The sequence below is a fragment of the Aotus nancymaae genome, unplaced genomic scaffold (assembly GCF_030222135.1).
Source record: "Aotus nancymaae isolate 86718 unplaced genomic scaffold, 86718_ANA_hifiasm-v0.15.2.pri h1tg000029l, whole genome shotgun sequence".
NCBI classification, from domain to species: domain Eukaryota; kingdom Metazoa; phylum Chordata; class Mammalia; order Primates; family Aotidae; genus Aotus; species Aotus nancymaae.
Genome location: NW_026988442.1, coordinates 46635441 through 46757336, shown reverse-complemented (window position 1 = coordinate 46757336; position 121896 = coordinate 46635441). Strand labels below are relative to the sequence as shown.

Here is a 121896-nt window from a genome sequence, read left to right as displayed (position 1 = left end):
CCATGTTCATGGATCAGAAGACTTAATATTGTTAAAATGGCAATCTCTATCAGAATCCCAGACATCATTGTGGAAATTGACAAGCTGATACTAACGTTCATATAAAATTGCAAAGGATACATAAGAGCTAAAACAATCTTGAAAACACAGAAAGCAAAGTAGAAAAAAATCACACTTTTCTATTTCAAAACTTACTTCAAAACAATGACAATCAAAATACTGTGGTGCTAGCACAAGGACAGAATATAGATAAATTGAACTGAATTGAGAGACCACGTTTCTACGGTCAACTGATTTTGAGAAGAGTGCCACAACAATTTAATGGGAGAAAGAATAGTCTTTTCAACAAATGGTGCTGAGACTAATGGATACCGACATGCAAAATAATGAAGTTGAAGCCTTACCTCACACTACAAAACAAAACAAAACAAACTTAAAATGCATCAAAGACCTAAATTTAAAACTGAAAACTATAAAAACTCCTTGAAGAAAACACAGAAATACATCTTCATGACCTCATATTCAACAAACAATTCTTACATATGGCATTAAAAGTATGAACAACAAAAGAAAAAAATTGATATTTTGAACTTGGTAAAAATTAAGACCTTGTCCTTCAAAGGAAACCACCAAGAAAGCGAAATGACAATTTTACAGAATGGGAGAAAATATTTGCAGATCATATCTCTTTTATGGGACTTTCCACAATATATAAATAACCCTTACAACTTAATAAGAAAAAAAAAGACAAATAATCCAAGTTAAAAATGGGCAAATAATCACAATAAACATTTTTTCAAGGAAAATATACAAATGGCCAATAAGCGCATAAAGATGTTCAACATAATTATTCATCAGAGAAATGCAAATAAAAACCCAAATGAGATACCAATTCAAACCCACAAGGATGGCTAGAATAAAAAAGTTAGATAACAAAAAATGTTGGTAAGAATGAGGAGAAATCAGAACCCTCATACATTGCTGATGGAGTTGTAAAATAGTGCAGCTGTTTTGGAAAACAGTAGATAATTTCTCAAGTGATAACATAGAGAGACCATATAAACCAGCAATTCCACTCCTAGTTAGGTACTCAAGAGAATTAAAAACAGGTTTTCAGTCAGGTGTGGCGGCTTATGCCTGTAATCCCAGCACTTTGGGAGGTTGAGGCAGGTGGATTGCTTGAGCTCAGGCATTAGAGATTAGCGTGAGCAACAAAGTCAGACATCATCTCTACAAAAAAACAAAAATTAGCTGGGTGTGGTGGCACATGCCTGTAAGTCCCAGCTATTCAGGAGACTAAGGAGGGAGGATGGCAAGTCTTTAGTGAGCAGAGACCATGCCACTGCATTCTAGCCTGGGTGACAGAGCCAGACCCTGTCCCAAATAAAATAAATAAATAAATAAAAACAGGCTCATAAACAAAAACTTATCCACAAATGTTTCTGTGTTGACAGCAGAATTATTTATAATAGTCAAAAAGTGTCAAATGTTCATTAAGAGATAAATGAATAAACAAAGGTGGCTTATCCTTAAAATGAAATATTATTTGGTCATTAAAAAAGTGCTGATACTGCAGTAGACATAAATCCTGAAAATATTGTGCCTAAATTAATAAGTCGGTCACAGAAAACAACATATTACATGACTCCATTAATACAAAATGTCCAGAATAGGAATATCTCTACAGACAGAAAAGTAGATTACTCTTTTTTTAATCCTATTTTATAAGAGGAATACTTCATTATGACCAAGTGTACGTTATCCCACATATGCAAGATTGGTTTAACACAAGAAAGGCACATAGGTAATTCACAATATAAGTAGAATAAAAGATAAAATCCTATCATGGACTCAACAGAACAAAAAACATATTTGACAAAATTTAACACTTATGCATGGTACAAACTCTCAAACTAGGATTAGAAGGAAATTTCCTGAATTTGGTAAGTGCAAAAACTACAGCAAAGACCACATTTAAGGGTAAAACAGTGAATATTTACCGCTCAAGAACAGAAAAAATTGCAAGGATGTCCATTATTACTTCTATTCAACATTATATTACAAGTCCCAATAAATGTAATAAAGTAAGAAAAAGAACAATAAGGCATAAAACACTGTGGAAAGAAAATTAACAAGTAGATTCCAAAATTTACAGGAGAAATGCAAATAATCTAAAATAGTCAAAATAAAAAAAAACAGAAGAAAGTAGGACAATACACAATCTATAAAACTACAGTATTTAAGACAGTGTGTATCGCCATAAGCAAAGACATGTAGACCAATAAAACAGAAGAATGAGTTCAGAAATTGATACACGCAAGCATAGCATCCACTCATTTTTAACAAGACTACTGACACAATTCCTGTATTAATTTGTTTTTGCTATAAAGGACTGCCTGAGACTGGGTAATTTATAAAGGAAAGAGGTTTAATTGACTCACAGTTCTTTACAGCTGAGGAGGCTTCAGAAAACTTGTAATCACGGCAGAAGCAGCAGCAAACACATCCTTCTTCACGTGAAGACAGGCAGAAGTGCAGAGCAAAAGGGGGAAAAGCTCCTTATAAACCATCAGATCTCATGAGAACTCACTCAATATCGCGAGCACTGGATGGGGGAACCTCCGCCGTGATTCAACTATCTCCACCTGGTCCCTCCCAGGACATGTGGGGATTATGGGAACTATAATTCAAGATGAGATTTGGGTACGAACACAACCAAACCCTATCAATTCCTTCAAGAAAGGAAGTTCCCAAATGGTGTTTGAACAATGGAAAATTCAATTAATAAATCTCAACCTCCTACTCTGTGCACAAAAATTATTTCAAAATTAATTTTTGACCTAAAATAAAAGTTAGAAAAATAAAGCATCTAGAAGACACATAGAAATAGGTCTTCATACATTTGGGATGGGCAAAGATTTCTTTACAGCATAAAGAGCATAAACATAAAAGAAAACTTGATAAATTACACAACATCAAAAATAAGAACTTCTGCACATTAAAAACGTTATAAGAAAGTCAAGCTTCAGACTTGGAAAAAATATTTATGATACAAATATCTAACAAAGGACTTGTATTTAGAATATATAAAGATCTGCAAATCAATAATGAAGAAATCTCAATAAATATGTATATAATATGTAAAGATTTTACAAAAAAATGACTGTTCAATATGAACATAAAAAGGGGCTTGTCAGGGAAATATCAATTAAAACCACCACAAGATACATACTAGAATATTTAAAATAGAAAAGACTGAAAATACCAAATTTTTGGCAAGGATATGAAACCACTGGGAACTCTCACATGTTGCTGGTGGAAATGTGAAATATCACAACCATTTTTAAAAAAACCTATACCTTTTAAAGTTAAACATACATGGTATCCATCAATGTTTTTAAAAAAGTAAAAACATTTTGCACTGGAAAATATTAAAGATGTTTCACTGTAGAACTGTTTCTCCAGTGAGAAATAGTAAAGGTAAAAACATTGTATGTGAATGATCATAGCCTCCTTATTCAAAATATCCAAAATTATGAAATACTCAAATGGCTGTTAATGAAAGAATGGACAAATTGTGGTATATCTATACATGGAATATTACTTAGCATTTGAAAAGGAAGTCTACAAGTAGACAAAACCTCATGGATTAATATCAAAAACCATTAAAAAGAACAACCAAAAGCAGGTACAAAAATATGTAATGTATGATTCCATTTAGATGAAACAAAAGAATAATTGATGCGAATGCATGCTGATAGAAATCAGGATGGTTGCTTTCAAGGTTGAAAGTTTGAGTGGAGGGAGGTGCAGAGCACTTTCTGGTGTGGAGAAAATATTCTAGATTTTGTTTTGGGTGGCAGTTACAGGGATATCTACAAGTCAAAACTCATTAAACTGAACCCTTAAATTTTGTGCATTTTATTATATGTAAATTATTTTGCAATAAGAATTAATTTTAAAAAACAATTAAAATTCCTGCTCAGAGAAAACAAATTATGAATATACTGTCTAACTCTACAGAGTACAGAAATTAAAAAATATAGTATTAATTTTGACCTATTTGAAAGTCAACAAAAGAAAAGCAAGAAAGTGCCTACAATATGATTAAATGAATAGTATGTGTGTGTGTATATATATAATGAATATATGAATGGCATTTATAAATATATAAAAAATATATAAATATATATATCAATATATATATAATCATTTAAATGTTTACAGTTTAAAAAGTAGTGAAGAAAAGAATGCTATGGTTTACAAATCCTAAGGTTCGTGCTAAAGTTGTCTTTTTTTTTTTTTTTTAGCCACCTGGTATCTAAACTCCCTTTCTGTGTCTGTGAAATTTCCACCTTCAACTGCAGAAGCTGCAAAGTCAGATACTTGCTTTCATAGTCTCCATTGCCTTAAGGGCAGGGCACATGAATAGCCTCAGTTACTCTGAATTCAGCTTGGATATTGATTTGGGAACTAGTGAGAAAAGACGCACTCAGTGGAGAATCCATTCTGGTAGCAATAGTAGCAGTTACTTCAGGGATCCAGTCACAGCTGTAGCAGGGGTGTCATACAGTAAGTAGCCAATGTCAGCAGCAGGCAGTGCCAATGCCAGGGGAATGAGAGGTACAAACCATTCATCTAGCACTTGCTGGAAGCAGAAAGAATATCCTCACCAGTCAAGTTCTGCAGCATAATTTTAGCTTCAAAGCTATGAGCTTTGCTTTATCCTGCCTGCCCATTTTTTAAGCCTTTTCTCTAGTGTTCCAAATGACTCTGAGAACTACTCAATATCCTTTCAACAAACTTCTTTTCCACTTAAATCATCCAGAGTTAATTTCTACTGCTGGCAATATGGAAAATAAAATAACAAGGTACTCTAACACAGAATAACAGAAATAATGCTACATCTAGTTAACAAGGATTTTTTATAAACGAGTAAAAGTTATTTGGTCTTCTTTTTAAAAATACGTTCTTAAAAATAACATTTTTTGACACCACGAACTCCACCTGCACTTTCAAAGAAAAGTATTTTTCACAATCAATGTTATTTTTAAAGAAGAAACATTTTCAAAAGATCCACTGGAAAAAATTAGACTTCTCCCATAATAATTTACACAATATATGACTGAGATTTTAAAGGAATGCCATAAAATTATGATAATATTAAATAAAAGCTAATAGTCTCGTCATTAACGCTCAAGGGAACATGCTGTATGACAGATGTAGTATCCGAGGGATGTTTCCATGTTACTCTGAAAACATGGGGACATGCTCTTCGCCTATTTTTTCTTATTGATTGTGTATTTATCAGTCATCAATTTTGTTGAGTCTACTTTATTCAAAATTTTCACCTACATAAACTCTTTAAGTAATGAGCTTCATAGATACACTGTGCTATGTGAACTAGTACCTCTATTTCTTGGTTCCATTATTCTTTTACTATAGAATATTGTAAATAAACCTATGTTTTTGTAACATATCTTTTGAAGAAATAATGTATCTACTCAAAAAACTTTTCTTATCAAGAGTTTTTGTTGTTGCTCTTCATCAATCTAAGAAAAATCTGTCTTTTTTGTCCTTTTGATTTTTGCTCATATTTTTCTCTTCATTCTTCATTCCTATACTCATAACCCATCCTCACTGGCACTGATTCTGTATTTAATGTAAACGTCCTTGAAAAATAGAGTTGTTTTATGTTGATGATATACTGAATTTACCTAAATTTTAACATGATATGGATTTCATTGTTTCTTTTTTTTTTTCAATTCTAGTCAAACTTTATTTTTTTCTTTTTCTTTTTTTAAAAACTTATATGTATATTTTAAGTTCTGGGGTACCTATGCAGATTATGCAGGTTTGTTACGTAGGTGTACATGTGCCATGGTGGTGGTTTGCTGCATCCATCACCCCATCATCTGCGTTAGATATTTCTCCTATCCCTCCCCAATCCCCCCACACCTTGCTATTCCTTCCCTCACCCCCCACCCCCAGGCCCCAGTCTGTGGTATTCCCCTCCCTGTGTCCATGTGTTCTCATTGTTCAACACCCTCTTATGAGTAAGAACATGTGGTGTTTGGTTTTCTGTTCTTGTGTCAGTTTGCTGAGAATGATGGTTTCCAGTTTTATCCATGTCCCTGCAAAGGACATGAACTCGTCCTTTTTTATGGCTACAAAGTATTCCATGGTGTATATGTGCCACCTTTCTTTCGTGAAGATGACATTTTATGGAAACAAAAGATAAGTTCACACATAAAATTTCAGGTAGTAGTAAATGTAACAAAGGAAATAAACATGTGATTCAGGGCCGGGCGCGGTGGCTCAAGCCTGTAATCCCAGCACTTTGGGAGGCCGAGGCGGGTGGATCACGAGGTCAAGAGATCGAGACCATCCTGGTCAACATGGTGAAACCCCGTCTCTACTAATACAAAAAAAAATTAGCTGGGCACGGTGGCGCGTGCCTGTAATCCCAGCTACTCAGGAGGCTGAGGCAGGAGAATTGCCTGAACCCAGGAGGCGGAGATTGCGGTGAGCCGAGATCGCGCCATTGCGCTCCAGCCTGGGTATAAAGAGCGAAACTCCGTCTCAAAAAAAAAAAAAAAAAAAAAAAAAAAAAAACATGTGATTCAGTAGTGATTGGGTTACTTCATAAAAGATGGTCTCTTCCCAGAATTTGTTATTTGAGCTGAGAACAGAAACATGTAAAAGATACTGTTACAAGGGGCATCTGGACAAAGAAAATAGAGGCTCTAAAGCAAGAATCAGTTTGATACAGGAGCCAAATAGAAGGCAACTACTCTGTCTGAAACACACTCAGCACAGAAAAGGTGGTCCTAGATAAGGCAGGAGAAATTGGCAAGGAGTGGGTCATATAGGAACTCATAGGCTGTAACCAGAAGCAAGAATTTTACTCAAAGAACAGTTTGAGAGCCATTGGAAGATTATAAAGCAGAGGAGCCATGTTATTGTTTTATTTACAAAGTTAAGTTGCTGTGAAAAAAATCAAATAGAGAAATGACCAAAAAATAGAGCAATTAGTTAAGAGATCATTTTAGTCCATGTGAGATATAATGATGGCTTGAAGCAGAGGTGTGGGACTGGAGATAGAAGCTTGTGGTGCCATAGAAGCCCAGAAAGAGAGTGTCACCAATTTCAAAAGTGATAGTGCAATCAATTGTTTCAACTGCTGCAGAGCTTGAGTAAACAGCAGCAGGAAAAGGGGTATTGAATTTAGCAACCTGGAAGTTGTTTGCGGCAGAAGATATATTGGAAGAAGATATATATGCCCGGGAAGCATAATGATCATAATGGATGATAGAGAGGCATTGAATTCCGGTGGTACTCGAAGTAAATATGGATGTGAAGCATGGTCGAAGTCACCATGGTAGTCTCAAAGAACCCTGGACACTGGTTCACTGGGTAGCCCTTTTTATTCAAAGTGTGATACCAGGTCCAGCTGCTTTGGTATCACCTGAAAGTTTCTCAGAAATACAAAATTACAAGCTCTTCCCAGGCTTAATCAATCAGAATCTGCATTTTAATAAGATCCCCAGGTGTGCACAATAAGGTTTAAGAAGCATTACTTTAATTATTTACCTCTAAAACATGGGGTGCCTGTTTTCTCCTTTAGCTCCTGTCAGTGGACTCACCAGAAGTTGCATATGTTGACTCCATCATGGGTCTATTTCTCTTCAAAACATCATTATGAGACCATACTGATGACCACATCACTAAACCATAACTTTCCCTGCCTTCAGATGGGGACTGTTTTGTATGTTATTAGTGCCTGGTGCCGAACACAATCCCTAAAACAGACACAAAATTTTCCTAGATATTGTGGAAGACTAGAGAGCAAGAAGGACTATGTGTGCCGGAGGAATCTCCTTTGCAATATAGTTGGGCTGACGATGTGGAAAAGGAAGGACTGTAGGATCGGAAAAGGAAAGATTGGGTGGGTTGATAATTAGGAAAAGGTAATTAAAATATAAATTCATAAAAAACATGTCAAATATTTTAATTTAAAACATACACACTACACACACACATATGCCGCTACATTTGTATATATGTATTAAGTCCTTCACAGATATTCTACTATAGGGCCAAGGTCTTTTACAGAGTATGAACTGGTTTCTGGAAGTTCTGCAAACATCTTTCCTGCACAAACCATACTAAAAAATGCATTGTCTAAAGATATTATTTCTGCTGTCTTTAAATTGTGAAGCAATTTGATTACAGAATCTTCCTGGATTTTTGTTTTCCCTATCTTTTACAATTCTCCTCTACATATAACAGCATTTTAAAAATGATTTTTTTTCTAGTCTTTCCTATAAAGTCAGCCTTGTCTTCTTCAGCAATAGTAACTCTCTACCTTTTTGCACTTAATACTTTGATGGCTTATAAAGTACTTATTTAAATTGTCCAGGACCAGTCTCTGCTAATACAGGGGCTTAAAAGTCCATCATAATTGGTTACAGTAATGGGCAATTTTAGTGTGTTGCTTATTTCTCCTACGGTTCACTGTGTGATGCCCATCAGGTTAACCCTAGTGGATTTGGCAGTGCAGCTTACCAACCTAGAGTTCTTAGGACTCGGTCCTCTGGAATGAAGGCAGCATGCCAGGTCTTCTGTAGCAACCAGACCATTTGCCATAGCAGCTTCAAATTGAGCAAGAATTTCACAATTTCACACTTGAGTGCAGTTAAGTCTCAGGTGGATGGCAGCCAGGCTCCATAAATAACTCCCTATTATCATTGTTCCAAAACTCAGACTTTTAAAAGGCACTACCCACCCTAATGGTCCAGTCCTTAATGACATGATTTGTATGACACTTGAGCAATAGCCTGAGGCTCCAAAATCAGGTAAGAAGGACTTTCCCATAATTGTATCAACCTGCTCTAAGGAGATTCCATTTGGATCATGATATGACAATATATGACTGATACATACAGGGCACTCACTTTGGTTTTTTAAAAATTATGCTTTACCTAAGTTCATTTATACAATATATTTGAAAAATAATTTTGTTTTAAGAGATATAATAAGACCTAAGAGCAATATATGCTCATGGATATTCATGTCTACTGGTACTTACAATCTACTTTAAAATTATTTTTCTTTCTGACCCATGAGACATAGCTCAAAGGCAATAACAAGTCTTACTCTGCCTACCAAAACTTCTGATACGGTTTGACTATGTCCCCACACAAGTCTCACGTTAAACTGTAGTTCTCATAATTCCCACGTGAGAGGGACCCAGTAGTAAATAATTGAACAATGGAAGTGGTTTCCCCATACTGTTCTTGTGGTAGTGAGTAAGTCCCATGAGATCTGATTGTTTTATAAGGGAAAACCCCTTTCCCTTGGTTCTCATTCTGTATTGTCTGCCACCATGCAAGACATGCTTTTCACCTTCTGCCATGGTGGTGAGACCTCCCCAGCTGTGCGTACCTGTGAGTCCAACAAACCTCTTTTTATTAACAAACTACCCAGTCTCGGGTATGTCTTTATCAGCAGCATGAAAACAGACTAATACAACTTCTGATAGAAAATTAGGTACATAATACACATTAGCTGAATCAATCACTTAGAGAATGTAGGCTTTTTTTTTTTTTTGAGTCTTGCTCAGTCACACAGACTGAAGTGCAGTGGTGTAATTATAGCTCACTGTAGCCTTGATCTCCCAAGCTCAAGCATTGCTTCCGCCTCACCCTCCTGTATAGCTGGAACTACAGATGTGTGTCACCACACCTAGCTAATTTTATTTTTAATTTCATTTTTTTAATTTTTATTTTTTTAGTAGAGATAAGATTTTGCTATGTCGCCCAGGCTGCTCTGGAACTCCTGAGCTCAAATGATCCTCCTGCCTTTGCCTACCAAAGTGCTGGGATTAGAGGCTGGTCCAGCATGTCCAGCTGAGAATTCAGGCTTCTTAATGAAATTCAAATTTACAAACAAACAATGAGAAGATGGGGCCAATAACTAAGATACGCTCTTTTTTGTACCGTTGAGGCTCTGCTAGGTTTAAAATATTAAACCAATCATATTTTACTTCTGGAATAAGAATAAAGGAGATCTAAATATAAAATGACCAAAAACAAAACAAAAAGTGTTAAATCTCCTAGGCAAGCAGCAAATTTTTTAAAAAGTCACTCTATCAGTTGCTCAAGGAAAGTCATCAGAAATATAAAATTTTCTAAATATTGAACACAGAAAATTTGCTATTCCTCATTTTTTGTACCTTAAGAAATATCGGATGGCTTTACAAACAATAGGTTCTTAGGAATTCAGCATACAAAAATCTATATTCCCCTACCTATTATCGATTATAGGTTCTACCCATAAAAGGAAAAAACTTTTGAATATAGTAGTGTTGAGGATTTTTTATTGTGTTTTCCACATAAAAATAAGGCTTTATTTGATGAAAAGAATCCATTACAAGGTCAAAAATCCATTACAATTAAAATTGATTCAATAACAAAATTTAGCTTTAAATGAGTCAAGTATTCTGCATTTGTCACAAACATTCAAGATTAGTGAATTTTGGTAAGAAAAGAAATACTAGCAGAAAGGAAAATGACACCTTTTCAACAGATAGTAATTTATAAAAAATTTTTTTAAAAGTGCTTTGGGAAAACACACAGTACAGTTACTTAAGAAAAGTCATTTAAGGAAGACTTAAGTGCTTCACGTGGAGTGAGCTGCAGACTAAAAAATATTTTAAAATTTGCCAAGAAATTTAAGTGTTAAAAATATTCCTCTCCTTATTCAGTTTCATGTTTAAGGAAACATTTGACAGACAAGTAAACCAAAGGCAAAGTTCACCTGCATTTTAAAATAATAAATTCTAGATTTGTAAAAACTTCTTGGTTTGTACGTAGAGGCCAATGTTGACCTTCATTTATCCACTTCTATGTAGTTAAAAAAAAAAACAGTAACAAATCTTTCTTTCCAGCCCCCTAAAAAACCAGGGGAAATATTTTAAATTGTGAGTGTGTGAATGTAGTTATACATATCCCTAAGTGTACAAAACACACAAACACCACTTTACTTGGAAAATTATTTTCATCATACTGTAAACATCTCTTCCCCTACATCTGGACATTTTGAAATAGTCTTTGGTATTACTAGTTACTGTGCTTTGAAACAGAAACTTGCAGAATTTCTGTAGTAGTGCTACATAGATATTTTAAGATATAAATAAGAAAAATGCACTTGGAATAAGTTACAAGTAGCTGCTTTTGCATAATTTTCAAAAACTACAGTGTATGCCTAGTCACAGTTTTTATGAGAAAGAATATCTCCTTTTTCAACTCCTTAATTTTAAGGAACACTTAATTATTTTGGCTAAATATCCATTTTTGGAGTGAATCTGATGGGTTGCATGACACTAAACTTGGATGCTCTCCATTTGCTGAAAGGCACATTTTTAAGAATGGATTATATAGAAGTTGATCCTAGAATAAAAGGAAACAACAGACATTAAATTTTAAGACTCATAGTTAACTGATAAATATGAAAAATACTTTATGGTTTCATTGAAGCAAACCTAATAGACACCATTCTTACATAAAACTTTCTAAGATCAACTATGTCTGATAAACTCTTGTTGGCTTCTACTGTAAGTGCCACCTTTCACACTACTACTGTTTAATTAACAAGGTATTACATAATGAAGAGAGGCAGACAGAACAAGGTCTGAATCACGTTTTCAAACAAGTATTCTCTTGATATATCCATAGGTGGCAAACTCTTAAAAACATCATAAATCATAAAAACCAATGTTAAGCTTTTCTTGTTTTGTACAAAACAACGTTCAGGTAAGAATTGCCGTGATACAGCTAAGCCTTAAAACATATTTACAAACAGAAGAGACCAGTTATGTCTTTTCTCAATTCTAGGTTCATGAAAAAGTGCTAAAGAGGGTAGGAAAAAAATTAATCAATTCAAGTGAGAAGATATAATGATTTTTTTCTTCTCTCTGCCAGAAAAAATATATGGCTGTTGCAAAAAGCATTATAAGAAACCCTAAATAGAAAAAAATGAGCAACTAATATTAATAATTCACAGAAATACTGATCTGCATATACCATGCTTCAACCAAGCAACTTAATTATTTGCTTCTTAATTCATAGATATATTCTCTTATCACATGGGTAGAAACACATAATAACAAAGTTAATAAAGGGAGAAAAATTCCGATAGGTAATATTAATGTACCATGTTCCACTCATTTTCCCAGACAAGCAATTAGAGCTAAGAAAAATAGTTAAAGAGGTAGTAATTGCACTGAGGTACCTTCTGGATCTCCCATATCTGCTCTCCAGTGACAACTGTCTTGTGACCTTTGTAGGTACATGCCTTCAGCTGAACAAGACCTTGAGCAGCATGAAGACATAATTCCTTCTGGATGTTGTGCCGAATTTCATGTTGAGCAGAGTATTCAAAGTACTATGGAAGGAAGAACACTGTTATTGACAAAAGCACCCCATGTGCTCAGTTACAAAATAAGTAAATACATCAGCAACTTGTTAAATAATGAAGTCATTTTTATTTCAACAAAATAATACAACAGTTATCAGAAACATAAGCTGAGTTTTTATGATAGACAATAAAATAGGCTTTCTTCATCAACAGTTGGTTACTTCATTAAGAAGGTATTGTCTTCCACCCCATACCAGAATTTGGAAGTTATCAAGTCTGGGGAGGCTACCCCAGACATTCCTCAGAAAATGGAATGAAGAGTTCTAATGAGTACATTAATTGCCTCTCTCCCACAAGTGTTCCATCTCTCTTCTTCATCTCAATTAAAGGCGTTTTCACTAAGCTAGGGACTTCGGGTTGTTCACCATGCCTGTTTTCTCACTTGAAGATGGGTCATTTAATAGCTCCTAACCCATAGGGTTAAGAAGATAAGTGGGTTAATATGTGTAATACACTTAGAACAATGACTGGCACATGAAGGGTTCTCATACATTTTAGCTATTGTTAATATTGATGCTTCTCTTTCTCCACATATTCAAGTAATTCATCCCTTAGCTGTACTATTCCTCTCAGATGTTAACATCCTATCCATTTTTACTTCCATGTACTCACTTCTGTTACTCTGACTCTCAGAATTTTTACTGAAACACTTACAGCTACCTCCAATTTCTGTTCCTATCATCCAGCGATCCAATCTGCTGCCAGACAGTATTTTATAGCATTGGTTTGATCTCCGACTGCCCTGGCTTAAGTGAATCACTACTGTTGCTGAGATAAAGTCCACACTCCTTAATTGGTACATGAAATCTTTCATTTTTGATCTTGCATCAACCATTGCCCCAGTTATATATGATGCTTCTTTCACACAATTCTACCAATCAGAACATATGTATCTATAACTCTAAGACTTTGCTTTACAGTCTGTCCTCTGCCTGGAAGATCCTTTTGACCCTTTTCTGCCTAACTCCCTTTTAATCCTTCAAGAGCCAGTTCAAATATTACCTTCCTCCTTTGGCTTTTTCTGAATTTTCCCAGCTGCAAAATAATTCCACCTTTTCAAGGTTCCCATAGTACATCAGAGATAACTTTTCTAGTACTCTATTAGAATTGTGTGTTAGAGCTGGCTTCCCCATAGACTGAAGTCAGGCAATTTATCAAGTCATAACACCCATTACAAATCCAATATTTCATAATGTTGACATTCTAAAGATAAAATAAGTTAACATAATTGATTTTCAATAATGAAATAATTAGTAGGAGCACTAATATTTGTTAAGTCCTTATTACATGCTAGGCGGGCACTGTGTTAAACCCTTTATGTATATTAGTATATTAGAGCAGGCACTCTACAAGCATTCACTGAATTCACAGAGCCACATATCTTGAGTTTCCCTACTCTTGGTGTCATGCTTAATTTATCTCCTCCTACCAGCAAAACATCAGTCATTTTTATAACTAGTAGTTCTTTAGATGGAAACACTGGAAGAAAAAGGGTTTAGATGATGAAAATAGCATTCTATCTATACTTGGCTAAGAAAGATAAACCTTAAGATCCCAAAGATGGTAACAAAGGCTGTCGAATATTTTACCAATTATTAAAAAGTCATGAAAATGAAAATTATAAAAATTGGAAGATATTAAAAGTACAGTGGTAACAAAAAAGATGACATAATTGGATAGCTGAGAATGTTGGAGATATCCATTACTTAGAACCAGCAGAGAAAGTGGATGAGGCAAAGCAGTACGTATAATCAAGTTATAATGACTCAAACTGCATTGCTCTAGTAATATTGGCCAATTTCGTCACATAACCAAAATATTTATTTTTATTTGGCATACACAAATACTGTCACAATGAAATTTTATGCTGTAAAATATTATCTGATGAAAAGTAGAAGGCAACATCAAAAAATGAACAAGTTACATGATATATCGAAATTTCAGCACTCAGGGAACTAAAATCTGCAAAACAGTTTCAGTGCAATGCTTGATTAAAAATCAAATGTCAAGGAAATAAACCAAAATGAAATAAATAGCTGTGTTAGGGTAACAAAAGCCAAAGTTATCTGTTTAATATATATACCAGACAATATTTATTCTCCTCCTCAAAACTCTTCAATTCTTTCTGTCAAATTCAGAATTAAGTCCAAGTTTCTTAATGCGACCTATTAAGCCCTACATGATAAGGTCCTTTATCAATGTCCCTGACCTCATTTCCTACCCTTCTTTGCTAGACCACTCTGCTCTAGGCACACTGTTTTTTTGCTTTCTCCATGTATCTGCCTCTGGGCCTCCACCTTTGGAAATCCTTCCTCCAAGATGAGCATCTTCTCCTGGAACACTATCTCAACATATTCAGGCCTCCACTCTAAGTTTACTTTTCCAAAAAGGTCTTCCCTCACCTCTTAAAATAACCACTCTACCCCAAACACACTACCTGCTATATTTTTCTAAATTTTTTTTTCTTTGTTCCTGTGGAACATAAGCTCCATAAGATCAGAAGCTTTATCTTTTCACTATGGTGACAGTCAGCTGAAAGAATATGTGAAATTTTTCCCATCCCCCAATTTCTAAAAGATGGCTACATTCTATCTAAAATATAAACATACTTTTGATACAGAGCTATAATAAAGCTGTTATTATCTTTATGACAATGATAACAGAAAAATGGAAAAAAAACGTGTATACTATATCTTCAGCTTTTAAGATAAAATAAATGTAATGCTAGAAGCCTAAGATAAATTTATAAGGATTTATATTTAGTAGTAAGATTTTTACAATTGCAGAAATATTTACCTTTGCTCAAAATCTTTTTACAAGCCTAAATCAGTGTTATTTCCAAAGAATGCAATTATTTATATAACTATTTTTCTTCTAATATATTGAGGGAAAGAAAATTCTTAAAAAAGATGCATATTGATTTATGCACATAGACATATATGTACAGATACATATGTATATAGATATAGGCATAGATGTATGTATATCTATATGTATCCATATATATCCTCATCCTATTTCAGAATTACACCTTAATTATCCAGCAACAGATCCAGTTCACCAGCTCTGGCTTCTGGACCTCTGTATCATCTGCCCTTAGTAGATTGATTGATTTAGTTAAATAAGGATTAGAACTAGATTAAGCTGAGTCTAATGGGTAGGAAGAAATACAGAAGAGGATAGACCAGGAGACAAACTGGACCACCTTTTTTCCTAAAACTGACATCTCAAAGTTTTGTCCCATTAAAATAGGACATCATGTGTATTAATTATTGCAAAAATCCTCCACACACATCTTGGACTCTACACCAAAATACTTGCAAGGCCCAGAAGAGATACTCCAGGCTCTTCTCCTCAGTTCGCTTTCCTTCACACTCTTCTTATTCTGTTCCCATCCCCAACAGCCACCTCATTAGCTCCTACCTACTTTTTTAAAAAATGTGTTCAAATGTCATCTTTCTCAGGAAAATGGGTGAGCACCCAGTCTCATTCAGACACCTTTTCTATAAGCCCAGAACACTCTGAATGCATTACCCTCAGGAAATGCTCAATTACAGATTTCCTAAAGGAGTTAGAATCTAAATAGTTTGAATCGATTATAGTATCCAGCATATAGGGATGACTCAGTGAATCTGTTGAATGAACAAATGAGAGAAATACAGTCTAATCTTTCCAGGGATTAATTTGCAAAAGGCAAGAAAAGGAAGCTTAAGAAAACAGAAAGTTTGTATTCAACATGTTCTCAACCCATAGCTGAGTAAATAGTAATATTTGATATTTGAATCTGATCAGTAAAATAGTCAAAAGGTAGTAACAAGCAGAAATGTTACTAATCAAGGAGAATTCTCTTCTGAGAGAGAAGGAGGAACATATTGAAATAATATTGTGGCCCACAAAGTTAATTTACAATGCCTATTTTGTTATTAACACTTGATGTATTTGTGATTAAATCCAGTTATACATGGCCTTTATGCGCAAACTTGCAAACTCACCACGCTAATAGTCATGCAAAAGTCAAAGCATCAAAGATCTATATAGAAGTTTCTTTTTAAAAAAAATTTCAAATCGCATTATTCTATTTTATTATTTTCCCATTTTCCTTTATTTATTATTATTTTTTATTTGTTTGTTTTTGAGACAGTCTCACTCTGTTGCCCAGGCTGGAGTGCAGTGGCATGATCTCAGCTCACTGCAACCTCAGCAACCCAGGTTCAAGCGATTCTCCAGCCTCAGACTCCCAAGTAGCTGGGAACACAGGTATGGACCGCCATGCTCGGCTAATTTTTGTATTTTTAGTAGAGATGAGGTTTCACCATGTTGTCCAGGCTGGTCTCCAACACCTGGCCTCAAGTGATCCATCTACGTTGGCCTCCCAAAGTGCCGGGATAACAGGTATGAGCCACTGCACCCGGCCTCCTTTTTTTTTTTTTAAAATGGGTAAGCCACTTCAAATTGTTTTCAGAGTCAGAGTAAAAACCAAAATAAAATACTTATCAATATCAATTGCCAAACTCAGTCTAAAAACATTGCACACGCCAGCTTACCCAAGTATAAAGCTGCTTTGGGACTTCTGAAAAATAGGCAACATCTTACTTGTGCTTGTAAATGCTTTACAAGTGAAGGATTTTTAATGCAGTGCTCACCTGGTTTCCCCCAAGTCCGTGACATGTATACATAATTAACGGTTTGCCTCCTTGATTGTTTTCTCCAACATCCAGACACAGAGGCTGACCGACGCTTTTAATCTAAAGGAAAATTTTTAAGTTATGAAAAGTTTTTAAATCTGTGGGGTTTATATATTTGTAAAATAATTTAGAAAGTAATGTTACTGATTATAATGTAAAAATCTCAAAAGCAATAAACCAGAAAGTATTTCAGCAATTTTCCTGGAACCACATAAAGCTTGGTGGCAAGGAGTATATTAAGTGAAAAAGGAATAGGAAAATACTCACATATCCAGATATAACAGGATTAAGGTCTGGCACATACACCTCGGGATAAATATTGTTCAGATACCATGTAAAATTTTTACACTGAAGGCGGTGTTTTATTTCAAATCTTTTTGAAAGATCACCAAATGCTTTCTGTAGAAAGATGAGAAATGAAGGGAATGCTTAATTAAAACAACACTGATAAAGTAATTAAAACCCTACTATATGTATTTCTATTTTGGTATATTTAAAAATCTGTGCCAAAAATTCAAGAGGCAATTCAATGGCATCATCATTCATTCAGGTAAAAAGTATGCCTGCCTGTTCATTTCTAGCTTTAAAGAGAGTCAAGACCACATCAGTGCTGACTAAAATACTAAAATCATGCTATTTTATTCTTCATTTGTACCACAAACGTCCCCTACAAGACAAAGATTTCTAGTGAAATTCTGTGGGCAAAAGAATGGTAGTAGGAGCATCCAAAATTGGTCCCAACTTTATACCTAAAAGTGATCTGCAAAGTGAGGTGTGAGAAAGCAGGTATAGACAAACAGTGCCAATATGCAACAAACTTCTCTCTTCTCTGTCAAGATCACAGAAAACCACCAGCAAGAAACAACCCATTGGGAGTAATTTTTCTAGTCCAAGGGTATTGCTTGTTCTTAACAATATCCCCAACTGAACCTTTAGTAGAAAAAGGCAATTTTCAAATTAAATGAATTTTATTTTCCTTTATTTTAAGGAACTAAGAAAATAATTATTTAAAAAAGTATTAAACTTTAAGGTATTTGACCTACAGGCAAAATACTAGAGAAAAAGTACAGGTAATACCTAAAGGTACACAAAAGTAAATACTCAATCTTGTCAGTTCAAGTAAAGAAAAGATTTTCTTATGCCAACATCAATGTCTTAAGCCTAGGTGTTTAGCAAAAAGCATGAGTCTTTAGGAGTTCTGTTTAGCTTATTATTATTTATCCTGTGGTAACAAACAGGTACTGGCTGACTCACGTGCACCTTTGTGGGGGACAAGCAGAGCATAAGCTTCATGTAGTGCCCCCTTGCCTGCTTAGCCAAACACTATTGTGCAGTACACAATCTGCCCAATTTGTCTTCATGGCCTTGGGTAAAAAGATAGCAATCTAACACAGTAGTGCTCTAAATTTGCATCCTATCAGGGAGATACTGGAGACTAAAGAAAAGGGGAAAGAGGTAACCAGATCTTTCTTTATCACAACAGCCAAAATATTGATACCACTGACTCCCAATAAATACTCCACCTTCCGCCCACCCTGCAAATCAGCACTATCTATTTCCTACAAAGAGATGCGTACTACTCATTGAAGCATGGTTTTAAACTGTCTAGTTAATTTACCTCATCTAATATTATTAAGACTATTGGAACTCACTTCAATGTGTTATGTTTCATGGTCCTACAGAGCATAATCTATTTATGACAGGTTAATAACAAGAGTACCATGTATTTGTTACACTATCACTTTCTTATTTCACAGCTACTGTGGGAGAGAGTCAGAATGTGTATTTCATCTCTTAAGAACAGGGAAGGAGAGAAAAGAAACATGTTAACATCCACTCCATGTCCAGCCACCCTGCAGCCACTCTATGAAGTGTCTTCCCTATTTTACATACTCAAAGGCTTTGCCAAAGTAACATTTCCAGTAAGTAGTGGAACTAGAACTTGGAAAAAAAAAAAAAATCCTTGACATTCCTGGTTCATTCTCATGCTACTTAAGACACTGTGTCTATCTCTATCTACTTAGAACCTTTATGTAGGTGTTATATCTCCTAAAACCAGTAAACAAAACAAAACAAAACAAAACAAAACCAGTTCTACTTAATTTTCTTTGAGTAAAATATTGAACCAGGGCAGCAACAAAAATAAAGTATCTTTCATATTAAAAACATCAAGTAGAATTCCTGATTTGTCAAAAGCAGTTGACTTAGTTTTTTTCTTAAAAAAAGGAACTGGCATTCATAAGTTACATACATTAAGAGTTAAAATTACAAATCTACTTTCAATTTATTTTGATGTTTTGTGCTTGAGATGAATCAAAGCAAAATGACCTGTGAACTTGTTACAGATTTTTATTGCATTTTAACTACTTAGCTTCAACTTACTTGTTTAACAATTTTTGCTGCATCTGTATTTCTCCTATAAAATATTTCCTTGTATTCATCCATCCAGACTTCTGCAAGGCGAACTTGGTTTCTAGCAATCACCTGAGTGCCTTTTGGAAAGCTATGAGGGCTTTTGCTGCGAAAAACATGTCCAACAACAGAGCAAGGCATAATCTCCAACTGCCCACCACATTGCCATACCTGATAATTAATGATATTTGTTTAAATTTACAGTATTTTAGAAAAATCAGTGTTGCTTTTAAGTTCACCTTTAAGATACTAAAAACAAAAATAGAGAAGAGATTACATTATTACAAATAGTCTCTGTCCCCTGCCATTTCAACTTAAGTTCTTAAATATAAGGAATGTGGATTTTTATTAAATGGCATAGACACCAAAGATAAAAGAAGTGCATTTTCAGCAAGTTAACAAAATGATAAATTCAGATTTTTCATAAAAATTAATTCCAGGTTTTCTTTTGCAAGTAATTATGTAAGTTCTCTAATATACACAGAAAACTAAAGGCTCTTATGCATTCGACTTCTGTCTGAACTACTTACATAGTCACTTCACTAAAACTAGAGTTTCTCTTCTAAGCTTAGGTTTAAGTGGACTCAGACCCTATTACCTCTTATATATTCAATTTTGTAACCAAGAAAAACAATTTTGGATAGCCATTATTACCAATGAAATGGCAAATCATGAAATCAATGGCTTTTCACTTAAACATCTTAATAATTGACTCTGTCATAGTCACCAAGCAAAGAATCTGAAAATAAGTCATATTTAATAGTATGTGCTAGTAGAGCAAGTGATCACGTTCTCTTTATCTACTTTCTTTTTGAACAAATGAGAAGACGCAGTTCAACTCAACAAACTGTGCTTGTAACCCAACATGTGTTAGGGGTTGGAAATACTGAAATGAATAAACAAGACCCCTGCCATAAGCAGTTCAAACTTGGCTAAGATCATCACTGCCGGTATGTGATGGAGCAAGCCAGAGCCAGAACTTAAATCTTCTAAGTCCTACCTAGTTCAGTTCTTTTTCCACTACATTCCAGCCTAAGAGATGAAAAATGAATGATAAAGTTACTTCAGAAAATGAAACATGAAATCAAATAAATAAGGTACATATGGAGCTTGTCCAAAGCCTTTTTTTTAATATTAATTTATATATAGAAAAAAAGTCCAGCTCATTCAATCCAAACAGTTAAGTCCAATGTCCTTTAAAATTATACATAAATGTTTTTCCATTCTGACTCCCTTGATAATCAACTCATTTCCTGAAGCACTAGATTTAATTATATTTATCTTGGCTGGAATTCAGTAGTTACAAGTGCATTAATTGGTGTTATTGCCTGGACACAGGAGTTTAAGTGATTCCTCTTGTTACACTGGCAACAATGAATACATATATTAAGTTACATATTAAAAGAAAATATTCTTATTCCAAAATTTCTAGCAATTAAGTTTTAGAAAGCACAAAGAGTGCACACATCTGTAATCAGCTGTGCCAGCCAATTAGAACACAATATATTTTATTGTTTAATATATCTGCTATATTTAATTTCCATAAACTTACTCTGAAAGACATTTCTATATTTTCACCTCCCCAGATTTCCATTTCTTCATCATAACTTCCAATATACTCAAAATATTCTTTTGATATGGAAAAAAGTCCTCCTGCAAAAGTAGGTGTTCTGAAAAATAATCCATTGTCAAATTTTGTTATAAAAACTAAACAAAATAAAACAGCATATTTTAAGAATTGAATCAAATTCAAAAATTAAAGCCACAGCACATTTTCAAAGTTTTTATACAGATTAATAAAAAACTAGAAATGCTAGCTTCAAAGTCAAGATTTTTGGAGTGCTGAAGAGTACTTCATGTCCTCTCCCACTGGGGCAAAATTAAATGTCTTCTCCTAACCATGCTTCAAGATTCTTAAGTAATGATTAATGAGGAAGACCTAAGAGTTCACTTACTGCTACCTCTTACTAAGCAACATCATGTGTAAGTAAGTCCATAAATGAATGATTTCTAGATTCTCTTTATATAGAATGTGTCTGTTCTTTATCAATTACCTCAGGGGCAATTGCTATAAAGCAGAGTGTGTACATATTCAATGTAAGCAATCATCTTACTTAATTGGGTAGGTTTCATCTTTCCTTCTTTGCTTCTCATGATCAGGAAGTGATTCCCAGCCAAATGAAAGACTCCAGTCAAAATTTCCACGGTTATGGTGACTTCCATAAGGAGAAGGTTTGCTGAATTCAAACGTATTCAGATCTATGGATGCAATATCTGGACTCACAACAGCAGTGTAGTTCTCAGCTATTCTGGCCAACAAAGGTTCTAACCAACCATAGAAACACTCACCTGGAGGGAAAAGAATTTTAATTAATTCAATACAAACACTGAACGTGTTTTCTTTAGTTGTTTAGGTGAAGGTTTGCAGAGAAATGAAAATAACAGTCATTTGTGTTTTGAACATGTATATAATGGAGATTTCTTTCTTCCTCAGATTTATTGAGATATAAAAGACATAAAAATTCTATATATTTACAGTGTATAGCATAGTGTTTATATATGTATACATTGTAAAATGATTATTACAATCAAGCTAATTAACATATCCATCACCCTATCAGCTTATGAAGTGGGTGGTAAGAACATCTAAGATCTACTCTTAGCAATTTTCGAGTAGACAATACATTATTATTAATTATAATCACCAAGTTGTACAACAGATCTCCAGAAGGACAGATTTCTTAAAGGTTTCTTGAGATGAGAGTAGGATGAAAAAGTTGAAACAAGATTCAATACAGTTAGAAAAACTCCCCTACAGATGCAAAATAACACTAGTGTATTTAAAGTTTAGATGATGTGTTGAGATGGCCTATGAATCAAAGGTAGCTTTTTGCTGTTCCATGTCACCTGGCCCTAAACGTGTTCTGATTTATTTAAACATGCATCTCCCTGAGTAAGGTACAGTAATTGAAATCTTCATTTATCTGACTGGGTCTTAGGAGAAAATAAGTAGTCAGTATAAATTCTGATTTTAACAAATGGAGAAGAAGGACCATTCAAAGCTGCCCCAGACCTACTATAAAGGGAGGGCCAAGGAGTCCCATACCGTGAAAGGTCTGGGTCCTGGTCACAGGCCAGGCTATTTTACATAATACAGAGCAAGTTCAGACAATTCATGTGCAGTCCCATTCTGGGCTCCCCAGGAAGCAGAATTTAGAAGTCATGGTACAGAAGGACCATCAGACACATTCACCCAGTGTGGAAGAATGTCCAGTATGATCTTATTGTAATTTTGGACAAGGAGAAGAAATACCAGAGGATGGTATTTTTCTTTTTAAAACGCCTCTCTAGGATTACCTTTAGTCTTCTCTTCATTTTAGAAATGTCTAGTGTTGAGAGAGAACTGAATGTGATGGCTCTAAGCAACTCAAGCACATCCAAAAGCCCTTCTGTAATAATCGGTGTGTGCTCAAAACCAGTTATTGGGTGAAACACAACCTAAGCACCGGCCAATTCAAAGCTAGACACTCATACAGAGATACAGAGTATCGCCCATTAAACTCAAAACTCAAGGGACTAAATGACATTTTAGTAATATCTAGCATGCATATGATACATTGACTCTGAAAATGCTTTCTAAATGCTTTAAAAACTTCGACTCTGAAAAAAATTAAAGTACAAAGAAAAACCAACAGCAACAAAGTCAAACAAAAATTGACAATATTTATGGAAGAGATACCAAAGAAGTTGGGATGGGACACCCCAACTTGGTATAAAAACTATATATATTAACATATTTTGGTTTTGTGGGTTTTTTTGAAAATTCGCAGACTCCTTTTTATGTCAAGGAGTCTGCAATTTTTTTTTTGAAAAAACACAAAAACTAAAATATAAAAATTAAAAGCAGCAGGACTAGGACAAAGTTTAATGATAGGGTGGTTTATATTCATTCATTCATTCATTTTGAAATGGAGTGTCACTCTGTTGCCCAGGCTAGAGTGTAGTGGCACAATCTGGGCTCACTGGAACCTCTGCCTCCTGGGTTCAAGTGATTCCCATGACTCAGTCTCTTTAGTAGCTAGAATTATAGGCACATGTCAACATGTCCAGCTAATTTTTGTATTTTTAGTAGAGATGGGCTTTCACCATGTTGGCCAGCTGGTCTTGAACTCCTGACCTCAAGTGATTCACCCACCCTGACCTCCCAAAGAGCTAGGATTACAGGCATGAGCCACCATGCCCAGCCATATTTAAATATTAAATAAGCTTTCACTCACTTTAAAGTGTAGGAATCAAGAAAAAAAAATGAGGCAAGGATAACTGGCTGGAACAGCTAGTAACCGGAGAATATTAAAGTTGAGAAAACTTAAGCACAAAGGAGGTAAGAATTCTATGTAAGTGAAAGGAATTTTCTCTGCAGAGCTGCTATCTGCTTGAGCTGTCATTGCTATAATCACCGGTTGAAAATGCTGTGAAAGAAAATGCAATTAGGCATTTAGAAAAGAAAAGCCTTCCTTACCTTTTAAATTAGAGGGAGAAGAGGAAAAATGTTACAACCATACATATATACTTACAGTGAGCATCTAAAAATGTGAGCGTTTCAGCTGTTGCGACTGATGCTCCTAGCAACCGAGCAGTGATCAGACCTTTTCTTTCTCTTTGTCTGACTATTTTTACTATAGAAAATTGTTTTACATATTCATCTAGTTTATCATGTAAGTACTCTGTAAAGAAAAAAAAATCAGGATTAACTCTGTCTAAATTTATTCATATATAGCACATGAAAGCAAATGAAACCACAGAGCAATGATCCTTCCAAATTCATTATCTTTACAGTTGCATGTGTCCTTCCAGTAAGATGAAAATTTTATCTTTATTCCTTACTGGGGAAAAGGCTATCTATGCAAATTATCACTACTGTAACACATACTGATTCTGTACACTTCTTATCAACAAATATAATGTGTTTGGAGGGAAGCGAGAAACTTCAAATGGAGTGAATGCTAGTCATTGAGAAGACTCGTTTAGAGGTCTGAGAAGACTGGCCACAAGAGTGAAAGAAATGGAATTTGGCCAAAAAGATATTCAGTGCTTTGAAATTGATATTTAAATCTGGAAATCTTAAATAAAAATGTCAACTATCAAAAGATCTCTGATACTTAAGCAAGGATCAAAATAATTTAAGACCAAAATGTTGAGACAAGTCAGAAAGTCCAGGGCTATAGCAGTTTGGGACTATTCCTACACAGAGTCAGCCGAAAAATCTGTGAAAGCTTTGGAGTCTCCTGACAGATTTTTTTTCCAGTAAAAATATGAAACAGGTAAATTTTAGTACTGGGTATATACTTTAATTCAATATCCCAAAATGGATGAGGTTTGCAATAAGCAAAAGTTGAGATCACAGGTTTTTTTAAAAAGTAATTAACAAATATCAATGAAGTGTTGTTTTTTGTTTGGTTGGTTTTAAGACAGTCTTGCTCTGTCACCTAGGCTGGAGTACAGTGGCACAGCTCACTGCAAACTCCACCTCTGGGCCGCAAGCGATTCTCCTCAGCTTTCCAGGTAGCTGGGACAACAGGCGTGTGCCAACACATCCAGCTAGTTTTTTGTTTTTCTTTGTTAAGAGACAGGGTTTCATCATGTTGCCCAGGCTGGTCTGCAACTTCTGAACTCAAGCTATTTGCAGGCCTCAGCCTCCCAAAATGCTGGGATTACAGGGTGAGCCACTGCACCCAGCTGTTCATATTCTTAAACAATTTCTTAAGCCTGCTTTTCACAATTAAATTTTTGATTTCTTATTGAGTATAAAATTCATCAAGTTCAGTTCCTCAAGCAGCCTTCTTGGGCCCAAAATATAACCTCAAAAAGATTTGGGACTATTAAGAAAATCAATAAATGTCCTGAGGTAAAAGTTTGTTTCTGCCAGATTTTAGAAGTGAATGTATATGACTTTATCTGTGATAATATACGCTTTTTTTTCCAATTCTCCAGTGGTTCAGATAAGAGAGCTGCTCATTTAAAGCTCAAACATTCATAAGGGAGGTTAAGTCCAGGAACAAACTTGGCGGAAAAATAAATCTATCTAAACACTGTTGTCTCAGAGTGATAGATTAACTTTTTAACACCTTCTAACTAGTTCAAAATAATTACCAGATTAACTGTTTAACACCTTCTAACTATCTCAATAATTCTCAAAAAGACAAACAGGATTGTAATTCATCTTAAAAAATACAATCATAAATATTTTCTGTTTTAAGAGACTTGTAAAAATTTCCCCATGCTTGATTAGAATTATTTTAAATGGAGTCACTACAGATTCCTTCAATATACCTTCTCACTGTTGGAATTTGTAAAAAAAAAAAAAAAAAAAAAAAAAAAAAATGTACTTACAACATATGAACTTCCTGTAAATTCATATCTGCACCCTAAATTTAGCTCCTGTGTACACCCTTTATTTGGGAGGTTAAGAACAAAAAGCTACACAAAAAGCTACATGAAATCAGATGCCCTGATTTCACTTCATGGCACAATTACTTTTAGCTGTGTGACCTTTGGCAAGGTATTTTACCTTTTCTGCACCTCAGTTTCTTTAAGATGAGGATAATAGGACTTACCATCACAGGCGATAGCTGGAAGGATAAAATTAAAATGAGACATCTGACTCCAAACTTGGATTTATTAAGGAATAAATTGTGTAATTATTGAAATAATCTGTATCTGTTTGATATAACGTTTAAAATACTTATGATGTTTGAAAATTAGCAAGTTACAGTATTTGTTAAATTAGCCTTGTGATTCCAATTTAAAATGTGTAATTTAGTATTTGACTTCCAACTTTTAGTGGAAATGCACTAAAGAATTTGGGTAACATTATAAATAATATCTTGGAATATTTAAGAACACCCAATAAAATAGAACTTGGTGACTCTTTAGTGATTTTTAACTATTCATTTATATTATTTATTGATATATTTATATTAACCCATTTGGTCTTTAAAATAACTCTAGAAGTTATGTACTAGTGCTGTATTTCCCCAATTTTAAGCTACACCATTAGATACTTCTTACGATCAATGGCATGTTAACTTTAATTAGCTGTGGGTTTTATCCTAGTGATTTATAAATTAATGACACATAATATATTTGATTTAATATGGTATTATTCCCAGTTTTACTGATAAAAAATATCATGGCAGAGAGGTTGAGTAACTTGCCCAAGTTATATAGTTGGTTATGAAAAGAGCTGAGATTCAAATCAAGGCAGCCTGACTCCAAGGTTCAAGTCTGCTCTTAACTACTGTGCCTTAAAACAACAGTTTCACATTGAGAACTACAGAGTTACGAATAACTGTGTTTCCTACATTTCTGCATTTGAAAATATTTGAATATGTCCATCCTTGGATTCTAATTTCATTCAGCATACTTACTATTCAAACTTTTATTATTCAAGCTCTGAGATGGCATACAGAGAGCACCATATAACAAGTAGACTTCAGATACCACCATATGGATTTATTTGGGAAACAATCTAATTTGCATGTGCTTTCTTACCATCTACACTAGCATCATCCACCAAAATGATTTCCTTCAGCAGTACTGCAGGTGAAGAATAGAGCACACTGTGGACAGTTCTAAGCAATGTGGACCATGCTTCATTATGAAAAACTATTATGACACTGGTGGTGGGCAGGGGAGGGCAGCGCTTAAATTTTTGTTCAATACATCTAGAAGTCAAAGAAGTAGAAAACAATTACAAATTTTATTATTTTATTTCACAGTTATGCCATTGCTAACATTATCATTATTTAATCTTTATCACTGAAAAATGATATTTTTTTCTATGTGAGATAATCTTAGTGCCATATAAAATGTAAATAGATCAAAACAAATTTTTTATAAGCAACAGACTCACTCAGAGATGACATCCACCAACAGGGATTACAACATAGCAAGAATTATAACATGTTATTGTAAGCTTTCTCAACAATATAATTTTAAATACAAATAACATTTTAAATAACGAAAATAACCTACAATAGACAGCATGTAAAAATGACAAATCCAGGCTGGGCATGGTGGCTCAGGCCTATAGTCCCAGCACTTTGGGAGGACAAGGTAGGAGGATTGCCTGAGGTCAGGAGTTTGAGACCAGCCCGACCAACACGGAGAAACCCCGTCTCTACTAAAAATAATAAAAGCCAGGCATAGTGGTACATGCCTGGAATCCCAGGTATTCGGGAGTCTGAGGCAAGGGAACTGCTTGAACCAGGGAGGTGGAAGTTGCAGTGAGCAGAGATCGCATCACCGCACTCCAGGCTGGGCGACAGAGTGAGACTCCATCTCAAAACAACAACAACAAAGACATATCCTTATAATTGCTCAAATAAAAACCAAGTTTTTCTTCTTTCATGCAGAAATCTTCCATTTTTCATATTTGCAACTTTAAAACTTGTACCACTTTACTGAAACATTTTTATAGAAATTATCTTTAATTAGATACTTTCCTAAGTATGTAATATAGGTTTCTTAAATATTTTCCTAGGTTTATTTAATCAATTTACTTGATACAATTAATCTGTATACATAACCAAAAGGAAAAGAAATAGCTTTACTGTAAAACCTATGTTCTTCTTCTTATGATCATTATTTAAAATACAGACAGCCTTGTGATTTTGCCCAGGCTGGACTTGAACTCCTGGCCTCAAGCAATCTTCCTGCCTCAGCCATCCATAATATTGGGATTATAGGTGTTAGCCATTATGTCCAGCCTAAACCTAAGTTTTTATGATATTCATCATTCAGCGAATACTTAAGTACTGCCATTTGCCATGTGTTAAAGATTTTGCTCCAATCATTTGATCTACTGTTTAATATTAAAGACCAGCATTTAAAAAATCCTTTTAAAAAACACACATAGAAATAAAGATCTAAATAAAGACCTAAATCCATGTTAAAATTCCTGTGCTGCTATCACCATTTGAAACATTGATCGGGCACAGGGAGAGACATTCTAAGTACCCTTGACTAATTAGTCTATTAGCTAAAAACATTAGCTTTAAATTGATCTCATATTCACTTTTTATAGTAATGTCTTTCCTCAATGAAAAAACATCTTCATATTAAGCCACTGGGGTGCAGGTAAGTCTGTATAGTCTCCAGGCTTTGAGGCTAGAAATGTAGGGATAACCACAGTTCCAAGTCTGCTGAACTGAGGTGAAGATTAAATGAAAGAACACGTAGGAGAGGGCTTCAAATCACTGGGACATAGAATAAAACTGTGTGTAGTTTATGGGAAAAATAAGCAAATAAAGCAACTATATCTTTAAGGCCACTTAAAAATCATAAATGGCTGTACAGTTTTGGACCACAGACTATGAAATCCACCCATACAGTCAAAAGGCACAGTAAATACAGTGTGTGAACAATTAAACAGTGCTGCTCAAACACAAAGATAAGGAAGTAAATCATTTACTCATGGAGATAAGAGTCCAACACACTTCAGTTGCTCTGCCAGGGCCAATATCTAGTGTGATATTAGAAGCCTGAGAAAACCACCCTTAAAAAGATCCACAAATTATCACATTAATTATTTTCATGGTCATACCTCAATCAGAATGTCTCTGAGACCCTTTTCTAAGAGCAAGTCTTTAAAATGGAATATTCATAGTGATAAAAAAGGAGCTGGACTGGAGTAAAATATCAAGAGAAGACGTCAACGACAGAGTAGAAAAAGGAGAGGATGCGTTCTGAGTGAAAGTGGCATTACTCTTCAGTTTCCTCATGATTTCAAAGCATGATACAGGTGCATGAGCAGAAAAGAAATAAGCACCTTCTTCGTCATTCACAAACAAAAGCAAATTATTTATTCTATTTTTGGATAAACTACCAATTTTAAAAAAGCTCAATCACAAACTATTCATATACATACTTGAACTACAACTACACAGAAACAAATGACTAAATATAAGCTTATATTTTGAACCCATAAAGGTTTATAACTAACATCAATTAGAAATAAAAATTATGAAAAATTCCATACTGTTTTTCATTTTTAAAGAAAAAAAGAGGAAACTCATGATTTGTTATCTTATAAGCATTTTGGGGAGAAAGTGAAATTCCGAGTTTAAGATTTTTTTTCCTACCTTTACTTGCTATAGAGTTAATATAGTATTTATTAATCAAGAATTATAAAACGGTTTTGAAGATTTAAAGTATAAAATTTCACAAAAATTTACACTAATAAAATGTTACCACTTTAATCTTGTAAGATTTTTTCATCAGTTTAAACTAAGATTTATTTGCTTAACTGCTAATTACCAATATCAAGTAAAAGTGTCATGTTATATCATTAATACAAGTAATAAAATTTCACAATATGATTTCAAAAACGTCATTCATTTTGAAACAATTAACATGTTAAATGCATACTTTGAAAATTGTTTTACATATTTAAAATAGTGCAATTAAAATAACTTGCCAAAGTGACTGTATAATTTCAGTCAAACCATATGAAAAACCTGGCATATAGAAACATGCTTAAATTATCAGTCACATGACCATCTGGCTTTGGAAGAAACTAGATCTATATTTCTAATGAGCATGGAAAACATTAGCAATTCTTCAGAAAACGTGTTCTTTGCTGATATTGGTTACAGTCAAAGTAAAAAACAAATCTTTACCACCTGTGCAAAATCCTGTCCAAAGTAAGAAATAATTAATCTTCAACACTAACCAAAAAATGTTGTTAATGTGCTTAGTTGTTTTACACTTACTTAGTGATTAACATTACTGAAAATTATTACAGCTTCTTAATGCTATTTTGCGGGGGGGAAGCTCATTTTGAGCTAGCATTGATTGTCATGTCAAAAGAATAAAAATCATGATTATCGATTTTTAATGTAGATTACTTTTCAGTCAAAACCTTTCCCCAAATCAGTAAAGTGCAATACTGCATTATAATCTATTAATATATAAAAGGAACTATAATGTGCCTTGTTATAACATCTAGAATATTTCATAGTTTCTTTACACATTCATTTAAAATTATGAGCAACTTAAACTTGAATCAATCAGATTAGAATAGCGCAACAGTTCAAGTTCACTGCCAGATGTAATTCTCTAATAACCAGAAAGCAAAATACGTAGGCACTGCTTATTTACAGTTTGCCTTTTTCTGGTTTTTGTTTTGTTTTGTTTTGTTTTGTTTTTGAGATAAAGTATCCTTCTTGTACTGTCTTGTACTCTTAAAAATCTACTGAGGGGCCAGGTGCGGTGGCTCAAACCTGTAATCCCAGCACTTTGGGATATCAAGGTGGGCAGATCACCTGAGGTCAGGAGTTCAAGACCAGCATGGCCAACATGGTGAAATCTCATCTCTATTAAAAATACAAAAATTAACAAGAGACAGTGCCGTATGCCTGTAGTCTCAGCTACTCAGGAGCCTAAGGCTAGAGAATCGCTTGAACCTGGGAGGTGGAAGTTGCAGTGAGCAGAGATCGTGCTATTGCCCTTCAGCCTAGGCAACAGAGAGAGACTCCATCTCAAAAAATAATAATAATAATTAATCAAAAATCTACCGAGGAAGGTCCAGGCGCAGTGGCTCACACTTGTAATCCCACCACTTTGGGAGGTCGAGGCAGGTGGATGACCTGAGGTCAGGAGTTCAAGACCAGCCTGGGCAACATGGTGAAAACCCGTCTCTACTAAGAATACAACAAAATTAGCTGGGTGTGGCGGTGGATGCCTGTAATCCCAGCTACTCAGGAGGCTGAGGCAGGAGAATCGCTTGAACCTGGGAGGTGGAGGTTGCAGTGAGCTGAGATCGTGCCACTGCACTCCAACCTGGGCAACAAACTACTCCATGTCAAAAAAAAAAAAAAAAAATCTACTGAGGACTTGATGGTGCTGGAATTCATTTTAGCCATGTCAGCTCAAATACAGCATTTGGCCTTTACCTCAAAGACTAGAAAAAAATTAAAAGGTTAACTAAGGACAAAGAGACAGCATAACAAAACCTGGGGGAAATATTAGTCAAAATATTGTATACTTGAAACAGGTAAACAAAGTAACTGGATAAAAAAAAAAGTTAGTCTCTCAGTAGCTAAAGGAAGACAACTTTATAGATATGAGAACTTAACAAAACTCTAGAGACAGAATCATAGTTGTAATAGTAATTGTAACAATATTCTCCTTTAAGAGAATGTTTACAAAAAATAGGGCATTCTGAAATATAGTTATATACTCAAAGACTTTGAGTCAAAGTAATCACAAAGTCTGAGAACTGGTTTACAAATCTATAAAATATTATCCAAAAGCTCCAAAATCATGGCATATTTTTAAGCATTTCTACTATATAGAAATATACAGAGAAATGGAAATAATTCCTCTACCCTCTGTATTTCCCATCAAAATTATCCAATAATTCCTCCTAAATAGGTGACAAAACCGCAGTATTTGGGACTAAAGGATTTCCTTGTGGATAGCAGTCATATCTAGAATTCAGTTTTCCAATTTCCAAGCTAATAACTTTTCATGTCTGCACTGCCTCACCAAGCATAAATAGGGTTATGTAGCCTCAATCATTATAAGCAAAAAATAAATACAACAGGTTAAATAAACAGTATTTGTTGATTTTCTGCCTTAGAGAAGCTAAAGAACAGGCAATTTCCTTAGATAACTCCTTTCTCCCCTGGAAAGCCTGGTGATAAAGAATAAACAATAAATATTCTTCAACATACTCAGGAGGTCGAGTGTCTGGTCCAAGATCTCGGTGCAAAGAAATCCTGTCACTTGCAAAAGCATTAAAGCAGTGTTTAGCTTCCCCACGTTCCTTTTCCTTTTGTTCTTCAGTACTTAAATTGGTTGTCTTGAATGCTTTACCAGAAGCACCAGGTGCATTTGAATCCTGAGGTGGACGGTCAAGAACAGGCTTCAATTCTGCTGCTGTGTAATATCCTTGCAAACAGGGTCTCTCACCAACATCAATGTTTTGCCTGACAGGTGCTCCTATTTGCATTTTTGGCATTGCATCCTTAATATTGTTTACAGCTTCTAGCATTAAATCCAACATCTTGTTTTTGCTTTTCATGTTTCTTTCCATCCTTGATTCCTCTTCGGAATATTGAACACTTACTTCTCTTTGCATTAAAACCAAAACTATTATAAAGAAAAAAATTACTGCACCGAGCTTCCAGAACTTTTTATGGTAATGTCTCTTAATGTGTAATTTTACTAGTCGCTTTAGGTGAGCCATTCTGACATTAAATTCTTGTCACTTGACAAATAACAGTTATGATTTCTTCCGTTACTTATATTTTTTATCATAGATTTGCTAAGAAGTTATCTTTAAATGGCAATACCTATAAAAAGAAATGATAGATGGTATTAGTAGTTATTCAGCCCCACAGGCATGGCTCAATTCATTCACTTATCCAACAACTGAACATAAGCTACCAACATACTCTTATGGTTAACAAGAATGCAAAGATATCTTGTCTTCAAGAAAATTACACTTTCAGAAGAAAATAATTGTTACAATTTACTACAATTTATTGGGGCTGCAAAAATTGATATTCCTCTCCATTAAAAAATACATTCTTTTTAAACTCTAATATCCACTATACACTGTGTATAAAATTACTTTTATAAATATATTTTGAGTTGAAAAAGAGTATCTTCACTTGATAACCAAGGAATCAAAGGACTTTATTAAATGAATTACAAAAAAACAGAGCTCCATAAGGAAGCAAGGGTATCTTGATAGGCACTATTGGGTATCCATCTAAAATAGTGGCCTTCATTTTATGTAGTTTACCCTCAAACTATGATCTACTCCAGCTTAATCAATTATGATGATACAGCCATTTCATCAATAAGTAAACTATCATTATCCCAGATTTTCTGACCCAATAGTACTTGTGAATCCTGAAGGAATCCCTAAAAACAAGAAAAACAAGAGTATTTAATTTGTTATTATAGAACAGCTATTTTTAATAGCTCACACCAATACAAAATCTCATAGCAAAAAGAAAATTCATTAGCTTTACTTGAGGTATCTCTAGAGAGCCTATAGAGGTCATTAGGTTAAAAAAGCAGAATTTAGTTTGATAAAATGTTGCTTGCAATTCATTGACCCAAAGAACAGGACAGCAAGTTTACTAAACCCTAATATGTGCCAACAGGAGCAAAGGAAAAGAAAAATAGGACTTTTCAGAAAATGATTACTTACTATGAGCCATCATAGCCAGTCAAGAAATTTGCAGGGGCAAAGGGGAGGGAAAATGTCTGTTCTTCCTAAGGCCTAAACATATTTTAAGTAAGATATCATTTATGGCAAAGAAAATTAACTTTGATACCTTATTCAGCTTATCTTCCAAAGTTCTCACAAAATTTGAAATAAGAAAACCAGGTTCTCAGATGTATTCTCTGGCTTTTGGCAGGAAATTTTAAGCAGAATAAACAAAATTGGCAGAATGTAGTTTCATATAGCATATCTAATTGGAGTGCCCTATATTCTTTTCAGTATGAAGTAGAGACTTCTGCTCCAAAAGATAACCCCAATTCTGACATATATTGCTCATAAAAGTGAGATTCCAATATTTCTGAGTGTGGGTTGCTTTAAGAACTTCATGTAAAAAATGAAATGACTGCTTAAGCTTTTCACTTTGAAAAGAATGTAAGAAGTTACAGAACCACACGATGACAGTTGTGCAATTTATTATGTGTCAAATGTTGTGTAAGGCTGTAGCTACAAAATAAAAGAAAGCGCTTACCTTCAAGAAGCAGAATTGAAATATAGGAGGTCAAAGGGCAGCTACAAAGGAGAGCGATATGTGCCATGACAGGAGACTAAGAAAGCTACACAACCTGGGAACAATGGCTCACAGCTATAATCCCAGAACTTTAAGAAGCTGAGACCAGAGGATCTCTCGAGACCAGGAGTTTGAGACCAGCCTGGGCAACATAGCAAGACCCCATCCTACAAAAAAGTAAAAAATAGAAAAACTAGTCAAATGTGGTGGTGCACACCTGTAGTCCCAGCTACACAGGTGGCGGAGGTGGGAGGATGGTTTGAGCTCAAGAGATTAAGGCTGCATTGGGCTGTGATTGTGCCAGTGCACTCCAGCATGGGTAGCAGAGCAAGACTCTGTCTCTTAAAAAAAAAAAAAAAAGGCGACATAGAGGGTCAGGAGAAATGTTAGGGAAAATTTCCCAAAGACGACACTGTTGAGCAGAATCTTGAAATACAAGTAAATTTGGGGCAGGTAGACAGGAGGGAAAATAGAGAGGGAATGTCAGATGCAAAAGCATAAAAGCAAGAAAAGGCATGGTCAGTCCTTGAGCACAGCAGAAGTGGAAGGCACAAGGAGAGAATGACAACTGCTGTGGCCCAAAGGTCAGTTAAGGATTCGCCCATAAAAAGCCTTGTACATCTTTCAGTGAATTTGGAATTTATCAATTTTGTCCCAAATGGATGGAATGGAGAGAACTGTTTTTAAGAAAACATCATAATCAAATTTCTGTCTTAGAAAAATCACAAGTTTTCAACCCCAGTAAAGGTGATAGATATTAAAGAGGTTAGGGGGGCCAGAAGATGGAATATAATGATTTCCAGAGAGTCCAGGAAATGTAATCAAACAATAAGACTTGGTGAGAGAAAGGGAAGAATGGAAGATGAAGGGTGCTATGGTTTGGCTATGTCCCTACCCAACTCTCACCTTGAATTATAATAATCCCCATATGTCAAAGGCAGGGCCAGATGAGGATAATTGAATCATGTGTATGGTTTCCCACCCCACCCCACTGTTTCTCATGGTCATGGATAAGTCTCACAAGACCTGATGGTTTTATAAATGGGAGTTCCCCTGTACATGTTTCTCTTGCCTGCCACCATGTAAGACGTGCCTTTGCTCATCTTTCACCTTCTGCCATGATTGTGAGGTCTCCCCAGCCATGTTAAACTGCGAGTCCATTAAACCTCTTTTTCTTTATAAATTACCCAGTCTCTGGTAAGTCTTTATTAGCAGCATGAGAACAGACTAATACAAATGAGTAAAGTGATAACATTAACAAAGGCAAGAAATGCAGGAAGAAGGATAGATTCAGGGTAGGTATTAGGGAGATAATTTGTTCAGTTTTGGACATAGCAAATGTGATATGCTAATGGAACTTCCAAAGTGAGTTTGCATGAGCAAAAAGATATATGAGACTGGAACTTAGGAAAAAGCTCTGCAGTTGAGATGAAAATTTCAGTCAGTCTTGGGGTATAGAAGAGTTCATCTTCAGAGAATGTAAAACAAAGAAGACAGAGAAATACCTACATTTAAGGTTAGAAAAAAAGAGACAGATTGGAAAGAAAGTTCAATTTTTCCAATCCTATGAAGAGGTGGTATATATAAAAAAAAAAAAGACAAATGAAAACACAGATAAATTATCCATGTCAAGTGGAGATAATTTAAAAATCTTATCTCATACTTGAGAGATGTTAAATGTGTAACAGTTGGTTGATCTTTAAAGCTGAACTTCATTAGATCTGGCCTAAGGGGCTCTAGTGAAAAATGAAAAGAGAACCTTGGCAGAGAGAGTAGTGATAGTCATGTCTTAAAGATCCTAAGGCTTAGGACTCAGGGCGCTTGCAGAATAATAGGGCAGCAACCTCATCTAAGGGGTTCCATCCAGGAAGATAAGAACAGGCAAAATGTTGGGGTCTCCCAGGAAAGTAGTTTCCAGTTGATGAACTACAACCTCATCCCCTCTAACTGTAGCTTGACAAAAGGTAGATATTCATCAACCTCTGTTTACCTCCTTTCTGTTCCTGAGACAACTACCAGAAATCCACTTCCTCAGGGCTATCTAGTAATACTCATTTTTTCTGTAGCTAGAGGTAGGCTAAATTAGGAATCTGAGAAGGACTGAGCTGGTCTCCCTGAGATATTTTGATAGAACATGAAAAAAGAGTTCAGAGAATGCACAGAACAGGAGCATATGACAGAACTAGATTCTTCCACAATAGTGATAGTTTTCCCAAAACATGTTATGTCAGAAATCAGATTTGTGGCTAGGGTGGGAATTGAAAAGGATACAATTAATAATTCTTTTTTAGGAATAAATAATAAACTAGAGGAATTCTTCATCAGCAGGACAGTAATCCTATCATTGTGAATGCATGTGTATCTATGTAAGGACCCACTCAATCAGTAGGTTTTAGTTTGGAATGCTTCTAATAGAGGAGTCAAGGAAAGCTCATGAAAGACATGGATAGCATCTCTCTTATTCATGGCTGTTTTCCTGGCACATACCACAATGTTGGTAACATAGTAGGCATCCTGAAAATTTGTTGACTGGAAAAAGGAAGAAGGAGAACCAAGATTTCATCAGAATCAACAACAAAAACGATACTTAACTTGTGTTAAATGTTGACTAGGTCCCTGGTATTAAATAACATTTAATATATAGTTCTGACTCTCCCAGCAATATTATGAACCATTATTCTTTTTCTTTCTTTCTTTCTTTTTTGTACAGATGAGGTCTCACTATGCTGCCCAGGTTGATCTTGAACTCCCAAACTCAAGGGATCCTCCTGCCTCAGCCTCCCAAAGTGCTAGGATTACAGGTATGAGCTACTACACCTCACCCTTGTTATTCCAATTTTACTGACAGATATGGAGAGTCAAAGAGATTAAGTGGCTTGGCCAAGCCAGTTCAGTTTAAGACCAGCATTTTTTCTAACTGTGTTCAAACTCCAATGTAAAATCCTGAGCTTTTAACTAAAATTCTCGAAAATAAAGTGTTTAAGAGTCAAGAACTGAAATCCTAAATATAAGGTAATAAGGAAGAAAACTGGTGAAAAATGATAAAAACTACAAGTAGCTTCCTATTGTTAGGTAATGTTTTACAGATAAATGATTTTTAAAAACTGTTCAAAGCATCTTTTTTAGAAATAAAGATTGACAATAAGATTGTAGATCTTAAAATGGAAGATTAGGAGGTTGAGAAACTTACAGAGGCAGAGTCTAGAAATGGGAAGATGATGTTTGATCTTTTCAGACTATTTCTGAAGAGATTAATCTTCTCTTATCAACCCTGATCACTTAAAGATTCCAACACTGATGGGATTTTTCATTATAACTTTTCTGTACTTTGCTGTTAATGTGAAATATTAGGCTTCCATTAATGCTGAATGACACTCAACATTAAGCATTTCCATCAGTTATTTTCAATTATGGGTATACATTAGTGGAAAGCTCTTAAAAAATAAAGTGCCTTAAGCTTTACCTCTGATTTAATTGGTGTAGGGGCAGGGCATGTAGTCTGCTTTTGTTGTTACTTTAAGCTCCCCAGATAATTCTAATAAGCAGCAAGGGTTAAGAATTACTGATCTAGATCACAAGATTTTGGGCAAATCAAAACTAGCATCTGATAAGGGTGGTATCTGTCCAAAGGCAACCACATTACTAATTTCTTTCTTTTTTTTTTTTTTTTTTTTTTTTTTTTGAGACGGAGTTTCGATCTCGTTACCCAGGCTGGAGTGCAATGGCGCGATCTCGGCTCACCGCAACCTCCGCCTCCTGGGTTCAGGCAATTCTCCTGCCTCAGCCTCTCGAGTAGCTGGGATTACAGGCACGCGCCACCATGCCCAGCTAATTTTTTTGTATTAGTAGAGACGGGGTTTCACAATGTTGACCAGGATGGTCTCGATCTGTTGACATTACTAATTTCTAATACTCCAAAGACAGGTGTTTCAAAATAGATTCCTGATGTAAATGAATAGAAGTTATTTAGACATGGAGAGATAAGATAAAATCCAAAGCAAGAAAGACCCGCAGTTTTCCAAAAAGACTCAAGGACTTAACGCTGTATAAATGACGCACTGAGGCTTTTATTGCAAATTATGATTCTGTAAATCATGCTATCAATATTATATTCCAATCATAAAAATGGATAATTGAGACCTGAACAATAAAAGACATAAGCCAAAAGATACACAATAAATGAATGAGTAAAATGAAACCAGGATTCTTAATTCCTTTTTCTGGGAATAATGCCATGTTCCTTGTCAGTATTACCTGCCAAACTTGAAGACCTATGTAAAGACCTCATGAAACAAAACAAATCTCTCCTACAGTCAACTTCCAGTGGGACTCAGAAGTTTGAGAATTGATAAGAAAAAAATCAGCACAACAGCAAACTTCAGGAAATAACATGTCATATTTGCACATTGGAAATGATTAGCAGATGAAGGATTTGTTCTTCTTGTACTCTTTCTAAAACCTTTAAATACACCTATCCAAGATGGCTATTTGCTAATTACCAAATATCAGATTCACAGAGGAAGAGAAGTCAAAAATCATAAAATGGTTTTTAAAAACTAAAAAAAAAAAAGTTCTAAATTCTTACGAATTTCTCAGGGTAAAATTCAGAGACCTGGTTTTAAAAATTAATTAATCTGTATCCTGATATATATGTAGACATTGTAAAAAGTCATTAATAAAAATGTTCATAAAGTAAAAAGCTAAAGCAATATACACAATTTTAACTGGCTGTGATACTCACTGTGTTAAAATTGATGGATTATTTTCAGGTGTAAAAATATGCTTCTATCTGAAATCTTACAAATTTAAAATAATCTAACTAAAATGTGGTGGCTTTCAGCTATCTAGACTACAGCTTCTCAAACTTTAAAGTGACTATGAATCACCTGGGGATGTTTTTTAAATGCAAACTGCGAAGGGAAAATATCAGGGTAAGATCCATCATGATTGTCCCAGGTGGAGAAGCACAGGTTGCAGAAATATTAGTTGTTCATTTAACCTAAAAATTCCAACTGAAACAATTTTCTAAAGTAGTGAAAAGCAGAACAGTATAATTTTACATGAAAGTAACATTTAATAAAATAAGAAGATAGTAGTTCCTTTCACTTCCGTTTCTGTGTTTGTGACAATAAACAACTCCAGAAGTTTAAAGTCTGCTTCCTGATTAATTTAATTGTCATGATGTCTAATCTGGCAACATAAAACTTGCTTACTACTGAATTAAAGCATGTTGTAAAGAGTTAGGGGTAACCACACTAAGGAGAAAAAATACAAAATTACATCCCAATACCCTAATATAAATTCTAGATAATAAACCTTTAAGTGCTTGGATAGAAGTTTTTTTATATGCCCCTCATCTACTGGTTAAAACGTTAGGGAACAGAGAAGTGGCGGAATATCATTTCTGCTTGCATTTACTGGTCGAATCAAATCTCATGGTGTTTTACTGCTGTAGTTTGTTAGTTTTGATTATGTTTAAGTTCTTGTTCACATCCTTGGCAGCATTTCTTCTGAGCAGTAAGTGACCCGTGGATGTATGAAAAGAAACAAACACTGATGCAAAGCAAGCTGCATGGACAGCCACATTCTGTCTGAGAGGGGCAGTAGTGGACATACCTCAAAGATCTCAGCTAAAGGCAAAGTAGAGTTACTCTAAGTGACAGGGCAATGCCACCATTGGATAACTAAACTACTTTCAATTGTTATAAACAAAGAACAGCTTTCTAAAAGATATCTGCAGGTTATGAGACAAAAAGCTGAGTGACAGAGTGAACCATCAGCAACTGTAAGGCACAGGTTTCAATACTGAGGAGGACAGGATCAGACATCCAGCTTCTCAGCTATGCCTGGTCACATAAACATCTCCCTTATTGTCACCTCTGAATGTGAAAGGTTGCTGATAGAATCTTGATGTGTGAGCTAGCCAACTCTACCTTGACAGTGTGATACAAACAAGTAATCATGATACTACATTACCTGTCAAGGGAGTCACAAACTCAGGGGCTCACATGCTCTTTCCTGCCACATCTGCACCTGCGAATGACTTTTATATTACATATGAAAGATACATATTGATTATTTATGGGCATGCTACAGAGTAGAGGAATTTTGAGGAGTAACTTAGGTGGATCCAGAGATTGTTCATGTAACTGTTATCCCCCACCCCACCGCCCCCAGGCAGAGGCACTGCATTTTAAAATATCTGTCCATTGATTTACCTTGTAAACATAGTTGGTGGCTTTTGGATTAGTAAGGAGATAGAAACCACACAGCAATTTGAAAAGAGAGAGTTTAATACAATCTAGTATTAAGAGAAGATTGAAGTAAGAGGGAATTGCCTAGTGGGAGTTAAGGAGAATTCTAAAGAATGCAGGAGTTATAGATAGAGTACAAGGGGCAACCACTCCCCCTAGGGCTGAAATAAGCATTCAAAGAAAAGCTCTCCTCTCACAGGGCTGAATCCAGAAATGTCTATGGAGATGCCCTAGCTTTGACTGCCTGGAAGAAAAGTCATAGAAGTACTCCATTCATGGGACTTACCAGAAATCTGGTCCTGAAGTTCCAGAAAAGGCCATTCACATCTGGTGGTAAAACCCTAGAACTGGCTAGGTGCTGAGGAAAACTGCTGGCTGCTAATGGAATCTGGAATCACAGAGGGTGTCCCCTGCAGGAGTTTAGTGCACTTTCCTGTGCCACACAGGCAACAATGGCTCTGGTCTGGCTGCCTGGGACAAAGGTTGGGCAGCCAGCTCCCTAGACACCCAGTCCTGTGGGGCCCCCAGTTGGCATGTATAGATCTGAGGAGAGAGTTTGGGGAGCAGTGACTTGGATGATAGAGCAGGTCCATGGTGTCTGTGGCGCAAGGGTACACCACTGTTGCCCGAGTCAAGCTCTAAAGAAATTGCAGTGTTTGGGGGACATCAACTCTAGAGAAAGCGATGTTCTGCAGGTACCTAATACTGGAGAAAATCATACTGGGGAGTGAGGAGTGGAGGAAAACTGTGCTCAGAGGGAGCTTAGCTAGGGAGCATCACAGAAACCAGAAAGAGAAGCCTCAGCCACTTCAGTGTCCCTCTAGTGCCCTCTACTAGCAAGGCTTAACATTACATGAGCCAGCAGAAAAATATTTACAAGGCCCAGCTCCATTATTACAGAACAGGCTAATACAGTAAATTTGGAACTAAGAGACAATAAATTGATAAGCAGCAAAGGCTATACTTTTGACTACTCAGCTTCTACATGCACCACTCTCCCACACACTTAAACTCCTGTACAATAACAACACAATTCTATATTTCAGCTAACAAAGTCTAAGTGTTCTTCTTTACAAGTGAAGAGTTTTATCTAACACCCACTGTAGCCATTGCTATGACTCTGAGTTACTCCTTAAATTCTGTCACGGTCCCACTAAATATTCTGTTACCTACAGACTAAATTGTAAAGTTAATCTCCAACAGCTTATATTTAACATTTTTTAATGAAAATGAGAGAAGAAAATTGTTAATATATACAAATAAACACTTGGATATAAGAGGCAAAGAAAGAAATGTGCATTGAACTCAGGAAAGCTGATTGAAAAAAATTTTAAAAGAAAAAATGTGCAAACCTACAATAATCCTCACCTATCTAATTGGCTATGAGGCCATAATATGTATGACTTCTTTCTTACACTACCTACTACTCTGTATTCTCCCTGCCATTAAGCATTCTAGGAGTCCACAGATGTTGGTGATGTCAAGGAAGGGCAAATCCATAACCAGAATATTTGTCTATTCTAGTGAATAGACAATGAAGGAAGAAATCCAGTGTAATGAACCTGCACCCAGAGGCTGGCTGATCCCAGCAGGGGTTCAATGCTGGTCTCTGCAGATTAAGAACTCAGCAGCAGTGCTATCCCAGTCAACTTTAGAAAGGGGAAGCCATGTTGCTGAGCCCAGGGATACACAACTCCAGTCTTGCCACCAAGATCCCTGCTCATGGGCCCATTGGGCAAACAATGAGACAGCTGGAGAGAGAGGCTGGCTGACATCCATAATGTGTCATTTTGTCCAGTTGATTATTAAGAGCCTCCTCTGCAATGGATGTGCTTTTGTAAAATACACTCAGATGAAATACAAATTTTTTCAAAGTCTTTTCATATTGAAAGTTTCACTCACATACCTCTTCCTCAAGCTAACTGCCTTGCCACCGATCTTCCAATCCTGTTTCTTCCAAAGCTCTGACCATAGAAACCATTAACAACTACCCACCAATGACCAATATAGATCTGTACTTCTAGGCATGTCTCACTTCTAACATAGTGGACAATCACATTTACTGTTCAAATCTCTGCCTACAAGAAGAATTTTCCTCATCCAGTATCCTTCACAGTTACTCATGGGTAGGGCCATAGTGCTATACAGGTCTACTCTTGGGTAGTACTTGTGTATTGTTCAGATTCATCTGTAAATCAGGTTTGAGGTTTTTTTTTTTCCTTCTAACAACTGGACTAACGGAATCACCAAGAAGTTACAGGCATAAGTTGAAGGAGATGAGGCAATGCCATTGGAGTTGCTACCAAAGAAGTCTGAGTCCCTGGTTCATGCAACTTATCTATACTATCCAGATCTGCTCTGGTTCTGTCTCATGTACTATTTCCACTCAATGATATACTGCTGTTGTACGTTGCCAACCTTATGGCAAGATGGGTTAGATTTTTCCCAGATAATGATGGGAAACTTGGTTCACATGGTAACCTGACACTCCATAATTATGCATTCAGTATCTACCTAGTAGCAAGTTAGAAGCTATTTATCAAAAAGTAAAGTTATCTGAAGAATATATTTATTTCAAAATCCTAGATGTCCGCATTGTGATTCTGCTATCAGCACTTTCTAGAAACTCCATAGAGCATTCCTCTTTGCCACAGATACTAAGAGAGTCATTGAGTTTGCTAGATCATAAAGCTGAAGTGGTAGCATAGCCTGTACTGCTGGGCTTGCTGCAGAGGCTTCTTCTACTCTGATCGTCATTAAAAACAGGCAGTCTTATGAGTTACTCTGTAAACAGGTTGAGGTAGCATATTCAAATGTTGTAGATATTTCCCCAAATTCAAAAATGACTATCTAGGCTGGGTACAGTGGCTCATGCCTGTAATTACAGCACTTACAAGGAGGCTGAGGTAGGTAAATCGCTTGAGCCCAGGGGTGTAAGACCAGCCTGGGTAATATGGCAAAACCCCATCTCTACAAATAATACAAAAATTATCCAGGTGTGGTGGAGCTCACCTATGGTCCCAGCTACTCAAGAGGCTGAGGTGAGAGGATTGCTTGAGCCCAGGAGGCAGAGGTTGCAGTGAGCCCAGCTCCCACCACTGCATTCCAACCTGGGCAACAGAATGAGACTCTCCCTCAAAAGAGAGAAAAAAAAAAAAAGCCTATCGAGCATAGTGGCTACTGAACGCCCAGAAATTTTACTGAATTTTTGTGGGGCTAATTTATCACCCTCTAATTCTCATATGTTCTACTAAGACATCTAAAGTATTTGCTACTTTCTTCTCATGAGAGACAATCAGCACAATATCATCAATGTAGTGGAGAGTATGATAGCTTGTGAAATGTTACAATGACTAAGATTAAGAATTGACCCAGCCCTGAGGCAAGACTGAAGACATATTGTTGGCACTGATAGATAAAAACAAACAGTTTTTGGTGATCCTTGTAAATTGGAAGAAAAAAAAAATTAACTAAGTCAATAGCTACATACCAAATGCCAGGAGCTATGTGGTTTGATAAAGATATTACATCTGGGTCAGCAAATACTTTTGGGGTCACCCAATAAATAAGTTTAGGGTAGTCTACAGCCATTCTCTAAAATCCATTTAACTTCTGCCAAGGCAAAATAAGTGAGCTAAATGGGGATGTGATAGATATCACAAGTCTTATTTCAAATCTTTGATAGTGACATCAATCTTGATGTTTCCTCAGGGATACGTTATTACTTCTGATTTACTGTATCTGAAGAAAGGGGAAATTCTAAAGTCTTCTACTTAGCTCTCCTATCACATGGTCTTCCCTCCATGGGTTAGCAGGGGTGTCCAATCTTTTGGTTTTCCTGGGCCACATTAGAAGAAGAAGGATTGTGTCTTGGGCCACACATAAAATACACCAACACTAACAATAGCTGATGAGCTGGGGGAAAAAAAAAGAATTACAAAAAGAATCTCACAATGTTTTAAGAAAATTTATGAATTTGTGTTGGGCCACATTCAAAGCTGTCCTAGGTCGCATGTGGCCCATGGGCCACAGGTTGGACAAGCGTGGTTTAAAGAGTCAATATAGAGATTCTGGCAGTTACCCAGTGTGTCTACTCCAATTATACATTAAAGAACTGGGGAAATAAGCACAGGCTAGATCTGCTGACCCCCTGGGCCCACCGTGAGTACAACTGAAGCTAAGACTCCATTTGTTACCCGACCACTGTAAGTCTCCATTTTGAACAATTGACCACAATATTTTGGGGTCCCTAGGAATTAGTATGAAAAGTCTGATTATTTCCTATTCCCCAAAGCATAGTCTCTGATAAATGGCAACAGGTCCCTTTGGGGAAAAGCTCTGTAACTGTGAATTGACTTAAGTCTGAAAACTGAGTGAGATGCTGTGACTCTCAACCGTAGCAACTAAAGTAAACTTTTTTGTTACCAGAGCTAGAGTTTTTCCTATTACATAGATGAAGGAATGCTATAGCATTGCTTATGTATTTCATTCATTAGCTACCACTAAGCATATCCCAAAGATATTATCTCAGTTATCAAAAGCATCTGCAAGCCAGTGTTTTCTGATACCTCTACATCCCAGCTTTCCATTGTGGAAGATGTATCTACTTTGTATTTGGTGGATAAGGGCTTACTGCCACTTGATTTTTGCTACTATGGGATTTCATCATCTCCAGTGAAATTGGAGAGCCAATTTCAATGGTCTATGAAGGAGAGCAGGCACAGATTTTTCATGGATGCAGGGAACCCCTTCACTAATGTACTTCTTAATATTTTAGTGAAAAGAGTGTCTACTGAGCCTATTTATAGAATGTATTTGGGGGATGGACAGGTTGCACTCAATTAATTCAACCAAACATTCCTTTTTGAAGGAGTCTAAACACATACAAGACGTAGGCTATTTCTCTCTATTCATTCTTCCTTTAAGGCCCCAAGAATATTAAGGAATAGGGAGCAAAGGAATAAGAAAGATTGCTTGCTCAATTGATATTTTGCATTCACCTTTCTACAGTTTTACCAATGCTTATGTGATGGATACCCATCTTCCACCTCTCCACCTCTCAGCTTCCATTATTCTCTAGAAGACGTGTCAGCAAACTTTTTGTAAAGGACTATTGTAAATAATTTGTTTTTCACTTTGCTGGCCATATGGTCTCTACCACAACTAGTCAATTCTGTTGTACAAAAAAGACGATTTGTAAATGAATGAGCATAGCTGCATTCCAATTAAACTTTGTTTTCAAAAACAGGTAGTGGATCAAATTTGGTCTAAGGACTATAGTTTGCTAACCCCTGCTCTAGAAATTCTAAAAGACTTCAATCTCAGTATTTGTAAGTCTCCCCATATTTCCCCTTCCCCATTAGCTGGCACCTCCCCAGATGTAAAACAGAATTCAAGTCTTCCATAACATCATTTTTTATTATATATAAAATCTGTGTTTACCTTTAAGATTAGGCTATATATGTGCCTAATTTGAAGCAAACAATATCCCTCCACTTCTCCAACTACCATCTGAAATTTCTGCATTATCCACTCTTCATGGTTAAGGTACACGAAAAGCTCCTTTAATTTAAAAGTGTGGGTTGGAAATAAACCAGTCTTAGCCTAAACTTTAATTCTTCTATCAACAGCTGGCTTCAAGTAGGGTAATTTTACCCAGAATCATGCAAAGTCAATTACCATATACAGTGAGGCCTACTAAACACATACTGAATGCCAACCTCCAAATAGGGGAGGATAAGGTGCTTAATTCCTCAGGATTTATACTTAATTCTTTAGGCAAAGGGAGAGGCCCTGATTAGTTTTAAGCAAGGTGATGACCTAATGAGAACTAAAATTTAATTTAGAATAATTAACCTTGAAGTTGTGCTGAATATGGAATTTTGGGGAGCCTAGAAAAACCAGATAGGAGGCTAGAGGCAATTAGGAGACCCTTAAAAGTAATCCAGGCGAGAGATAAGTAGAAGGGGTGTGGAAGCTTGGAAAGAGATTTAGGAGGTAGAGTTAGCTGAACTTAGCAAATGAGTCAATGTGGAGGCTACAGAGGTTAAGTTGTGATGGGTGTTAAGGATGTGTTCTGGACTTGTTGAAAGGTGCCAGCTAGCTAGGTGCTTGTAATCCCAGCTACTTGGGAGGCTGAGGCAAGAGGAGTGCTTGAGCAATTGCTTGAATTCAAGACCGGCCTGGGAAACAAGGCAAGATCCCATGTCAAAAAAGAAAGGTGCTGGCTAATGGAGTGCTCTCTGTTCTGCATTATCTTCAGTGGTAGATCTAAAACTCAAACATATGAGACAAGAGGCCAGTGAAGCTAACGGAGGCAATGACAGAGGGTAAGGAGTACAAAAAGGAGACTGAAGTCACAACAAAAACAAGTTTTATCCAGTTCAAAATGATGGGTCATATCTGAAAAAACAAAGGCCATGTTCAAAAAGCTCAAAGAAAACAACATTTATATTAGAACCTTGTCTGCATTATTAATTGTCCTCTAGAAATGAGCCTACTCTGCCATGAAGTATTTACTATCTGGTGTTTTTTCCCCTTTCCCCTTATCTCATTTGACTTAGAATTATCACACTTGCAGGGCTGCTTACTACTCTATATCAAAATATCAATCACATGTGGGGATGACTTCTAGAAATCCCATAGATACGCTAATACACCAGTGAAATGGCACACGTGTAATTTGCACATTAAAACACTGTTCTAATATCAAAGGGTTGAAACAACCTAGAACTCTACCAGTAGGGAAAGAGATAAATTATGATAAATTAATATGATTAAATATTAGCAAAGCAAAAAGTAAAGCTAATTTATATGCTGATATGAAATGATCCCCATGACATAGTTAAATGGGAACAAGAAAAGCAAAAAATATTTGCATTTTAAAAAGAAGGAAAATACATACATTTTTAAAAAATATTTTTTAAAAATAGCATCAGTTACCTCTAGAGAAGAAAACTGATGTCAGAGGGCAACTGTGAAAGGAAGATTTATCATATACCCTTCCTAACTTTTGAAGATTGTGAACTTCAAACAATTGGAGTTCACAAATAACTGCAACTACGAACACATTTTTAAGAATAAAACAGAAAGGAAAATGTGTGAAGGTAGAATAAGAGTTTTAGACATGTAATATCTCAAATTTCTTAATTCCATGCACCATTTTTCAGGAAGCTAGTGGTGGACATATGTTTCACCCAAATGAGGGTGTGAGTAAAAAACAAAAGTCATAGTATCTAAGGAATAGAGGCTCTATTAGAGATGTCAGCAAAAAGAAACCAAACCACCACCATGGAACACACCTAGAGAGCAACAGTCCAAATGGGGACAAGAGGACAGGACGATTGCTCCAGTAAGGGACTAACATATCTGTTACGTTAGACTACGTGGAAAACCAGCTGAAAAGATGTTAGAGTACGTAGAAATTGTACTCCAATTGATATATAGAGATACTAAGCCAAGTGTTTTTTTAAATGAGTTCTTTATTACTTTCAGGATTTAATTTTTTAAAAATTCTACAAGTAAGGAATCCTACTCATAATATGCTTGCTTGACTCATTAGTAAACAGTACCTGCATAATCATTATAAATAAACATTAAAATGCAAACAAAACAATGTGAGAATTATATTGGGAGGTCAAGGAGGAATAGTAGAGGTGGCTGTGTATGAAAGAGCTGAATATTTATCTACCATAATGGGAAGTCAGTAGATATTGCCAAATATTGATACATTAAGAAACAGCAGTATAAGCATATTGTTTGAAAAGGTAAGTGCTGGAAGAAACATTTAAATAAATGAAAGTAGTAGCTTTTAGGCAATAGGACTAGGGATATGATACAGGAGGGGCAGAGTTGACTGGATTTTTATTGTTGTTGGAAATCTCTTAACAACCCTATTTAATTTTATTTACATGTAAGTAGGATAAATGTATAGTCATGTCCTGGTATCTGCAGGGGATTGGTTCCAAAACCCCTATAGATATTAGAATCTGCAGATGCTCAAGTTGCTTCCATAAAATGATTGCATTTAACCTATGCACATCATCTAATTACATTAAATCCTCTCTAGATTGCTTGTAACACCTAATACTTTTTTTTAATCTATTTTCAATCTAAGGTAGTTCGAATCTATAGACACAGAACTCATGGAAACAGAAGGCAGACTGTGCAGGAATTGGAATTGTACTGCTTGGATTTGAGTCTTGGCTCTGATCTTTCACTAACCTTATAAATAGAGGTAAGGTACTTAATCTCTCAATTTTCCTATCCTTAAAATAGGGAGGAAAATAGCATGCACCTCATAGGGTTGCTTTGAAGATTAAATAAGTTACCACATGTAAATTGTTTAAAATATGCCTGCCATGTAACTGTTCAATAGTAAAACAGTAAATAAAGACCAATACTTATTATGAGAATGTAAACCATTATTACTTGATAAAAATATAAAGGCATTAATAACTAAAATCTATTTTTAAAAATTTGAGCCATGTATTGTCTACCCCCTTTGTGGGGAATCTTTTATTTTTATAAGTTAACGCTCCCAGGTACTAAATAGGACGTTATTTCTTTAGGCTACAGTCTTCACTCTAACCCATAGTTAGAGGGAAGGATGTGGTGAGATTGTTGAAAAATTCCATGTTATAGTTAGTGCTGAAAAAGTGGGAGCTCAAACGGGAATCTGGAGACTGAATGATAGGCAGTTAGGCCAAGAAGGAGGAAAGGGAAGTAGTCTCCCCTTCCAGGCAGAGAAGGCCACTTGCAAAGACCTAGAGGCAGGAGGAACATGACAATATAAAAAGATTGGTGGAGCTGGAGCAATGATGAGTGTGCTGTGTGCTTGATGGGAGCCAAATCATGCCAGGCCTTTGGCCATGGTAAGGAGTTTGCCTTATCTTACGGGCCATGAAGGGCTTTATCCAGGGTGTAACATAACCACATATTCTGAAAAGATCACTTTGGGTGCAGGGTGAGGAACCAACAAGCAAGAAGTGAGAGTGAGCTCAAATAGACAAACAGGGAGGTCATAGCAAAAGTCCAGGCAAGAGATGATGACCGAGATAGGAATGAATAAAAGTAGATGGATTTGAGAAACATTTAGAAAGTAAAACTGACAGAACTTGGCATAGGACTAGCCAGAAAGAGATGAAAAGGAGGACTGCTGATTCCAAGAAATCTTTTGCCTTATTTTATTTGTTTGGAAGAGTTTTGGTCTAGCCTAACTCAATTATATTTTGTAAATAAAGGCCGCTCCCTTTAAGCTCCTCAACAATAATAATACACTCAATTGTGGAATATGTGTAAGCAAAAGCTGCAAGACATTTCAATCACAAAGTTAACTTTTCACTTTTAAATGATAAAACCCCCAGATCTTGGAACAGAACCAAAAGGCCCCAAAATAAAATAGAATTCAAAATAATGAGATGGAAGTAACAGCAATCCAAATTAAATATACTAATTAAGTCAGGGAAACAAGTTCCCTACTCCCAGTTTCTTTGGTTACTTCCTACTGAAAAGGCAGATTGACTTACACTGCCTGTCGATGCCTCTCCCCTTTCTGTGACACTTCTACTCCAAAATTTCTATTCCACAAAAGGCTTAATGGAAAGAGAAATTTTGAATGTTTTGCAAATAATCCAAAAGGGAAGTGTGTGTGTGTATATACAGACGAGAGCAAAAGCAGATATTGTCTCAAGCAAATAAGAGAAGTATACACAGGACACTTCACCATGCTCAGGTATATGTGGAGGTGTGGTTGAGGGGACACAGTTTCCCAAATGAGGCAAGACCTTCTTTGAGCCATTAGGAGCCATTAAGAGCTATAGTTAGAGGAAGAGGGAGAAAGAAAGGCACTCTCTGCAGTGGGAAATGCAAAAGAAAAGCACAAAGGAAAACCAAAAACAAAAGAACAAGAAATCTATTGCTGGGAGGTAAAATTTCGGCTTACGGAGTATCAATCCAGAGTTCAGCAAGGGTCAGATCCCATGGGGCCATTTTAAGGGCTATGGGTTCTATCCTGTAAGCAATGGAGAATTACTGAAGGATTTTAAGTGAGAGAGAATTTACATTTCTAAAAAGATCATCCTCATCCTCCAGCAGATGATGGACTTGAAGATGACAAGACGATCTGCTGAGATAACAGGTCGGAGGCAGCTATGGTACCCTAGTTAAGAGATGATAAGACCCTAAACTAGAACAGTAAAAGTGAAAGAAGAATTTATGGCTGTTAAGTAGATTCAGCATTCTCGTTCTCGTGATTGTTGTCTTAGTCCATGCTATAACAAAATACCTCAGACTGGGTAATTTAAACAACATGAATATACCACTCACAGCCTGAAGGCTGGGAAGTCCAAGATCAAGGTGCTGGCAGATTCAAGGTCTGGTGAGTGCCCATCCCTCATAGATGGCCTCCTGTGTGTCCTCACATGGAGGAAGGGCAAAAGACTAACAAGCTTTCTCAGTCCTCTTTTATAAGGACATTGTCTTTTATAAAAACACATGAGGCCAGGGCCCTCATAACCTAATCACCCCACAAAGACTTTATTCCTAATACCAATACATTGGATTTGATTTCAACATGAATTTTGGAAAAACACAAACATTCAGACCATAGAAGTTGTAGAGGCTAAGAAAAAGTGTAAAATTACCTCTGGATTTCTGGTATGGCACCTACATATTGGTACAAATCTATGATTCACTTCCCCAAATCCCTGGAACCAAACATGTTTCAAAATTCAGAATTTGACAGTCTGTAGTCTCAGCTATTTGGAAGGCTGAGACTTGAGCCCAGAAGTTCAAGGTCAGCCTGGGCAACATAATGAGACCTTATCATATAAAAAAAAAAAATTCAGAATGTTTTAGATGTTAGAAAGGTGATATGGTTTACATACCCAATTTAAGAGTGCACCCCAGCAGGGCCTGGGCAGTATTATGTAATCAAACAGCCCTATTTCTGCAGTGGGACATAATCCACTAAGTTGGATGCACAATAGCCTCCTGACAGTTCACTCAGGCTTTGCTCCAATTAGGTTCAAGTTTTTCTAACAAATGAGTTAAACTCTGTTTTGTTTTCAGAGGCTGATTTTGGCATTATAGGTAAGAAATGGTAAAATGTACTACTATCTATATATAGAATACAGAAAGTGAGCAGGTTATTTGCTCATTTGTTTGGTTTTTGATGAAATGAAAGTTCTGGTTTGAACATAAATAATCTCCAGTGATGAAGAAAAGTTAAAGATGTCCAGCAGGCAATCATATTGAGAAGAAATTCATTTGGACAGTTTGAAACTAAAACAATTATGTGAAAAGGTGTACTTGGGGGAATATTCTCTATTTAGCGCCAAAAATAAGAGCCCAACTCTGAGAATGACCCAAGAAAGTGTCATCTAATGGTCAGTAGTCTTAAATGACCTAGAATTCAGAATCCTACTTGTCTTTGCTTTGCAATAAGTGAATGTACTTTGGTCTCTTGCCACTGCTAGAATTGATTTGAATTCAGTGTTGCCCCTGAGTGTACATTAGTTGTGTTAAATTTTACCCAAATTACGTAGTATGAATTTCCCTTGATATTAACTAGATGCATAAGTAGGTAATTGAAAATACCTCCTTCCTTTTCAATAGGATTTTATACCTATAAAAGATCTACCATTCCAAATGTATTTTTACACTCCATGGACTAGAGAACTGAATACATGTGAAGATAATTCAGGTACTGATCATTTCCACAATACTAAATATGATAATATTTTCCTTAGGAGAAAAATTTCTCCCACCAAGAATGTAAAGGCAGATTAAAATTGAAAGTGTCTATGGAAGGCTTAATCATCCCATCAGAGCTTCTAAGACTACATTCCTACAAATCTATTTTAATCTCTCAATGTAATCTTTTGAAGGGTGGGGGGGTATAATTCCTATAATTTGTATCTTATACTTGTTTCATAATAAAAGAGAAAAGCATTAAATATTAACAGAATATAAACCAAATAACAAACTGGCTATGTTTTCTCTAATAAATTTTTCAGACTCCACCCAAAACTAACTCAGTCATAAAACTTTAAGAGTTTAGAATAGAGCTGGATACAATGTTTTCTCCCTCAAAATTTCACTTAATTCTTACCAGGAAAATCCCCTCAGAAAAATATTTCTAGTTTTTCCTGCTCCCAAATACACTACAGTAAGATGAAAACCCATTTAACACAAAATAATGTATAATGAACAAGGTTTCATACACTTCCTAAGATTTGAAAGATTTAATCTAGCACCAAGGTCCTGGAGCCTCAAGTCCTACAATAAATGTTTAATCAGGATTATAGTACAGTTTTTAAGAAACAGTATATTTTCTTTTGTGTGAGTGTGTGCCTGTGTGTGTGCCTGCACATGCATTTATGAGACAGAGAGAAAGCAAGCTGGTAAAAAAAAATAAGCCCTTAAAAAAACATAAATTCAACAGGATAGTGCTATTTTTACATTGTAGGCTCCAGCACATTTGTGGCCATAAAGCAGGCTAATGTGTTTAGACCAATATTTTAAAAAATGAAATAATGAACATCCATGTTGTAAGATTAAGCATTGTTTTATATTAATAAAATTTGTTTCATTTATATACATTCACACAAGAGTTTACTGAATTGAGGCATAAATTAGTTATTGAGGATTGCAGTAAAAGGGAAAAAAAAAGTTTAAAGAAACTTAATGTTAAGGAAGTGTGCTTGAAACCAAAAATCTGGAGTGTTGCAAATGGATGAAAGGCACTGGGTCTCTGCCTTATAAAATATATTTTAAGCCAATATAATAAAAGGATCAGAAGACTAAATAATGTTATCCACATTGACTTAAAAAATTAACTGTGGCTTGGAAATGCGAAGAAGGAACTAAAAATCTCAATTGACATGGCATCGTCAATATGCAAGCTATTCCACAATAAGAGGAGCATGATGCCTTCACTGGGTATTCTCAGTGAAGTCAGGCATCATTTGAACAAGTAGAAATGAGAGTAAATCAGAGCTGAAGAAAGAACAATGGGCTATTCTATAATTACAAAGCCTAACAAATTATATGAAAGAAAAAAGATAAACGTCTAATGATACTCGAGAATGTGGGTGGAGAAAAGAAAGATATAGGAGTCATGAGTCAAGCCACTGGAATGACCATGCCATCTCCGGGTGAAATGAAATTAGAATACCTCTCTTAGCTTCAATTTTTCACAAATGGATGGGTTGACTATTGAATCTCCAAAGTGAGAAAGGGATCCCGAAAACGCTAGGACTGGAAGACATTCCTGATTGTTTTTAAGGCTTTGTTATCTCAATCTAGGAAAGTATTATTTTTCCTATTTAACAGATAGATTAAGTCACACTGTTACTGTAGCTAATGAAAACATGTTACATTTCTCACTAGAGGTTAAGAGGAAAGAAACTCTGATAACATCTGCCCAATAAGCAATGAAGATTAACACTCAAAATTCAAGGAACAACTCCTATATTTAATATGAAAACAGTATTTAGCACATTTATTACTTGGTATGGAGACAAAATTAAGAGGTCAGGTGAGAGTCTTTTAATAAATGTAGAAAAGTCCTGGTTGAATTAATAATTACATCCTGTTATGCTGTGGTTGGCTTTTAGCTTTCCATCCAATCTTAAAAGCAAAAAACAAAGAAAGAAAGAAAGAAACCACTACATGTTGCCCAAGGTATTTTAAGTTAAATGTGCAATTTAAAATATATTTTTAAAATGTTCAGAGATAGAACAAAACAAATCTAGCGGAATTGTTATTTATTATTAGAAACTTCTATGTACAAATGTTGGCTAAAGCAATATAAAAAGAGATTCTTGGTACAAATTGCTTGGGAAGTTTAATATGTGCGCTAGACTTCAGATATTAAAAGTTACAAGAACTAATTGCAGGTGTGACTTTAACCTCATGTATTTTTGCCACAAACTCAAAGAATAATATACAATAAAAGAAGCAACAGATTTTCCCACGAGTAGAGATTTTCTAATTAAAATGCTGTCACTTTCATATTTTTTAACTATACAATCTGAGTGTAAATGTCTTCATTATGTAGCATAACTTCTATAGCAAGTTATGTTAACTTACTAACGTTTTTCAAAAATCGGAAATATTGGTAAGTCCATGGGGTTCTTAAATAGAAATAGTTTCTTTGATGAGTTTGAAAGAAAAGGAAATAAAAGTCTAAGATAAGCGCCAGTTTCATCCTCAATTCTTAGGCTTCAGAAAAGCCTAATTAGGCAGGGAAAGGAATTTGGGCCTGGCACACCCAAGCTTAGACGTGGCAGGATCCTGAAACTGTTTTTTTGAACCTTTGAGTCATATGCCACAGCCAAACCATAGCCGCGATGTACAGGTCCTTAAGTCAACAGGTCCTCTGACGAGATGGCGTGTGGTTGGTGAGTGGCAGTTGGATTTCCTCCTGCCACGGAAGAAAAGAACTCCTCTCCATTGAACAGGAAAGTGGGCCCAGCTCTGGCTTGGAGAGCGCACCCGGAAAAGTGCAGAGTCGAAACACAGAGAGAGGGGTGTCCGCGTCCCGGCCACAGAGCGCTTTCCAAACCACTCGGAAACCATTTAAATGGCTAGGCGGCCGCGGTTTGCAGCCTAGAACTGTTTGGGGTCCCCGGTTGGGGAAGTTGCCTGGAAAAGCCATGCCCTTCGCCGTCGCGGGATGCCCTCTCGGGCAGAGGGGCAGGAGACAGGCAACCTGCTAGGCGGAGGGGAAGCGCGCCCGCCTGGCGCCCGGTCCTCGCTCTCAAGGTCCCTAAGCTGCGACCCTCCCGAGGGCAAGTCTGGGGCCACCGGGACTTTGGTCTCGGTCCAGCTCCTCTAGGGCCGCCCCATAGGGAGTGGCGGGGGGCGCCGTGGGCGAGAGGGGGTGACCGGGCTTCCCCCGGGGTGCCACCTGCCCCTTGACCCGGAGCGCCTCTTTCGGGCTCTCTCCAGGGACAACCGAAACTCTGCTCTCGAGACCGTCTCCAAACGGCCACCCGGACCGCAGCCCTGTCCCCAACACGTGAACCCCCGCGGCTGTCCTCCCGCCTGCTCTAACGCAGCCCAGGGGTACCGCGTCCCCCGCCGCCGGCCGCCGGCTTACCTGGCGAGTGGGCAGGGCAAGGCGGCGGGAAGCGGCGGCCGGGCGGGCGCTGGACGTGGGCCGGGCGCCAGGTGCAGGTGGCGGCGGCGGCGACTCCGGTTGCTGTCGCTACAGTTGCGGCTCAGTCAAGCTCCTCCCCCGCCACCGCCTCCTGCCTTCCCGCGGGGCCTCCCGCGTCGCCTGGAGAGGCAGAACCGAGGCTCGGCTTCCTCTCGGAGTCTCCCAGGTGAGCTCCAGCCTGCGACGTCGGCAGGGGCGAGGCCCCGCTCCCGCGCCTGCGCGCCAGCCTCCCGCCCCGCCCCGGCCCTACCTGAGCGCTCCAGGTGGGAACTGTGGACCGCGCGCGCGGGGCGGGGGCGCCGTCCTGGCCACGCCTGGCTGCCGCGCTGCTTCCCTCTGCGCAGTTGGCGAGGCTTGCGGCTGCTGCGCGCGGGTCGTGGCTCCCGGCCCGTCTACATTGGAGGAATCCTGCACTGACCTGGTGGCAGCGATCACCTTGTAGACAGGACACAGTTTGCTGGGTCCTTGAGGAACCAGAAGTTCTAGATTTCCCCCACACGCTTCCTCCCTTCCTCTTCGGTTCGCCAAAATGAGGGGGTGCGCTGCCTCCGAGGGCCACTTCGGGAGGGCAGCAACTGTTGGCTCATGTGGTTTCCTCGGGCAGGGTTCAGCAGCTGCTGTCACCAGTTAGGTTTCGTGAGCTTCCTTCCCGTGAAGTCTTGATTTCATCACTTAACTCACTTCAGCGCAGCTAGTGGTTTCCGTTTCTGTACGCGGGCGCTCTGGTAGGAGCGCCTCACGTCCAAAGGAGGAGTCTCCTTCCAAAGAAGAGCCTCTGGTATTTGGCAGAGCCTCGCCAATTTGGGGCGCACCTCCCCTTCTTGGGATGCTCTCAGCAGGCAAACCAATTCCCAGAGGAGAGGGGAAAACCGAGACAACAGAGAGAACCCTTGCTGTCCCTGTTTGGAAAGAGATTGGGATTTCCTGGAGAGGGCTTGCTTCTACCGTGGGTTTGTTTGAAAGCTCAGCATCTATTCTGGAAAGGGACAACGCAAACTCCAGGAAGATGGTCGCTTTTGCTGTCGTTTTTAAGACCAAAAAAAAAAAAAAAAAAAATCGTTGAACAGTATTTGTTCCATTTATGACACCACTTTCTGTTTCAGCCTTCCTTCTGCTGCTGTAACAAACACCGACACACCCAAAACCCGGACTTAAAATGGCCTTTGTACCTTTCTATGAACTAATTTATTTGGCTCTATCCCAAAGATATATAGGGATGTAAATAGAAAACTAGCTAAAAACTTTTTGGTGGAATGTTTAATCATACGGTGAAAGGTTTTCCTATGAAGTTTAGCTGTGGCCTTCCTCCTACACTTTGACATGCTCTTATGGTACTTATTTACTGTTTTATTAGTGCTATGTGTGACCTAAAAATAAGGGTTAAAATACAGGTTGGTATAGTATCAACAAGTGTAGCTTTAGTACTTGACTAGTCTACGACATTGGTTTTAGCATCCATGGTAGTATTTTATACTATGACACCTATGAGTTAGGTTTGACTTTAGTAACTTTGCTTGTTTTACATGTTGTGATTATTTTGCAAGCACCAAGGAAGCTTCATGTATTTGCAACATTTTAATGACAGTACAATTGCCAAGCTCCCTCTCCCTCCAAAAACAAACAAAAAACAGTTCAGAAGATACTTGTGTGTATTGACATACTAACTTGGTAATGTTTTTCCTTAGATCTAGGTCCAGAACTGAAAATACTAGCTCCTCAAATTCTGTTCTCCTTCTCCTTCTTCTTTATCCTGCAACTTTGTAGCTTTCCTCTAACTGGAGGTTAATGTTAGTCTTGGAAAATTTGTAAGGTATCTTAAATGTATAACCAAGAAACCTGTATCCTTTGTCATCCACCACCCATCTCTGAATGAAGCAGGAGCCAAAGATTGTCAGAGTTTTATGTTCCACCAGGCAAAAAGCAATGCCTTTCACGGACCATTAGGACAGAACAGGTGGATATAGAATAGCAAAATCTGTAATCCAAGGACTGAGATGCATTGATAGTGAGACTGGTAACATCAATAACAACTGAAAAGAGAAGCTAGGGCAGACCTATAAAAAGAGAGAGAAAGCAAAGAATGCTGGATGAGAAGTGAAAAAAGAACAGAAGAAACAAAAATGATCAGGAGTTACTAAATTTGACTGTCCATTTTACAATGGAGACAGACAATTTAAAGAAGGAAGCAGTATTTCAGAGTGTGGCATTACTTGTGCAGGTTGAGTGTCCCTTATTTGAAATGCTTGGGACAAGAAGTGTTTTGGAGTTAGGATTTTCTCAGATTTTAAAACATGTGTGTGTGTGTGTGTGTGTGTGTGTATGTATGTGTATTAATACATGTTGAGATATATGTATATACACATATATATAATGAGATGTACATATATATATGTAATGAGATATCTTAGGGATGAGACCCAAGTCTAAACACAAAATTAATTTATGTTTTATATATGCCTTATACACATAGCCTTAAGGTAATTTTATACAACATTATAAATAATATTATGCATGAAACAAACTTTGTGTAAAGTACTTATGTGTGAAATTTTCCATTTGTATAATGTTGGTGCTCAAAAAGTTTTGAATTTTGGAACATTTCAGACTTTATATCGGTGGATTAGGGATGCTCTAGCTGTACTATTTTACACAACATTACTTGTACTATTTCAGAGCGTTCTGAAAGCAAAGTCTTAATATTAAATTTTTCTATTTCACAATAAAATTAAAATGCTGCAGGCCCAAGAAAAAAAAAATTTATACTGAAATATTTAATGCCTCATATGTAATCAGATGCAGGCTTTTGAAAGTACCATCCTATTCAAAATTATGAAATCAAGAATTTGCTTTATAAAGGGAAATTAGCATTTCATCATAAAATAAAACCCAGGAGCCTTAGTGTAGACATGGTTCTCAGAAATAAGCTAAGTTGAATAGTATATGTTTAGCATACAATGACAGTTAAGATAGAAAATTGGACAGATTTTACACAGGAAGGAAAGGAAACAAACCTTCTCTTTCTCTCATACACATACACTCTACACACACGCACACACACACGCACACAATTAGCCACAAAATGGTCATTTGTATAGATTTGAAACAATACTCACTCTTTAATAATTTCCATTAACATTTAAATTAATGCCAAGACCAGAGCCTGGCACTTACTAGGTACTTAAAAAATATGTGTTAAATGAATAAATTGACCCATCAAGTTCCATAAAAAAACACACATAGTATCTTCAGCAATTTATAGGTCTAAAAAATGCTTTTACCCAACAGTCAGGAGAAAAAAATCAAGGCAGGTAAGAATGCTAGCCTGGTAATCTGAACTACAAAGTTCTAAGAACAATAGCTACCAGCTTTCGCATACCTACATTTCAAAAGACACCACGCAAAACAACTTACACTTCTACAAGTTACTTTACATCTAGCTTAATTATTCTCTTCCACAAAACAAAATAATGGTACAAGATGATCTCCAGGTTTCTTTACATTCTGATTCATATAAGCTCCATGCCAAGAGAGTTATACAAATAAATAAATAAGCAAAACCTTCTGGATATAGCAATAATAATTAATGGAAAACAAAGATAACAGAATTGAAATTAACCGAGATCAAAATTTTAATTCATAAAAGTAATTATAATATATAATGTGATAAGTAAATGTGTACAATTGCTAAGCCCAACTTTAAACTATTTTAGTTTGTTTAATTGTTGATTATACAACTTTGCTTTGAAACATACTCTAGAAACAGTTTTGCCTCATGAGGGAACTAGAGTTTTTAGTAAGGATCTCAAAGTCAGACTGAGAGATTTGGCTCAAAGACTAAACAGATTGGAATAATTTCTTCCCAAATAAGTAGAAGCGTTCAAATGTTATTGATTCAAGCAGAGGATAGAGGTGGTATCACAGTCAAGAACCATAAATATGTGGGTTTTAAAAATAATGATTCAGCATCATTCTACATTGTGTTTAAAATATTACAAGACTTAAAACAGTGAAAATATAAATAGATTATTTTAGCATGAACTTTTTTGGACATTGTTTTGTGTGATTTCCCTCCGTAGAACCTCAGAATAATCATCTCAGATTTTCAAAGTGGTACACATACTATGAGGGCACGTGTTGACTTAGATTACAACAAAACTTTGTCTTGCTAATTGTGTATTCTTAGTACTTGGCACATAGTAGGTGCTCAATAAATATTTAATGAAATGTATTGAATAGAGTGCATTGTTTCAAGCTTTTAAGCATTAGCATAAGAACAAAAAGAAATGTCATGCTGAGTCAGAATAATATTCAATCTAACTGGCTCTAAATTCTGACAGTGGCATCAAAGAATATTTTGTGGGAAACTACGGTGACAGTCTTGCATGATGTTGACCTCAGCAATGTACTCCGGGTATTCCTTACTCACTCTTTTCCTAAAAATTTATTTCTTTTTCCCTGTAAAATGGTTTTTTAAATGGAAAAGAAATTAATCTTCATTACAGAAAAATCAGAAAATACACATAAATGAAAAGAAACTAGTTTTTAAATACTCAGAATTCCTTATACCAAGATGAATCAGTGCTATCAGACCCTTTCTATCATATACCTTGCCAGAATTTTTTTATTGAAAAAGTCAGCATGGGGCCGGGCATGGAATGGGGAAAATAGAGGGATAGAGAGACAGATTTGTAAAATAAAAACTAGACTGTTCTGGGGACTCATTTTGTAGCCAGCATTTTCTGCTTAACATATAATTCTATGTCAATACATTTATTTTACAGCATTATTATTATTATTATTTGAGACAGAGTCTCACTCTATCACCCAAGCTGGAGTGCAGCGGCACAACCTCGGCTCACTGAAACTTCCCCCCTCTGGTTCAAGCAATTCTCCTGCCTCAGCTTCCTAAGTAGTGTACAGAATTATTTTAATGGTTGCCTGATATCCCTTTTCAAGGATTTATTTAATCCATCACTTACTGTTGGACAATGAAGATTGCTCCCAAATTTTGATATTGCAAGCAGTGATGTAATGATCACCCTCTTCATCTGTTAAAACACTTATGATGATTTTATTCGAATTGACTTTTATTTTGTTTTTGTTTGTATTTTATATAGAGACAGGGTCTCACTATGTTGCCCAGGCTGCAAATGAACTCCTGGATTCAAGCAATCCTCCTGTCTTGGCCTCCCAAAGTGCTGGGATTACACGCATAATCCACCAGGCCCAGCATATGTTTGTATTTTGAGATAGGGTCTTGTGCTGTTGCCCAGGCTGGAGCACAATGGTGCAATCATAGCTCACTGCAGCCTCAACCTCCCAGGCTCAAGTGATCCTCCCACCTCAGCCTCCTGAGTAGCTGGGACTATGTGACATCATGCCTATATATATATATTTTTTTTTTGTAGAGATGAGGACTTACTATGTTGCTCAGACTGTTCTCAAACTCCTAGACCTAAGCAATCCTCCCTCTTCGGCCTCCTGAAGTGCTGGGATTACAGGCAGGAGACACTGTGCTCAGTCCTGACTTTTATTAACCATCTTGTATCAATTATCTAGATCCTAAACCATGACAATATCATTAGAGGCATCATATCACAAAAACAAGAGGTAGAATACATATTAACAATTTACCATTTTCTGTTGGTAAGAAAAATATTAATTCTAGCTACCAGAACGTCATACAAAGAATGCTTTTTTCAATGAAAACCTTATAATTTTAGAAATATAAAAATAGAATACCCCATTTATTTAAAAAAAAACCCTCAGATCTCTTATTTTCCTCTGATCATATCACATTCAGTTTCCCACCTGTGAAAATCTTTGTATCTTCTAATATGATTTTCTTCCCCCTTTCCAAATCCCCTCCAGCCCAACTGAAGACCCTGGTCTCCCATGGAGTCTTGATATGATTTAGCTGTGTCCCCACCCAAATCTCTCCTTGAATTGTAATTATCTACACATGTCAAGGGCAGGGCCAGGTGGAGATAATTGAATCATGGGGGTGGTTTCCCTCATACTGCTTTAGGGGTAGTGAATAAGTCTTATGAGATCTGATGGTTTTATAAAAGGGAGTTCCCCTGCACAAGCTCTTCTTGTCTGCCACCATGTAAGGTGTGACTTTGTTCCTCATTCACCTTCTGCCATGATTGTGAGGCTTCCCCAGCCACGTGAAACTGTGAGTCAATTAAGCCTCTTTCCTGGGCCGGGCGCGGTGGCTCACGCCTGTAATCCCAGCACTTTGGGAGGCCGAGGCGGGTGGATCACGAGGTCAAGAGATCGAGACCATCCTGGTCAACACGGTGAAACCTCATCTCTACTAAAAATACAAAAAATTAGCTGGGCATGGTGGCGCATGGCTGTAATCCCAGCTACTCAGGAGGCTGAGGCAGGAGAATTGCCTGAACCCAGGAGGCGGAGGTTGCGGTGAGCCGAGATTGCGCCATTGCACTCCAGCCTGGGTAACAAGAGCGAAACTCCGTCTCAAAAAAAAAATAAATAAAACAAAACAAAAAAACCTCTTTCCTTTATAAGTTCCCCAGTCGTGGGTATGTCTTTATTAGCAGCATGAGAACAGACTGATACAAGCCTCCTGGATCAGTTCAAACCACCTCGATATTTCTTAATTCCAATGCATTGGCATAAAGTAAATTTCCTTCCTCCTTTGGCCCTCACCTCCCTCCTGACTCCAATAACACAAAGGGAGAGTTGCAGAGAGATGCTAGCTGGGTTTGATATACTTTGTTTCCAGATAAGTTATGATAATTTGTTAAGGAACTCAAGCCGTAGAGGATGAGGATGCTCTTTTAGCACATTAGGTTTGAGGTAATAATCCAAAAGAAATAGCATTATTGTAATTAAGTTAAAATGAGAAATAATTTTTCTGCATGTCAGAAGGGGAATTTTGAATGAAATTATATTTTTTCTGTATCTTTATATATTTTACTTTAATTTACCAGGAGAAAAGGCATTTGCCGTTCAAGGTAGAATCCCATCACTATACTCCTTTCTAATCCCTACATCCAATCACAGAATCAGAATGTGTCAATTCTCCTTTTCCAAATAAGTCAATAGACCCTAAGATCACATTCCTCTTCTCCTCTCTGCAAAGCTTCAGGGACAGCAGTCCCTGACAGGTCCTGACATTTGGGGTTGCCTACAAAAAATCAAGTCATCACAAGAGAAGGAGGTTTGTTTCTATTGGAAGAGTTAATGGATAACATATAAAAAGGGAGTGAGGATGGGGATATTGTAGTAGGGAAGGGGTCAAAGGGCTTAGAAAATTATTATTTATTTATTTATTTTTTTTTGAGATGGAGTCTCGCTCTTGTTACCCAGGCTGGAGTGCAATGGCGCGATCTCGGCTCACCGCAACCTCCGCCTCCTGGGTTCAGGCAATTCTCCTGCCTCAGCCTCCTGAGTAGCTGGGATTACAGGCACGCGCCACCGTGCCCAGCTAATTTTTTTTTTTTTTTGTATTAATAGAGACGGGGTTTCACAATGTTGACCAGGGTGGTCTCGATCTGTCGACCTCGTGATCCACCCGCCTCGGCCTCCCAAAGTGCTGGGATTACAGGCTTGAGCCACCGCGCCCGGCCAGAAAATTATTTTTTTAAAGGTGAGCAGGGGAAGAGTATAAGGCAAAGAAGAAAAGGTCATTCATGTGGGACATCTTCTGAAGACCCAAGGAGAATCTTTGGGGGTACATTCCCCCCAAGATCTAAGGAAGTGGCTTCACTTTTTAGAATGTACGGAGAGCGGAGGAGCTAAACCAGAAGCAACATCCAATTTCTTTGTCTCTGCTTCTCTTTCCACTGCAAACTCTGTGCAGATTTGGCATACCTACCTAAACTTTCTAGTAAAAATCATAGCCTTCATGAAGAGCCAGTGTGTATTTGATTCACAGAAAGCTGGTATTCAGCTGAGCCTCTACTGGCCTAAACAGTGTTTTGCATGAATGAGAGAACATCGCTATTGGTCAGAGAGAAGCCCATGGGTACCTAGCTTGGCAAGTGAATGACCCCTTCTTCCTGGTAGAAGCAAATCTGCTTCAGGACCTCCAGTAAACTGAATGGAACCTAGTCTACATTTCAGCCCTACTTTTACTTTTAAAGAATACCTTTTATGTAGGGCACAGCCTACACAATCTAGTGTCCAATCAGATATCAACCCCATCTTCTCATAGCCATCTGCTACCTTCACATGACCAACAGGATGAACAAATGAAAAGGTTGCCTTTAGTTACAACTTTGCTCTTGCGCTGGTGATGAATTGTAAAACACAGCTTCAAATTTCTACCTCTCCAGTAGGCACGTCATTTTGGAATGTGACTTGCTGCTTTTTTCATCAAGGATAAAGTCTATTTCTTCACCTTTTAATCTAGAGTAGCTATGCAACTTGCTTTGACCAATCAAATATGGTGGAAGTGACATTGCATGACTTCCAGGTCTAGGTCTTAAAGAGATTTTTCACCTTCTGCTTTCACTTCCTTGAAATATTCCCTTGAGACTACCATGCCATGAAGAAGTCTGGGGTGAAAGGCCATGTGGAAGGAGGCTCAGCTTCCCAGATGCTCTAACTGAGCATAGCCCCCAGCCACCTGCCAGCTCGATGCAACCTGGTGATGGACCTAAAGCAAATACCAGCAGAAGAAGCACCTGGTCAACCCACAGAATCATGAGAGATATTAATTTGCTGTTGTCTTAAGTCAGTAAGTTTTGAAATAGTGTTTTATTTAACTGTTTCACCTAAGTTTGGTCTCTTAACATGAACATAAGCACCTTTCTTTTTCCGCATTTGTACATCCTTTGTACTCTTCCTACTCATACAGAGAAAGCTTTTGAGATGCAAAATCTTGAATGTATTGGAATTTTAGAAATGTAAGCCTTGAAGGACTCTGTACAAAACTATGCCAAAGACCGTATATTTGAAGAATATGTTCTCAGTCTGAGCCAGTTTTCTATTTCCACCTCAAATCTTGATTATATTGGTGCCGAATGGAGAAAGGAGAATAGAATCGGGGGTAAGATGGTGGGACAGGGGTGGGCATTTGCAATGTACCCGAGAAAAGCCCAGTAGCCTCTCGCCATGCTGGAATACCATATTGCACAACTACATGGACCACCATTCACATAGAGTAAGATGTTTAGTAATGAGTCTTGACCTTTGAAACCAGACTGGTGAGAGGACTCACAGCAAAAATGAAGCTAGGCTCATGGGCCCTACCGTGGAGATTGGTAAGACCCCAGAGTTTTTCCTTGCCCAATGTTAAGTAAGAATAGAAAACATTTTTAAAGAGAGTCCTGAGGCACACAGGCCTTAGGGAGTCCTGCAGCCCTCATGTGTCCCAGGAAATGCAGAGAGCCCAAAAAAGGTTTTCAGTGCCGATGAGAATTGCTTAGATCCATGTTTTTGTAACTTATTTTTTATTGGAAGAGAGGCACATCCATAGATTTACTATTGCCTATGGCTGCTTGACACTACAATAGCAGAGCTGAATAGTTGTGACAGAGATCATATGGTGCACAAAGCCTAAAACATTCACTCTCTGGTCCTTTATTTTTAAAGGTCCTTATATTAGATGAAACACAATGAACTGGTAAAACTTAAACCTTGTGTAATAATAGAAAACAAAAATTAACCGTGTAGACCATAATCAAAGGGCCCATTGTCTTCAGCCGCTGACATTGGAACCAGGATGTAGTGTCAGAACATGAAAGCCTGGATACCTGCGATGGCCTAATACCAATTTTCTCATACCAATGCATTCTACCACTCCCATCCCATCCATACCTTATGCTCGATGGGACCCATGCACTATACCTGCATTTCTAGTGACACAGGAAAAGTCCCTAATTTTACTGAGATTTGGTTATTACCACATGGTGCAACAGGGATTTGAGAGAGAAATTAACCTTGGGTAGAGACATGGGAATATAGTGTTAGATTAAGTTTCTTATATACCTAATTCTGTCTTCAGAAACTGGCACCCACTATAAAGCCTTCCATAGTGATAGGCACAAAATCAATGTGAAGGAAATACCTGCAGAATGTTCTGCCTCAGAAGGTTTCTCATTTGGTTTTTTACCTTAGAAAACTACATGATAGCATTTTTAAAATAGTTTTTCTATCATTTTGCCATTTCATGTAGGAAGCATGTTGTTCACAACTTATGTTTTATATAAGCTTTTTCTGATGATGATGATGCTTATTAATTTTCATCTCCTTCCTTCACTGTAAGTTTTTCTGTTCCCTGAGACAACTATTTCTCTCCCTTGTCCTAAACCCCAAGGATACAAGGGGTACATAGGAAAACATCTATGAAGTGTGTGGGAGGAGACAACAGGGCAGGGGTCCAGAGGTCTGTGGTTTATTGCACATAAAACACTGGAAAGTGCTTTGGATGATAAGGAAGTAGCTTGTTGTCCTTTGCAGTGGCCTGACATTCTTACACTGAGAAAATCTTACTCCCCACTTTGAGCTGGGATGTGGGAGCTGGGAGGACATTTACTGAGTATTAACTCTGTGCCAGGAATTATTCCTACATTATCTCATTTAGTCTCCAGAAAACCCTACGTAAACCTTCAGGTGAAGAGACCTCAGTGACAAGCTCCAAGATGCATAGTTAAAGAGCCGGAATGCAAAAGCAGGTCTGCCAGATTCAAAAACCCATACTCTATAAACTATATCACAGAAGTTGTGAAATAATTTTACCTTGAATCCAAGGGTGAATGATAGGTCGTCATTAGCTTGCCATTCGGCATTCATGAACAATTTCTACTTTCCCAGTTTCTGTTCCATTCATATAAGGGTCTAAAGGGTTTTCATGTATAAATTTTACAAATTTTCAAATATAAAAAAACCAAAAATTGTTCATTTCACTTCATATAGAGATTCCTTCAAATATAAGATTCTATGAAACAGAGTGTCATACCAAAAAGCAAACACACTGACTGCTGAAATCAAAACGTTAAGGAACACAGGAAACTCTAAACAACTCAGAGGAAAAAGGGATAACAAAATGGGGTTGATACAATGCTTCACTTAACAATAGAAACATTGTTTGTTCATTTGGGTACTTTATAACCTTAAATATGATGAAGTTTCTTTAAAAAAATTGATTGTTACAATTTTGGTATAATTATATAATAACTTGGCCTGTAGTATTTTTATTTATTTATTTATTTACTTACTTATTTATTTTGAGACAGAGTTTCACTCTGTTGCCCAAGCTGGAGTGCAGTGGTGCGATCTTGACTCATGGCAACCTCTGCCTCCCAAGTAGCCACCATGCCTGGCTAATTTTTGTATTTTTAATACAGATGGAGTTTCTACTAAATGTTACCCAGGCTGGTCTCAAACTCCTTACCTCAAGCAATCTGCCCGCCTCGGCCTCCCAAAGTGCTGGAATTACATGTGTGAGCCTACCACACCCAGCTGCTGTATGTGTTATTTTTAAAACAGAAAATGATCCAAAGTAATTCTTCATAATATTTAATAGTGTAATTTGGTCTATTAAATTATAACTAGGCAAAATAGATAAAATACTTCCAAATTGATACATTGATGTAAAAATAAGGTCTCTCTTTTAAGTCTCTCCATAAACTTCAGTTGAGAGGGAAAGACTTTTGGACCAATAATTCTTAACTAAAGCAATTTCTTGACAGAAGCAAGAATGTTAAATGAGAAGATACAATAAATTTAACTAATATCAAAAGTAGAACTGTAAGTTTTATCATTTAATTGTATTGAAATACATACAAACCACTAAATGAGTGGAATTTCAGAGGCATTTAAAGAGTCATTCTAAAAGTATATGAAACTACTTCATGAAAAGGTCAACCAAAATAAGAAGAGAATCCTCATAAATAAAAGTATTTTATAATATCTCTGTTATAAAAGTTATTTCACAGTAACTTTTCATTTCTACATATTGTGAAACACAATAGACCTGAGACAGCCTGTCAGTTTGCTTAATGGAATTTGACTTTTTGTAGCCTTACAGACCACAATAAACTGGACTTACCAGTTTTGCCATCTTATCTTTTTTTAAGCAGCAATTAAACGCTGCCATAATATCATAGAAATCAGGAAATAATGTTCCAGACCACACACAAATGGATGAGTTACGAAAGACTGAAGGATTATATTACTTCTAAAATATTTTGCTTAGATAGAATAATGGCAATAATTATTAGCACCCTTTGTTTTATACTATTTTAATCAAATATTGAGTAGTTTCAAAGGAACATTTACTAAATACATGCAATATATGAGGAATCATAATACAATAAACGACTATGTACCTACTACTTACTTTAAAAAAAATAGTATTTTTGTATCTACCATGGAACCCTCTCAGGTCCTGTCCCCTCCTAATTTTGAATTTTGTGTTCAATCATTTTCTTGTTTTTCTTCAGCATTTTGCTACATATGCTTAAACAAAATACTAGTTAATTTCATACTTTTTACAGCTTTGTATATGAATGAAATGTATGTATATTATTTTGTTAATTGATATTTTTGCCCAAAATGACATAGATGAGATTCATATATGTTATTGCATATAGCTGTAATTAATTAATTTTCACACTGTATTATGTTAATCCATTCTGCTCTTCATGAACATTTGAAAAATCTCCAGGTACACATGCATGTGTGAGAGAGACTGCAAATAGTGCTAAGAACATTCTTATACTCTCCTTCTGGTTAAAGAGCATGTGAAAGAGCTTCTCTTGGGGAAATAGCTAACAGTGAAATTGCTGGGTAGTAGCAAATTTACCAGATAATGCCAATTATTTTCCAAAGTGCTTATATAACACATCCTTATGGTTTTAAAGGCATGCTTCTTTACTAATTTATCACACACATACACGATATATAGATATATCATTTGATTATATATGTATGTGTATGTACCTCCTTTTCTGAAAATGATTTTATATAGTAAAAATCTAAATAACAGTGTTAGTACTGCCTTTTTAGAAAACCAAAGATTGTGAAAAATGTGGTTGATTGGGAATTTTTGTCATTTGTTGCCAGGAAACAAAATATTAAGGAAAAAATGGAAAGAATGTCTTAGTTGTGTCTTAACAGATGGAAAAGCAAATGTATTTATCTTTCATTTGCCTTCTATTACACTTCTGATGTCTTCATTTACAGGACTAAAATATGCATTCACTCTATTTTCAATCTTGGTCTTTGGTCTTCTAAAGAAGCCCAAGAGCTGACTGGTGACATTCAAAATAATGTGTTATGCAAGAAACCAAATTTAGGGATAGACCATACTTCTTCACCTATAACTCCCCAAAATAGCAAAATTGGAACACTGAAAAAGAGTTTAAGATGTTTCTGTCTACTCTGTAACTCTTATTGTACATTTTTCTCTTATAACAATTACCACTTTAAGTTGAAGAGGATCCACTAACTGCCCAACTGGGTATATTTCAAATGCTGTAAAAGTTCAGACTTGACTTAATGAAAATCTTCTGGGTACAATGCTACCAGAAGCATATGCTTCTCATTCATACCTAATAAAGTTTCTTTAATTGGTGAAGGCCTATAAGAATGTGATGTTCCTTAAAAGAAACACATTGCAAAATTCCAGAAAATGACTTCCTTTATACTCTCTTTGTGTAAATATTCTACTTTTCAAAACTTCCCAATGTTATAAGAACTCCAGATTATGTGAATTAAAATCAAGCAAATGGTAATATTATCTTAAAATGTTCCCAGAGCGGCACCCTCCCAGCTCTTGCACTCTTCCATTTTTAATGTGTGGGTCCCTGATGGTCTCTTGCATGAGAACTAGAAATCTGTAAGACTCTGTCTTGCAGTTAAGATAAAGTGGCTTAGGTACTTCACTATGTGTTGATTTTAGTGCTGCAATGCACTCACTAATATGCTTTATTAATATGAAATAAGTAACCCAGTGTATGTATGAGCAATCATTGATATTAATCTAATGAGAAATCATTGGACACTAAGTAGTATGATAAGAAACATATCACAGGTCTCTCTGTTACAAATAAAAGAGAACTGCAAAAATTTTCTGAGTTTTCTAAGCAAAATATATTGGGCCCTAAATTATTTGGCTGTTGTTATTACTTTGTTGATGGGGAGATACTCAATACAGAGATGCTTTTCTAATCTGCAATCCAATATCACAAAGCATCCACCATTAAAATCAAAATCATAACCTCAAATATTAATAATATCAATGGAATATTGATGATTGCTTATTATATGTACCAACAATTTTACATAATTTGTACAAAAGCTTTTTCAGGTAGGTAATATTACTATCATGTTGCAGATGAGGAGACTGAGTTTTAGAAGATATATGTGAATTACCCAAGGTTACAAAGCTATTGAGCAACAGAGTGAGGATTCAGCTCATGTGGGCTGATGTAGAAGCTATGTGCTTACCACATCATGCAACTCTAATAAGATATGTCTTCCATTAGTACCTTTCTTCGTACATGTATGAATTCTGATGGTCCAAACATATACAAGCACAAGATGCATACACTCATGCCTGAATGAAATACCTGCTGTGTATACTATGCCATGGGAAGTAAAGTAAGGACCCATTCACCCTTTCCCCAAGGAGCTTGCAATGTAGATGGGGCGGGGGGATAAGATATGAACAAAAATACATATAATCACAAGCAAAATATGTCAATAGCCATAAGAAACATATTCTGGCAATGCACAGAGGAAAGAACTCCTGTTGGCTAAGTGCGACAAAAAGAGTCTTTATAAAGCAGGTAAAGTGAATCTTTTGGGGAAGAGTGAAGTGGATAATCAGGATTTTGCACAAAGCATGCTTTACAGCCAAAAGTTTGAGGTATGTTGTAGGTATGACTTGTTTTATTCTGGTTGGGCTAGGACAGAGCATGCATGAAAAGTGCTTACAGACTGGGCACTCTTTATACTCTTTGACAAATTTGTACTAAATTATTAAACAATGGGGAACCATTGAAGTTTTGAAGCAAGAAATGATATCATTCATTCAAAAAATATTTGTGGAGTGTCAGTATGTTTTTGGCACTGTGATAGATGATGGGAATATTGAGGTGAACAAGACTGGTCCATTTCCTGCCCTCATAGATACTACAAGCTGATGGGGAGAAAGAGGCCAATATTCACTGTGACTAAGAAAGTGATGGCCTTGCATGAAACAGAAGCAAAGCCTCTGAGTAGAAAAGACTCTGATGGTTTGATTTATGTTTCCTCTATTACCTTTTTTTTTTAAAGTAAACATTTAATTTTAGAATAATTTTAGATTCTATTACCATTAGAGTCTAATATCATTTAAAGGTAATTTAGAAAATTCATTTCAATCACTATTAAGGTTGCTATTTGATTATTTAGTGAATATCGCTCTATGTCATAACTCTGTGGGACAAATTTCAAAAAGACTAACACGTTTAAACACCACTTAGTCGCACAATCCAAACTGCTACTGTAACTAGATAAATATACATGTTAAAGAAATGTCTTTGGTACATCTGTACTTGGCTCTGATCCCTCTGAGCATAGGAAGTCACAAAGTGTTGAGCCGGAAAACTTCGTAATGACCAAAGAAGTACTACAAACATAGAAAGGCCAATTGTAAAAGAAGTCAACAAGAAAGGTATATAAACCGCCCAACTATAATCAAACACATGAAAATAAATTGTAGGTAAGACCTGCTTGTATTAAAGGTTTTTCATAGAAACATAAAACTCAGAGATTTATGGAACTAAAAAAGTATAGAAGATTACTGAATTAATCCTGAGGTAAATATCTCAGTAGAAATTAGCAGTAAGGTAACTTGCACTCCAAAACAATCAAATTAGCATGGGGACATAAACTGATATGGGGGTAAGGGCGTGACTAGTTATAAATAAGAAATCAGGCTACAGCCAATTTAAAAAATTTTTTTAAATATAATATAATGATTCTTAGTTTCCTTTAAGCATTACAACACACTATATTGACAGATGTGGTGACAGTTGGTAAAAACTGTATGTGTTAATTGCCAACATTACATAATGTTTACTATATAAAATTTCCCTAAAATTACTTTCTTTCATCATCAGTAGCCATATCCATCTAGCATTCCTTGTTCATGTTTTGAAATATATGTATTATATTTTTCTTCTCCTTTTATGATTAAAATATAAAGTTTTATGTTCCCTAATATATCTACTTTAAAAATATTCTAAATATTGAAAATCAAAAATTTTTTTAAAAAATACCACTGAAAGCTATTTTCTACTTATCATTTCTTAGCAGGGTGAAGATTATATTTGCTCACAAAAATTGTGTCCTTATAATAGAAAAAACTTTTCAGGGCTGGTGCAGTGGCTTATGCCTGTAATCCCAGCACTTTGGGAGGCTGAGGTGAGCAGATCACTTGAGGTCAGGAGTTCCAGACCAGCCTGGCCTACATGGTGAAACCCCATCTCCACTAAAAATACAAAAATTAGCCAGGCATGGTGGTGGGCGCCTGTAATCCCAGCTATTCGGGAGGCTGAGATAGGAGAATTGCTTGAACCCGGGAGGCGGAGGCTGCAGTGAACCAAGATTGCACCACTGCACTCCAAACTGGGTGACACAGTGAGACTCCATCTCAAAAACAAACAACAACAACAACAAAAAAAAACAAAAGAAAGAAAAAAGCATATCAGAAAAACTTCCTTTTTTCTTTGTTTCCATGCAAATAATTTCACCCTATCATTTACTTGTCCTGAAATGTCACAGCAGCAGAAATTCTGCTATACATTATCCTTCTATCTGATAGTTATTGGCAATGTATTTGGCTATGATTTGAAATATATAACACAGTGAGTTAAATACAGGTTTATTTTTTCATGTAAAAAGTCAAGAAGTAGGTGGTTGCTGCCTTAGTTTCAGTTATTCAACAATATAATCAATCCCTGTCTTGTCTTTTTATATTTTCGTTCACTGTCTTTAACGTGTTGGGTTTCCTTCCTTGTGGGTGTCATATCAGGGTCACAAAATGGCTGCCACTGGCCGGTAATACTAGAGTGCTCGAGCCAGGACAGGATGGAGGGAGGCGCTGCCAGCTGTATCTGTCTCTTTTTGTCAGAAAAGCAAAAGCTTTCCCAGAAGCTCTCTTAGTGACTCCTCCTTACATCTCAAGGCCACAAATTTCAAAGAGTAGAAAAGCAGAAAACAAGATTCTCATTTTTGGCACCATTGTGAGACATTGCCTAGGAAAAGGCACATTGACAGTTCAAACAAAATCTGGAATTCTATTAGCAAAGGACATGGAGGAATGAATATTTGGTAGGGGGCAGAAAGAATCTGCCTAAATGCCCTAGTTCATTTGGAATGTAAAACTCTTAAAGGCTGGGATTGTGCCTGTTCTCTTCTTTGTGCCTAGGACTATATCATAAGAAAAATCATTGACACTACAAATTCTATATACTAAGGCAGTGTCCATAAATTTCACTCAATTTTTCTAATATGAGAGGTGCTATTCGAGGACAAAACTAGAGGTTATAAATATACATGTTCTTGGTCAGCTTAGGCTACTATAGCAAAATATGATAAACTAGGTGGTTTAAATGATAGAAATTATTTTGTCACAGTTCTGGAGATTGGGAAGTTCAAGATCAAGTTGCCAACAAATTCATTTCCTGATGAGAGCACTCTTACTATCCTTGCTGTGTCCTTGCATGGTAGAGAGTTCTCTAGCTTCTCCTCTCTTCTTATAAGGACACTAATCCCATCATGAGGACTTCACCCTCATGTCCTAATCTAACCCTGAGCACCCCACAAAGGTTCCACGTTCAAATACCCTCACACTAGAAGTTAGGTGTTCAACATATGAATTGGGGAACATAAACATTTAGACCATTATATATTTATATGTTAAAAATAATATAGAATATTCCCAGAAGTCAATTCCATGTATTAGAATACTTATTACACCTCCCTATGCCCAGCAAAATTGTAGACACTGAAAAAATACCAACAGAAAATGATCCCAGCTTTTAACACATTTAAGCTGAAATAAGAAGTGCTGAATACAGATACAAATTGGACTAAAATGTTATGTAACCTATAATATCAACCTTTTATCTGGTGCCTATTATGTAATAATGCTGTAACATACTTTATCTGATCTTCACAACAACACTGCTAGGTATTTATTAGTCTCATCTTAAGTGTTAGAAAACTGAGAACACTGAGAGGTTAAGTAATTCATTCAAGGCCACCCAGGGCATAAGCAGTAGAGCTAAAGTTTGGACAAGATCTCTTTTATCCCCCCAAGCCATGCTTGCACATAGTACACATACCACTACATGCTGATTAATTCATTTTGTGAATAAAATATTCCCTCCTTTTGTAATTCTGCTTTGTTTTTACACGTTTTCATTCCTAGCTTTTTCACTGGTGACTTGTGTAGATGAATTTATAGAAACAAGGTCAGATCACTGACAGATCAAAAAATAATAAGACATTAGATTGTTTAGAGAGATGAAGTTAAGAGTGAGAAGTGAATGAAAGGGAAGAAGGGGTGAAAGCTCCAGGTTATAAAGAGAATAAACAGGAAACAGGAGAGGGAAGAGAGTGAACACTGCCCACATACTTCTCTGGGCACTGTGGATCTGATGGAATGGTGGTATCCCACCCTGTGACCCTGTCTTCTCTGATCTCTGGCCAAGCGTGTGGCTTGGCACTGCACAACTAACAGTTAGCAGCGTTCTAGGGAGAGGCTCATGGTAGTGACCAAATTGCTTTCCCTAGCTATTCTTGTGTTCTAATCCTCCCCTGAAGGTCTTTTATGGTTAATCTCAAGCCATATAAATATTTAACTCTCCTTTTAGTTACATTGCCAAAGCCTGTTCTCAAACAAGTGTATGTTTCAGTAACTACAAACTGAGATTAATCTACCTTAATGTCACTGTGTTCCTCCTCTTCAAGTGAGTTGAAAGCATGGGTGCACACAATTTGCCTTGTTCGGTTTGTACCAACTTTTATCTCCCATTAATACAGCATAGACTCTCAGATATGAAAAAGAGATTAAGGCCCAACCACTCAGCCAAGATTTCAACCCACATCTCTCCACGACGTTTTTTATTTCTTTAACATCCTCCAAACTGGTCTCATAGCCATATGGGAATAATTCCAGTCCCTGGAACCTAACACTTCTTCAAGCAGTTTCCAGAGTGCTTTCTTATTTCACCAGTCAGGATAGCTAAGCTGTTCTGCAGTAACAAACAGCCCCAAAGTGTCAGCTCTGACACAGTGGAAGTACTTTTTTTTTTCTAACATTAGGTGCCTATCAAATCAGCTTGGCTATGCTATACATTGATATCCCTCTGGGATTCTGGCTGAGGGAGAAGCCCCTCTCTGGGACATTTCTAATCTCATGGCAGGGGAAAAGAGATCCTGGAGAATTGTATACTGGCCGTTAGAGCTTCCACATGTCATTAGCCAACATGCATCACATGGAGTCATCCCACGGAGAATGACAAGGCCAGGAGCAAGACAACCTGGAGAACAGCAGTAAATAGCTGGAATAACAGTGCAATGTTCCACATATTTATTGAGTCAAATCCTTTTCCAACTAATATCCCTCTTTCCCCATTGCCTTTTCTCTTTACTAGCTCTACAAATGTCAGGACACCTTAGCCACGTTTTCTTCGAGCTGTCTTGCTTTCTGGTCTAATTGGCTCTAATTCCTCCACTGACCTGTTTCCTGTATCTAGTGGTCTTACCTGACATTCTCTTCAGAACCTTTATAGCTGTCTTGAGTCAGCTGGTGAGAGAATTGTTGGTCTTTTCTCCAAAGGAAGTGGTCCCTTGACATACTTTCCTTTAGGATGATGGGTTTGGCTATGTGGCTGAGCCTTCTAGACAAAAAAAAAAAGCTTTCCTTAAACAATATCTCATCACAGTCTCCAAATTTTTTAGTAGCTCAAATCTTTAGGCTTTTCAGAAATGCCCACTTTGCTTGTTACATACATGTTAGTATGTGGAGATTTTTGAGCACTTCCAGAGGGCAAATGTCACATCCCTGACTGTAGATAACTTAGCAGTATATATACATATAGTTGTATTGACAAAACTCCTCAACCCTACTATTTTTTCATAGGACTGACTCAGAATGTGGACTTTGGAAATAACCAGTCTTGGATCAAACCCTGATTCCACTCAGTACTACCTATAGGACCTTTGACAAGTTACCTAATCCTGAGCTCTTATTTCCTCATCTAATGAAATACAGATGATAATTATCTTTCTCATGTGGTTGTTGAGAGGACTAAATGACAACAGTGGGGGCTCAATCAATGTCTTCTTTTGTTATCATACTGGGGTCCTAGCACTCACAGCTATTTCTGGCCTTACTCACGACCGGGTCCTCTAGCACCCCCTGGGTTTGCCATGGCTATGCATAGCTCCCTCCTCTCTCCCAGGTGTCTTTCTCCTCCTGAAATGTTTCACCCTCAAGTCAGTATCATCCAAGCTTGACCAGTGTTTCTCAAGGTGTTGTCTAAGAACAAGCTAAACTGGAATCCCCTGGAGCCTCACGTGGCCCCATTTCAGTGTAACTAACAGAGTTCGAAGATGGAACTTGTAAATCTGCATTTTAACAAGCTCCCCCGGCAAGGGGTGCCAGACAAATTATAGGACATCCAGTTAAATCTGAATTTCCAATAAACAATGAATAATTTTCAGTATGTCTGTCCCACGCAATATTTGGAACATACTTATACTAAAAAAAATGGTTTATTGTTTATCTGAAGTTCAAATTAAATGAAGTATCTGTAATTTTAATTGCTAAATCTGGCAAACCAATCTCAGGAATTCTGATGCGTTAAATTTGAAGACCACTAGTTTCAGATATTTGGCAAACATCTCAAATTCAACTTCATGAGCTTCCAAGGAGGGAAGGAAGGAAGGAAAAAAGGAAAGAAGGAAGGAACAAGAGAAGGAGGGAGGGAGGAAGGGTAAGAGAAGAAAGAAAAAAGAGAAAGAGAAAGAAGGAAAGAAAGAAAGAAAGGAAAGAAAGAGAAAGAAAGAGAGAAAAAGAAAGGCAAGCCAAGCCCATGGATGGACCCCAGATGGCCCATGCATCCACAAAATAAGTATGCAGAAGACCAAGGATTCAGTTTTCTCTTCTTCAGAGTAGGTTAGCATTTGTTTCAGCAGCCACAGTGGCAAACATAGACAATCCAGCAGCCAGAGAAATTCTACTTCCTTGTTTCTCTAGTTTTGCATTGGGCTTTAGCTGTCTCCGTCTCCTTACGCTTCTTCCTTTTTTTGTTTTCTTTTTGGTCTAAACATCTCCATGTCATGCTAGCCAACACCTACTCATCCTCATTTGGCATTTCCTCTTTTGCTTTCCTAGAAAGCATCCTGGGCCTATCCTCCTCTGTCTGCCCCAACTTCCCAAATACCAGAATACCTAATCACGTAGCCATATAGCCATTTTCTCCCTCTAATATTAAGTGTGAACTCCCTCAATTTTAGTTCTCTGATAGAAATGTTCTCTCAAACTATTCTGTCTTATGTGTACTAGAGTAACGCATTGTGCTTGTTTGGTTTGTGTACATTTACAGAGGCCTTAAAATAAACATTATCTTAGCTGACTCTTCACAATAACCCCACAATCAAGGCAGATGAAAAACTGAGCCCTTTTATTCCTAGACCGAGATCCTTTTCACTCAGCCGTTGCCTCATCTCAGGTTATTATACTCACATTGTTCATTTGTCATTTTAGAATAGTGATTAAAGCATAGCTGTGTGCCTTGGGCAAGTTTTGTTTTTTTCTTATCCAATCTAAGCTTCCATTTCCTCATTTGTAAACTTAGGTTAACAGTAGTACCTACATCATGGGCACTGGGTTTAGTCAGATGATCAAAGTCTTAGAACTGTGACTATATGTTGTAAGCACTCAAAATATTAACCATTATTAAAACTATCTTGTGGACCAATTCCTTTCCAGGCCCAGCTTTCCTCTTGTTGTCTTTCAGCAAATAGAGACATAAAAAGGAAAACTTAGACTGAAACCAGCAAAACAAGAAGTATCAATGGCTGCACAAGGAAGTAATGCAGACCTGTGCTACATTTTCTCTTGGCAAACACTGCCTTTTTCCTATCTCTTCACCTTGAACTTTTTCACCTCCACTCCTACAGTTTTATGTTCTGCAGAGTCAAAAATATAATCATTCTAAATTAGACTCAGCAGTAACTGATTGAAACATGAGGTTCTTTAATTAGAAGCAGGAACTAGAGTGTGGTACTAAGAATGATAATATAATTATTTGCATCTTGTCTAACTTCCCCATTTACACTGTCCTTCTTCATTTCTACCTCATTCCCTGCTAATTATAGTATCCCAAAGCCAAATGTTTGGGGCTACAATATTATCACTGTGTTTACCTTCTTTACCCATTAGGGTCTTTATATGGTAATAAGTGTGATATGATATCCGCAATGAATGAGATAGAGTGGCCCATACATGAGTGACCTCAAAGCACATTTCCTGCGCTGCAGATTCAGTGCAAAATTAGGAATATTAGGAAGATTACGACTGCTTTCTTCAGAAAATACTCAGGGCAGTATTGTTGTGGAAAAAAGGGAAATAAATGGCGGTTTTTGAACAAGGAAAATGAATGTCTGTTACAATACTGAGTAGAAGAAACAGGGAATCCATGTACACCAGTAAGTCTAAAGTCAGGGTCACTGTGCAGCAACAGAGGACATAATCTGAGAGGTCACCTTTTCATGACTGTCAGCACTTACATCACCATTACTTTTCATGTTAGAGGCAGCACAAAACTATGCAAAAGAAAAATCAAGAATATATTTAGGACACACCAGGGAAGGCTCCTATAAACATTTTTGGGGGGAAGAAAATTCATATTTGATGCTTTTTAAAAAAGTTATCAGTGAAAAAAATTGAAATTTCACAGGACTTTTTTACATTTATTTTTGGCTTAGAGTTTGTTTTGTTTTGTTTGTTTTTAACTATATTTTTGGAAGGGAAAAAGATGGATGGACACTGTAATCTTTTTTACTGTTTAGAAACTCTAAATGTCTTAATTCAATTTAGTCCAATACTGCATAGGAATTACTTGACTTTTGCAATTGAGATAGGTATCATAAGCCCTTTACTGTTCTATCTGGAGAATGTTGTGTTTTTCACTCTGTTAAGATGTGGAATCTGGCTGGGTGCGGTGGCTCACGCCTGTAATCTAGCACTTTGGGAGACTGAGGTGGGTGGATCACAAGGTCAGGAGTTTGAGACCAGCCTGGCCAACATGGTGAAACCGTATCTCTACTAAAAATACAAAAAATTAGCTGGGTGTGGTGGCGGGCGCCTGTAACCCAGCCACCTGGGAGGCTGAGGCAGGAGAATCGCTTGAACCTGGGAGGCAGAGGTTGCACTGAGCAGAGATTGCGCCATTGCACTTCAGCCTGGGAGACAGTGTGAGACTCTGTCTCAAAAAAAAAAAAAAATTAAAAAGAAAAAGATGTGGAATCTGTCAGTATGGTCACTCCCTTGACTAACAGGTTAGATTATGCTTAAGTATTGTACGTGATCCCTCCCATAAAAACTACCTCAGAAACCTCTAGTGCCTCAAATACTCTTGTCTTTGAATGGTACAAGGAAGTAGAGGATTCCTGGGGCATATATGATACTCGATCTCTCTCTGCCTGCTGGCATTCTAACATTTTGGCGAGGCTCATTTTACTTGCTATGGAATTCGACAAACAATCCCAGAAACATTGAGTGAGCAAGTACTATATGCAAGGGATTCATTCAAAGAATATTTTCAACTCCTGCTATGTATCATGCATAAGATTCACCTTAATGAAGGGGAAGAAGGAGGAGGAGAAGGAAGGAAGGAGGACAAGGAGGAATTTGGGAGGAATCCCTGTTCTCAGGATCTTCAACTCCTGCTGGGGAGAAGATATGTAAACATACGGGCAATAGAAGTCGTGCGCTGCCTCCGTGGACTGAGAGTGACAGAGGATAGAGCCTTGAAGAAATAACCATGTGCTTGGGTGAAATAGATGCTGGGCAGGCAAAAACCTCTGCTGAAAAATACAAACTGAGACTTGAGTCATGCCCTGGGGCAAAGTAGAACTTTGATTCCAGTGAAAGCATAGGCAGTAGAAAATGTATGGATTTGAGAGTTAAATATAATTTTGAACCCATCTTCACCAATGAGCTGTGGTGACCATGACTAAGTTATTTTGCATCTCTAAGCCTCCACTCTAAAATAGAAATTGTGATGTTTAGCCCAAAGCGTTGAAGTATACATCTGCTCAAGCCTCAAGTCAGTCTTGTATAACGACTGAAAGCATGGACTCTGAGGCCAAACTGCCTGAGTTTGAAGTCTGCTGCTAACACTTAGCTATCAAACTTGGGCAAATTATTGAATTTATCAGTGCCTCCGTTTCCATATCTGAAAATAGAAATGATAATAGCAGACTGACCTCTTAGTAGTTGTAAATTAAACAGATAATGTTAATGATCTAAAGTACTTTAAAAAGTGCCCACAAATGGCAAGCCCTATACCCATTTGCTATTATTACCAAGTGTTTAGTGATGCAATATAAGCCATTAAATTACCATATTACCTGGATAGTAGATGCCCAGTAAATTTTTTATTACAGTGCACTGTGCTAAACATTGTAAGAAATATAAATGTTCTGGCTGGTCCGAAGGTAATGAATTATCTCAATTGATTGTTCAGTCAGTTACAGATCTGAGTAACTGATAAAGTAACAGTAAAGAGCTCCTTGTTCTACTCTTTCCCCCTTCTCACTACTGCACTTGACTAGTCAAAAAAAAAAAAAAAATCAAAAACAAAAAAAAAGTCAAAAAAAAAAACGAAACAAAAACAAAAAAAAAATGTTCCTTGTATTTTTAGGGAAGACATGAAATAAATTATAGCCTAGTCATAAGTGGCATTTACAAGTAATCATAATAAAGATGGTATGTAATAAATATTGCAAGAAAGATCGGATATGTCCAATTGATAGTTCAAAATAATCAGAGATCAGGAAGAAAAAAAAAAACCTATGATATAGACATGGCCTCCTTGTGATGGCCTGGGAAACATAGCAAGACCCTATGTCTTAAAAAAAAATGGAGAGATATACCCTAGCAGCATGCAATCCTAGAGGAAGACATGAGTACCTTCCAGAATGGAAGGAGAGGTAATGATCCTTGAGACAGCAATGCAAGATTTGGTAGACAATTGCTGGGTGGATTAGGCAGGGAAGGCAATCCTGATAAAACCAATAATGGATGCAAAGGCATAGAAGCATGAAAGGGCAAAAAGCATGTGTGTGTGTGTGTGTGTGTGTGTGTGTGTGTCAGAAAAAGACAAAGCGGTCAAGACAGATTAATCATAAGATGATCAATCATTAAAAAAATAATATAGATCTATATGAGCTTATTTGGAATGATCCCTAGGACATATTTTTAGATTAAAACACACACACAAACAAAAGAAAGCTAGAAAGAAAAGTATAGAATGGGTATAAGGAAGATTTCCATTATTTGTGAGACATAACTATTTACTTGTGTTTTATATATTCATTTAGTACACATGAATGCTATATATGCATGGAAAATTTCTGAAAAGATCAGCAAGAAAGTACAAACAGGAATTATTTCTGGATGGGAATCTGGACTAGACAGCAGGCACACTTTTCATTGCCTGTCCTTTGTATTATGTGATTTTTACCATGATAATATATTTTTATTAAAAATTATTTAATTAAAGAAAAAATAACTACTGGAGATATGCCATTTTTGGTCAATTCCATAGTGGCTAGTTAGAGGCTAAGTAATATGCCATGTTGACATTAATGCCCATATTAATAAACCAGTATTTCCCAGTCCTAGTTTTATTACAAATTCATTTCTGAGTGACTCAAAAACTTGTAGAATTATTTTAAAGATCTCAAAATAAAAGTAAGTGGTAATACAATTTTGAAGGGAAACATGTTTCACACAGTTTGGGAAAGAGCAAAGTATTGTTTTCAAATAGGGAGCAGTGCCTTAGTGAACAATTTCATTTGCATTCCTGTGTATCTTTAAGCTGAGTACAAACTAAGAAAAACTGCTCTTGCAGAATACACTGTAAAATTACTTTATTTTCCCTATCAAAGGTCAAAACACCAGAGAGCCTGCTGCTCTTAACATTAGCTCCTCTGAGTAATATTTCTCTTTGCTCCGGAACACAATTAGCTCTTGGGATAAAGAGGCCAACTTTTCAGTTTCTGTCTTTCATAGTTTCTGTCTTCCCCTCTGCTTCGGTGCAGGTCAGTCACACACACAGATAAGCATTATGCCCAGAATAAAACTGGCTCTGTTTATCTGGACTAATAAATGAATGAAACCAGTTATTTTCATTGGCTTGGCCTGGAAGGAAACCAAACTAATTTCCACAGACCTTAAATTGGACCTAATCCAAGCTACTTGTCCTGACTAGTAAGAGCAATAACAATTAGTATAAAAGTAAAAAATTTTACAAAGATAATCCTTATTTACTCTTGGGCAACGAAATTGCATAAAACTAGTAACTAACATGAGGGACTCTGAAAGCTGAGAAATCTGCTTCATTTCCATTTCAATTAGTTTGAGCCTTGCAGGTGAATGCAACTTTTTTAGGGTTTTGATGTCCCAGTTTCTCTCTGGTCAATTTTTCTAATCAAGTTATGCTAACTTCCGCTGGTGAGCAGAAAATACGTGTATGGTACAGTCCAAGCTTTTGCACTTTTGTCTTACTTAAGAAATTTTAAACTCACATGTGTATTACTAGGGTTTCTGACAAGTTGGCATGCTTTATTTCACAATGTGCTCATGGAGCAGTGAGATTTTGACTTCCATTGTGCACATGTAATAAAATGTTCTCATTAGTGATATTCACTCAGTGTATGAAAGCAGTTACTGCCTCTGCCCAAAAGGCATTGCTGTTTTCATTTAAGACTTATGGTTGGCCTTTTAATTATACTCCCAATACTGCCCCTAAATATATCCCCATGGAAAAATATATAAAATTGTTTAACTTAATTATTATCTTGCTCAAAGATCAGGGCAATATCTTGGAGTTGCTTCTAAGACTATTGCTTTATGATTTGAAAGCTGTTTAGCAATTTTTCCCAAATAATTAATTCAGATATATCAAGAATAGAATAAACTCTTTATTGAAAGGATTTGTAGAGAACTTAAAGAGTAATTTTCCACAATATATATTTTTAATGAAAATAACTTATTCTTTCTTTCTGATTAAAAAATGCCTAACTGTAGCAAAACAAAACAGCGGAATTCATTACAAAATTTTTTAAACCCAGTGAAACCCACCAAATTTCTAGGTACCCAAAGAATACTACTATGAAAATTTTCATGTACGTCCTTTCAGACATCTATATGGATAGACATCAGGCATACACATTTTTTAAGGACAAATGGGATAATAGAGAAGGAGTTCAGGACATACCCCAAATATGTCCCTTTGGCATACTGATTATTTTGATTTAAAGACACTTGGGGCTGGGTGTGGTGGCTCACACCTTTAATCCCAGCACTTTGGGAGGCCAAGACAGGCGACGACTTGAGGTCAGAGTGTGAGACCAGCCTGACTAACGTGGTGGAACCCTATCCCTACCAAAAAAAATACAAAAATTAGCGGGGAGTGGTGGTGCTCACCTGTAGTCCCAGCTCCTCGAGAAGCCGAGCCTGGAAAATCACTTGAACCCAGAAGGTGGAGGCTCCAGTGAGCTACGATTATGCCACTGCACTCCAGCTTGGGTGACAGAGTGAGACCCTGTCTCCAAAAAACCAAAACAAAAGAAAACAAGACACTTAGGAGACGGCAGGTACAAGAAGGCCTTTATGGGCAGGAGCGGTGGTTCACCCTGTAATTTCAGCACTTTGGGAGGCCGAGGCAGGTGGATCACGAGGTCAGGAGATTGAGACCATCCTGGCCAACACAGTCAAACCCCATTTCTACTAAAATACAAAAAAAATTAGCCGGGTGTGGTGGTTTACACCTGTAGCTCCAGCTACTCAGGAGGCTGAGGCAGGAGAATCACTTGAACCCAGGAGGAGGGGTTACAGTGAGCTGAGATCACACCACTGCACTCCAGCCTTGTGACAGAGTGAGACACTAACTCAAAAAGAAGGGGGCTTTCTGACTGCCCTTTTCTATTTAAAAACAAAACAAACAGGCCATAAAAATTTTTATGAGACAGTTGCCTTCCCTGTATCAAAAAGTGAAGAACAACTTTATCACCAGAGACTGGGAATCAACACTAAAATTAATCTGCATACACAAATTTACTAAAATAACTCTTACTGTCCACTAGTTTTCACATAAAGTGACTTTATCTTTGAGTCACTTCCCCACAATTAACTGCCCCTAGCCCAAGCCACTTTGTCTTGTCATTTCTTCACAAATGTATCATTTATTTGTCCAAAAGGTACATATGCTTCCTGCTCTGGTCACTTCTTCACGGTTTCATTTTCTTGTGAGGAGTCCCATGTACATGTAGAATTCTAATAAAACATATGTACTTTTCTCCTATTAATCTATCTTATGTCTATTTGACTTTTAGGTCCAGTCGGAGACCCCAAGAAGGTAGAAGACACATTTTATTTCCTCTATAATATCATACTCTTTTAAAATTAATAATATATTCTTTAAAACATATAAATATACGAAGATGATTAGAGAGAGATCTCCAACTCACCACTTAAAATACCACATGGTATTAAATTCTATTGTCCATATTTTCCAATCCACTATTGATGAACATTTAAGTAATTTCAATTCAATTTCAAATAACACTGTAGCAAACAGCAATGTATGTTTCTCTGATTATCTCTTTAGATTTTATTCCCAAAGGTTACTGACTATGGATATTTAAACTATTTAAAATGTATTCTCAATTTGCCCTTCAACAATGTCAAAACCCATGGTTTTAATATCTTTAAAGGGTAGTTTCTGCTTTACACAAAGTTTACTTGGAAGGAAACTTTAGGGTAAAGGAAGTGATTAGGAAAGATAGAAGATTAAGAGATGAGGATGATACTGGATATATTTCTTAAGAAAAAGTCTATGAGAAGATAGGAAAATGAGTACATCTTAGAGATGCTGAAACACCTAACAATAAAGAAGGTAGAAGTCCAGCACCAAGCCAAAGAAGATGCTGAGAGAACAATCTTGTGAACCTACAAGTTAACTGTAGGAGAGAAACCCAGAAGTTTTAGTATGAATGAGCTGGAATGTTACTGTTTTACTCAGGAGACTGGAAAGATAACAAGAGATATTGTTGAAATCTATTTTCAAATATAATGTTAATCATGCTTTCGGCCGGGCGCGGTGGCTCAAGCCTGTAATCCCAGCACTTTGGGAGGCCGAGGCGGGTGGATCACGAGGTCAAGAGATCGAGACCATCCTGGTCAACATGGTGAAACCCCGTCTCTACTAAAAATTAAAAAAAAAAAATTAGCTGGGCATGGTGGCGCGTGCCTGTAATCCCAACTACTCAGGAGGCTGAGGCAGAAGAATTGCCTGAACCCAGGAGGCGGAGGTTGCGGTGAGCCGAGATCGCGCCATTGCACTCCAGCCTGGGTAACAAGAGCGAAACTCCCGTCTCAAAAAAAAAAAAAAAAAATCATGCTTTCAGTAGACTATAAAAACAAGTCTCCCTTTTCCTACTATAGTTAAACAAATGCATTGTCCTTTTCCCACCTCACACTTCTGTTTGGACCAGAACCTTCTTGTTTAGATCAGGTTAACAAATATCTTTAGGAGATACTACATTTAGAAAAGGAAGTTATTGTTTTGAAATATTATAATTATTATACTTCTACAGATATTTAAATCCAAATGTGTCTGTTAAGTGGATAAAACCACATAGGTCTTTAATTTTGCAAAACTAGCCCATGGCAAACCCATGAAATAGAAAAATATATCATTTTGAATACGACTGTCCATCATCCCCACGCTTTCTCTGGTGCTCAACTTTTCTAGCTGACACGCTACACCTCAGCCTGAAGCCTTTCTTCCTCTCATTCAGCTCTGTCCCTGCAGACAGAACTTCCGGGTGGGGCCCCAAGGACCAAATTTACCTCACCCTATACCCTCTGAATGCTTTAGTCTTTAACTTTGTTTTCTCATGGCACTTCTAAATAATCCTCTTTTAAGTGATAACTATTTTGAAAATTAATGACTGACAGTAGACCAGTGTTTTACTACTCCTGGTAACAAGAGCGATTTAAATGTCCTTCAATGCTTCAGTGGAAAGTAACGTGTTCCATAAAGGGAATTCAGCCTTTTTGCAACAGGATGTTTTCTGTTAGATCCATAGTCATACCAAGCGGGGCGACAGCTCTTAGTTTCTAGTCGCAATCATAGATACTGGTAGGAGATACTGATACTTATTATTTCATTGGAGCTTCAATTCTATTTAATTTTTAATTTTATTAGAGCAACACACAGATGCATGCTTTTATAAAGTAAAATAGCACTTAAGAAAGCTTTTAATAAAAGTAGCTTGCCTGCTACATTGCCCTACTTCAAAAGCAGGCTCTTCAACACTTGTTTATATATACTTCTGAATTTCTAAACTACCTGCTCCCTTTATTGACTTTTCAATTTTAGATGTTATTACTGAATGATTTCCCTGCATGAGAAATGAAGATTAAGCAGTCTGATGCACACTTACCGTAACACACTGCAAATACATGTCCCTCCTTCCATCTTCTTACTCTATAGCAGACTTTGGGGTTAAATTAATATTAAGTATTTCCACTGATGTCACTGTGCCTATCACTCACAGATGAATGACTCCAAGTTTTGTAATTTACATTTCTTTTCTTGCATTACTTTTCATTTTTCCTAGACTTTAAAATAGCCATGCATTGTTTTGTTTTCTTCGTTTTCTATGTGCCACACTCTCAAATTTTCTGATATTGCTGCTTAACTCTCAGTGAAATCAGACACATTAGGTGAACTATCAGTAATACTTCTCCTTTCATGGAGACAATCTTCCTGGGGCTGGCTGTCCTTCTGCTTCTCTGGCGTCCTGCAGATAATCTATTATTGCTAACCGTATTGCTTCATTCAAACAATACGGTTCAATATTTAGTGAAGAGCAGTCTTGAAATGTGATTTGAAGACATAACTTTATTTTCATTTTGACTATTTTTTCTATGTTTCAAATAAGGTTTATTGTGTGAATGAGGGATAACTAGGAAAGAGAGCAAACATAGCTGTGTTTTGCCCATGATATAGACACAGATTCCCAAGACTGTCTCACTAGAAGAATTTTTCTGGAGATTCCTTAGTTTATCCTACTCTCAAATGGCTAATTTTTTTCTCCTGCAAGTCTTTACCAAAGATGATTTTGTAGCCTGAACTGCAGTGGTTCTAGAAATTTCATCTGCCTTTTTCTAAATATTCCCATTCTTTCTAATTTTTAATCAGCATTGTGTAGTTTCGATTTCATGTCCTCCTGTTTTTTATTTACCCTCTTATTTTAAAGAAGCAAATAGTTCAGCAGCCTCTTGAGAAGAAGGACTTGAGGTACATATATTGAGGTACTGCATGTCAAAAATATCTTTATTCTGTTCTCATGCTTGATTGTGCGTGGCACAGTACCAAATTCAAGTTGGAAATCATTTTCCCTCTGAATGTCAAAGGCAGTGCTCCGACTGGAACGGGGCCCATGCTGCTGTTGAGAGGTTCGGTGGAATCTGATCTAGATTCTGATTCCTTGTAATGAGAACTGATTTTTCTCTCTGGGAGACTTTTAAGATCTTTTCTTTATCCCTGGCTTTCTGATAGTAAGCCTTGCTTGACGTGGGTCTGTCTTAATTAATTGTGTTAGGTTCTTAATCAGCCCTTTCAATCTGATAATGTGTCCTTCAGTACCAAAAATGTTTATTCTATGATTTCTTTGATAATGCTATCCCCTCTGTTATATCTCTTCCCTGTTTGTGGAACTTCTATTAATCCATTTATGCCTAGTGTTCCATTATTGGAATGCTAAACGTGTGGGAGTTATCTATATCTTACTGTCAAGGTCATCGCCAAGGTCTGATTTTTCACACACAAAAAACTGCAACCTCCTGCATAAATAGGTTAATTGAATGTAAAACCTCTGATTCTTGTCTTTTCTATACTGTTTTTCATCTCTTGATTTTTGCTTTAGTTTCTGAAAGATTTTATCAGATTTTGTGTTTATTTATTTGTTTGTTTTTTTGAGATGAAGTCTCACTTTGTTTCCCAGGCTGGAGTGCAGTGGCATTATCTCAGCTCACTGCAACTGCCACCTCCCGAGTTCAAGTGATTCTCCTGTCTCAGCCTCCAGAGTAGCTGGGATTACAGGTGCATGCCAACATGCCCAGCTAATTGTTTTTGTATTTTTAGTAGAGATGGGATTTCACCATGTTAGTCAGGCTAGTCTCGAACTCCTGATCTCGTGATCCACCTGCCTCAGCCTCCCAAAGTGCTGGGATTACAGACGTGAGCCACTGCGCCCAGCCCAAATTTTGTGTTTAAATTCTTCTGTTTTTATTAGTGCTCTGTATTTCAAAAAAAAATTTAAAGGGCTTTTAAAAATTTTATTTCTTTCAGATAGCATTCTGTTCTTTTTCCTGGGTGCAAAATCTACTTTTGTTTCTGAGGATGTTACTTACAGAAACTTTTCCTGTTATTCCATTAATGGTTTCTAGTATATGGTGTACTGGCTGGAAATTTAGACTCTACAGCCAGCTTAAATGCCAATCAGTATTGCCATTGACTGTGCCTATGAACTTCGGCAAGTTATCTAACCTCTGCTCATCAGCTGTCTCAGTAAAAGAGAAACAATAAGAGTACACAATAATGCACGGCATTATTGTGAGGTGCAAATGAGAGCAAAATGTACCCAGCACTCAGAACAGTAACTGGAAAAGAAGAAGACTTTGTATTACGTTATTATATCTGTTTCTTCCAAGATCCCTTTTTTTATGTCTTATTTTAGTCTTTATAATTTGTGTTAGAGTTTTCTCAAAGAAAAACTCTAGAGTGGTGATCAAGGAGCACCACATGTTGCAATCACTGCCTGTAGCCATATGAGACACCCCAGTAAGAACTGCCTCTCTGAATCCAGTCAACACCCAAAATCATGAGAAGTCACAATAAGAAGTGATTGCTGTTGATTTGTCCCACTAAGTCATGTAACAACAGACAAATGATGCAGAGAAGAACAGGCCCTAGAATGAACAACAGCTCCCCCTAGTATCAGATTTTGTGACTTGTGAGTTTCCCTTAGTCGTCTAGGAAGAGACTCTCAATCTCCAGTCTTTTAAATTCTACTACAATATCCTTGTTTGATTATCTATGGACATTTTAAAGTATTAACCTTTCCTTGAAGTTTAAGACAAGTCATACAACCACAGCTGAGGGTGGGTCATAGTTTAGGAGAAGATGCCTCTGTAAGACATAGTAATCCCTTGTTTTCATAGTGTCGAGATAACACATAATGATAAATTACCTATGACAAATACAATATAACTGTCACTTGGATTAATAATCCTCTTTTTCTCTTCACACCTCATCAGTTCCCTCACTCATCTAAATACATTCCTATGCCAGAAACAGAATTTCATAAAACAGATTACTTTGCAAATTCAAAAGTGTCTCAAATTTAGGAAAAAGAAAGTGAAATGAGAGTGCCATTGAAGCCTTCTCCAAAGCTAAGATAATCCTTTGAAACTAGATGCTCACAAATGTTATGGCTTGATTTATAGAAGCAGATAATTCAGCATTAAATGAGGTGCATCATGATTGCTAAGAGAATATATGTTTAAACTGTAGCAACAGCTATTACGCTGTGAAGGGGGATTTTGGATTTTGAACATCCTGTCAGGTGAAGAGATGTTGTTTACATTTCACTGCTCACTTTATTTCTGCCACTGAGAATGAGATTAGACTTCCTCCAAAGAAGTCATTGCTACAAGGAAGAGTAAAAGCAGAGAGTAGTCAAGGTGATCTCACAGGGGAGAAGGTAACTAAGCATCCAAATTGAAACACTTAAACAGCTGTAAAACATATAATCAGCCATTCAAAATGTAATTGTCAAATTTGGCTACACTTACTGAACATTTTACTCTGCATTTGTTTGAAATGCTTTGAAACTCTAAGTTTGGGTTGAACATTATATTGGGTTAGTAGGGGAAATTTTGCCTATCTGATTCATTAAGTTACAGCGAACTATGGGAAGCTAGTAAGTTGCCTGGAAGATATTGACTGAAACTATGATCTGCATAGGTCACTTACTTACTAATTGGTTATGGGAAAGGCATGGCTAGGCCTACCGCACTGAAGATTTCAAACTACAAACACCACACGCAGGAAGATTTCAAACTACAAACACCACACACAGGAAGATTTCAAACTACAAACACCACACACCTTAGCCCTTAGCAGTCAAGTGCTGCATGTAATAATATGCAGAGGAGGAAAATCTATCCTTTAAGTGATCTCTATTCAAAGAGAAAAAGTTTTCTACCTTTCAAAATCTAGCATTGTCAAAAATAATATAGCTTCTGTTTTATTAGATCACCTTTTTGTGAAGTGGGCCTCAGCACACTCTGGTCCAGGCAGTTGTGGAACACAGCAGTGGTTCTCAAACTTAAACATGCATCAGAAGCACCTGGAGGGCTGGATGGGCCACAGATTTCTAAGCTCCACCCTTACAGCTTTGGATTGATCAAGTACATCTAGCATAGAGCCTGAGAATTTATACTTCAAAAAAGGCTCCAGGTGATGTTGATGCTGCTGTCCCAAGGCCTGCAGTTTGAAATATCCTGGAAAAGAGCTGTCATGATCATCGTTATAAGGACTATAAATGCTGTGTATTTTCACATGCACACACGCAAACAGCAAAAACCAGCAGTTTTAGGAGGAACCATTTGCATTCTCTGGCAGTTTACATGTGTTTCCATGACAAAAGAGATAAAGTAAAATAAAATAAAAATAAGCACAAGCTCACTCAGAGATGATAAAACCCCAAACTAGATTGCTGGTTGAGAAACACAATATTAATGGCCTTCATAGTGAAGGCATTGTCGTTAAGCACTCTACTCTCATTACCTCTTTTAGCCCTTATAACTGCTGTGATGGATATGTCTATATCACTCCTCAATATCTGAGGAAACTGATGCTTAAAGAGACTAAGAAATAGATTCAACAGTCATTCTGATTTCTCCGGGACTGAGAGGTTTCCCAGGTTGTAGGATTTTCACTCTTAACACTAGACTTCTGGACAAACCAGGATGGTTGGTCACTCTACGCAGCAGCAGGTCACTTAGTCACCATCTGGTTATGGTAAAAGCATGGCTAGGCCTACTGCACTAAAGGTTTGAAAACAACTCCACATGGCAGCAAGCATTTATTTCTGTGTTATAGGGTATCTTATGTTTTTGAGACAGGGTCTTGCTCTGTCACCCAGGCTGGAGTGCAGTGACACAACTATAGCTCACTGCAGCCTCGAAGTCCTGGGCTCAAAGGATCCTCCCACCTTAGCCTCCCAAGTAGCTAGGATAACAGGTGCCTGCCACCATGTCTGGCTAATTTTTTAATATTTAAAATTTTATATTTTGGGGTCTCACTATGTTTCCAGAGTGATCTCAAACTCCTGGACTCAGGCAATCCTATTTCCTCAGCTTCCCAAAGTGCTGGGATTACAGGCATGAGTTGCCATAACCAACCTTATAGGATATTTTTCTTTGTACTGACTTAGATATTCAACCCCCTCTACCCATCCTTTGAGCTGAGAGATACTCACTCTCTATGATCTGCTAAACCATCCAAATGTGAACATACCCCCGTGTCCCTCTGAGGCTGAAATGGCAGTATTCACAATGTATCTGATATAAAATCCCACTTTTATGATAGAGAAAGCTAAAGCCCAGAGAAGTTAAAGTAGTTAACCAAGGTACCATTTAACTTGACTTCTGTAAATCACCTTGAGACTTAAAGGAACAAATTGTTTTTCCTTTAAATTAGAAATCCTTAATACCTGGATTAGGTTCAAAGCGCAAACTGTCAAGGGTAAATTTCAAGAAGAGATAGTATTTCAAATTGGTGGTATTGAATGATAAAAATACATAATCTGTAATGGGTGTTTGCAAGTAATTAATTCATCTGTATAAGGCAAGAAAACAGGATGGCTGAAGCTCAGAAGATGCATTAATCATAGATAAGTAAATTAGTAATCTGTAAGACATCAATATAAATAAGGTAAGTGGAGCATATGTGTGTGAAAATAGTTAGAAATGGTTGAAAGGACCAAGTGACTTTATTCATGATATACTCATCATATATGAAACGTGTGCTGCTAAACACGTTACACAAAGTTTACAATGTAACGTGGTAAGTACTCAGAAGAGGAGCTCTTAAACTATATATGAAAGGGAAGGTTTCTAGAAGAGGTGATACCTAAACCAAATTCTAAAGGCTCAGACAAGATAAGGGCGGGTTGGGGAGGGGCATTCAGATGGAGACAACCATTGGTGGTTGCGTGTATGGAGGGATAGAGGGTGAGAAATCACTGTAGGTTGATTCTATGAAAGTGATTGAAGTCAAAACGAAAGCACAGTCTAAAAAGTACCCAGGGTGGAACTCAAGGAGCTTACAGACTGCCAAGGAAAGAGGTAAGTCGATATGTAGCCTTTGACTTACTTATATTTCAAAGAACTCAAAGCGTGTATTAATGTCTTCAGTAATAATAGATCCAGGTTGGGCCCTGGGAATAGGTATAGATTTGGACTTATCATGTTAAAAGATATTAACGTTCAAAAATTCTATTACCATATTATCATAAATGTATTTACTTAGAAACCTAAGAGATTTTCTTTTAATACTAATACAGCAACTGAAAAGGGTAAAATCTTGACATGCATCAAAGAGAAAATGTTATCATCTATCATTGTCATTGTGTCGTTGTTACCTTTATTACTTAAGTAAATCTACACTGTATTCAATAATCACTGCACATTATCTTATTTAATATGTAATACCATAAATTATTATATAATATACTATACTAATACTATAAAATAGGTACAGTAGTCCCCCACTAATCCATGGGGGATAAGTTCAAAGACCCTGTGTATACCTGACACCTAGAAAAGCACCAAACCTGATGGCCATCAATTGGAATACACTTCTGCGCATGTCTTCCACTCACAGGTTTAATACCTTTTCCATCTAACCAAGCACTTAGCATGTGCCGTGGCTGTAATTTCTGCAATTTGTGATGTGACAACAAAACTGGCACAGATTTCTTTTTCCTTCTTCACAATTTCACAGATGGAACATCTTAGCAATCTCAGCATAAGATTTTTTTTTCCTTCCTGAAGTTGATAACTTTTATCTTTTCACTTAAAGGAAGCAACTGACGGCTTCTTTTTGGCATATTCAAATTGCCAGTATCCCTCCTCTTGCACTTTGGAGCCATTATTAAGTAAAATAAAGGTTACTTGAGTGCAAGCACTCGGCTGCCAGGACAGTCAATCTGATAACCAAGACGGATACTAAGTGACTAATAGGCAAGAAGTGTGTACAGAGTGCAGGCTCTGGACAAAGGGAGGATTCATGTCTCTGGTAGGACAGAGCAGGACAGTACGAGATTTCATCAGGCTATTCAGAAGGGAGCAAAATTTTAAACTTATGAATCGTTTATTTCTGGAATTTTTCATTTAATATTTTCAGGTTGACTGGGGCTAACTGAAACTGCAGAAAGTGAAACCGTGGATCAGGGGAGACTACTCTTCACTTAGATAGACTTTAAAAATGAGGCTCTGAAAACTGAAGTTTTTACAGTCAAGAAGTAGCAAAGTTGGCCTAAGAATCCTAATGTATCTGACTCCAAAACAATAAGGTTTGTATCTGGAGTCAGATATACTAGGCTTCTAGGCCAACTTTGATACTTCTTGATTGTATAAACATTATCAAAAATACATTCTGATAATAAATGTTTTAACAATTAGACTTTAGTTAGCATAACTCAAGTCAGTACAAATTTCAACAAAGCTTATAGTACCAGGAGTCGTTCCAAGTGCTTTTCATGATTATGTAACACTTTTCTATTCTTCCATATCCATGAAAAAGAAGCAAGACTCATAATCTGAGTGCCAACCCTGCCCACAATGTTCAGTAGACAAAAATTTCCTTTGCTACTCAAAATTGCCTGGTGCAGTCTCACCTACCACCAATACCACTGTGAGGATTTATTTAGCAGCTTCATGATCTATGCATTCTTCCCCATCAACATGAAAGGCTAAATAGCAAAATAACAAAGTTAACCTTTCTCCAGAGTAATGTATATATTATTAAGAGATGCAGTCTATCAAAGGAATATATGCCTTTGATGGCAGAATTTTAATCATTGACAAATATCCTTAGGATAGATATTTTGTTTTTATTTTTTTTTTAGATCAGGGAAGGGAGATGGAGATAGAATTAGAGATAGGATGTCAGGGGGTATGGTAGAGAGTAGCTTGGGGAAAAGCAAATCTTCTCTTGCCACAGGTCCCTGACTTTATTTGTAATGGCTCTACCTCTGGATCACAAGTACTGATAAAAAAAAAAAAAAATCATTAATGAGTTTAAATTGTTGTAAGTGACAAAATAGAAAGTTATTAGTCTTTAGCTACACATATGTATGTGTGTGATATCAATACACTGCTGTAAACATTATATGGCGTGTTATGAATTTATCACTAAAAACATTATACATAAATTGGAACAATTATCTGTATCACTAGGTAAGATCTATCTGTCAAAACAAGGGGTCTATAGCGCCAAAAAATGGAGTGGGAGGATTTTATGGCATACCAGGACAGGCACTCATGATTTAGGGTCTACTTCCCATAACACAACCAAATTCAGTTGAGCGGTTAAAACCAAGATCGAGCAGCTTCCAGGGCCACTTCTACTTAGAGTACCGAGAAAAATGCTCTGCCGTTCACTCACCTGCAAAGAACTGAAAGACCTTCTCCAGCTCACAGGAAATGCATTTCTTTCCAGCCTGAAGAATTAAGAGTGGCCTAGTCATTCTCCCTACTTTTTATTTTCTTTCTTATAGCTTGGTCAAAAGTGTGGGAAAATCAAGGTGTGCTAAAGATATTTTGAGTTCTAATCCTCGGTTAAAATTGTCTGCTCTAGAGAATGGTAATGAAATGAAATGTAATAAGAGCTTTAGAATGAAACCTCATATGTAAAAACTTTTCATCACACCAACTGGTTGTTCTTTCTGAGACTGGCGTGAAATTAAAACAATCTTTAAAGACAGAACTTTATAGCAATCTCTAGGATGAGAAAACTCGGATTCATTCATTCATTCATTCACACATTTATTCTTTCAACAATATCCACCAAATGACTTCTAGACAGTGCTGCAATCCCATGTCTTCTTGTTGAGCACTGAAGCAGAAAACGAGTGGGAGCCAAACCAGGACAATTCAATGCCTGACATTGAGAAAATGGAAAATTGAAATGCAGATGGGGCTTCATTTTCGTCTCCTGTTAATGTTTTTAGAAACCTTGATTTCCTCCCCACAACTGAAATTCCCAATAAAGGCATGGAAAGTTCACTGTGCAATGGCCAGGGAATTTCTGGGTCACTTGCACCTCTTGAAGAAGCGATTAGGGATGGGGGTCGCTGTGTTCCCCAATAACTGTAGTAAAGAGCTGGGAAGTCAAGGACCCAGTCACTTTCTGAGCTTTTGTTCCCTCAGATTTTAAATAGACATTAAAAAACAAAACAAAACCCATTTCACAGAGAATTAAAGAGATAACGTCCACAAAGAACCTGATCATTGCATGTGAAATAACATATCCAAAATTACTAAATTGAACCAAAGACCTTCTTGACGTTCAATTTGCAAGAGATCTAAATAGACATTTGAGAGGGTCAGACAACACTTTTTCTATTAAAGGAGAACTTGATTTGTTTTCCTCTGGATGCCTGACCGCTTGGGGCCCATGTGATGTGTTCTGAGAAATGGTATCATGGCAGTAAAAGATGGTGGCCTTCTTCAAAGAGTCATGCCTTACAGAGCCTCCTTAGTGTTTCGCCTGGGCAAAAAGAAAAACAGAATTTCACAGAGAATTAAAGTCTCTCTTTCTTTCTCTGACAAAGACATTTGGCAAGATTCATCATACAGTTCCACAAGCATTAGTCATTGAAGGCTCCAAAGCACAGACTGAAGAACAGAAAAACCTGCTGATACAGGTCTCTTCTCAGGAATGGCTTGGACTGACCAGGCTGGCTCTTCCACCCAGTTTGGCCACTGGATTTCAAAGACAAAGTTTTAAACTTGAATTTAGGTCATGGGTAACCTTAAGTCCATTGTAGAACCCTATTGTTTTGACAAACTTGAGATATGAATTGTGTGTACTTGTCTATTTTATCTAATAAGAGAGAGATGGCAAACTCCATAAGAACAACAATTGTGTTATGTGTGGCACATTGTAGATGCTCAAGAACATATTCACTACATGAATAAATAAATAAAGGGCAACAAAGGCCTGCGAAGTAGTTTGTGTGATTATTTTTTGGAAAGTTTTAATGATGAAGAGTGTGGTAAAAATTAAACAGAGTAATAAGAAGAAATGAAGCCACTAATTCATTATGTTATTAAACATAATTTGAAAAGAAAGCCAATACACCCAGAAAAGTGGAGCCTGAGAAACTGCAGAGAAATGGAACAGAAGCCTGCTTTATCTCTGGACTTAGTGTTGAGACAATGTTTCCTCATTGCGTAAACCCGTTTTTCTATTACTTGCAGTGAAAAGTGTAATTGATTCAAGATAAATGCATTTACTTCTAGTGGGGAATATCCTTTCCAATAACCACAAGGCATTAGTTGCTTCCCCTAGACACTCCTTCCTCTATTGGAAGATCTGAGAAACCAAATTAGTCATTGGAAATTTTCTGCCCCAACTCCTCCCTCCCCTCCTGAGGGTGGAGTTCTTTTAAAGGGAATGAGATGAATTTTCAGAGAGCTTGAGCTAAATTTCTGGAAATCCTGTTGAAGTATTATAACCCAGAAACAAAGTCCCCTCTCTAGTGACTGGGAGATTCAAGACACTCCACAGTGAGAATTTTTTTTCTTCTTGAACAATGATAAAGAACCTCTGCCCTTGTCTCATCCTTTGCTTGTCTTTGTATAGATCATCATTGTTCAAAAATTATGTATCATATGAGCCTCACATACAAACTATATATATGTAATTTAAATATTTCTACTAGCTAAATTTAAAAAGTAAAAAGAAATAGGTGAAAATAAAGTTAATATTATGTTTCATTTAACCCAATATATCTAAAATATCACTTCAACATGCAATTATCTTAAAAACTATTGAGTTACTTAACATTGTTATTTTTGTACAGTCTTCAAAATCCTGTGTGTATTTTACACTTAGAGCACATCGCAATTTAGACCAGCCACATTTCAAGTGCTCAATAAACAGCACAGTTGTAGCCACACAAAAATTTCCTCTACTTCTGTTACAGCATAAAACTCTTAAACACATAGCATTTAGCATCTAATTAATTATGTAACGGTATTATATTGTTATTGCAATCATCATTAAACTAGTGTCATTTCATCCCTCTATCTGATTTAATGTAATCTTACATGAAACAGTTTCCTATATTGAGATTTAAGCCAATGTTGAGGAGTATAGAGATGTCATTTCTCTTTATGCAAAGATTTCCTTATTATTCTTTGCTGAATGTCACTTTTACAGCTATTAGATGGAAATGTTATAATTTATCCTAGAAAATTCTAGTTTTTAGCTATGTATTAACCAAAAGTACATATGTAAGGGATACCTGCTTATTTCTTGTAAGCCCACTAGCTGATGCAGCAAATAGGTACCCAGATCAAAAGCAAAACTTCGCTAGTTGGCCTTTTGTTTAAAAAGTGTCTCATATATGATTAGCCGAATTCTAACTATCTTAGGAAATAGATTAAGAGTATAAGAGATAATCTACTATGGTGGAAAGAGGGTAAACTTCAGAGTCAAACAAACCTATCCCTGTCACTTACTAGCTACGTAACATTGGATATATGTATTAGCTTCTCACTTGTAAAATGAGAATCATAATATATTATGTCTGGGACTGCTAGTTTTATCCCACTATCCATTCTCCCCTTCTTCATCAGTAAATAACCCACAAAAGTTAGCTAGACACAGATGCCCAGAAAAAAGTCCATGTTTTCAGCCCTTGCTTTCAGCTAGATGTGTTTATGTGGTTAAATTCTGGACACAGAGATAAAAATAAAAGTGGTGTCTGTAACTTCCAAGAAGTATCCTTTTTAAAAGGAGGGAGAATGTCATTTTCTTCCTTATGGCTGGAATTCAGACACGATGGGTGGAGCTAGAGAAGTCATCTTGAACCATGAAATGTAAAATGGGTTGAGAACAGCAGAACAAGAGCAGAGCCCTGGGTTCCTCCTGACCATGAAATCACCACCAAAGCCCTAGACCTTTTACCCAGGGTTTTAGAGAAGAAAGAAATGCATTTTTCTTTCTTTCTTTCTTTTTCTTTCTTTCTTTTCTTTTTCTTTCTTTCTTTTTTTGAGCCATTGTTGTCACTTATTTTCTCCAACTCACTGCTGAACCCAATACATGCTTAATCTGTAGGATCTTTTTGAAGATTAAATGGGATGACATGTGTAGCACACTTTGTACAGTGTCTGGCACCTGAGAATGAAGGTGCTTAATATAGGCCTGTTTTATATAAAACTTAACTGGGTGTGGTGGTGGGTGCCTGTAGTTCCAGCTACTCGGGAGGCTGAGACAGGAGTATTGCTTGAACATAGGAGGCAGAGGTTGCAGTGAGCCGAGATCGTGTCACTGCACTCCATCCTGGGTGACAGAGTGAGACTCCATCTCAAAAAGAAAAAATATATATATGTCTGCTTTTATTACTGGCATAAAGTATCTTCTTAAAAGCGTCACTGTAAAGGTCAGATGAAAACTATAAGTGAGCTTGCATTTTAATCTGTAAATCTGAGAATCACTGCATAAATGTTGGTCATAATTATCATCATCACCATTAAATTATTACAAGGAACTGGCTAACTGCCGGCATGCTCTACTAGGATCAATCTATATTTAGGTCAATTAAAAAACAGATAGATACAGATTTCTTTACTTTTGTTAGGTTTACTTAACTTTAGCCAATTATGAATGTTTATAGGCTTGTCATTACATTGATATTTCAGAGCTTAGATGAAAGCTCTGAATACTACCCACTCATTTGGGATCATTTGGGAGTATAAAGAAAATGCTTAGAAGTTGATGAGGTTATGACATCTTTTATTCATTTACTTTTACCTTAAAAAGTTATCTATTACAAATATCAATATAGTGTTTGTAGTTAAAATAAATTATAAGAACATGAGTAAAATGAAAGAAAAAGTTCACCCCCTTCCTTCTCTCTTCCATTCCATTCTTGAGAATTAACCATATTACAATGTAACCAATTAATCTTTGTATGTAAATATCATTTTTATATAATGGGACATACACATATATAATATACATTTTCTATTTCCAAATTATAAAAAAGGATCATTTTTGGCAGAAAGTTCAAAGTTGCTGAAAAGAGAATCTTTTGCAACAGCTTTTTTGTTCTGTTCATTTCCCAATTTAAAATATCTCCTGGGCATCTTTCCATGTAAATACATATTCATCAATCCCATTTTTAACACCATATAAGGAGTCATTTAAACATTTTTACTAATTAATTATTAGAAAATTATTTGTAAAATAAAGGAGACTGCCCTTAAAATAAAATAGCAACTTAGCTAGGTGGCAACTTGGCATTGTGAAGATTTAATTAAGTAATTCAGAAAAATGCTTAGCAAAAGTTTGGCAGATTGTAAATGATTGATAAATAAATACTAGCCATTATGATATTGATGATAATGATGATGACAGATGACTATCTCTCTAAGCTCACTCCCAGTAAATTTGTATTGTCAGAGAAGTGGTTTCTTTTATTTAATTGCCCAATATATATATAATATTCCCCATCTTATATTTTCATGTTAAGAACCTACTTGGCTGTGTTATATGGTGGAGGTGGGTGCCATGTTCTGGAAGGACTGTTAGACTCAAGCTGGTTCTCTTCAGAATCTGCCCAGCCCCTGGCTACCTAGTACAGTGCCAAAATTGAACAAAAAAATGCAATCCATCCATCTGTCAGCTAGTGAGGCAGCAAAGAAGGTATTTAGCTTCTAGGGCATTTAAAACCCTAAATCAATTCTATCTAAAAGAAAGACATCTACTGGGTGGGACACACCTCCTCTGAGCCTTTGAGACCAGTGGGGATTTAAACAGGTATAAATAATGACTCTTGAATAGCCACCAGGCAGCCAGTGGTGCAGTCTACTCTGGGGAGATGAATCACAGGCTGCACCGTGGGTAGTATCAAGTCCCAAAGAGAAGGGAAGAGAGGTGTCTGGGATCCCAGGAAGAGCAAGAAATGCAGTCTGTCAGCTCCACAGCAGAGGAGGGACTGACAGGAGCCCTCACCCAGAAGGGGTGAATGATAAATCTACCTCGATAGACAGTGGCCCGTGACTTGTAAAGCTGATCATTTTGCTGTCCCCAAAACATCTTAAGTGTAATTATACCAAAGCCTGAAAAAAGACTGGGTAAAGAGAAAACTAAAATAGAGTTTTTTAAATGCAAACACACAATTCTGCCTACAAAAATGCTAGGTGCCAAGGAAAATATTGTCAAAATCCAACAGCAGCTCCTTCCTAAAGCAGTTTTCAGAATTTCTATGTATATAAGGTTGGTAATGACCATGGACAAATCATTGCCTACACCTCTGCCAGAACATCTCTCATTTCTCATGAAGCCGGAACTTTAAATGTCACAACTAGATCAGAAATAACAGTGATCTCAGAATTATCATGTACGTTTTTTTCCGCTCTGCATGGGAGCATCTGGGGGGCCTACAATCCCTCACAGCTCTTGAAAAGCCCAGTGCCTTGGAGAAGGGTTGCCTTTCAGGGATGCGTCTGCGAGGATGTGGCGCCTTTTGATAATTCACAAGAAGGCATTGTTAGTAAAGGGAAGCCTTACCTTGGCTGGCCGAGAGACCTAGGTTTGGATCTCAGCTAAAGTGTCTTCCAAGAGCACCGTTCCTGTTAACACAACATGCCATTCTCACCCCTACAGACTCATAGATTTATGGAGTTTTGAACTAGTTAAATGCCTTAGAAATGACCAATTTCCACCCATTTTGTAGATGAGGGACCTGAAGCATAGAGAAGTGAGATAGTTTGAATATTTGTCCCCACCCCAATCTCATAATGAATTGTAATCCTCAGTGTTAGAGGTGGAGCCCGGTGGGAGGTATTTGGATCATGGCAGAAGGTTCCTCGTGAATGTCTTGGACCATCCCCTTGGTGATAAGCGAGCTCTGATTAACACTGAGATCGCGTGGTTTAAAAGTGTGTGGCACCTCCCTCCCACCTCAACTCTCTTTCTTTTGCACCTTATTTCTCCTTGTGATGTGCCTGCTCCCGCTTGACTTCTTTTTGGGACAGGGTCTCACTCTGTCACTCAGGCTGGAATGCAATAGCGCAATCATAGCTCACCGGAGCCTTGACCTCCCAGGCTCAAGCGATTCTACCACCTCAGCCTCCCAAGTAGATGAGACCATAGGCATGTACCACCATGCCCAGGTAATTTTTGCCATGTTTCCCAGTCTGGTCTCTAAATTTTGTGCACAGTGATCTGCACCCTCTTGGCCTCTTGAAATACTGGGATTACGGGCATGAGCTACCACAAATGGCTTGCCTTCTGCCATGATTGGAAGCTTCCTGAGGCCTCCCCAGAAGCAGATGCTGCTATTCTTCTTGCACAGCTTGAAGAACTGTGAGCCAATCAAACCTCTTATTTTATAAATTATCCAGTCTTGGATATTTCTTCACAGCAGTGCAAGAACGGCCTAATACAAAAAGTAAAAAGTTTGCCCAAGCTTAAATAGCTAATAATTGTTTTTATTAAATGATATTACAATATAATCTTCATTAGGTTTGCTTATAGATTTTTTTTTTTTTTACTAATGCATTAGAACTTTATGTACTTATTGATTGAGGTTTAAGCTACGATTTTAAGCAAGGATATGAAAATAAAGTCAATTCTTCTTGCTCTTTAGATCATAAATACTTAGTCCTTAATACAGATTTCCACATTCTACCACTTCACTATGATACTACGTTTTTAACCAGAATTTTGAGGTCACTTCCTCTGAGAAGTTTTTTTTCCCCCTCCAGAATGGGTTGGGTTCCCTCCCAGGTTGGGTAGCCCAACCATCACTTTGGGCTTTCTCTGTGATCCTGTTGTGACAATATATTGGGATTGTCTATATAATTTTGGTTCTATAGTAACTTATAAGCTCTGTGAAGATTAACACTGACTGGGCATTTTGTTTTTCATCACTGTATCCCCGGTACTTCAAATAGTGTTTGGAAATATAAAGGGGAATAAATAAGCATTTGCAGAAAGGAAGAAGAAGGAAGGAAGCAGAGATGGAGGGAGGGACTCATATAGAAATTGATATGAAGAATGGAATAGCAAATGAATGTTAAGGAAAAAGAATTAAAAGCAGATTAAATGTAAATAATTGAAGAGTTACCTAATTTACAAATTCTAAGATTTCTAAGTAAGTATGACAGAGCATAACCCTCTTCAGCAGAGTCTCCTGTTTTTGCCTTTGCCTACTTGCAGATGGTGGTGTTTTAGTCACGTGGCAGAAATGTTCCAAGATTCCTGCCTCCTGGTGTTCACACCTTTGGGTAATACTTCCCCGTTGAATGTGGCCAGAAGCTCCTGTGACTTGCTTCTAACCAATGGAATATGGCAAAGGCATCAGGTGTCACTTTGTGATTGTTACATTTATACAAGATTCTGTTTTGCTAGCAGACTGCTCTAGAGACTCTCCTTACTGGCTTGATGAAGTTACAGTAGCAGCCGTGTTCAGAAAGCCTGTGTGACGAGGAACCACAGTGACCTCTGAGCACTGAGGGTGGCCTCTAGAAGCTGAGGGTAACCTCCAGTCAACACCCAGCAAGAAGCCAGAGCCCTCAGTCCCACAGCTGCAAGGAATTGAATTCTGTCAGCAATCTGAATGAGCTTGGAAGCAGATTCCTCCTTAGTTAAGCCTCCAGATGAGAACACAGCCCAGTTGACACCTGCTTAAAGACTGGTGAGACCGTAAGTAAAGGACTCAACTAAGCCATGCCCAGTCTCCTGACTCAGAAAGTGTGAGATAATAAAAGTGTTTTGTTTTAAGATAATAAGTTTGGGGGTCATTTATTAAACAGCCAAAAAATAAGTAAAACAAGGTGTTTGGTTATCTTTATAACTATTTTTAAAGCTATCAAAATAGTGAAAAGAAAGGCAAGGAAGAAATTAAGGAAGGAAGGAAGATAGAAAGAAAAAGAAGAAAGAGAGAAAGAAGAAAGAAAACAGAAGAAAGAAGAAAAGAAAGAAAGAAAGAAAAAAGAAGAAGGAAGGAAGGAAGGAAAGACAATGAAAAGAAAGTCAAAGAAAAGAAAACAAATGAAGAAAGGAAGAGAGACAGAAAAAAGAAAGAAAGGGAGGGAGAAAGAAAAGATGGAAGAAATACGGCCTTAGTTAAATTGTATGGATTGTTTTAGGTTTAATTTGGTGATTTTCAGATCTGTACAGAAAACATCTGAAGAAATTATAAGATTTTAAGAAAATGACAAACATCAGCAATTTACCAGGCCTGCAAGGGAATATAAGAAATGTGATAACCCATCAACACTAAGGAGGCAAATTTCTGTGAGTGAATTCTATGAATGCATAGGTCTAGACAAGATCTTAAGAAGACAGGTGGTCTATATGCATCTTCAGGTAAGGCTTTTCCTAAATCCTTCCAAACAATGATGATGATGATGATATAAATACTGTGAGCATTTGTTTATGAGTTCCTCATGTATATCAGACAGAATAGGAAGAAAATAGTTTTTAGGGAACATCTGATTGTCCATGTACTGTACTGCAAACTTCATATGTCATCTTATAGAAAATAGCAAGCCCTCACAATAAACCACAATTATTATTTCCCCCATTTTACACACACACACACACACACACACACACACACACACAGCCAGCCAGAGACAAAGAGAAAGTACCGGACTATAATTCACCCATCAATTAAGTTGTAAAATTGTGATTCAAACCAGTATTTAATAGTCCTCAGTATCTGAAAAATTGCCCAAGCAATCTAATTTCCAACTTCTATGCTATCTTCTTAGCCAAAAGATGCTAGATAGGTAACTATCCTAATTTTCCCAATGATTTTACATTTAAAAAAAACTGAATATGCTATAAGGTAAAACAAATTTAAATATTGGGAAATGCTTTGAAAACACAATTAGTAGAAGAGAACTTCAAATGGTTAACAATGTTTGGTAAAATGGTCATCCTCACTAATAACCAGAAAAACACAAATTAAAATGAGATATCCCTTTTACCCATCAGGTTTGTAAAAATTAGAATTTTCAATAATACTAGGTGTTGGTGGGACAGTGAGCCTTGGGAGCCTTTGTACAAGGTTAGTGGGAATCTAGGACTGATGAGGTCAGTTAGCAATGTATGGAGAAATTTGTGGGTATATCCCAGACCTAGTGCTAGGGTCTCTCATGTATTTTGTGGGAGCTGGGAGCTGGTGTCAAACGAGTTGTATTATTAGGGAACAGATAAATAAAATGTATTCCATGCACACTATGGAATAACATGCAGTGGTTAATAGCAATTAATTAGTACGTATAGCATCATTTTAAAAACATCATGTTGAGTGAATAAAAAGTATGGCAGAGAGTAAAATCTATTGCACAACACCACTTATCTAAATTAAAACACGCATGCACATAATGAGTTTTTATATTTTTCAAGATATTTATATATTCAATGACATATATCAAACTCATTAGAATGGCTGCTTGTTGGGGAAGGGGAAATGGAAACGAGGTCAGGAATGAATTGAAAAAATATTATGAAGGAAAAGAAGAGAGAGGCCTGACCAGACAGCTAATGATTGAACACTATTAACTACAGAGCGTGACTAACTCATCTCTCAGCACTTGAGGTATCCCCAAAGACAACTAGAAATGCTGTGGAATGAAGCTCTATTGTTATTGGCTAAAGAGCTTATGCTGACCTTGGATTTTTGAATTTACAAAAGTATGTACCCAACATTTTATTGGGAAAGGAAGCCACATCAAGAAAATGCAGTCTGAAATGCTGCAAGGAGCAGAGGAAAACTTTTTCTAAAGATAAAATAATTAATTTCTTAGATTTGCGCTTGGAGAAAACATGATGGCAAATGTTTTGGCCAGTGTTAGAACTTCTTTATTAGTCTTATCTTAATGAAAGACAATTTGTTTGACAAAATCATTGCCTCTGAGCAGAACAGTCTCATGGTAGATCATTACTCTATGTATAAATAGCAAAAAGAGTCTTTCAGCTTGAATTCAACTGTCAAGTCCTCTCATTCGCTCACCAGTCAAGGGCTGTGGGACCTGCACACATAGGTTCTGTGGACACCTCACTTTACAAGGCAGAAGGCACCAATGGGATTGTTCTTTTGTTCTGGTCGACCTGGTTTCATAAGGAAGGAAGTACTAGGAAAACCTAACATATCCTTCTCCAAATAATCACACACCTTTAACATTTTTAGACATAGGCTCCAGAATATATTTTCAATCCAGTGTTTTAGGAAGTTAGAAATAATATATTAATAAATGAATAAATAAGTAAACCAAAAAATGAAAGCAAGCAAAACAAAACAGAAAATCTAAAATATACATCCTTACCCTGAATACAATATTGACCCTTGGCTACAAATCTAAGGTAATATGTCCTACAATAAATGTTATAATTTGGTTGAAAGCGATTTTGTCCATTTTGATAAGAGAAATGAAGAATAATGAAAAAATTGGGTGAGTAATAGATAAAAAGTGTAGATAAACTTCATGTATCTATACTTTTTGAGAATTACGGTTTATTTTATGTGACTCATCACTTAACCTGATGACTACTTTTTGTTAGTTTACTTCCCTTTAAAAAAAAATCTCAAAGTTTTCAGTAGAATTATTTATTGTTTGCAATGATTAGGAATAATTATATACTTTTGGCATTGAATCTCCAAGTATCCATAACAATTAATGTGATGTAACTTAGTAATGTCTGCAAGGGTCACTGGAATGTGGGGACTTGGCATGATGCAAATAACCCTGAACTTCCACACATTGACAAATTCAATTTGCCTTCTCTTGGTATATTTTCTCTCTGTTTTCTGTTTTCTTTTACTTCTTTTTTAGCTGTTACACCCTCCCTTGGCCATTCTCATGCCTACCATTGTCATATCCTTTTTTGTGTGTGCATGTGTGTGTGTGCATGTGCAATATTATATATATATATATAATATATATAATATATATGTGTATACATATATATAAAAGCATACATATATAAAATATTGTATATTTTATATATATAAAAGTCCATGAGTTTTGTAACAACCATGTAGAGAAGTTACTTGCTGTTTACTTTAGGGTATGTGTACCAACCTCAAATATCCAGGGGAAGTTCTAAAAGCTTTGTAGTACCTAGAGTAGGGAATCCTTTCTGTTCAAAATTATTTTAAATAAACTGTCAGGGTTTTTATTTGGATTTCTCTGTCTACTAATAGATATATGCATTCCATTTAGGGTTCATAGTTCATTTCATTCTACAAGGTGATCAACCAAAAGCAACAAATAGAATATTAGTAGTACCTATTTTATTTTGCAGCTCCTGAATTTTACCAGTAAGTTAAAATAAGCATTTTTTCTTTTCTCTTCTGCTAACTCCAAAATATTCAGAGGCTAACACAATCTGAATCTTATTTAGTTCTTGTTATAGCAACAGCAAAATTTAGCATTGGAAGGTACAAACATTTCTTCATCTGAAGAGGTATGAATAACTTTCTAGCCTTTTTTCTCATTAGAATGCTACTCTCTGGTTACAAAGAGTAAACCTAATGAATGGGGCTATGTCTTCACACTTAGCAGTAGAATTGTAACAAAATTACTGTAACCGCCTTTTTGATAGAAGTCCTCTGAAGCTGGGCTATTAATATAACCAACAGTACCTAAAGCGTGACCAGCTAACAGAGCCTTTCAAACACCAAATACTATCCCCTATTCTTAGTCAATATTCTATAGATAGCAGATCACCTTTTCCCTTCCCTTAATCCTTAAAATAGCCTTAACTGGCAAATATTGTTATCTCATTTTTAAGAATAATAATAATAAAAAAAAACTTGGTCCCATTTGGTCACCATAAAAGATATATCTGGCTATCCAAGCTGTTTATGCAAGTTCAGTGGCAAAACCAGTTCTGAATTGGCCTATATTCTCTTATTTAACAGCCTCCCAGCATCAACCATCATGCCTTTTTTCAGAAGTGCAATTGTTAAAGAAAGATTGGGTGGTCTGGGCTCTGCACCAAAGAATACACCAACAATTTCATCAAATGACCCTCAGAACAGCCTGAATGTCACATGAATAATTTTCAACATGTAAGCATAGAAGGTACACAAGGATAGCAACACTTAAAAGCTCTAAAAAGCATGAACTGTAATATGCTGGGCTCCTGCTGCCACACATAATCCAATAATGTCTTAAATCAATATTAAAACAAATATTTTTTCAAGGGTTCACAGGTTATTTTCATGAAGATAATTTTAAAAATGAGAAAATTATCTTCTAATTTGTGCCTGTATTTTTTTAATATTATTAAGTAATAACATACTCTCAACCCTGATGTCATACTGAGAAAATATTTCTGTGTAAATCTAACATGTTCATGATACTCTCAAGCCACAAATAATGTTATATCAAAAATTTACATGTAATGGATAGTTTTTCCCAAAAGAATTTTATTCCTTAAAAAGTGACAAAGCTTTAGTTCTATTTCTGAATAGTAACATTCAGATAAAGATCACCAACAAGTGATAGGTGGCAATTTTTAATGAAGAAAACTACTGAAAATAATCAAGTTTACCATTAGTGGCAGAAATAAAATAGTCTACTCTTGATGTATTCTGTGATATTATAAAAACTTTTCAATGATGGTAAATGTAAAACGAAATATATGCATACATAAAATGTTTCTTCCGATATACATATACATATAAATCAGAAAAATATAATGGCAACTACAATTTTAATGTAATTTTTACCTAGATTTAAGAATGTCCAGTGGAAAGGTACTTTTAAAGCATAATACAACAATAATGAAAACATCTACAATTCATGAGATTTAAGAATATCATTCTTATACTTTCACCTTAAAGGTCAGAAGTGAATCCATGTTAAAATAATTCCTTTTGTAATTTGTCTCAAATTAGTAGTTTACTTGTGAGATTAATTTATGTACAACTTCCCTTTAATATTCTAGGACTTCAAAGTTCTTCCTGGGTTTAAAAAATATTTCTTTTTTCTTCCCCTTGATGTATAGGAGGAGTTGTTTTGAAAAACAAAGCAAACACCTGTCAAATGTGAATGGGCATTTGTTAAGCATTATATTGGTTTAAATCAGGAGGAGATGGAGGAGAAAATACTCACAAAAAGTAATTGTCATCCAGACTCTTCAATTAGTTACATTTTCTTTCTTTTTTCCTTCTTAGTGAATGAGAGGCAAATACGTCTTTGGCATTCCCAGTGACTCTGAAGTATAAACTCCATCAGATTATCTAGATGCACAACTGTCGGACAACACTACAATAAAGGCAGCAAATAAGTTTGTTCAAAAGGCTAGCCGAAATGCCTGAGGTTTCGTCAGTGGCCATGGTTGAAGCTCATCATGATTTGGACAGTGCAGCCGAAGCCTCAAAGACTTACGCACAGAGCAACAATGAAGATACTGTATAATCAACTAGGATTGCAGAGGAAAAAGCACAAAGTGCTTTCAGTCCATAAAAGAAGTGATTATCACGAGGCAAGAGAAGTGACTGTTGGATTTAAAAGGCATTCAGATAGAGAGAGTTTATATATATATATATATATATATATGCCATATATAAAATATATATATAAAATGTCACCACCCTGCCCCCAGAAGACGTTGAAATCACAAAGAACGATTTTCAAAGGAAATATAATAAGCTCACAGATGAAAAACCATTTATACATACCATTTTCAGCTGTATAGTTTGTTAAATGATCTGCAAAATTAGAAAAAGAAACTGAATCATTGTTGAGGTACATTATCTAAAGGGTACATGGTGTCCAAAAAATTCTGTTGCCTCTTTCACCTGAGTCAATGTGAGGTTTGCAATAGTAAGAATTGTGTATTTTTTTTAAAAAAGGATAAAAAGAAAGAAACAAAAGAAGAAAGCTAGAGAACTAGTATCAAGCCAAGAAACAAAAGGTAGTCAACAGCATTCTTTCCTCAATGCAAAGAGGGTTTATTGAAATACAACCAAATACCTTTTTCCTTCAGCTAGTATATATGAATTAAAATTTTCCAGTGCTTCTGAAAAAGGTCGTTTCTATAAAATGAAGCATTTTAAATATCATTTAATAGCTATTATTGAAATTTGGCTCATGAGAAAACTACAGTTGTTTTTTTTCTGTACAATGTGGCAAAAATATCACTACGCATGTCCACTAATTGTGTAATACCTTGCTGCTGTTTTGTTTCATGTGCACTTGTATTAACAATTTCAGCTCGTAACAGTGATTCTTTCCCTTTTGGATCTCAATACGCCTGATGTAAACTTTTTCTTCCATCAATAATAGTGATTCATGACAGCAATCACGAAATCCTTCGTAGTAGACAATGTGGTTAGAATCTCTCTCTAGTGGAAAGTTGAGAAGGGATTGCATAGTTCAGCATTTTCCTCAGGAGATTCTGATGTGACCCCTAGAGGTTATAAACTATACTCCCTTTTGAGAATCATTAGTCTTCCTAGGAATTATAAACTTTCTTCCCTTTAGAGAATTACTGATTTCTGAATGAAGACAAATAATTTATAGTTCTTCTTTAAGCCAAATTAACACACTTCTAGAACACAGCGTGCAGATGCTAGATGCACCACGGGCATTCACTCGCCCACATTTGATAGAGCTAGTACTTTGATATTTTTTCTTGTAGCAATAAAAGATTTATGCCTATCCATCAGTTTGGTTGTGATGACCATGTAAGAAGGTTGCCTGGGGTTAAGGTACTAGATAGGCCTTGGGAAACAATAAAATTTCACTTTGGCTTATGTGCTTAGCGATTCTAACCGAAGCTAATGAGCCATAGTTCAACGCAATTAATTGACAATATTAATGGCAGCCTCAGGTCTAAGTAAATCATCTGACCTTTCACTCCATTACTTGGCTGTCAGGAAGCTGAAAGGAAGAGCTCAAGCCTAGTCTTGGTTGTGACTACATTTACTAGCACCTGAAATAATGAGTTTTGGTAGCCGTAGTCTTTTTTCCCCCTTTTTATAATTGATATATATTTGTACATTTTTATGGGATACATGTGGTATTTTGTTACATGCATAGAATGTGTAATGATCAAATCAGGGTATTTAGAGTGTCCAGCACCTTGAGTATTCATCATTTCTATGTGTTGAGAACATTTCAAGTCTTCTCTTCTAGTTATTTTGATATATATATATAATACATTGTTGCTAACTATAGACATCCTACTCTGTTATCAAACATTAGAACTTAATTCCTTCTACTTAACTGTGTTTGAACTAATTTATGCCCATCCATTCCTCTATCCATCCACCCCCACACGTTCTTTCTAACGGTAACTATTACTTTTAACATTACTTTTAAATGGCAAAAACTGGAATTACTTTTGTATCAACCTAATATTTCACTCTGTATCTCTATGAGATCCACTTTTTTAGCTCTTACATACAAGTGAGAACATGCAATATTTGTCTTTCTGTGCTTGGCTTATTTCACTTAGCAAAGTGACCTCCAGTTCCATCCTTGTTGCTGTAAATGACCAGATTTCATTCTTTTTAAATGAAAGCCAAATAGTATTACATTATGTACATATACAAATTTTCTTTATCCAATTATCCAATAGTGGACACTCAGGTTGATTCTATATCTTTGCTATTGTGAATAGTGCTGCAATAAACATGTGAGTGCAGGTATCCCTTTGATATAATTTCCTTTATTATGGATAAATACACAGCAATGGGATTGCTGGATAGTATGATTTTTGAGAAATCTCCACACTATTTTTCACAGTGGCTATACTAATTTACATTCCCATCAACACTATATAAAAGTTCCCTTTTCTCTGCATCCTCACCAACATCTACTATTTTTTATCATTTTATTAATAGCCATTCTAACTGGGGTGAGATGATATCTCATTGTGGTTTTGATTTGCATTTCCCTGATGATTAGGAATATGGACCATTTTAGAAATATAACTGTTGGCCATTTGTGTGTCTTCTTTAGAGAAATGTCTATTCATGTACCTTGCCCATATTTTAATAGGATTACCAGTGTTTTTTGGCTGTTGAGTTGTTTGAGTTCCTTGCATATTCTGGATATTAGCCTCTATCAGATGAATAGCTTGCAAATATTTTCTCCCATTCAACAGATTGTATCTTCACTCTGTTGATTATCTCCTTTGCTGTGCAGAAGATTTTTAGTTTAACATAGTCCCATGTCTATTTTTGTTTTTGTTGCTTCACATTTGAGTTCTTAGCCATAAAATCTTTGCCTAGGCCAAATACCCTGTGGTGTTTCTCCTTTATTTTCTCCTAGTAGCTTTATAGTTTTGGGTCTTATTTCTAGGACTTTAATCCATTTTGAATTGATATTTTTATATGATGAGAGATAGCCATCTAGTTTTATTCTTCTGCATATGAATATCCAGTTTTCCCAGCACCATGAAGTGAAGAGGACATCTTTTCCCCAATGTATGTTCTTGGATCCTTTGTCAAAAATCTGTTGGCTATAAAAATGTGGGTTTATTTCTGGATTCTCTCTTTTTCATTTGTTTGTTTGTTTGTTTTTGTCTTCAAGACAGAGTTTTGCTCCATTGCACAATCACGGTCCACTGCAGCCTCAACCTCCTGAGCCCAAGCGATCCTCCTGCCTCAGCCTCCCAAGAAGCTGAGATTACAGAAACCAACTACATGCTTGGCTATTTAATTTTTTTTAGACATGGGGTCTTGCCATGTTGCCCAGGCTGTTTTTGAACTCCTGGTCTCAAGTGATCCTCCCACCTTGGCTTCCCAAAGTGCTGGGATTACAGGTGTGAGCTACCATGCCTAGCCTTGGGTTCTCTATTTTGTTCCATTGGTCTGTGTCTGTTTTTGTACCAGTACTATGCTGTTTTGATTACTATAGCATTGTAATATATTTTGAAGTCAGGTAGTGTGCAAATGCATGGTGGCAGCCTTGCTGCTTGATAGATGGGGTCATAGTCAGCTCTGTGTGCTTTGGCTCCTGGTAGCAGCAATAGTGGCTGTGGTTGGGGATAAGAGACCCTGTCCTTAGAGTGTGATTGCGGCAGCCCTGCTGCTTGGAGCAGGGTCACTGAGTGTGGTAGCTTTCCCAGGTAAGTGGTTCTTTGGCCATAGAGAGTATGTGCTTTGGCTTTCTTTGTCCTGGGGCAACCTCCCTAGTGTGCTGCACTGCCTTTACCTGGCATACAGGGCACTGTGTGTCCTAGAATGCTGAGGACTCTGCCACTCTGCTGGGTCTGACTGGTGTTATTGCTGCTACAGCTCTCTGGGTGGACACAGAAGGGTGTCAGTGGGGCTCCAGGGATGTGAAGATGCAGAGGCTATTGGGCCCCAAGGCAGAATGCAGACCCTAGTTGGGTCTAGACTCTCAAAATGGCACCATGCTGAATCTGTTTAGGACTTGGTGGGTGTGTTGGACCATTATGAACTCCCTCTCTAGAGCAATGTCCTTGTGTCATCCCCAGGCATGTCCCTATGTTATTCTCAGACCCTGTGATGGGGTCTCCCATGGGTAGGGTCTCAGTAGTCTATGATGGGAATATGGACAACTGAGAATCTTCTGCTTACTCTTTCCCTGCACTAGGGAGCCTCTATAAGCTCCCAGCTGATCCCAGACGAGCTGGCTGCCTCCCTTCCTGCTCCTTTCATGCCTCAGGTGCTTCCTGTTTCTTCTCTGTTGAATTCCAGTATTCTCAGATGATCTATTCGAAGTCTGATTATGTATCTGCTATTTTGGTTCTTGTCTGCGGAGGAGGTGAGTGTCGGATGCCTCCAGTCAGTCTTCTTGAAGTTTCTCTCACACAAGTCTTTATGTCTTTCATGACAATCTTACTATCTCAGTGAATGAATGATTATGTGACAAAACTATCTCATTACAGATAGGCATCATCACACCACAGTGGATACCATGGTAGGCACCATGTCCCTATTCAAAATTGCACCACTTGTTTTCCCAGATGCCAGGAGTATTCACTGTTAATGGCTCATAGCTAAACCCTTTTCCAAGCATTGGCCTGGATTAAGACTCTCCTGAAGAGAGTGTGGGACAACCTGTATACAATGCAGGGCTAGGACTAGGGTGAGAAACTGGCCTTGAGTGCTAAATTTAAGCAGGTGCCAAGATCTCAGTAATCAAAATAAACAATATTTTGATGTAATATTTTAAAAATTAAAATGCAAGGGTTCTGTAATGATCAAAATATCATAATTTTAAATAAAGATATAATCAATGTGACTGATTTTTCTCTTCACTTGAGGCTCTAATATGGCTTCGCAAAGCCCTCTATTTTAAAGTGTTACTTAAAAAACACAAACAAATGCAAAAGTTCACCCTGAATAAAATACTAAAATTTGTAAATAAAGACTGATTTTTGCATTAGTTTAGACTTTTTAAAAAAATGCATTAAAATATTATTTATCTTGGCTACTGAGCTTTTTGGCACCCTCTAAATTTTGTCCTCAAGGCATGTGCCTCACTCATCTTATGTAGTCCCAGTCCTGGCAGGTTGACTCAGGGAATACCAATGTCTCTCTCCTTTGCCTTAAAGGGAGGCCATGCTGAGAGGCCATCCCATCAACATAGTTCCTCTGGGATCAGCTGAAGCCTTCCTTGTGACTTTATTGCAGGCCAATCCTGCTCTGTTCACTCCTTACCAGCATTATTCCCAAGAGTACTCCTGCAGGCGAGTCTCTGAGTCTGTTTCCTCTAAGACCTCCCCAAAGAAGAGAGGTGAAAACTGAAGTTCACAGAGAACTTGCCCAAGTTCTCAGAATTCCTATGTGATGAAAACACAGGTTAGGCCAAGCTCAGTGGTTCATGATGGTAATCCCAGCACTGGGAGGCTGAGGTAGGAGGATCGTTGGAGCCCAGGAGTTCAAGACCAGCCTGGGCAACATAGTGAGACCCCCATCTCTTCAAAAACTAAAAAAACTAGCTGGGCATGGTGGGTACACACCTGTAGTCTCAGTTACTTGTGGGGCTGAGGTGTGGGGATCACTTGAGCCGGGGAGGTCGAGGTTGCAGTGAGCCATGATCATGCCACTGCACTCTAGCCTGGGTATCAGAGCAACACCCTTTCTCAAACAAACAAACAAACAAAAAAACCCCAAAAACCCACTCAAGTTAGTATGACTTTAAAGCCAGTGCTTCTCATCATAACATTCTATAGGCTAGGGCCAGAATTTTGGACTACATTGTAATAAATCAAAGGTAAAATAGAGATACCAACAATCTCTATGCACTTTCCTAATTGAATTTCCTAATTGTGGACTAGAAATCAGGTTTTCTGATTTTAAGGAAGTGGGCCTTTGATTTTATCAGACCCTGTGGTGAGCAGAATAACACGCCCATCCACCAAAGATGTCCACATCCTCATCTCTAAAACCTGTGAATGTGTTAACTTACATGTCAAAAGGAACTTTGCAGATGTGATTCAGTTAGGGATCTTGAGCATACGCTGCATTATCCATGTAGTCCCAAATATAATCACGAGGGTCCTTACTAGGGAGAGAGGGAGACAGGGAAGTTAGAGAAGGAAATATGATGACAGAAGCAGAGGTCTTAGTGATGTGATCATGAGACAAAGAATGCAGACGGCCTTTAGAAGCAGGAAAAGTCAAGCAACAGAGCCTTCCCTGGAGCTTGCAGAAGGAAGGCAGCTCTGTTGCCCCTTAGTCTTAGCTCTAAGACCCATTTCGGACATCTGACCTCCAGAAGTGTAAGAAAATAAATTTGTGATGTTTGAAGCCACTCAGTTTGTGATAATTTGTTATAGCAGTAATACAAAACTAACAGAGCCCTAAAGCAGAGTTTCGGCCCTGGCATTACAGCATCACCCATGTGGCTTTGAGTTGTAATGGATCCCTTTATGAAGACTTCTTAGTTGTATTATATTTTTTAAAAATTTTAAATGAACTTGTATATGTGGAAAAATTGATGATCTGTACTGACTCCAGATGGTCATGTTCTCCTGATGACAGATGGAAGTCCAGGATGGGCGGGGCTATCTACAAGGAAGCAGGAGAGAAATGATTGATATAGGAAGCCAGCACAATCCAGGAACTCTTTATACAAGCACAATTTTTACTTTTCTGATTCTTCAGTGGTATTTTTTGAATTGTGGAAGGAGATGAACATTCCTATCATTTTAATATGGAACCAGCTGCACTGTTGCTGTTTCTCTTTCCTTGTGCTGGAAGAGTCTGGAGTTTTAGCTCTTCTTGCATTTGAGCAAAAGTTGATGTTTTTAAATTCTTTTTGTTGATTAGACATATGGGTCTATTGGATTATTATTATGTTATGTTATATATATAATATTATTTTAAAAAGTTGAAGTTGAAGCATTTTTCTTTTTTTTTTTTTACATTACTTGTAAGGAAGAGGACAAAATGCCTTGGCTGGAAGCCAGAACAAGAGAATTTGGAGCATCAACAAAATATCTTGAACATAAACAAGAGAGTAGGGTTTCACTTTAGGCAGGAAGGGGATTCTCCCAGGGGGATGAACTAGAAAAAGGGAGAGGAAAGTACCATGTGTATATGAGTAGGAAGATGAACAAAAGGGGGAAGGGGGAGATAGTTATAGTTAAGTGGATTGGATCTTAAGCAACTTCGCCAATGATATTCTTACCCCAAATGTATACCAGCAAGATACGGTTCTACTTCCAGTGACCTCATAAAAGCAGAGTCATCACTGGAGAAAGCCATAGCTCCCATCTTGATGGGCATCTCCTACCCCTGAGGCCTCAGTTAGCTGCACTTGCCTTCTGCATCTGTTGAGGAATTCACTCCATCAGTTAGCATCTTGTTTGCTGACTTTTCTAAAGAAGTGATATGTATTAATATTAGTCTGTTCTATCACTGTTATAAAGATATCCAAGACTGGGTAATTTATAGTGAGAGGAGGTTTAAATCACTGAAAGTTCTGCATCCCCTGGGGGGCCTCCAAAATTTACATCATGGTGGAAGGCAAAGGGGAAGCATGGCGCCTCCTTCACAAGGCAGCAGGAGAGAGAGTGAGCAATCAGGGGAAATGCCAGACACTTATCAAACAACCAGATCTTGTGAGAACTCCTTCACTATCACAAGAACAGCATGAGGGAAACCACCCCCATGATCCAGTCACCTCCCAACAGGTCAACCCTTTGACATGTGGAGATTACAGTTTGAGATGAGATTTAGGGGGGAAACAGAGCCAAACAGTATCATGATACCTAGTCATTACCTCGTCATTTCTTTGAATTTTGTTTGGTTTCTGACTGAGTTATTGTCACCTCACAATGCTCCAGGATAAAAGTGAGCATAAGAAAATGAGATTAAAGTCCTAGAGACTTAGGAGGGTGGCCTAACAAAGAATCCTTGGGGTTAACTGGAGCCAAACTGATTTGATACCTTCCCAGCATCTCTCCTCCTTTCACGTGAGCTGAGACAATGGTTAATGGCTCCTTTTATAGTATAATTAAAAAATGTGTAAATATAAGGGTCACCTAGCACATAAAGAAGGAATATAAAGGTCAAAGGTCTTGTTTGGGAATTGCTTATAATCAGTTTGGATGAGCCCAGCTCTTTATGGCTGCTTCTTCCATGATTTGGAAAAGTGCAAGCCTAGGCAGCTGTCAACTCATTGACACTCCCAGCAGCACAGGTCAGACTAAACTCCTAGTTAACTCTAGGGTAGTACAGCCCTTGGTACTGTCCTGGTTTGGGTTTCTTGGACATTGGAGAAAGAAAACAGATGGGAGAATTATGATTTTGAACAAATACTTTACCACATTGCAAATTGCTTTATCAATGAAAGTTCAGTACTTTTCTCCATTGCTTAACTAAAAGTTGTAGGTTTTAAAATTTAATTGTTCAACTAAGCTAGCACTTGAGTGAATAAAAAAAAATTGGACTAAATACTGTGGAGGGAGAAGTGCAAAAGGATCAGATAGCACTCTGTACTGGAGTCTTCAGGCTATCTGCCCAGTTATCTTCTGACCCATAGATATGGGTCTGGGTATCCTGTGTCACCTGGTGGTCTCCTTCCTGGCCAGAGTGGTGGTAGGGGTTGGGGAATAAGGGACTACACATCATTCTCTGCATGTGGCTAAACTTGAAACATGGGAGTAGTGAAACATCTGTGAGAACTAGTGTATTAGTCTATTTTCATGCTGCTAATAAAGACATACCCAAGATTGGGTAATTTGTAAAGAAAAAGAGGTTTAATGGAGTCACAGTTCCACATGGCTGGGGAGGCCCCACAATCATGGTGGATGCCAAGGAGGAGAAAGTCATATCTTACATGGATGGCAGCAGGCAAACAAAACTTGTGTAGGGAAACTTCTCCTTATAAAATCATCAGATTTTGTGAGATATATTCACTATCACGAGAATAGGGAAACACCTGTCCCCAGGATTCAATTACCTCCCATGGGGTCCCTCTCACAACACGTGGGAATTCAAGATGAAATTTGGGTGGGGACACAGCCAAACCATATTACTCTGCCCCTTGCCCCTCCCAAATCTCATGTCCTCACACGTCAAAATCAATCCTGGCTTCCCAACAGTCCCCCAAAGTCTTAACTCATTTCAGCATTAACTCTTTTAAAAGTCCACAGTCCAAAGTCTCATCCAAGACAAGGCAAGTCTCTTCTGCCTATGAGCCTGTAAAATCAAAAGCAAGTTAGTTACTTCCTAGATACAATGGGGGTACAGGCATTGGGTAAATACAACTGTTTCAAATGGGAGAAATTGGGCAAAATGAAGGGGCTACAGGCTCCATGTGAGTCCAAAATCCAGCAGGGCAGTTAAATCTTAAAGCTCCAAAATGATCTGCTTTAACTCCTTGTCTCACATCCAAGTTATGCTGATGCAAGAAGTGGGTTCCTATGGTCCTGGGCAGCTCTGCCAGGGTGGCTTTGCAGGGTACAGCCTCCTTTCTGGCTGCTTTCATTGGCTGGTGATGAGTGTCTGTGACTTTCCCAGGTGCAAGGTGCAAGCTGTCAGTGGTTCTACCATTCTGGGGTCTGAAGGATGGTGGACCCTATAGTGTGGACTCTGTCTAGGGGCTTCCACCCCACATTTCCCTTCCATACTACCCTAGCAGAGGTTCTCCATGAGGTTTATCCCCAAACCAAACTTCTTCCTGGACATCCAGGCATTTCCATACATCCTCTGAAATCTAGGTGGTTTTCCAAACCCCAATTCTTGACTTCAGTGCATTCACAGGCTCAACACCACGTGGAAGCCGCCAAGGGCTTGCACCCTCTGCAGCCACAGCCTGAGCTCTACCTTGGCTACTTTTAGGCACTGCTTGAGTGGCTGGAACTCAGGGCACCAAGTTCTTAGGCTGCACACAGCAGAGGGACCCTGGGCCCAGCCAACGAGACCACTTTTTTTCCTCCTAGGCCTCCAGGTATGTGATGGGAGGGGCTGCCTTGAAGATTTCTGACATGCACTGGAAAAATTTTCCCTGTTGTCTTGGCAATGATTCACATTCAGCTCCTCATTACTTATGCGAACTTCTGTGGCTAGCTTAAATTTGTCCTCAGAAAATGGGATTTTCTTTTCTATCACATTGTCAGGCTGCAAATTTCTGGACTGTTATGCTCTGCTTTCTTTATTAAACTGAATGCCTTTAACAGCACCTGAGACTGGGAAGAAAAAGAGGTGATGTGGTTTGACTATATCCCCACCCAAATCTCATCTTGAATTCCCACATATTGTAGGAGGAACCTGGTGGGAGGTAACTGAATCATGGGGCCAGATGTTTCTCATGCTGTTCTGGTGACAGTGAATGTGTCTCATAAGATCTGATGGTATGTTAAGTGGGAATTTCCTGCACAAGTTCTTTTTGCCTGCTGCCATCCATGTAAGATGGGACTTGCTCCTCCTTGCCTTCCACCATGATTGTGAGGCTTCCACAGGTATGTGGAACTGTAAGTCCCATTAAACCTCTTTTTTTCTTGTAAATTGACCAGTCTCAGGTATGTCTTTATCATCAGCATGAACATGAACTAATACAAGAGGTTTAACAAACTCATAGTTTCACATGGCTGGGGAGGCCTCACAACCATGGTGGAAGGCAAAAGGCACTACTTACATGGTGGTGGCAAGAAAGAATGAAAACCAATAAGTCTCACGAGATCTACTGGAGAAGATCAGGTCTGTCCGATATGAGGGCTTTCCCTCTGCCTAGCACAGTGCCTGGCATAGAATAAGTCTTTAGTGAATATCTGTCAAATGGCTTGAATTCATATATGGATGGATAGGTGAGTGAACACCAACATGCAGAAAGTATCTGAGGAAAGGCATAGAGTCCTGCCCACATTCCAGTCCCTGGTTCCAGTTCCATCCCACCTTTCAGCTCCAGTGCCAACTTGAAGACTTACATATAATTCAGGTCATCCTAAGTTGGGTTCTGCTACTTGTGAATTATAGAGCAATCACTGATAATAATGGTCTCTAGTTTGGGGGAACTTGGAGTATACTTTTAGACAACCACGGAAAAAAAATATGTATCTGTGTAACTGATTCTTTCTCTCTACGTGTGTGTATTTATATATGAGTGTGTGTGTAGGTATATGTATATATTTATATTATATTGTTTTAGGGTGTATACATATGGATATATAAATGAATTGAGCAAATTAATCGATGTTCCTGAGCTCCCTTTTTATCTCTAAAATGAAAGGGTTAGATTCAATGATCTAAAATTTTAAAAGTATATGCTTTCCAGGAATTATGCCATTGTTTTATTAGAAAATCACCAAAAGCCATTCTGTTGCTAGAAAAGATGTCCAGGGAAGGAACTTTGGGAATTCACATACGTTCTATGTTTTTCCATTGCTGGAAATGGTTTGGCAGCTCCTTCAGGAAGTACATTCAGAGGTATTTGCATATCCTCCATGGAGGAAGACATCCAGTCTAATGAATGTGATGACTGAGGGTGCTGGTAATGACAGTTCAGGTAGAAAAGCAAAAATTTAGTTATAAAACAGCAGTCAGAGTTTTCTCTGTGAACTGGCCATGGAGGTAGACCCATAAAGAGTACCATGTCACTGTCACTATGGATAGAATATTGGTGAGGATAATATACCAAACCTTTTTGAAGCATCAGAGGGTAGATAATTTGCAGTTGCAGTCCCCAAACTTGGCTTCCCTCTTTTTGGCTGGGACCTCAGTACTCCTCACATCAAGCATGGGCATGTACCAGGTGTTCAATTAGTACTGAGTGATCAATTAAGCCAAATTGATTTCATCAGGTGCTTAAAGTATATTTTTTTACTTTACAGTCAACAATCTTATTAGTTTCCTTGTAAAAATTAGGAAAGTGAGAACGAGACAGCTTATGGAATTTGCCCCAAATCACACTGCTAAGTGGCAGAGGAGGTCAACCCAGGTTGTTTGACTCCAAAGCCCATTGTGCTACCCTGCCTCTCTCTTCTCAGCCATAATTAGAGGCAAATAAGAACAGCATAAAGAATTTTTCCTTATACCTGTTTAAACTTACAGCAACCCTCCATAAAGTATTATCCATCTGAACCACAATATTCTTCTGAATAACATCATCTGCCTGGAAAATAAGGCGAGAGGATTATAAATGTTTCAAAAAAAAAAAAATGTACCTCAATATATTCATGATGTGGAAAATGCATGTGGCACTCTGTATTTTCACAGACATCTGAAAGGGCAGTGCATCTTCTCTGCACTATTCCCCAGCTCCCTCAGCTGTTCGTGTGGGTTTCACTGGCATGCATCATTGCTCCCCTTTCTCCTGTATGCCTAAGGTAGGGCATTTCTGCCACCCACTGAAGTTTGGTGCTAAAAAGGTAACAGCTTTAAGGGAATAGCAGAGGGGTTAGTTATTTTTTCAAATTGGTGTGGAGAAAAAGCAACCGAGCAGACCTGACTTCTAGTCAGCAGGCTGCTTGAATCCCCTGGTTGAACACATTTCAGCCATCCTGTGCCTAAGGAGAAAAACACCACTCCTGGCTCTCGTCGCTATGGTAACTGATGCTCAGCAGGCAGTTGCAGTTTCATTTAACATAACTGGCTTTTAGAATTTGAGGGGAAACTATGCTTTCATATAAGAGAAAAGGGAAGGATGAGTGGCTTAATTAATGTGTCTCAATTTAACATGAAGATACAGGTCACTTCCACTGTTTGACTATACAGTGTCTAGCTCTGCTTTATATCTGTATCAGATCTAAAGCATCAAAGGATGGAATATTTCTCTCATCATATGTGAAGTGTACAAAGTGGGCAGAAGAGGAGAAGCAGGGGTTGTGTTGGACCCTTTGAGAAAGGTTTTTCACTTTATAAAATCATCTCGGCTTGAGAGTGTATAGAAGAATTGCTTTCTCTTCCCTCATCCACAAAGAAGGCCTGAGAGATGGGTTGCTAGGCAACCTCACACCGAAGACTGGGGCGCTGTGGAATTAACATAGCTGACCTCCCCATCAGCTCTGCAGCTCTACTATTCAAAACGATTTTATGAGGCTGTAGAA

At 37.2% G+C, this 121896-nt stretch overlaps 1 protein-coding gene across 2 annotated transcripts; it reads right to left on the bottom strand.

Moving 5' to 3' along the window:
- Positions 1 to 10364: 10364 nt before the first annotated feature.
- On the bottom strand, positions 10365 to 75607 carry GALNT3 (polypeptide N-acetylgalactosaminyltransferase 3). 2 transcript variants are annotated; one of them, XM_064382652.1, is made up of 11 exons: positions 75547 to 75607; positions 32315 to 32935; positions 27129 to 27301; positions 24152 to 24301; positions 21692 to 21926; positions 21130 to 21247; positions 19548 to 19748; positions 17433 to 17564; positions 17124 to 17225; positions 12295 to 12447; positions 10365 to 11453 (listed from the first exon to the last, which is right to left on the bottom strand). In XM_064382652.1, the coding sequence occupies exons 2-11, from the start codon at positions 32827 to 32829 to the stop codon at positions 11331 to 11333; spliced, it is 1902 nt and encodes a 633-aa protein (XP_064238722.1). In that variant the 5' UTR covers positions 32830 to 32935; positions 75547 to 75607; the 3' UTR covers positions 10365 to 11330. The 2 variants fall into 2 exon arrangements, with proteins under 2 accessions (XP_064238722.1, XP_012295994.2); XM_012440571.2 differs by lacking the exon at positions 75547 to 75607 and adding an exon at positions 56226 to 56477.
- Between the last annotated feature and the right edge of the window lie 46289 nt (positions 75608 to 121896).

Coding starts and splice junctions, on each gene's coding strand:
- GALNT3 (XM_064382652.1), bottom strand. CDS start 32,829: ATGGCTCACCTAAAGCGACTAGTAAAATTACACATTAAGAGACATTAC. Junction 19,749..21,129: donor ATATAGAAATGTCTTTCAGA/GTAAGTTTATGG, acceptor ATTAATTATCAG/GTATGGCAATGTGGTGGGCA. Junction 17,226..17,432: donor ATCCTGTTATATCTGGATAT/GTGAGTATTTTC, acceptor ATTTTCCTTTAG/ATTAAAAGCGTCGGTCAGCC.